Source organism: Ascaphus truei, chromosome 4 (genome assembly GCF_040206685.1).
Source record: "Ascaphus truei isolate aAscTru1 chromosome 4, aAscTru1.hap1, whole genome shotgun sequence".
Classification (NCBI taxonomy): Eukaryota; Metazoa; Chordata; class Amphibia; order Anura; family Ascaphidae; genus Ascaphus; species Ascaphus truei.
This window is the reverse complement of record NC_134486.1, coordinates 111,661,609-111,805,787: the sequence shown is the minus strand read 5'-3', so window position 1 is coordinate 111,805,787 and position 144,179 is coordinate 111,661,609. Positions and strand designations below refer to the sequence as shown.

Below are 144,179 nucleotides of genomic sequence, written 5' to 3'. Positions count from 1 at the left end.
GAGAGGTCACACAGGGTCACCTACAGGGGACAGAGAGAGGTCACACAGGGTCACCTGCAGGAGATAGAGAGAGGTCACACAGGGTCACCTGCAGGGGACAGAGAGAGGTCACACAGTGTCACATGCAGGGGACAGAGAGAGGTCACACAGTGACACATGCAGGGGACAGAGAGAGGTCACACAGGGCCACCTACAGGGGACAGAGAGATGTCACAAAGGGTCAACCGCAGGGGACAGAGATGTCACACATTGTCAACTGCAGCGGTCAGACAGAGGTCACAGGGTCACCTGCAAGGGAGAGAGACAGATGTCACAAAGGGACACCTGCAGGGGACAGACAGAGGTCACACAGCCCATTTGATTACCTCTGATCAATGTTTTGGGGCTCAGGAGTGTCAGCTCTTGAGCCTAACTGTTGTATAACCTTACTGTGAAATGATGCGATAATAATGTATGTTATGTGTTTTTACCTTTCCAGGGGTGCCAGTGAGCAGAGATTGCTGAGGTATGAGTTTCAAGGGGGGTTTTGCGGAGAAAGTGTTGTCAGAATGTGCCTAGTTAGTCAGGGCCCAGAGTTACTAGTTCCACTAAAAATGTACACGGGAATCAGGTCTGATTCCTGGGTACATGTAGGCACATTGTCCCAGCAATATCTCCCCAAGAAAATGCTTTCGCGACTCACAACTAGGGGTTCCCTGCTTCAGCACAGACCAGAAAGGTAAACGGGACATAGGGATGCGAGGTGTCCCTGAAACTGTCAAGGGGTCCCTAGGTTAATGGGTATACCAATTAAATGCCCAGGTCATCTAGAACCAGTATAGGGGTTCTGAGGTACTCCAACCATATATATATAAAGTTCCCCAAAGTATATTCTCTAATAAAGTATACTTTATATCATGTTTTGTGCTTAATATAAGGCTCTATGCAGCCAGCTGGGGCATATGTTTAAGGTGCCAGCTAGTATGCATAGAATCTGTACATGAAAGAGGAGACGGGATGTTGAGAGGTGTCGGGGTGCTAAGTGGACGGGCAGGGCGGAGTACTGGGTCCAGAGAACAGAGACGCCCTGGTGGGGGTACCCTCTGGTCTGCTATACTCAGTGGGGCCTTGTAAGAGACATGTTCAGAGGCACGCAATGGAGACCATTTCAAGTGAAACTTAAATGAGGCTTTATTGCGCCTGTCGCTTTAAACACAGCAAACATGTGAAAACCCGCAAACAAAATCTGCTCCACATTGGAGTATATTTACACTTGTAGTCCAGCCCTCTTTAACTGCATGGTTAGTCCAGCGATTCACCAGCCCAAATCATATATATATATATATATATATATATATATATATATATATATATATATATATATGTATATATATATATATATATGTATATATATATATATATATGTATATATATATATATATATATATATATATATATATATATATATATATATATATATCTATATAGATCTATATAGATAGATATATATAGATATAGATAACAGTCTTATAAGAAAAGTCTTATCTTTCTCTTGTAGTTGTAGGGGGGGAGTATTCTCTCTTTCCTGGGTTACTGCCTTTTCCTCAGGCTATTTTCGCATTCAGGTTTAGAAGTCGTATTTGTCAGCTGGCAGCCTTTTGGCAGCTCACGACATCTCTGTGTTTTCTCGCTCAGTCCCACTTGTGAGACTCAGGGATCTCCGCTCTTTCTGCTTCCTGGGTTAGCTCAGCTCACGTGTGAGCTCAGGAAGAATCTCTCTTCCTGTCTCAGAGGCAGGCTTTTCTGACACCTGTAATCAGCCAGGTGGTGTTGGTTAATTGTCTACCAGCAGTTAACCACCACACTGCTGGATTAGAGGCACATTTTTGAACAGGGATAAGTCCCCTGTTACATACCTCCCCTGTTTGTGGGAAGCTTGGGCTTGCCACGGCCAAAGCCCATCCTTCCACTTTCATTCGAGATCTTTCTGTGACTTAAATGAGAGTGGATGGAGAAAGAGAACCGTCAGTCCTGCTGGGATTGGAGCCCTTTCTATGGTTTATTTGTGTCTCCTCCCGAAGGTGCTTGAGCTCAGCACTCAGTCGCTCGAGGAGGACTTTTTCCAAGTGTAGTCTTTTTTCTGAGTGCGTGGTCATGAGAATTCCCTTGTATCAGGCGCTTCTCTGTTTGTAGATAGACTGCATGGCGACAGTTGCAGAGAGGTTAAGAATAGCCCTTTGAGTTTTCCGCTCTTGAAGCTGTCTTTCTGCATTTTCTCCACGCAACAGAGTTGCCAGTTCAGCTTCTTTGAGATTGAGTTGCAATTCCACCTCCATTTCCCGAGAACGTCCTATCTTCTCCGCTTCACCAGCTAAGGATTTTCTGGGTTTGATTCGGCACGTATACCTTTTTGTGTTGCCTGTTGGCCAGCTGAAGGTTTTGCTAGTGCTTGCTTGCGTAGTTTAGACTTTGCAACCTTGTTTTTCAGATGAGCGGTGTTCTCAGCTCTCACTGTACCCTTTTTCTATGGGTTTTTGTGGCTGTGGGATACTGATGCTTGGTCAGGGTCAATACTTGTCCTTGTATTACTGTAATCTCATCAGCAAGAGACCCCTGGTTTTTGAGGGTATCTTGCAAATCTCTTCTCAGGGAATTTATCTGCTCCCTTTGTTTTCTCTGAGCTTGTCTCAGCGCCTCCTTCATATTCTGGAGTTCTGTGATTTTTTGTCGTCAAGATTGCCGCTGCGTCTGTTTTCTCCTTGGTGTACTGACTCAAGGGAATGGAACAGCCTCTCTGCCTCTCCAGCTCTTGCTCCAGTTTCTGGGCCTTCTCCCGCTCCCTCTCATATAGAGTCACCTAATCTCTAAGCTCCAACTTAAGCGAAACTCTGGTGACATGCAGCGTGGCCTTTAGCTCCTCATACTTCTCTGTGGGGACACACTGGGTATTCAGACGTTCCTGCAGCGCTTGTACCTTTTTAGCAGCCTGCAGATTTTCTTCCTGCAGAGTTCGCTGCTTCTCCCTGGCATTCTGGAGGTGCATGCGCAGACCTTTTAGTTGGTTCTGCAGTCGGTGATCTGCTTCAACCTTTTCACCTTCCAGAAGTTTCTTTATTTTTTGAAGTGAAACTTCTTTAGTGGCACCTCTGATGGGATAAAACTGGATAGATGGGGGGCGAAATGTGAAACGGAAGTGATGTCACGTAATGGACGCCGCTCCGCTCACACGTCCCCTGTCGCTCCTAATTGCCGCCGCACCCCTCACCCTCCCACACACCCCACACCCGGTTGCTCACATATGCGGCGGCGGCGACAGCCGCCGCTCCTAACTGCCGCAGTTCCGCCGCCCGCTGCCATGCCGCGCGCCACACATGCGCAGAAGCGGCTGGCAGTGGCTGGCGCCGGCACCGCTCTTAACAGCCTGGGAATGGGGGGGTTTCAGCGCACCGCCGGGGGTGGGGAAGGGGGGAGCTTGAGCGCGCCGCCGAGGGGTGGGGATTGGGGGAGCTTGAGCGCGCTGCCGGGTTGTGGGGAAGGGGGGAGCTTGAGTGCGCCGCCGGGGGGGGGGGGGGAAGGGGGGAGCTTGAGCGCGCTGCCGGGGGGTGGGGAAGGGGGGAGCTTGAGCGCGACGCGGGGTTGTGGGGAAGGGGGGAGCTTGAGCGCGCTGCCGGGGGGTGGGGAAGGGGGGAGCTTGAGCGCGACGCGGGGTTGTGGGGAAGGGGGGCGCTTGAGCGCGCCGCCAGATTGTGGGGAAGGGGGGAGCTTGAGCGTGCCGCTGGGTTGTGGGGAAGGGGGGAGCTTGAGCGCGCCGCTGGGGGGTGGGGAAGGGGGGAGCTTGAGCGCGCCGCCGGGTTGTGGGGAAGGGGGGAACTTGAGCGCGCCACTGGGGGGTGAGGAAGGGGGGAGCTTGAGCGCGCCGCCGGGGGGTGGGGAAGGGGGGAGCTTGAGCGCGCCGCCAGGGAGTGGGGGGGGATCTGCTCAGAAGTCTCAGACTGAGCCCCCCGGGTCCGCAGCTCCGCCGGGGGTGGGGGGAGTCAGGAGAGAGGGGGCAGGACACAGACAGAGAGACATACGGTGTGTACACACAGAGAGATACACATACACTGACAGACATACACACATTGACTGACACATACACACACTGATTGACGCACACACACACACTGACTGATACACACACACACACTTACTCTGACGCACGCACACACACTCTGACGCACGCACGCACACACACTGACGCACACACACTCTGATGCACGCACACATCCACTGACGCACGCACGCACACCCCAGTGATGTACCGAACACCGCCCCTGAATGATGTGCCTATTCCTTCCCCCCCCCCCTGTGAGCTCCCCCACCCGCTCAACATTCATGATGCTGGTTTCAGCGCGCCGCCGAGGGGTGGGGAAGGGGGGAGCTTGAGCGCGCTGCCGGGTTGTGGGGAAGGGGGGAGCTTGAGTGCGCTGCCGGGGGGGGAAGGGGGGAGCTTGAGCGCGCTGCCGGGGGGTGGGGAAGGGGGGAGCTTGAGCGCGACGCGGGATTGTGGGGAAGGGGGGAGCTTGAGCGCGCCACCGGGTTGTGGGGAAGGGGGGAGCTTGAGCGCGCCACCGGGGGGTGGGGAAGGGGGGCGCTTGAGTGCGCCGCCAGATTGTGGGGAAGGGGGGAGCTTGAGCGCGCCGCCGGGGGGTGGGGAAGGGGGGAGCTTGAGCGTGCCGCTGGGTTGTGGGGAAGGGGGGAGCTTGAGCACGGCGCCGGGGGGTGGGGAAGGGGGGAGCTTGAGCACGCCGCCGGGTTGTGGGGAAGGGGGGAGCTTGAGCGCGCCGCCGGGGGGTGGGAAAGGGGGAGCTTGAGCGCACCGCCGGGGGTTGGGGAAGGGGGGAGCTTGAGCGCGCCACCGGGTTGTGGGGAAGGGGGGAGCTTGAGCGCGCCGCCGGGGGGTGGGGAAGGGGGGAGCTTGAGCGCGCCACCGGGTTGTGGGGAAGGGGGGAGAGCTTGAGCGTGCCGCCGGGGGTTGGGGAATGGGGGAGCTTGAGCGCGCCACCGGGTTGTGGGGAAGGGGGGAGCTTGAGCGCGCCGCTGGGGGGTGGGGAAGGGGGGAGCTTGAGCGCGCCGCCGGGTTGTGGGGAAGGGGGGAACTTGAGCGCGCCACTGGGGGGTGAGGAAGGGGGGAGCTTGAGCGTGCCGCCGGGGGGTGGGGAAGGGGGGAGCTTGAGCGCGCCGCCGGGGAGTGGGGGGGGATCTGCTCAGAAGTCTCAGACTGAGCCCCCCGGGTCCGCAGCTCCGCCGGGGGTGGGGGGAGTCAGGAGAGAGGGGGCAGGACACAGACAGAGAGACATACGGTGTGTACACACAGAGAGATACACATACACTGACAGACATACACACATTGACTGACACATACACACACTGATTGACGCACACACACACACTGACTGATACACACACACACACTTACTCTGACGCACGCACACACACTCTGACGCACACACGCACACACACTGACGCACACACACTCTGATGCACGCACACATCCACTGACGCACGCACGCACACCCCAGTGATGTACCGAACACCGCCCCTGAATGATGTGCCTATTCCTTCCCCCCCCCCTGTGAGCTCCCCCACCCGCTCAACATTCATGATGCTGGTACTGCTGCCAATAAACACATACACACACACACTGACGCATGCACACTTTGACGCACGCACTTTGACACACGCGCACGCACACTGACTGTCACACACACGCACGCACACTGACTGACACACATACGCACGCACCCTGACTGACACACATACTCACTGACTGACACACATACTCACTGACTGACACACATACTCACTGACTGACACACATACACACACTGACTGACACACATACACACACTGACTGACACACATACACACACTGACTGACACACATACACACATTGACTGACACACATACACACACTGACTGACACACATACACACACTGACTGACACACATACACACACTGACCGACACAGAGAGACATTCACACAACACAGAGAGAGAGAGACATACACTGACACACACACACTCACATTGACTGACACACATGCACACACTGACACACATGCACACACTGACTGACATACATACACACACTGACTGACACACATACACACACTGACCGGTACAGATACATACACTGACTGACACACACACACAAACAAACACACATACATACTCTTTGACTGACACACATACATACTCACTGACTGACACATACACTGACTGACACATGTGTGCCGAGCACGCGCGTTATAAGTCAATTTCTGTGACAAAAGTCAAAGAAGTTTCACTTACTATGCGCGTGCACAGCACACACAGCTTTTTTTCCAGCTCATGGAGCCTTTCATTCTTTCCATTGACGTGGTCTGTCAACTCAGAATTTTATTTTTTTAGTCTTAAATTTTCTCTTTTTCCAGTCTTTGTAATATTCAGGGCCTCCTTGTAGTCCGCCTTCCATTTTCGCTCCTCTGCTTGGAGACGGAATGTCTCCTCGCGTGAGACTTCCATCTCTAGGTTGAGGGTCTTAAGATCCTTCTTAGTGACTTTGAGATCTATATTAAGATTGACAATAGTTTTTTTAGAATTGTCCAGCTCCTCAGTGAGACGGTTAAGTTCTTTTTTGGAGACTTCCAGTTTTGTGCGGCAGCTGCCGATCTCGTGGTGTGAGGCATCCAGTGCTGTGCAGAGTGTATGAAACTCCTTCTGGGATACGTCCACCTCTGTCCGGACACTGTTGACCTCTTGTTGTGAGGCATTCAGTTCTAGGCGGAGTGTGAACCTCTTGCTGAAAGACTGTAATCTCCTTCAGTGCCTCCTCATACTTCTGCTTCAGCTTAGCCATTATTTTATCGGATTGGCTCTGCTTTTCCTTCATGGTGGCATTAGTAGTGTTTGCAGTGGCTAGCTCAGTCTTGAGATCGTCCAATTCTGTCCTGGCCAAAGAGTAAATTGTGAGCACATTCTTCTGTAGATCCACGTTATTTTTCTGTAGCTCTGCGTAATCATCTTTCTTCAGTTTCAATTGTTCACGGAGCATATCACAGTCATGCCTGGCAGTTTTCAGGACACTGCTCCATGTGGTGGGGTTCTTTACACCAGGAACACATTTTCTTCCCCATTTTTGCAGAGTCTGTATTTGACTTCAGCTGGGCGGCCATTTTAAATTCCCAGGGTTTGGGGGGGGGGGCGTTTCCCACACAGATGTATTCTTCATCTTGACCTATTGGGGCACTATTTATTTAAATACAATGCTTGCTGCCCATTTCCTTGCTTCAGCAGAGGCATTAGCCTCACACCATTAAAAAACAAACAAAAAAAAAAACAATAAACAAAGCCTAACTCACTTATTGAACCCTGACTATGGCTGGAAGGCAAAGACCCTTTTCAACAACCGTATTACACATTATTGTGATAGGCAAATAAGGTTTACGTGCTTCACCACAGTCTCTCTCTCCTCTTGGAATCGGGGAAAAGAGTCCATCTGAGGTTTTGTGGCTTTGTTCAGTGCAGTGTAGCCCTTTAATTCTGGTCTCTGCTGCAGGTGAATCTTTGTTTTTTGTTGCTCAGGCTGTTTGCAAAACTGCATTCAGGCAAAAAGCACCAAAAAATTTCACAGGCAATTTCCGGGGCCCTTTTAACTTCAAGGGCCACCTCTCATCCCAACTTCTGACACCATATGTAAGAGACGTGTTCAGAAGCACGCAATGGAGACCGTTTAAAGTCTTAAATGAGGCTTTATTGCGCCTGTCGCTTTAAACACGTGTGGGTTCAGGAAGAATCTCTCTTCCTGTCTCAGAGGCAGGCTTTTCTGACACCTGTAATCAGCCAGGTGGTGTTGGTTAATTATCTACCAGCAGTTAACCACCACACTGCTGGATTAGAGGCACATTTTTGCACAGGGATAAGTCCCTTGTTACAGGCCTGCCCAGCAGGAGGCAATGGGCTGGCTAAGGAAAACATGGCTATCGTAGGCGCTTTTCCTATTGACCAGAACATATATCCCACCCACAGGGCGTCCCGAGCTGGCTCAACGTGCCCCCTTGCCTCTGACATCATCAGCCAGATGAGCCATGCTCTGATTGGCTTCTGAGAATGTTCTCACGCTTCTCATAGGGCTTTAGTATTCTGTGAATGAAACTCAGAAGTATTGTAAACCCATGTGCCAATCAGATTTTCAGTTCTCTATGATTCTATGTTTCAAGTCTCCAGCAAGAAAGAGGGCGGGCGGATCTTTCCAAAGTGATGCTTCAGCAAAATATGCCGGGAATCTAGTCATCAGGGGGAAATCCTTATTTAGAATTCCCTGCACTTAGGAGAGTCTAGTTTTTTTTATCCCAGTTCCCAAGTAAGTGTGTATTTTTGCCTGTAGTTTGTTTAACATTGTGTGTTTGCTTTTTCTTGTGAATAAATGTACAATTTATTTCATTAACTTATTTTGCTCAATGCATGATTCTGGTAAAAAGATGTAAATTGCCTGGTCTCCCGTGACAGAGGTCACACAAGGTCAACTGCAGGGGACAGCGAGAGGTCATACAGGGTCACCTGCAGGGGACAGAGAGAGGTAACATAGGTTCACCTGCAGGGGACAGAGAGAGGTCACACAGGGTCACCTGCAAGGGACAGAGAGAGGTCACACAGGATCACCTGCAGGGGACAGAGAGAGATCAGATAGGGTCACCTGCAGGGGACAGGGAGAGGTCACCCAGGGTCACTTGCAGGGGACAGAGAGAGGTCAAAAAGGGTCACCTGCAGGGGACAGAGAGAGGTCACACAGGGATACACAGAGTAGCAGGGACACTATGACGCAGGTGACACAGAAATGACACTACGACAAAGAGGTGACACAGGTGACACACTGACCTGGAAGTTGGTGTCTGACATGAAGCCTTCGCCCCAGTCCACAGCCCGCACACATAATGAGGCCTCCCCTTCAGGGGTCAGGAGGGTGAAGGAGGAGGTAAAACTCCCCCAATCCTGCTCTACATACCCCAGGATCTGACCAGAGGGGCACGAGACCTGCATCTGAGACAGACACACAACATGACAATGTGACACAACATAGTGTTACACAACATAGTGTGACAACACAACATGACAAAGTGTGACACAACATAGTCTGACAACACAACATAGTGTGACACAACAGGCCAAAGTGTGACACAGCATAGTGTGACAACACAACACAGTGTGCAATCTAGAGATCTGTGTGTCCCCTATTTGTCTTAGAGGTCTGTGTGTATGTCTACTTGTCCAAGTTGTCTGTCTGTGTCTCCGACCTGCCCTAGATGTCGGTGCCCCACCCCAACAGTCCTAGAGGTCTATTTGTGGGTCCCATCAGTCTTAGGTGTGTCACCTTGGTGTCACAGGTGCAGCATGCGGAGGGCAGTAAGATGTTCAGGACATCGTTGCCCTGGAGGTCCCACATCCTCAGGTCCAGCCGGGGGCCCCAGCACTCCCTCTCCTGCTCCACCCGGAACAGAAGATCCCCATTGTGGGACAACAGGTCGTAGGTACGGCAAGTCTGGAACATGCTTTGCTCTGCGGAGGTGGGGCAAAAGAGACAGCCAATCAGATCCTGGTGCACATATTCAATGGGAGACAAACCAGCCCCTGAGGAGCTGACAGGAGCCAATCAGAATGCAGATACATCCAACCTATGGGAGAAGAAGCCACCCCAGAGCCAATCAAAATACAGGAGCCAATCAAAATGCAGATACTCCCAACCAATGAGAGAAGAACCATCCCCTGAGGAAAAAAGCCAGTCAGTACACAGATACACTCCTGCTTTGTGAGAAGGACACGCCTCCAAGAAGCTGACAGGAGCCAACCCGCATGGAAAAGCCTTCAGCCATAATCGAATTATGATCTAGAAATAAAAGGAGTATATATATATATATTGCAAAGAGTGACCTAGGCGCACATATGCAGGGGAAGAGAAAAGAAAGAAGAGGAAAAAATCATAGGGCAGTATATCAATACAAACAGATAAGAATTCGGTGAGATATGCACTTACACTAGTAAGATCATTAAAGGCCTTTAATCCACTTAGGGACTCTCGAACTCAGCTCCTGTAGTTCGTCTGTTTCTTGGCTCCTGGATCTTTGGAGAGGCTTGTCTTTGAGGCTTCTTGCAGCAATCACGATGAGTCTGTTTTTAGCAGACTGTACCTTGGTGTGGATCTCAAATAAAGGGATGGGTAGGGAATAAAAGGAGATAAAAGGAGAAACATATGTGTAAAACCTTTTAATAAAACATCTAAGGATAAAACAAAAGTATTTAACTCACATTCTATGAGTTAAAAACGGGCAGTAGAGAGTGTTTAGCGAGTCTCTCACACTCGTGGTATAGAACGCCGACTTCCAGACCTCCTCACACCGGCAAGTGCTTCCGCATCAGGTGATCAGATCTCGTACGGCTCTCGCGAGATTTCCCTCTGTGTAATTCACTGCCAATGCTCCGTTCGGCTCACACTAGAAACAGTCTCTCGGCGTCACTCTCCCTGCTCCAATCACGCTGGCCCTACGCGTTTCTCCACTCGGGCTTCGTCAGGGGCTGCTATGGTTACCTTATCCCCACCCTGGGTATTTAAACCTACCTCTATTGACCGATTGGCTGGTATTTCATTTAGCTGGCATATAATTAATTAAACATTTAGCAGGCATATCTAGACCATAGTGACACATCAAGGGACCTGATTAACAATTTAGTCCTATTCAATGGCCCTATATACACAATACCTGCCATATATAGATAGCAAATATGTGTTTAACTGGAAATCACTAACGTGTTCCGATTTGGGGGTTAATTATATACCCCATCTAAGGATGTTTTTAGAGACTAATACACTTAATGGCAGTTATTGTGCATTTGGCAATTTGAAAGTTAATTTAGTATATAATACAGAGCACGTTGATATATCAAATATCTAAAATAAACAGTTTCTATATTGTTTGTAACCACGTTTTTTGGAACAACATGAGATACGTATAATAATGCAACCCTATGTTGCCAATTGACCATATCCAGACTTACATTAATTATTTCTCATAGTCTCTAGAGAGGACTTATTAATCTACATATAATTTGTTGGAACATATATTTCCATTATCAGAGAGATAAAAATAATAGATTTTTGTTTGTTTTTGTTTAAGTAATAGAGAGGGTTGTATTCATAGATTGCATCAATATATATATACATAACGATTTTTGTCCGTCTTATATATTCACCATACTTATTCCAATGTTTAGAGCATATTAGATGATACCTATTAAAGATATTATAATTTATCATTGCTGCCCAAATTATCTTAACAAATAATTAATAAACAAACCCGTGTATTTATTATAAATAACTAATATGTGTATCATTAATATAAAGATTCCTAAAGCATAAATAAATTTATTAAAAGAGTGACTAATACAAAAGTGATATGAATTTATATAAACTATACCCTTATTTGTGATTACTATTATTAAAATATACATGAAATACATCATATATACTTTATCTTTAACCCATTAATCTAACCAATATATATTGGCCATATTAAATAAACAATATCCAATATGTATCAGGTTTATATACCATTACTCCAATCAGGGACAACATTATGATTTATGAAAATAAACATATGCACCGATCACGTGTTTACGTGACCTAAATCTTTCCAATTTTGTCATATGTATACGAATATTGGGTCTATACATCTCTTAATGCATACGTATAACAGCACCATAATTCCAATTTTAATTGATCCACACTTCGCTATGTCAAGTATATCCAATTTTATATATATATAGCAAATCATTATGTTGGGCTATCCCTATGTATTTATTAGATGAAAAAAGTCAGCTTATGATGACATTGAGAATAATACTTTAAAGGATACCACTTAGCATTGTGTACTTTAGTCTACGATATTCCGTTCTATATAGAGAAAAATGGACATTTACAATTGTATATATACAACTGTATATATATTTACGGTAAGGACAAGGATTGAGGGGGAAAATGTAGTTGATCTCCCTCTCTTTACATTAATTCATAAAATGGACCAGAGAGCATAATACACCATTTTACAGGATATCACTTTTTACACAATAGTATGCAATATTAGCATTTGATAATCCCTATTGCATAAAGTTTGAATATATGCAATTGTACATACATATAAAAGGCAAAATACACCATTATGGGGAGGGGATTGTATTAATACATCCTGTAATTTACACATTAAAGCATATCATGATCCAGACTATAAACCAGATTATAGAAGATAAATCAAGAAATACACATAACCATTGAAAACTTTATACAAAGAGGAAAAACGAATATATATCTCCTAGTTGACCTTTGATGTCACCAGTACATAGTGTGAATCAATTGTACATAATATAAATCAATTGTGTTGGAAATATGAGTTCTCACTCAACAAAGAACAGAGTGGGACATGGCGCTAACAGACTTTTATTTAATCTTTAAGGAATGACCCCAGGTCGATATCTATATTCATCCCATTTGGTATGAGTGTTTTTAGGGTGTAAATCCAGAAGGTCTCTTGCCTTGAAATTTTAATTACCTGGTTACCCCCTCTCCAATTGGGATGAATTTTATCTATTCCAAAGAATTTCAGACCACTTGGGTTTTGATCATGGTGTTCCTTAAAGTGCTTAGATACGCTATGTTGCATGAATCCCTTCTCTATGTTCTTAATATGTTCAGCAACTCTCATTTTTAATTTCCGAGTTGTTCTCCCTATGTATTGTTTATTACAAGGGCATTGCAACATATAGATTATATAATTGGAATTGCAGTCAATAAAGTCCTTTATTTCGTATTCCTCTTGTGTTATTTCAGATTTTATCTTTTTGAATGTTTTCTGTGTATTTGAATTCAATTTGCACCCCTTGCATGCTTGACACTTAAAGAATCCATTTGTTACACTCACTGGCTTAACACATTCTTTTTTCAAACAGCTTGGCGCCAGTTTCTGTTTTAAATTTGGGGCCTTTGTAAATATTATTTCTGGCTTAGATGGTAAAATTTGTTGTAAGATTGGATCTTTGTGAAGAATATTCCAATGCTTATTGAATATTCTTTTAATGTGTTTTGAAGAGTCTGTATACCTTGTTACAAAGGGTATTGAGATTTTATCCTTCTCTCCCCTCTCCTTCCTCTCCTCATGTGACCTATAGGATAACAGATCTTTCCGTTCCATCTTGGTAACCTTCCTATAGGCCTCATCGACTATTTCCCTCTTATATTTTCTCTCAGAAAATCTTTCCATTAGTTCATGAGCTTGTTCGTGAAAAATGTCTTCCTGTGTGCAATTACGTCTTACTCTCTGTAGTTGTCCTAGAGGGATGTTGTTGATCCATTTGTCAAGATGTCCACTATCTCCCATTAGGAAGTTGTGGCAATCTACCTCTTTTACAAAGGTTTTGGTCTCCAGTATACCATTGGAGACATACAATTGCAAGTCCAAAAATTCTATACTCGTTTGACTGTATTTGTGGGTGAATCTCAAATTATATGGATTGTTGTTCAGTTGGTTCAGAAAGATGTTTAATGATTCTATGCTGCCGTTCCATATGAACAGTATGTCATACAGTCAAACGAGTATAGAATTTTTGGACTTGCAATTGTATGTCTCCAATGGTATACTGGAGACCAAAACCTTTGTAAAAGAGGTAGATTGCCACAACTTCCTAATGGGAGATAGTGGACATCTTGACAAATGGATCAACAACATCCCTCTAGGACAACTACAGAGAGTAAGACGTAATTGCACACAGGAAGACATTTTTCACGAACAAGCTCATGAACTAATGGAAAGATTTTCTGAGAGAAAATATAAGAGGGAAATAGTCGATGAGGCCTATAGGAAGGTTACCAAGATGGAACGGAAAGATCTGTTATCCTATAGGTCACATGAGGAGAGGAAGGAGAGGGGAGAGAAGGATAAAATCTCAATACCCTTTGTAACAAGGTATACAGACTCTTCAAAACACATTAAAAGAATATTCAATAAGCATTGGAATATTCTTCACAAAGATCCAATCTTACAACAAATTTTACCATCTAAGCCAGAAATAATATTTACAAAGGCCCCAAATTTAAAACAGAAACTTGCGCCAAGCTGTTTGAAAAATGAATGTGTTAAGCCAGTGAGTGTAACAAATGGATTCTTTAAGTGTCAAGCATGCAAGGGGTGCAAATTGAATTCAAATACACAGAAAACATTCAAAAAGATAAAATCTGAAATAACACAAGAGGAATACGAAATAAAGGACTTTATTGACTGCAATTCCAATTATATAATCTATATGTTGCAATGCCCTTGTAATAAACAATACATAGGGAGAACAACTCGGAAATTAAAAATGAGAGTTGCTGAACATATTAAGAACATAGAGAAGGGATTCATGCAACATAGCGTATCTAAGCACTTTAAGGAACACCATGATCAAAACCCAAGTGGTCTGAAATTCTTTGGAATAGATAAAATTCATCCCAATTGGAGAGGGGGTAACCAGGTAATTAAAATTTCAAGGCAAGAGACCTTCTGGATTTACACCCTAAAAACACTCATACCAAATGGGATGAATATAGATATCGACCTGGGGTCATTCCTTAAAGATTAAATAAAAGTCTGTTAGCGCCATGTCCCACTCTGTTCTTTGTTGAGTGAGAACTCATATTTCCAACACAATTGATTTATATTATGTACAATTGATTCACACTATGTACTGGTGACATCAAAGGTCAACTAGGAGATATATATTCGTTTTTCCTCTTTGTATAAAGTTTTCAATGGTTATGTGTATTTCTTGATTTATCTTCTATAATCTGGTTTATAGTCTGGTTCATGATATGCTTTAATGTGTAAATTACAGGATGTATTAATACAATCCCCTCCCCATAATGGTGTATTTTGCCTTTTATATGTATGTACAATTGCATATATTCAAACTTTATGCAATAGGGATTATCAAATGCTAATATTGCATACTATTGTGTAAAAAGTGATATCCTGTAAAATGGTGTATTATGCTCTCTGGTCCATTTTATGAATTAATGTAAAGAGAGGGAGATCAACTACATTTTCCCCCTCAATCCTTGTCCTTACCGTAAATATATATACAGTTGTATATATACAATTGTAAATGTCCATTTTTCTCTATATAGAACGGAATATCGTAGACTAAAGTACACAATGCTAAGTGGTATCCTTTAAAGTATTATTCTCAATGTCATCATAAGCTGACTTTTTTCATCTAATAAATACATAGGGATAGCCCAACATAATGATTTGCTATATATATATAAAATTGGATATACTTGACATAGCGAAGTGTGGATCAATTAAAATTGGAATTATGGTGCTGTTATACGTATGCATTAAGAGATGTATAGACCCAATATTCGTATACATATGACAAAATTGGAAAGATTTAGGTCACGTAAACACGTGATCGGTGCATATGTTTATTTTCATAAATCATAATGTTGTCCCTGATTGGAGTAATGGTATATAAACCTGATACATATTGGATATTGTTTATTTAATATGGCCAATATATATTGGTTAGATTAATGGGTTAAAGATAAAGTATATATGATGTATTTCATGTATATTTTAATAATAGTAATCACAAATAAGGGTATAGTTTATATAAATTCATATCACTTTTGTATTAGTCACTCTTTTAATAAATTTATTTATGCTTTAGGAATCTTTATATTAATGATACACATATTAGTTATTTATAATAAATACACGGGTTTGTTTATTAATTATTTGTTAAGATAATTTGGGCAGCAATGATAAATTATAATATCTTTAATAGGTATCATCTAATATGCTCTAAACATTGGAATAAGTATGGTGAATATATAAGACGGACAAAAATCGTTATGTATATATATATTGATGCAATCTATGAATACAACCCTCTCTATTACTTAAACAAAAACAAACAAAAATCTATTATTTTTATCTCTCTGATAATGGAAATATATGTTCCAACAAATTATATGTAGATTAATAAATCCTCTCTAGAGACTATGAGAAATAATTAATGTAAGTCTGGATATGGTCAATTGGCAACATAGGGTTGCATTATTATACGTATCTCATGTTGTTCCAAAAAACGTGGTTACAAACAATATAGAAACTGTTTATTTTAGATATTTGATATATCAACGTGCTCTGTATTATATACTAAATTAACTTTCAAATTGCCAAATGCACAATAACTGCCATTAAGTGTATTAGTCTCTAAAAACATCCTTAGATGGGGTATATAATTAACCCCCAAATCGGAACACGTTAGTGATTTCCAGTTAAACACATATTTGCTATCTATATATGGCAGGTATTGTGTATATAGGGCCATTGAATAGGACTAAATTGTTAATCAGGTCCCTTGATGTGTCACTATGGTCTAGATATGCCTGCTAAATGTTTAATTAATTATATGCCAGCTAAATGAAATACCAGCCAATCGGTCAATAGAGGTAGGTTTAAATACCCAGGGTGGGGATAAGGTAACCATAGCAGCCCCTGACGAAGCCCGAGTGGAGAAACGCGTAGGGCCAGCGTGATTGGAGCAGGGAGAGTGACGCCGAGAGACTGTTCCTAGTGTGAGCTGAACGGAGCTGAACGGAGCATTGGCAGTGAATTACACAGAGGGAAATCTCGCGAGAGCCGTACGAGATCTGATCACCTGATGCGGAAGCACTTGCCGGTGTGAGGAGGTCTGGAAGTCGGCGTTCTATACCACGAGTGTGAGAGACTCGCTAAACACTCTCTACTGCCCGTTTTTAACTCATAGAATGTGAGTTAAATACTTTTGTTTTATCCTTAGATGTTTTATTAAAAGGTTTTACACATATGTTTCTCCTTTTATCTCCTTTTATTCCCTACCCATCCCTTTATTTGAGATCCACACCAAGGTACAGTCTGCTAAAAACAGACTCATCGTGATTGCTGCAAGAAGCCTCAAAGACAAGCCTCTCCAAAGATCCAGGAGCCAAGAAACAGACGAACTACAGGAGCTAAGTTCGAGAGTCCCTAAGTGGATTAAAGGCCTTTAATGATCTTACTAGTGTAAGTGCATATCTCACCGAATTCTTATCTGTTTGTATTGATATACTGCCCTATGATTTTTTCCTCTTCTTTCTTTTCTCTTCCCCTGCATATGTGCGCCTAGGTCACTCTTTGCAATACATTTCCAGCGGCGTTGTGGAGCCGCAGACCTAACTTGGCTGCAAGTCTGTAGGGTTAGTAGATTGTGAGGGTATATACCTTGTATTGATTGATTGGCTGAGAGTGTGGTTTTATCTAACCATATTCAACATATTGTCTATATCTGCGCTGTTGTTTTTTGTCTGTATATATATATATATATATATATATATATATATATATATATTGTGATACCATCACTGTCCTCTAAGTGCTAGAATAGGGAAGCTATGGGACTTTCCAGCAAATATCGAGTTAATCTCCTCTGAATAAACTACCTTCAAGTGCAGCTAATCAGCCTTGTCTGAATGAACAAGGAAGAGTTTTAAGGCAGACACAGAGAGCTGCCATCGAGAGACTGACTGCGGTTACTCAGAGAAGGGGAGGACAGAGAGGAGTTCTCCCCAGCTGTGGAAGCTGGCACAGCCCCTTAGACCCGCTGGACGGTGGTCGTGGAGTCTGCTGGGACTGCCAAGGTTGTTAATCCCAGGAAGAAGAAGGGGATGTCCTGTCCTTAAAATTGGCTTTACAGAAGAGAGATTCTCTGGGCTCTCGTGGGGCTGAGCTCCCTTAGGAAGGAAGAATGTGAGACCGTGCTGAAGCGGGGACGTCTGCTGCAAAACCTGGACTAACAGATAAGCAAAACCTTTTATTGCTGTGTACAGAGACTGTGTATATTAAACATAATCATACCTATTTTGGGGTGGGAACCAGCTTAGCTGGCCATCCAGTTAGTAAGGGCTAAAGCTACGGTGTAATTAGTTTTCCCTAAAGAGAGTAGGTGTTATTTTTATGTTTTGTTTTGACTTAAAGGGATGGTGGGCCTGTTGGTGTATGATTTAATCCTGTAAATAAACCCCATATACAGAAATACTACGTTTCCTGCCTTAATCGGAGACTAAAAGAGACGTCAACGTGGTGTGGGCATCACAATGTATATATAATTAATAAGAGAGATTGTTTTCTAGAGCAATGACATAATAGCTGTCACCATTTGCTAGATTAATTTTCACTTTCTAGAGAGCGAAAATAAAATTATATATGTCGTCCGATTAGATGTACAAATATTTTCCTTTTCTAGATTTTTCTTAGCGCATTGACATTTTAATAGCTTTTCTGGATTACTACATTATATACGTTGTCGTTTGTGTTTAAATAATAATAGTATAATTTTCCAGGTCTAGATCATTATATTGTCTAGATAAATCCAGTCTATAAATGTTACAATTTTCCCATACAGTATATCAGTCACAACCGTTGCTGGTGGTTTTTTTTTGGTAGATTCTTACGAGTTAGAAATTGTATCATTTTCTAGATATATTTGTTTATCGTTGTCATAAATATCAGTTTCTGGACTGATTGATTTCCAAATATTAAAATGATGACACTTTGTTTCATTGTAAATCTTATCATCTAGATTCTAGAGTATAATCTGTTTCAACCAATCGAGAAAATGTTAACAGACAAAGATGAGAGTTTTTTCTAATGAAATACAGGAATGGGGCTTCTATTGAAACAAAAACCTAGGAAATGAAAAGATTTACATGAAATAAAAAATGAAAATGTCTGTGTGTCTGCATGCGTGCGTGTGCATGTGTCTCTGTATGCGTGTGCATGCGTGTGTGTCTCTGTGTGTGTGTGTGTGTGTGTGTGTGTGTGTGTCTCTGTGTGTGTGTCTTCGTGTTGATCTAGAAAATAATGGTCAGTAAATATGCCAAAAACATGAAAATACAAATAAATTGTTAAATTAAACAAATCTAGAAAACATTCTAGAAAATCTTCATATGTCATTATTCTCTCCCTCTGTAAAACACTTTTATAACTTACGTGTCTGTTTAATGTGAACCTGATCCAGCTGCAATAAGAGAGAAAGAGAGATCAGGGACTCGCAGAGCATCGCTCCCTCATCCCCTCTCCCTGCCAGAGACCCGCAGAGCGTCACTCCCTCATCCCCTCCACTGCCAGAGACCCGCAGAGTGTCACTCCCTCATCCCCTCCACTGCCAGAGACCCGCAGAGTGTCACTCCCTTATCCTCTCTCCCTGCTAGAGACCTGCAGAGCATCGCTCCCTCATCACCTCTCCCTGACAGAGACCCGCAGAGCGTCACTCCCTCATCCCCTCCACTGCCAGAGACCCGCAGAGTGTCACTCCCTTATCCTCTCTCCCTGCTAGAGACCTGCAGAGCATCGCTCCCTCATCACCTCTCCCTGACAGAGACCCACAGAGCGTCACTCCCTCATCCCCTCCCCTGCCAGAGACCCGCAGAGTGTCGCTCCTTCATCCCCTCTCCCTGCCAAGACCCGCGGAGCGTCGCTCCCTTATCCCCTATCCCTGCCAGAGACCCGCAGAGCGTCGCTCCTTTATCCCTTCTACCTGCCAGAGACCCGCAGAGCGTCGTTCCTTCATTTCCTCTCCCTGCCAGAGACCCGCAGAGCGTCTCACCTGTAAAAGATGTTCTAGACCTGGTGGTACTCTTGGAATATGTGCCATGGAGATGAAATGGAAGCTTCTGATTGGTCAGCTGCAAGAGATAGAGGAGTAATGAGTAACGACAACAAGCAGCAGAAGCAGCATTGCCAGTCTCCCCCTGTCTCTCAACTGTTCACTATCTCTCTTTCACCCTTAACACTTGTCTGTTTCTCTCTCTCAGACACAAACCTCTTGCCTCTCTCTCACTCATGCCCCATGTCTCTCTCTCTCACCCCTTCCTTCTCTCTCTCTCTCTCTCTCTCTCTCTCTCTCTCTCTCTCTCTCTCTCTCTCTCTCTTTCATCCCTTGTCTCTCTCTCACCCCTTGTAACTCTCTCTCTCTCTCTCTCTCACCCCTTCCCTCTCTCTCTCTCTTTCATCCCTTGTCTCTCTCTCTCTTTCATCCCTTGTCTCTCTCTCACCCCTTGTAACTCTCTCTCTCTCTCTCTCTCTCTCTCTCTCTCTCTCTCTCTCTCTCTCACCCCTTGTCTCTCTCTCACCCCTTGTCTCTCTCTCTCACCCCTTCTCTCTTTCTCTCTCTCACCCCTTGTCTCCCTCTCTCACCCTTTGTCTCTCTCTCACCCTTTGTCCCTCTCTCACCCTTTGTCTCCCTCTCTCACCCCTTGTCTCCCTCTCTCACCCTTTGTCTCTCTCTCACCTGATGGTGAGGGGGGAACCAGGCTCACAATAAATGTCTAAGCCCGTTTGGTTACCTCTGATCCATGTATTGGGGTTCCAGAGTGTCAGCTCTTGAGCCCAGTGATTGTACATGCATAACCTGTAATGTCCGGTAATAAAGTATTTTATTTGTTTTTACTTTTCCAGGGGTGCCAGTGAGCAGAGATTGCTGTGGTATGAGCTTCAAGGGTGGTTTTGCAGAGAAAGTGTTGTCAGAATGTGCCTAGGTAGCCGAGGGCCAGAGTTGCTGGATACCACCAAAATGTACCCGGGAATCATGAGTGATTCCTGGATACATGTAGGCACATTGTCCCGGCAATAACTCCCCTCGAAAATGCTTGCGCGACTCACCACTAGGGTTCCCTGCTTCAGCACAGACCAGAAAGTTAAAAGGGGCATAAGGATGTGAGGTGTCCCTGAAACAGTCAAGGGGTCCTTAGGTTAATGGGGATATCCAGTAAATGCCCAGGTCACCCAGAACCTGTATAGGGGTTCTGAGGAGCTCCAACCATACATATAAGGTGTGTGGGGGATATGGCTGGTGAAAAATAAAGTACAGCTTTTTATTCTATTTCCCATACCTGAAAGACTTAGGATTTTAAAGTGTATATTTTAGTAACAAGGTGTGTTAAGTGTATATATGCTTTGTGCACAGTAAAGGAGCTGGGACTTTCAGAACCAAAGTTCTGACAGGCCACTGGGGCTACCAACTTGGTGCCAGTAAGTCTGAACAGGACATCGGAGAAGAAATTCACAGAGGATGTCTGAGGTGTCAAGACCATTTGTGCAGGAGGGAAGATCTCAATTACCCACGTCCTGGATGAATGGAAGTCCTCCGAATGTCTATTTGCCCAACCAGACTTGGAGGAGCCCAACCCAGCGTGTGGTTTCTGAATAGCAAGTGGCTGTGGTGGCAACCTTGCACATGCCCTTGGCAGATTCAGCACCCCCGCTTGCCCAGCTTCACAAGACCAGCATCGCTCTGATTGGCTGGTTAGGAAACTCCCACACCCGGATTGGCTGCAGGGTTTTGTGAATGAAACTCAGAAGTATTATAAACCCCTGAGACAATCAGATTTGTAGATTCTAAGCACCAGGTCCAGCAAGTAAATTCCAGTCCTCTGGATAGGGGAGGAGAGAGAGGAGAGAAATGAGAGAAAGAGGAGAGAGAGAGTATAACCAGAAGTGAAAAGACTTCCCGAGTTAAAAAGGTGAGGAGGATCTACTGGTAACAGTTGTCATGGAGGTAGGTGGCACCTCACCCCAGAGCTCACTCCTCCTCACCTTTTTAACTTGGGAGGTCTTTTCACTTTGCTGCAAGAGCTGGATCTACTATGGTTGCTTCCCCTCATACAGAGGTAAAGGGAAGGGTTCACAGTGTAGTGTAGGACCTGCATTCATTTTGGTTATACCTTAACGTGGTATGCAGGCTTATGACGCATTGGCCAAAGGGTTTAACTAAATAACCAATTAAATATTATTATTATTATTATTATTGAAGTATTTAAACTTTATACTTATTACTTTATATGTTTTGTCAATTGGATGTAGCATTGGGCACCCCTGTCTTTTGTTGTATTGATATTTATATTCAGTCAGCGTGGAACAGTTCCTTCTAAGTCTCAAATATTGGCCTGTTGATATGGCCTTTATCACGTGACTAGGATGATGGCTGTCAGCCCTCAGTGGACTGTTGGTCGCAGTACTTTTACAGAATATAGTGGTTTCTAATCTCCCCGTTGGACTCTTGAAGATGGTAATGTCCAGAAAGTCAATACTGGTTTAACTGATAGTATGTGTGAGTTTTAGATTGTGATAATTGAGATTTAACTTCTCAATAAACTCACACAACAATCCTTGATTACCTCTCCACAGCAACAGGATATCATCAGTGAGCCTCACCCATAGCTCTGTATGACTAGTATAGACATGCAGGGCCTCACTGAAGACCACCTCCTCCCAAAAGCCTAAATACAAATTGGCGTAGGTGGGAGCACAGGTGGTCCCCATCGTGGTGCCCTGGATTTGATGATAATATTTATTGTCAAATACAAAGTAGTTCTTAGTTAGGGTTAGGTCCAGTAGCTGGAGGATAAATTCATTGGGTTTCGCCAGATCAAGCCTTCTGGATTTCAAAAAATGGGCAACAGTCCTCATACCAACCTGGTGAGGGATACTCGTATAGAGCCCCTCAATGTCCAAACCTACAAGTAGAGTAGCTGGGTCCACGGTAACGTCATTAAGTTTTAACAGGGTGTCTTTCGTGTCGCGAAGATACGATGGTAAAGTGCTCACGAACGGGCGTAACAGCTGGTCCACATAAACACTGGCATTGGGTGTTAGATTTTCAGTGCCAGAGACTATTGGTCTCTCCGGAGGGGGAATTTTTACCCTTATGCATTTTTGGAAGTTGGTAGAATGTTCCTACCCTAGGATGTTTTACATAAATAAAGTCAAATTCTTTTTTTGAAATTATCTTATTTTTGAGACCGTCTTCAAGAATCGTTAGTAGTTGTTTTTGAAAGATCTTTGTTGGGTCACACAGTCCATTATAATGTAACAAGTTCTGTCAGCCAGTAACCTCATACATTCAGCAGCACATGTAGTCCTGTCTAACACCACCACATTACCCCCTTTATCTGAGGGTTTTATGATGATTTGATCATCATCTCTAAGTTCTTTTAGTGCCTTTTAGCAGCGACTGTGAGATATGATCCTGACCCATTGTAGCTAACAACCACTGTAAAGACCACACATTCAGACACCAGCCACACAAAGGGGCGAGGGAGAGTGTCAGCAGTGCCTTCTTAACGCATGGGCACGCTGGGCAGTTGCCCAGGGCCCCCACGAGCATAGGGGCCCCATGCTAATCTATGCACAGACCAGAATTTAACACTCATTTTCCGATCACCCGCCTCAACATTCAAATCTCCCGCTAATTTGGTAGGAGAAAAATTACGACTTGTAGCGGAGAGTTGGCACTGCTTTGCCCGGGGGCCTATAATGCTGTTAAGACGGCTCTGGTCAGCAGTCCTACTATTCATTATATCAAACAATTAAGTGTCTAATGACTTACTGACACTGCATCACCACTATGTTTTAATATTGGTATTTTATTCTCACACTATATATATATATGTGCACTTTGCTTCGTTGTTTCATTCATTTCATTAAAGTATTTATTATTTTGCAGCCATTGTGTGGCTTTTAGTAGCACTTGTCCTCCCACAGGGATGGGAGCAGTCGCTAATTGTGATTGATGCCTTTGGTCACCTGACAAGTTGTTATTATTAGGACTATTGTGCCCCACTATTTAGATGTTAATACACCGCATGCAGGAAGTAGGATACTTGGGGAGATGTCTGTCCTAACCCCTCTTTTGTTACACATCTAGTATATGTTATCCTTATATGCACTGGATTCAAACAGCACTTTGAAATATAAATAATTAGGTGAGCGGTCTTCCATTTGATGTGTAATCTTCTGCTGCACTGACAGCCAAACTTCTGTCACGAAGATCACGTGACTAGGCAGGCACTAGATTCAATTTGTTCCCTGCTAGAGAGGGCGAGGCTCAAAACGGTGATGCTTTTTCAGAAGAGGAAGGGGATGTGACTGTGTAAATGGTTGCTAGAGAAACAAAAATGCTAGTTACATTAGAATACATTAAAATGTCTTTCAAATAGTTTTTTTTATTTTATTTAAATGCTACAAGTATTTTCTCACAGCACAGAACTAATTTATTAAAAACACACACGTTGGATATTACTGGGACTGCAGCTTTCAGGGAATCATTAGCAGGAACAACACAGAGTATTGCACACTGCTCACTAACAATTTCTAAATTATATATAATGATCAAGTGTTAAATAACACTAAGTGAGTGCTACCTATGTACAGAAGTTAATATAATTAACAATAGAATGATCACGTGAAGAAGTCACAAGAGCATTCACAGAAGTACATTTGGGGTGCACATCACAATAAACATTTTTAAATTTTCTAACAATGCTATAGTGAAAAACCAAAGTGAAAGTGAAAAAGTGAAACTCATATATACAATTAAAACACGTTGCGCTGATGATGTAAATCCTTAGCAAGATTGTAGAGTGATATCATATATTAACTGAAGACCTGGGCCTATAAGCGTTAATCGCTGATTTATCCTCCTGCCTATTGGTATAAGAGTAAGGTCCTAGGTATACCACAATTAATTGCCAAATGAAAAACAGCTGGAGGAGCGTCATCAACCATATGATATGTACAGCACTATGTATGGCTACAACCCTAAACCATAAGCAGCGTCCACACTAAAATAATATGTAAGCCAGTGGGAATTCCCTCACTCATAAGCTATCATATGAACGCTACTTGCTTGCAAGTAGCAGAGCTCCAACATCGCTCTCAATAAGTACTGGGTGTCCCTATGACTAGTGGCAATGATGAGATGGTAGCTGTAGAATATAGAGCCATATGGTTACAATCTATGATTAAATTGCACAGATGAGTAGGGGGATTCCCTATACATAAGCTATCATATAAACGTTGCTTGCTAGCAAACAACACAGCTCCAACACCGCTGTCAAGTTTTACTAGGGATCCCTGCACTGGTGTCAGAAAATGGTAAGTACTCGTGTATCACAGTTGTGGTGTGATACTTAGCTGTATGTAATCTCATCGTCTGCTGCTGCTGCTACAGGTAAATAGAGCCGTTAGTGCTGCCGGAGCGCTCCTCCTAGCTGCTGCTTGCTCGGGATCAGCTGCCAACGTGAAGTGACGTCACCACGTCACGGTGCCCACGCCCTACGCGTTTCTCTCCAGGCGGAGCTTCGTCAGGGGCAGGTGGATGCCGGGACTCAGGACCTGCCACATTAAATAGCCCTATAACAGGTGTATAGAATGAAGTGTTAACCTCTTACTGCCACTGAAGGCAGACACCAGAGTTCATAATACGCGGCGCATGTCCCTAATACCCGACCATGGTAACACTATCACTGCTAGAAATAAAATGAAAATTAAATTAAGTAAAAGAAATCACAATCATGGTGATAAACATACTTATGTACAACTACAGCGCAAAAATTAACTTGACAGTAAAATACTGTGACTGAAGGCACACTGGTCAGCAAATTGGTCACTGACATGGAGAGGTCGGGGTGAATCATATGTATGCACCAAAGCATTAACAATTGTTGCTATGCACATGGCCATCCAGTGATTGAAGGAATATATTTATGGGGGATTGTTATTGGTTGAGGTACTGAACCAAAATTAGTATGTTCTCAATGCACTCTATTACATAGTGCAGATAAGGGGAAGGGGGGACCGAGGCAAAGGGAGGCAGAATGGATATATCGTCTTAGAACTTTATATCCATTGGGCCTTAATGAGGGTTTTACATTCACCCCTTTCATCTAAGCCTCGGTCCCCCCTTCCCCTTATCTGCACTATGTAATAGAGTGCATTGAGAACATACTAATTTTGGTTCAGTACATCAACCAATAACAATCCCCCATAAATATATTCCTTCAATCACTGGATGGCCATGTGCATAGCAACAATTGTTAATGCTTTGGTGCATACATATGATTCACCCCGACCTCTCCATGTCAGTGACCAATTTGCTGACCAGTGTGCCTTCAGTCACAGTATTTTACTGTCAAGTTAATTTTTGCGCTGTAGTTGTACATAAGTATGTTTATCACCATGATTGTGATTTCTTTTACTTAATTTAATTTTCATTTTATTTCTAGCAGTGATAGTGTTACCATGGTCGGGTATTAGGGACATGCGCCGCGTATTATGAACTCTGGTGTCTGCCTTCAGTGGCAGTAAGAGGTTAACACTTCATTCTATACACCTGTTATAGGGCTATTTAATGTGGCAGGTCCTGAGTCCCGGCATCCACCTGCCCCTGACGAAGCTCCGCCTGGAGAGAAACGCGTAGGGCGTGGGCACCGTGACGTGGTGACGTCACTTCACGTTGGCAGCTGATCCCGAGCAAGCAGCAGCTAGGAGGAGCGCTCCGGCAGCACTAATGGCTCTATTTACCTGTAGCAGCAGCAGCAGACGATGAGATTACATACAGCTAAGTATCACACCACAACTGTGATACACGAGTACTTACCATTTTCTGACACCAGTGCAGGGATCCCTAGTAAAACTTGACAGCGGTGTTGGAGCTGTGTTGTTTGCTAGCAAGCAACGTTTATATGATAGCTTATGTATAGGGAATCCCCCTACTCATCTGTGCAATTTAATCATAGATTGTAACCATATGGCTCTATATTCTACAGCTACCATCTCATCATTGCCACTAGTCATAGGGACACCCAGTACTTATTGAGAGCGATGTTGGAGCTCTGCTACTTGCAAGCAAGTAGCGTTCATATGATAGCTTATGAGTGAGGGAATTCCCACTGGCTTACATATTATTTTAGTGTGGACGCTGCTTATGGTTTAGGGTTGTAGCCATACATAGTGCTGTACATATCATATGGTTGATGACGCTCCTCCAGCTGTTTTTCATTTGGCAATTAATTGTGGTATACCTAGGACCTTACTCTTATACCAATAGGCAGGAGGATAAATCAGCGATTAACGCTTATAGGCCCAGGTCTTCAGTTAATATATGATATCACTCTACAATCTTGCTAAGGGTTTACATCATCAGCGAACCGTGTTTTAATTGTATATATGAGTTTCACTTTTTCACTTTCACTTTGGTTTTTCACTATAGCATTGTTAGAAAATTTAAAAATGTTTATTGTGATGTGCACCCCAAATGTACTTCTGTGAATGCTCTTGTGACTTTATCACGTGATCATTCTATTGTTAATCATTAGCAGGGTAGCATTAGCTCCTTAAGAGTGCCGCAGCTGAAAATGACGGTCTTTAAGTGAGTATGCAGTTAGACTGCAGCTGGACTGGGGGGCGGCATCTTCCTGCAAACTCTTCTACTTCCAGGGTGCGTAATGCACGGACCCCCAGACGATTCTTTGACGCATGTTATGTGACGTGGCTATGAAAGTGCAGCGCGTGGGGATACTGCCTCATGCTGCGGTAACTTGTGTCTATGTCACGTGAAAAGCGTTAAGGAATCTTCCCGACGTATGTGCAATAATTATCCTTTATACTTGTTACTTTACTATAATACGAGAATTGTCCTTTTTCTCATTTTCCGAGCACCTTTGAGATGCGAGCCGTCCTTTTATGGACAGCTGCAGACTCTCATTTCCTTTGATCCAAGGTTATGTTGTGTATCTATTTAGTATACATTTGCTTTTTAATCACTTTTACCTTCGCAAAGTGGGGGGTGCAGGGATTTTCTGGGGGGGGGGGGGAGAGGGTTGTGGGTGTTACAGGGGCCCCGCGCTTCCCTGAAGGCATTTAAAAGAAATGCCGGGGATCACGCGAGGCCTCTGTAACTTCTTAACTCAACTTGGTACCAGCAGCGTGTCTCCGTGGCAACTGGCGTCAAATAACGCCAAGGGGTCATGTGATGTCACATGACCCTTCTACGTCATTTGACGCTGGAGCCGTGCAAAGGGGGGGGGAGCACGAGCCGGAGGGCAGAGCAGAAAGTGCGGCGCATGAAGGTAAGTTTGCACACCCCTGACCTAGAGGATTGTTTCACACAATTTTTCCATGTTCCTCATGTGAATAATATTTTACCTCACGGATGGTGCACAGTGCGCTGTATCTTTCTGTTCTTTGGCACACTTATCTGACCACACTATTATCCCATGCTTGTTAGCCTGCACAATTAAACCCCCGTCCCTTATACATTTTATTTACTGCAGCCTCTCCCAACACTTTGCTGCACACAACTGCCTCTCCCATCCCCCTCCCCCAAATCCCTCTGCAATCCCCGAACACACCCCAGCATTGCAAATGCAACAGAACATATTTTGGCAAGGAAAAGGTGATACCTCTGAGGCTTACTCTGCACACACTCACTGGGCTCCCAACAGCTTCATGCAAAGTTACCCATCTCTGTGATCATGAACTTGCTACTTATCTCAACTCTGTCCTTTATTGTGACCTCATGGAAATGTTACTCTCTCTCCACTACAATACCCTCCCTCCTGACCCACACCCAACATCACCATACTCCCTGGATTATTCAAAAGCCTTGCACTATCTACTGAATTTTGGGAGGAGGGTGCTGGAGTTAGAGATTGTGTATTCACATATAGAATGAGCTCCAAAAATAAAGTCCTGGCCTAGCAGATCTTATCAATCAGTTCAGTCTCAATAGGAAACAATGATAAATACAGGAGAAATCCTTGTGCTGCTTCCTTCAGAGAGATGTCCCCAACCTTCTGTATCTCCACTCCAATGAAAAATAGACAGTGTATATCATCAGATATGATGTATTTTGATCAATCTGGTGCTTCAGGGGTCAATGTAGGTATATTTTTGGTTTTAAAAAAATACAATGTATTGGGTTTATACATCTAAAGTTTAGCCATATATACAGCCCCTTGCTCTGAGCCCACGTTGCTATGCAGATGGAGGAGCAAAAGAGTGCAGCCTTGCTGCTTGTCCTCAGTATATAGATGTATAGCTAAAGTTTAGCCATATATACAGCCCCTTGCTCTGAGCCCCCTGTGGTCCCAGTTACCATCAGGGGCAGTTAGATAGCAGTGAAATGCTGTCAGGGCAGTAGGAATTGCGGATGTAGGATACTACCTGTGTATCAGCTGTTTGGCTCTGTTTGGACAAAGTTGCACACAGGTGTGTTCCGCTCCTAATCACTACAGTAGGTGTTGCAGTGGAGTGTTAGGTTAGCTGTATTGTCTATAATGATGGCGTTCCAAACCATTCACCTCAATATCGCAGCCATAGTAATATTAAAGTCCACCACTACTGAAGTAAGGCAAAGCTGACACTGCTACAATTTAAAAAGCCCCATCGACGATCGTTTCGCGTCTGCCCAGGAGTCTTGATAAAGCAGCAGACGTGAAACGATCGTCGATGGGCTTTTTAAATTCCCTGAAGAAGTAGTTAATTCTACGAAACTAGTTGGATGTAACATTCTATTGCCTTATATCTGCTTACATTGGCCTTTGTCTATGTATTGGCCTGTCCTGTTTTTATTTCATCCTGTGTGCTGTTTTGGACACTTGTGAGAGACTTTGTAAGACTGTTCAAACTTCCCTATTGAATCCACCACTGCTGTGTAGACAGTGACGTCATTACACAGCGTCCCGCGACGGAGCGGCATCGTGGCACGCTGAGGGCACCCCAGCAAGCTGCGTTTTAACCTCTGTGCAGAGGATACACCTGCCGAGGTACAGGAGCAGCTTCATATCGGCCAGGAAGCAGGAGCGATTTCACCGAGCCCCAGTACCAGCTGCTGAACCTGGCTGCATGAAGGGAAATCCCCTTGGGAGTGAAAAGACTGACGTCCTGCCCCAGAATCAACTGAGCTGCAGCAGCAGAGGGAAGCAAGCACCCGATTCTACAGTTAACAGCTGCCGAGTGGTAAACAGTGTGATACACACTACATGCCTTTTACCAACTTTTTTCATGTACGCAGATATATTACCCCCTTTTTAATTCTATAATATATTGTTGAATTTGCTTCACTATTTGGCGTTGTGCGCTGTTTTCTTTTGTTTCCATCTGCTTCAGTGCCTCCTCATACTTCCGCTTTAGCGTAGCCACCATTTTATCAGAATGGCTCTGCTTTTCATCCATGGCGGAAATAGTAGCCTTTGCAGTATCTAGCTCAGTCTTGAGATCCTCCAATTCGGTCTTGGCCGCAGAGTAAATTGCGAGCACAGTCTTCTGTAGCTTGGCATTATTTTCTCTCTCTTTCCAATTCTTCACAGAGCAGATCACAGTCATGCCTGGCATTTTTCAGGGCATCTTCAGGGCTGGTCAAGGGATCGTCACTCACTGGTTCCGGCTCCACTTCCCTGGGATGGTTGGTTGAGGGTTCCTCACTGTTGGCACCGGACAGACACTTCTTTGGGGTACACGACTTCTGCCTTGGGCCTTCTGGATATTCCCGCGGGACAAATTCTCCATTTTCTCTAGGCTGCAGGGCAACTCGGTCCCCCTTTTCCTCCACAGGATCTGCGGACGTGTCTGTTCCTTCCACGGTAAGTGAAGAGCCGCTTTTCTTTTTCTTTTTCCGCTTCTTTGTTTTGGATGACTCCGTCCCATCCGGAATACTGGGGTCTCCTTCTTTATTTGATACTTTAGCAGCTTCATTATATATGCCAGGCTTTTCTTGCAGTTGCTTTAGCTGACAGAAATATTGGGTGATCTGCTGCTCCCGCTCTGTCTCCTGCTGATCATATTCGTCATCAAAGGGAGTGGTCTTTTCTGTTCGTGCCAAGTTCAGGCACCCCCACCATTCTTGGGGTGTTTTGTGGGTGTGACTCGGTTCGGGTTCCCCGTAAGAGAGGTCTTCCTCTTTATTGGACTGGAAGGGCCACTCTTCCGTGGGGTAGGGTTCATTACAGGAACGCTGCATGTTGTCCTCCATTTTTAGGCTATCAGGTGTAATTTTCTTCCTGAACTCAGGAGGCGCTATTGCAGCTGTTGCCACTGTATTTGCTAGAACCCCCAATGGTGGTAGTCCTACAGGTAGGCATATTTTGCTTGTAGAGGTCATAGCTCTCACAGGCATCTCTGTAGAATTTCTCTTTCTTGGATAAGTTTTACAGTATCAGCAGTACTGTGCATGCATTTTCTCTCATCAGGTATACAAGTTGTGCAGTTGCTAGGTAAAAAAGTCTATTTGCTTTACACCATTTTCTTGCTAGGTGCAATCTCCCCGCTTCAGCAACAGAATTTGGTTTTCTGCCTGAGTTCAGTAATTTTCAGTCTCATCTTTGGGTATTATGGCATTCACACTTCACACTTTGGGTGTCTGTTTTTGCTCCCAAGATATATATAGGCAGACTTTTTTACTTGCAGAAAAAGAACATTCTTTGCAGTGGACTATTTCTTTCATTCCCGGCAGGGTGACTCAACATTTAGCAATTGGTTTTGAAAAACCTTTTACACAGTTCAGAAATCACTTTTTCCCCTATAGGGCAATTTTACACTCAGCATTTGTTTGCTAAAAATTCCCCTGCTTCAGCACAGTCTTGTATCAATTTTCACACTTTTCTGCATATACCCCATTCACAGCTGGTAGTTCTATGCAGTGTGGCAACCTTTATTTTCAAAATCACTACCACTCGTGGGTCACCATCTGTATTCACTGCTTCAGCGAAACTTTTGAAAACAACAAACACCTATCCCTTTTAAGGGCTGACTCACTTCTTGAACCCCGACTATGGCTGAAAGGCAAAACCCCTATTTCAATGACCATATTACACTTTGTGATAGGCAAAATAAGGTTTAGCTACTTCAGCAGTCTCTCTCCTCTAGGGATTGGGGCAAAGAGTCCATCTGTGGTTTTGTAAGTTTCAGTACAGTGTGGTTTCAGTGGTGTGTATCCCTTTAACTCTGATCTCTGCTGCATGAGGTTTTTTTTTTTTTTCTAAGTTGCTCAGATTGTTTGTACTGTAGGCAAAAAGCATAACCAAAAAAATTTCACATAAAAATCTCCGGTCCTTTTTAATTTCAAAGACACCTCTTGTCCCACTTCGGACACCATATGTAGACGGACGTTCACAGAGGTACACAATTGGAGGCTTTTATAAGGTGAAATTATAATAGGGCTTTATTGTGCCTTTTCCTTTTCATCAGTAAATCATCCAAACACAGGGGGGGGGGGAAACAAAGCTTAATTCACTTGGGAGTATTTCTAGTGAAATCCCATGCAATTCACAACTCCTAGTTAAGCAGGTCTCCCAGCCCCAAACACATAGCATGACATAAGCAGATATAAGAAGTCTCTTTAAAATGAAAGTCTTATCTGTTAGCTGATGTAGAGTAAGCTTCTCTGCTCTCCTGGAACCGCACCCGTGCGTGCACAGCAAATTAGCATCCAGGTTTAGAAGTCTTATTTGTTGTCTTGCAATCAGCTCTGCTGTTTCTTCTTGACAGAGCTCAAGACAGGTCAGCTCCAGAGATCTGTGTTCTCCAAAGTTCAGCCCACAAGTGAGCTAAGGAGTCACTTCCTGTCTCAAAGGCAGGCTTTTTCTACCACCTCTAATCAGGCAGGTGGTGTTAGTTAATTTGCTACCAGCAGTTAACCACCACACTGCTGGATTAGAGGCACATTTGTGAACAGGGATAAGTCCCCTGTTACAGTACACCATTTATTTTAACATTTAAATTGAATAATAAAGATTATTTTTAATCAATACACTAATCATCATTGATAATTGAGTGCTACTTCAACTGAGTTCTTTCTCTTTCGGTTTATGGCCATACTAATGGCCAGAAGTCACAAGTGATGGCTGGGGATGGCCAGAAGGAGGGAGATATAGGCCCTTAGGATTTACCAGAGCAATACCTCCCTGATTTTTGCCAGAGGCAAAGGGAAGACCCAGTCCTGGCCAGACAGTATGATAAAGTGGTAAAAATGGATGAACGGATATTGAATGCACGGGGTGATAGTATTCCCCCATTTTGAATTGTCAAAGGATATCCTGTATAGGGTGAATAGGCAGACACAAACAGGGGAGGTCACCAGACAAATATTGGTAAATAAGGCGTTTGTTAAATCTGTATTTACCCTAGCCCATACTGTCCCTTGGGGTGGTCACCTTGGTAGGGATAAAACCATGGGCCGTATTTTGTCCCAATTCTACTGGCATGGGATGCATACTGCTGCGGCCAAGTTTATTCGAGCATTTGCCCGTTCTTGGCCGCAGCAGTAGCCTGGCGCGCGCCCGAGGGTGACGGGCGCGCGCCGAAGCAGCGGAAGAGCGCCCTCCGATCGGTGCGCTCTCCCTTCCGCTGCCGGGTCCGCCGGGTCCCCCGGAACCCCCTGCCGCCGTCCCGCGATCGCGGGACACCAGGGCTCCCTCGGGGAGCCCTGGACGCGCGTGCAGGGGGCGCAGGCTCCCGAAGACGCGTGACCGCGCGTCTATGACGCGCGGCACGCCGAGGGGCGGCCACTAGCAAGCCGGGAAATCTCCCGGCTTGCGGTACCGGCCACACTTTAATAAAGTGTCGGTAGTGTAGTGATATTGCTAAGTTATGTGCGGCATGTCCTGAATGCCAGTTAACTAGTTCGAAGGGACAAAAACCAGCCCCCTTGGTTCCTCTACCCTTGGTGTCAGTTCCCTTTGAGAGGAATGGAGTAGGCTCGGTAGTACTTTTAGAACCTTCTGCGAAAGGACACAGGTTTATTCTCGTAATAGTTGACTATGCAACAAGATATCCTGAGGCGTTCCCCCTGAGGACAGCAACGGTGAAGCAAGTAGCCAACAAATTGTTGGAGCTGTTCTCACGGGTTGGACTTCCCCAGGTTATGTTGACAGACCAAGGTACAAATTTTATGGCTAAACTGATGCAGGATGTCTTAAAATTTCTAGAGGTCAAGTCTGTTCGGACATCGGTCTACCATCCACAGACTGACGGATTGGTGGAAAGATTTAATCGAACGCTAAAAGGTATGCTGAGAAAATTTGTAGATTCAGAGAAGAGAGTCTGGGATGAACTTCTCCCTTTTCTGCTGTTTGCCATGCATGAAGTTTCCCAGGCCTCCACGGGATTCTCTCCATTTGAATTACTGTATGGCCAACCCCGGGGTATCCTAGACCTCCTAAAGGAGTCCTGGGAGGAACAGCGGTCCCCTTCTAAGAATACCCTGCAATATGTATTAGACCTTAGGAAGCACCTAGATGTGGTCGGCCATTTTGCCAGGGAGAATCTTGGATCAGCCCAGGACAGTCAGGAGAGACATTACAATAAAAATGCTCGCATGAGAGTGTTTAACGCGGGGACCAGGTGATGTTATGGTTACCCAGTTGTGACAGCAAACTCCTAGCCAAATGGCAGGGGCCATTTGAAGTACTCCACCGCACAGGTGATGTGGGTTACGAGATCGCTCAACCAGGGTCCAGGAACGGTAAACAAATTTACCATGTGAACTTGCTGAAACACAGGAAGGTGCAGTGGTCTCTATTCATCCACCCAGTGGAGGAGGAAACGGACCTGGGTCCTCAGCCCCCACGGGGGAACGTCTTTGGGGACGAGAAAATCCCAATGGGTAGACAAGTGTCCTCTGAACAAAAAGGGGACTTGTTAGAGATAATGACACTAATTTAGTTTCACATGTGATAGAGACAGCACCTGGGGTAAAAGTACGTTCTCGTCCTTACAGGTTGCCAGAAAGCCATAAGGCCCTGGTAGAGAAGGAGGTACAAGAAATGTTATACTTGGGCATGATTGAGGAATCATGCAGTGAGTGGTGTAGTCCACTAGTTATGGTCCCTAAACCAGATGGGAAGGTAAGATTTTGTGTGGACCTCCGAAAGTTCAATGCAGTATCCAAGTTTGCACCATATCCGATGCCAAGGGTGGACGAGTTAATTGACGCCCTTGGTAACGCGGAACATATGTTCACGCTGGACTTAACAAAAGGATACTGGCAAATACCTTTAGAGGAAAAGTCCAAGTGCAAAAAAGCCTTTGCCCCTCCCATGGGTTTATACCAGTTTGTGACAATGCCATTTGGACTGCATGGAGCCCCAGCCACATTTCAGAGACTCATGGATAAAGTGCTGAGACCTCATAGGGCTTATGCCACAGCCTACCTAGATGACATTGTCATTTATAGTAAACACTGACGGGCCCATCTAAATAGGCTGAAAGCGGTCCTCAAGTCTCTAATAGAGGCAGGGCTCACAGCCAACCCTAAGAAAGGTGCCTTAGGTAAGGCGGAAATCAAGTACTTAGGGTATGCAGTGGGAGGTGGAAAAGTAAGGCCACTAGCCAATAAGGTACTGTAGCAGCCCTGAAAGAAGTTCCGACCTCCCGAACAAAAACGCAGGTATGCTCCCTGTTGGATTTAGCAGGATACTATCGGAGGTTCATCCCCAACTACTCGGAATTTGCAGCCCCACTAACAGACCTCATAAAAAACTGTGCCCCTACGCAAGTGGTATGGTCAAGGGAGTGCCAGAGAGCCTTTGAGGAGGTAAAAATGTGTCAATCAGAGGGTCCCATCCTTAGAAGCCCAGACTTCGATAAGCCTTTTATTGTACTAACCGAAGCCACAGAGATAGGGCTAGGGGCAGTGCTGTCACAACAGTTTGAGGGAGTGGAACATCCAATCCTTTTTCTGAGTTGGAAATTGTTCCAGAGGGAAAAAAACTACTCAGTAATTGAGAAGGAGTGCCTCGCAGTAAAGTGGGCAATCGAGGCCTTGAGGCATTACCTGGCAGGAGTCCATTTTATGTTGGTGACAGACCATGCTCCATTAAAGTGGTTGAATAGTAGGAAAGACTCTAATGCTAGGCTGACCAGGTGGTATATGGCTCTCCAACCCTTCTCGTTTGAGATTCAGCACAGACCTGGAAAGGAAAATGCTAATGCTGATTTCTTCTCTAGAGAAGGGGTGGATGGTCGGGCTTCAGCCGTGCGTGGCCCCAGCCACACACTAACAGGGGAGGAATGTGACAGGGTGAATAAACGTCACCTGCCCTATGCCTGGCAGACCTATGTTTAGGTCTGCAGTGCAGCAGTGACCGGGTTAACATTCGGCTGGGAAGCACTGGTCAATTAGTCTGGTCCCATCTGCCTCATCAAGGAGCTTTAAAAACCCCAGACTGCCTCTACCCCTCCTCCTTTCTCCTTCTCTTTTTTTCCAGCCTCTAGCTCACATGACCACCCAGTGGTCTTGGGGCCCCACCTCCCTTGGCGACGTTTTTCTCTAGCCCCTATATACCTTGAAAAATTCTTATGTATTAGGCTGTAAGTGTATTTTTATGCATGTAAACTGCAAATGCCTAATAAAAACGTTTGAAGAAAAAAAAAACAGGCTGCACACACATGCAGTCTGTCTGATCCAGTGAGAGATACTGAAAGGCTGAGGGAGAATTACGGCTATAAGGTCTGTCTTTCCTATACTGTTTTTGCTATACTGTTGTTCTGAACTTTGAACAGCCCTTGTTTGGAAAGGGCAAGCCCTGCTCAGGACTTATTTTCTGTTTTGTTCTACATGCTGAAAAGAAGCTGTTTTATTTTTGTGTGCCATATTTTTAAGGCTCAAATAAATAAGCTTTCTCAAGAAAACCCACGTGTGGTTACATGTACCCTGCAACAGGGGGGCTATCGCGGAAGGACCACTAAAAGTGACACATGTTGTTTAAAAGGTCATAACGATAACCAGAGGCTAGCCTGTCATCCTCAAAGAAAACAAAGCATTTGTGAATAATTACTGGTGCAGCTCAGAGAGAGGTGACTCACAGGCCAGGCGTTCATGGGAGGACAGTATTAAAAATGAGAATATCATGTGACGTCGTCTGATATACATGCTAAGAGTTACATGTGTGTGCTCGTGGCACGGAGTCACATATCATGAGGCCAGACCCATGAGGTTTAATAGGTAATAAGGGGCAGATATCCATTTGTCAGTCAAATTTAGGGACAAGATAGTCATACTTAATCTTGTTACGTCCGTTATGACCGCCTGAATCTATTGAGGTGACTCACTTGTGTCTAAGTATTAGAGAGGGAAGTTATGAGTGCATTTATGTACTGAGGCAAAACTTAAATGCCTTTGGAAGAAGCTTTTTTTCCTCTGTCATAAAAAGGTCAATCTCACAGCTGATTTACGACAGGGGCGCCGGGCTTATGTTGTTTCAATGGGGAAAAAATAGAATATAAGATTTAGTAAGGTATTATGAAAATCAGATTTCCACAGAGGTGTTTTATGGACCAAACACGTGATATCTCATAATTACTTCACCAGTGACCTCTCTGGGAGAAAATCCTGATATATGGCAATGTACTGTATAGGGATTTCTGTTATATCCTGTTATTTTAAGAAACTGTCCCGCATTTACTGTAACTGTATGTTTCTTGTAATCCTTTTCCTGTAACCTAAGCACTTTATTTTTATTATATATATTAAAACATTTAATAAGTAATGCTTTGAGCTCTGAATGAACTGGTGCTCGCTCTGGGAAGAGTATTTACATTTTCGGACACATTTTGCTACCACAGATTTTTGTGTGATAAAGTGCATAGTTTTTGAAGTGAAACTTCTTTAGCGACACCTACCACATCAGCAGAATTCCCTGGCAGAGAATGCAGTTGATTGATGCGGAAGTCAGGGTGACGGAAGTGATGTCACTGCTGGCAGATGAGGCTGTCAGTGTTGCCAGTAGGAGTCACCAGAGAGGAGAAAGGCAGCGAGAGGAGGAACACACACAGTCCACTGATCCTCTCTCCCCCTCCTGCATCCACTGATCCCCTCTCACCCTCCTGCATCCACTGATCCCCTCTCACCCTCCTGCATCCACTGATCCGCTCTCACCCTCCTGCATCCACTGATCCACTCTCCCTCCTGCATCCTCTGATTCCCTCTCACCCTCCTGCATCCACTGATCCCCTCTCTGTCCTGCAACCACTGATCCCCTCTCACCCTCCTGCATCCACTGATCCCCTCTCTCAGTCCTGCATCCACTGATCCCCTCTCACCCTCCTGCATCCACTGATCCCCTCTCACCCTCCTGCATCCACTGATCCGCTCTCACCCTCCTGCATCCACTGATCCACTCTCCCTCCTGCATCCTCTGATTCCCTCTCACCCTCCTGCATCCACTGATCCCCTGTCTGTCCTGCAACCACTGATCCCCTCTCACCCTCCTGCATCCACTGATCCCCTCTCTCAGTCCTGCATCCACTGATCCCCTCTCACCCTCCTGCATCCACTGATCCCCTCTCTCAGTCCTGCATCCACTGATCCCCTCTCACCCTCCTGCATCCACTGATCCCCTCTCCCCCTCCTGCATCCACTGATTCCCTCTCCCCCTCCTGCATCCACTGATCCTCTCTCACCCTCCAGCATCCACTGATCCCATCTCACCCTCCTGCATCCACTGATCCCCTCTCCCCCTCCTGCAACCACTGATCCCGTCTCTCCCTCCTGCATCCACTGATTCCCTCTCTCCCTCCAGCATCCACTGATCCCTCTCTCAGTCCTGCATCCACTGATCCCCTTACCCTCCTGCATCCACTGATCCCGTCTCTCCCTCCTGCATCCACTGATTCCCTCTCTCCCTCCTGCATCCACTGATTCCCTCTCACCCTCCTGCATCCACTGATTCCCTCTCACCCTCCTGCATCCACTGATCCCCTCTCTCAGTCCTGCTTTCACTGATCCCCTCTCTCCCTCCAGCATCCACTGATCCCCTCTTTCCCTCCTGCATCCACTGATCCCGTCTCTCTCTCCTGCATCCACTGATCCCCTCTCTCCCTCCTGCATCCATTGATTCCCTCTCACCCTCCTGCATCTACATATCACCTCTTACTCTCCTGCATCCACTGATTCCCTCTCACCCTCCTGTATCTACTGATCCCCTCTCACCCTCCAGCATCCACTGATCCCCTCTCTCCCTCCTGCATCCACTGATCCCCTCTCAACCTCCTGATCCACTGATCCTCTCTCACCCTCCTGCATCCACTGATCCCATCTCTCCCTCCTGCATCCACTGATCCTTCTCCCCCTCCTGCATCCACTGATCCCCTCACCCTCTTATCCAATGATTCCCTCTCCCCCTCCTGCATCCACTGATACCCTCTCACCCTCCTGCATCCACTGATCCCCTCTCCTGCATCCACTGATCCTCTCTCTCTCCTGCATCCACTGATCCCCTCTCACCCTCCTGCATCCACTGATCCCCTCTCTCTCCTGCATCCACTGATCCCCTCTCACCTGCATCCACTGATCCCCTCTCACCCTCCTGCTTTCACTGATCCCCTTTCTCCCTCCTGCATCCACTGATCCCCTCTCTCCCCCCTGCATCCACTGATCCCCTCTCACCCTCCTGCTTTCACTGATCCCTTTTCTCCCTCCAGCATCCACTGATCCCCTGTCTCCCTCCAGCATCCACTGATCCCCTCTCTCAGTCCTGCATCCACTGATCCCCTCTTACCCTCCTGCATCCACTGATCCCCTCTCCTGCATCCACTGATCCCCTCCCTCTCTCCTGCATCCACTGATATCCTCTCACCCTCCAGCATCCACTGATCCCCTCTCACCCTCCTGCTTCCACTGATCCTCTCTCTCCCTCCAGCATCCACTGATCCCCTCTCACCCTCCTGCATCCACTGATCCCCTCTTACCCTCCTGCATCCACTGATCCCCTCTCCTGCATCCACTGATCCCCTCCCTCTCTCCTGCATCCACTGATATCCTCTCACCCTCCAGCATCCACTGATCCCCTCTCACCCTCCTGCTTCCACTGATCCTCTCTCTCCCTCCAGCATCCACTGATCCCCTCTCACCCTCCTGCTTCCACTGATCCCCTCTCTCCCTCCAGCATCCACTGATCCCCTCTCTCCCTCCTGCATCCACTAATTCCCTCTCTCCCTCCTGCATCCACTGATCCTTCTCCCCCTCCTGCATCCACTGATCCCCTCACCCTCTTATCCACTGATCATTCTCCCCCTCCTGCATCCACTGATTCCCTCACCCTCTTATCCACTGATACCCTCTCACCCTCCTGCATCCACTGATCCCCTCTCCTGCATCCACTGATCCTCTCTCTCTCCTGCATCCACTGATCCCCTCTCACTCTCCTGCATCCACTGATCCCCTCTCTCTCCTGCATCCACTGATCCCCTCTCACCCTCCTGCATCCACTGATCCCCTCTCTCCTGCATCCACTGATCCTCTCTCTCTCCTGCATCCACTGATCCCCTCTCACCCTCCTGCATCCACTGATCCCCTCTCTCTCCTGCATCCACTGATCCCCTCTCACCCTCCTGCATCCACTGATCCCCTCTTTCCTGCATCCACTGATCCCCTCTCACCCTCCTGCATCCACTGATTCACTCTCTCCCTCCTTCATCCACTGATTCACTCTCTCCCTCCTGCATCAACTGATCCCCTCTCTCCCTCCAGCATCCACTGATTCACTCTCTCCCTCCTACATCCACTGATCCCCTCTCACCCTCCTGCATCCACTGATCCCCTCTCACCCTCCTGCATCCACTGATCCCCTCTCTCCCTCCTGCATCCACTGATCCCCTCTCTTCCCCCTGCTTTCACTGATCCCCTTTCTCCCTCCTGCATCTACTGATCCCCTCTCCCTCCTGCATCCACTGATCCCCTCTCACCCTCCTGCTTTCACTGATCCCCTTTCTCCCTCCAGCATCCACTGATCCCCTCTCTCAGTCCTGCATCCACTGATCCCCTCTCCTGCATCCACTGATCCCCTCCCTCTCTCCTGCATCCACTGATCCCCTCTCACCCTCCAGCATCCACTGATCCCCTCTCACCCTCCTGCTTCCACTGATCCCCTCTCCCCCTGCTGCATCGGCTGATCCCCTCTCTCCCTCCTGCATCCACTGATTCCCTCTCTCCCTCCTGCATCCACTGATCCTTCTCCCCCTCCTGCATCCACTGATCCCCTCTCACCCTCTTATCCACTGATTCCCTCTCACCCTCCTGCATCCATTGATTCCCTCTCACCCTCCTGCATCCACTGAACCCCTCTCCTGCATCCACTGATCCCCTCGTACCCTCCTGCATCCACTGATTCCCTCTCACCCTCCTGCATCCATTGATTCCCTCTCACCCTCCTGCATCCACTGAACCCCTCTCCTGCATCCACTGATCCCCTCTCACCCTCCTGCATCCACTGATCTCCTCTCCTGCATCCACTAATCCCCTCACCCTCCTACATCCACTGATCCCCTTTCTCCCTCCAGCATCCACTGATTCCCTCTCACCCTACTGCATCCACTGATCCCCTCTTACCCTCCTGCATCCACTGATCCCCTCTCCTGCATCCACTGATCCCCTCTCTCAGTCCTGCATCCACTGTTCCCCTCTCACCCTCCTGCATCCACTGATTCCCTCTCACCCTCCTGCATCCACTGATCCCCTCTCAACCTCCTGATCAACTGATCCTCTCTCAGTCCTGCATCCACTGATCCCCTCTCCTGCATCCACGGATCCCCTCACCCTCCTGCATCCACTGATCTCCTCCCAAAAGTCCAGCATCCACTGATCCCCTCTCACCCTCCTGCATCCACTGATCCCATCTCACTCTCCTGCATCCACTGATCCCCTCCACCCTCCTGCATCAACTGATTCCCTCTCTCCCTCCTGCATCCACTGATTTCCTCTCTCCCTCCTGCATCCACTGATTTCCTCTCACCCTCCTGCATCCACTGATTCCCCCTCACCCTCCTGCATCCACTGATCCCGTCTCTTCCTCCTGCATCCACTGATTCACTCTCTCCCTCCTACATCCACTGATTCCCTCTCTCCCTCCTGCATCCACTGATCCCCTCTCACCCTCCTGCATCCACTGATCCCCTCTCACCCTCCTGCATCCACTGATCCCCTCTCACCCTCCTGCATCCACTGATCCCCTCTCACCCTCCTGCATCCACTGATCCCCTCACCCTCCTGCATCCACTGATCCCCTCTCTCTCTCCTGCAACCACTGATCCTTCTCCCCTCCTGCATCCACTGATCCCCTCTAACCATCTTATCCACTGATCCCCTCTTACCCTCCTGCATCCACTGATCCCCTCTCCTGCATCCACCAATCCCCTCTCACCCTCCTACATCCACTGATCCTCTCCCCCTCTCCTGCATCCACTGATCCCCTCTCACCCTCCTCCATCCACTGATCCCCTCTCACCCTCCTGCATCCACTGATTCCCTCTCCCCCTGCTACATCCACTGATCCCCTCTTACCCTCCTGCATCCACTGATTCCCTCTCACCCTCCTGCATCCACTGATTCCCTCTCACCCTTCTGCATCCACTGATCCCCTCTCTCAGTCCTGCATCCACCGATCCCCTCTCCTGCATCCACTGATCCCCTCTCCTGCATCCACTGATCCCCTCTCCTGCATCCACTGATCCCCTATCATCCTCCTGCATCCACTGATCCCCTCTCACACTCCTGAATCCACAGATCCCCTCTCAACCTCCTGATCCACTGATCCTCTTCAGTCCTGCATCCACTGATCCCCTCTCCTGCATCCACTGATCCCCTCACCCTCCTGCATCCACTGATCTCCTCTCAAAAGTCCTGCATCCACTTATTCCCTCTCGCCCTCCTGCATCCACTGATCCCCTCTCGCCCTCCTGAATCCACAGATCCCCTCTCAACCTCCTGATCCACTGATCCCTTCTCTCAGTCCTGCATCCACTGATCCCCTCTCCTGCATCCACTGATCCCCTCTCCTGCATCCACTGATCCCCTATCACCCTCCTGCATCCACTGATTCCCTCTCACCCTCCTGCATCCACTGATCCCCTCTCACCCTCCTGAATCCACAGATCCCCTCTCAAACTCCTGATCCACTGATCCCCTCTCAACCTCTTGATCCACTGATCCTCTCTCAGTCCTGCATCCATTGATCCCCTCTCCTGCATCCACTGATCCCCTCACCCTCCTGCACCCACTGATCTCCTCTCACTCTCCTGCATCCACTGATTCCCTCCACTGATTCCCTCTCACCCTCCTGCATGCACTGATCCAATCTCACCCTCCTGCATCCACTGATTCCCTCTCACCCTCCTGCATCCACTGATCCCATCTCACTCTCCTGCATCCACTGATCCCCTCTAGACCTCCTGATCCACTGATCCTCTCACCCTCCTGCATCCACTGATTCCCTCTCACCCTCCTGCATGCACTGATCCCATCTCACCCTCCTGCATCCACTGATTCCCTCTCACCCTCCTGCATCCACTGATCCCATCTCACCCTCCTGCATCCACTGATTCCCTCTCACCCTCCTGCATCCACTGATCCCATCTCACTCTCCTGCACCCACTGATCTCCTCTCACCCTCCTGCATCCACTGATTCCCTCTCACCCTCCTGCATCCACTGAGCCCATCTCACTCTCCTGCATCCACTGATCCCCTCTCAACCTCCTGATCCACTGATCCTCTCTGTCCTGCATCCATTGATCCCCTCTCCTGCATCCACTGATCCCCTCACCCTCCTGCACCCACTGATTCCCTCTCTCCCTCCTGCATCCACTGATTTCCTCTCTCCCTCCTGCATCCACTGATCCCCTCGTACCCTCCTGCATCCACTGATCCCCTCTCTCAGTTCTCCATCCACCGATCCCCTCTCACCCTCCTGCATCCACTGATCTCCTCTCTCAGTCCAGAACCCACTTATTCCCTCTCCCCCTTCGGCATCCACTGATCCCCTCTCACCCTCCTGCATCCACTGATTCCCTCTCCCCCTCCTGCATCCACTGATCCCCTCCCCCTCTCCTGCATCCACTGATCCCCTCTCTCAGTCCTGCGTCCACTGATTCCCTCTCACTCTCCTGCATCCACTGATCCCCTCTCACACTCCTGCATCCACTGATCTCCTCTCACCCTCCTGCATCCACTGATCTCCTCTCTCCCTCCTGCATACACTGATTTCCTCTCTCCCTCCTGCATCCACTGATCCCCTCTCTCCCTCCAGCATCCACTGATCCCCTCTTACTCTCCTGCATCCACTGATCCCCTCTCACCCTCCTGCATCCACTGATTTCCTCTCTCCCTCCTGCATCCACTGATTCCCTCTCACCCTCCTGCATCCACTGATACACTCTCTCAGTCCTGCATCCACTGATCCCCTCTCTCAGTCCTGAATCCACTGATCCCCTCTCACCCTCCTGCATCCACTGATTCCCTCTCACCCTGCTGCATCCACTGATCCCCTCTTACCCTCCTGCATCCACTGATTCCCTCTCACCCTCCTGCATCCACTGATTCCCTCTCACCCTCCTGCATCCACTGATACACTCTCTCAGTCCTGCATCCACTGATCCCCTCTCTCAGTCCTGAATCCACTGATCCCCTCTCACCCTCCTGCATCCACTGATTCCCTCTCACCCTGCTGCATCCACTGATCCCCTCTTACCCTGCTGCATCCACTGATTCCCTCTCACCCTCCTGCATCCACTGATACACTCTCTCAGTCCTGCATCCACTGATCCCCTCTCTCAGTCCTGAATCCACTGATCCCCTCTCACCCTCCTGCATCCACTGATTCCCTCTCACCCTCCTGCATCCACTGATTCCCTCTCACCCTGCTGCATCCACTGATCCCCTCTTACCCTCCTGCATCCACTGATTCCCTCTCACCCTCCTGCATCCATTGATTCCCTCTCACCCTTCTGCATCCACTGATCCCCTCTCTCAGTCCTGCATCCACTGATCCCCTCTCCTGCATCCACTGATCCCCTCTCCTGCATCCACTGATCCCCTATCACCCTCCTGCATCCACTGATTCCCTCTCACCCTCCTGTATGCACTGATCCCCTCTCAACCTCCTGATCCACTGATCCTCTCTCAGTCCTGCATCCACTGATCCCCTCTCCTGCATCCACTGATCCCCTCACCCTCCTGCATCCACTGATCTCCTCTCAAAAGTCCTGCATCCACTTATTCCCTCTCGCCCTCCTGCATCCACTGATCCCCTCACCCTCCTGAATCCACAGATCCCCTCTCAACCTCCTGATCCACTGATCCTCTCTCAGTCCTGCATCCACTGATCCCCTCTCCTGCATTCACTGATCCCCTCTCCGGCATCCACTGATCCACTCACCCTCCTGCATCCACTGATCTCCTCTCTCAGTCCGGCATCCACTTATTCCCTCTCACCCTCCTGCATTCTCTGATTCCCTCTCACCCTCCTGCATCCACTGATCCCATCTCACTCTCCTGCATCCACTGATCCCCTCTCAACCTCCTAATCCACTGATCCTCTCTCAGTCCTGCATCCATTGATCCCCTCTCCTGCATCCACTGATCCCCTCACCCTCCTGCACCCACTGATCTCCTCTCACTCTCCTGCATCCACTGATTCCCTCTCAACCTCCTGCATGCACTGATCCCATCTCACTCTCCTGCATCCACTGATCCCCTCTCAACCTCCTGATCCACTGATCCTCTCTCAGTCCTGCATCCATTGATCCCCTCTCCTGCATCCACTGATCCCCTCACCCTCCTGCACCCACTGATCTCCTCTCACCCTCCTGCATCCACTGATTCCCTCTCACCCTCCTGCATGCACTGATCCCATCTCACTCTCCTGCATACACTGATCCCCTCTCACCCTCCTGCATCCACTGATTCCCTCTCTCCCTCCTGCATCCACTGATTTCCTCTCTCCCTCCTGCATCCACTGATCCCCTCTTACCCTCCTGCATCCACTTGTCCCCTCTCTCAGTTCTCCATCCACCGATCCCCTCTCCTGCATCTACTGATCCCCTCTCACCCTCCTGCATCCACTGATCTCCTCTCTCAGTCCAGAACCCACTTATTCCCTCTCACCCTCTGGCATCCACTGATCCCCTCTCACCCTCCTGCATCCACTGATTCCCTCTCACCCTCCTGCATCCACTGATCCCCTCCCCCTCTCCTGCATCCACTGATCCCCTCTCTCAGTCCTGCGTCCACTGATTCCCTCTCACCCTCCTGCATCCACTGATCCCCTCTCCTGCATCCACTGATCCCCTCTCACACTCCTGCATCCACTGATCTCCTCTCACCCTCCTGCATCCACTGATCCCCTCTCTCCCACCTGCATCCACTGATTTCCTCTCTCCCTCCTGCATCCACTGATTCCCTCTCACCCTCCTGCATCCACTGATCCCCTCTCTCAGTCCTGCATCCACTGATACACTCTATCAGTCCTGCATCCACTGATCCCCTCTCTCAGTCCTGAATCCACTGATCCCATCCCCCTCTCCTGCATCCATTGATCCCCTCTCACCCTCCTGTATCCACTGATCCCCTCTCACCCTCCTGTATCCACTGATCCCCTCTCACCCGCCTGCATCCACTGATCCCCTCTCACCCTCCAGCATCCACTGATCTACTCTCAGTCTCCTGCATCCACTGATCCCCTCACCCTCCTGCATCCACCAATCCCCTCTCACCCTCCTGCATCCACTGATTCCCTCATCCTCCTGCATCCACTGATTCCCTCTCACCCTCCTGCATCCACTGATCCCCTCTTCCCCTAACCTGCATGCACTGATCCCCTCTCTCCCTTCTACATGCACTGATCCCCTCTCTCAGTCCAGCATCCACTTATCCCCTCTCTCCCTCCAGCATCCACTGATCTACTCTCAGTCTCCTGCATCCACTGATCCCCTCACCCTCCTGCATCCACCAATCCCCTCTCTCCCTCCTGCATCCATTCATCCCTTCTCACCCTCCTGCATCCGCTGATTTCCTCTCACCCTCCTGCATCCACTGATCCCCTCTCTCAGTCCTGCATCCCTTGATCCCCTCTCCCCCTCTCCTGCATCCACTGATCCCCTGTCTCCCTCCTGCATCCACTGATTCCCTCTCTCCCTCCTGCATCCACTGATCCCCTCTCACCCTCCTGCATCCACTGATCCCCTCTCTCTCCTACATCCATTGAACCCCTCTCTCCCTCCTGCACACACCGATCCCCTCTCCCCCTCTCCTGCACACACTGATCCCTTTTCCCCCTCTACTGCACCTACTGATCCTCCTTCCCCCTCTACTACACCCACTGATCCTCCCTCCACCTCTACTTCACCCACTGATCCTCTCTCCCCCTCTACAGCACACGCTGATCCTCCCCCCTCTACTGCACCCACTGATCCCCTCTCCCCCTCTACTGCACGTACTGGTCCCCTCCCCCCTCCCCTGCACCCACTGACACCCCCCTCTCCTGCCCCCACTGATCTCCTCTCCTCTCTACTGACACACATACACACTGACTCACACATACACACACACACTGACTGACACACACACACACACACACACACACACACACACACACACACACACACACACACACACACACACACTGACTGACATACACACACACTGACTGACACACACACACTGACACACAGACACACACAAGGAATTCAGCTACTATAAATATAGAAGTGCAAATAGCTAAAACACACGTTCTAAGTCAAACTTCTTTGCGTTTTGGCACTGAAATTGTGTTTTGATTATTAATTAAAGACATCACCATTACAAATACAATTTCTGTGACAAAACAGTGACAAAAGACAAAGAAGTTTCACTTAAAATGCGCGTGATCAACACCCACAATTTTTTCTATAATAAACAGGGACCTGAGACCTAGCAGATATATATCAGTTACATATTTTGCATAATTTCTTAGGTGGTGGCAGCGTATAGAGGCGGCACATTTTATTTGAGTGCGGCTAGCTCCGCAAGCCTGGGGATGCCCCGGCATGCTAGCCGCACTCCCTCGGCGTCCCGCGCGTCATCGACGCGCGGTCACGAGTCATCGGGTGCCTGCACCCCCTGCACGCGCATCCAGGGCTCCCCGAGGGAGCCCTGGTGTCCCGCGATGTGGGGGACGGCGGCAGGGGGTTCCGGGGGACCCGGCGGACCCGGCAGCGGGAGGGAGAAAGCCCCGATCGGAGGGCGCTCCTCCGTGTCTTCGGCGTGCGCCCGGCACCCTCTGGCGCGCGCCAGGTTACTGCTGCGGCCGAGAACGGGCAAATGCTCGAATAAACTCGGCCGCAGCAGTAGATATGATTGCAATTGAGTAAGGGGTTAATATTAACTCATTGAAAGTTCCTTGTGGAGGAGAAACTGCATATCTAAGCGACATGCTCACTTGTGTACTGTGCGTGGCAGATGGTATATGGGGGACTGATTGAGGGGAGATTTTGTTCATTTGTGGAACCTTTCCAGAGGTGAAAAGTGTGAGCGCTTGCGAGTGGAGTATTAACCCTTGTCCTGTATGTAGGTCACGTGTGTGTGTGTGTGTGTGTGTATAATAGTACAATATTGGGATTAAATGATCAATTAATTTACGAATATTAGAACTCGCATTCAGTTCAATGTAATGAATACACCATTATTTGATACAATTAACCTTATTTATTAGAGGTGAGCAGGATCACACACGCGCGCGCGCGCGCACACACACACATGTATTGTAAGATTGTGCTTGGTCACGAACCCGCAGAGCTTGCATTTCTCTGTTCATAGTATAAGTGATTCTGCAAAGGAAGAGAGAGATCAGACTTCAAGAGCTTTGAGTTAACACGGTGTATATTCTGTGCATGTATATGTAGCCCTCTTTCCTATGGACATAGAAAGACTACTAATGCTATATGTACCTTTTGGCTCAGCGAGATCTGAGCCTCCTCTAACTGGGAGCCCAGGGCCACAATATTTACTTGGCAGCGCCTCCACTTGCCCAGGATCCCCTAATTAGTAAGATTCCCCTGGACAAGAATAACAATAGTATTCATATAGTATAACAGTTTACTATGAATGAATGCAGAACATAACATACAGACTTATTATATATATATATATATATATATATATCTCTCTTATCACCGTACTAGCAGATTAGGCAATACAATAGCATAACACTTGCGGCCTTGCCGCCTCCACCTGTGGCGTAAGGTCTTTCCCACCACCGCGTGTGCCCCACACCGTGTCCAATGTACTGGACCAGTCCCTTGGTCACTCACCCCTCAGTGTCCCCAAAGAACCCTCCCCCAAGGCGGGATCAGCGCCTGTAGGTACCGGTGTTGGTGCACTTATTTATAATACCTTCCGGCCACTCCAGCAGCCGGTAAATGTGCTTCGCAAAGGATCCGCCGATCCAGCGTAGTCTCCCACGAGTCTGTACTTGAGTCTTTACTTGACTTCAGCAGCTTGCTCCCAAACCACCAATCTCACAGCAGCGCAAGAAGATACTGTGTCCCTGCCTGCTATTCTCAGTAAAGGGATTCGGTCTCTGTCTGTGGCTGTTCCCTGCAGTACAACAAGTTAGTGGTGACTCAGGGTCTGCACTGGGGCCTAAAGGGGAATCTCTGGCCTATGCAGTGGGTCACTGACCCCCTGCAACACACACCTCCTCTCCCCTTGCTTCCCAGGGGCGCACTGCTAGCGTTGTCTCTCCCCCACGCTTCCCTTTCCTGCCTGCCAGGAAATCCTCCTCTCCTATTCGCTCCCTGGCATCACATTACCCTGCTGAGGCTCATGGGAATTGTAGTCCCAGCTCAGAGCCTCTGTTCTATTGGCCAGCCTTCGCGCGCTATTCACTGCGCATGCGCGAACTTCCTCAGTGCCTCCCGTCGCGCATGGTACTGCGCATGTGCTAGACACAACATGGCGGCGCCCTATGCTATCGGGCCACCGCGGATCCTCAGGAACGCTCCCTGCTCAGCCCCCTCCTTCCTAAAGTGCCAGCGGGTCTGCCGCTCGTCCCTGACAGCGCCCGCGATCACCCCCCCCCCGCAGCGGAGGTACAGAGAGTGGCCAGGGGAACACCACTACATTCTCCCCCGGTAGAATCCAACGTTCCCGCTTGGGAACGTAAACCAATGTCACACATATTTACACAATAAAAATGCATGTATGGAATATAACTTATCACTGTATACTATACATGAGATTATACATTTCGTTGAACATTCCAATCACAGATCTTACTCTACTGCGAGCCCACTGCTGAGCCTCATAATGGGGTGCCCCGAATTGAACATAAGTCATTCTCATGGGAGGTTGACTAATTCGCTGGCTTCTGCGCATCGGTTCCTCAGTTACTCCCTCTGGAGAGTAACTAATTTCGGTTTGCAACTCAGTCTCTTCCCTTGAGGGGCTCAATGTTTCAACACAGTCTCTTTGAGGCACAAAGCAGGGGCTCTGTGGGTCTAAGGGCTGGCTCTTGGGAGTCAGCTCATCTGGCGTTGGACCAAGGGGCCCTTTACCCGTAGCTCCTTTGGGAGATGCCCCAGCGGTCGGAAGGCCCCTTTCAGAGGTTCCCTCCATAGAGTCCTCAGAGGTGGTATTATCTACAGTCTCTGGACCATCCTCTGTAACATTTGGCTCCCCATCTAGCGAAGCAGTGGGTACTTCCAACTCTTTGTCCCCTTCTTGAGGTATGGGAAGGAGATGATTTCTATTCCATACCTTTACCCCATCGCACACCGTCTCAACCACTTCAGGAGAGTTAAATACATTTAAAGAATTTTGTGTTATTAAGGATATGGAAGACCTTTTGTTAGAACAATCAGGTTCTCCACAGGATCCCCATGCTCCTATGTTATCTCAATGGGACTCAAGTCTCAAAAAGAATTCTGTCTTTTACCGGACACACACAAAAGGCTATTTTCTCACCATGTTTGAGAACCTAGTCATTAGGGACCTTCGACTCTTATCACAAGGGTTTTCCTTTTCTAGGTTTGATAGTGATAATCTTGGCAGAGAAGAAAGAGTAGCGTTGAAGAGTCTTCAGAATAATTCATCACTAATTATAAAAAGTGCTGACAAGGGGGGCGCAGTGGTAGTTCAGAATCGTGAGGATTATCTCAAAGAGGCACTTCGACAATTAGAAATCCTAAATCATTTTCTGTGCTACCTACTGACCCAACTTTGGAATTTATGAAGGCCCTTAATGAACTTGTGGAATTAGGGGTATACACAGAGGTTTTGTCAAAGAAAGAAGTTGACTTTATTATTAACCTTCACCCTATTATACCCATCTTCCACCATCTCCCAAAGATCCATAAGACATTGGTCGACCCTCCTGGTAGGCCAATTGTCTCCAGTATTGGATCTTTGGGAGATGGTCTTTCCAGGTACATCAATAGTTACCTACAACCCTTGTAAGAACTTTACCATCATATATCTTAGATTCTGGTGATCTTATGGGTAAACTTATTGATGTGCCTTGGTGTAGTGATTATTTATGGGTCACATTAGATGTGGTTTCCTTATATTCTGTCATTCATTATGATCACGGTTTGGCAGCTGTCCGCCATCATGCGGAGGATCCAGGAACTTCAATATTTCAGTCTACGTTTATTCTAGTAGCTATTTCTTTTCGTCTTACACATAATTTCTTCACTTTTCAGCACAAGTTTTATTTACAATTGATTGGCACAGCTATGGGCACGAGTTTTGCACCTTCTTACGCTAATCTTTTTATGGGGTGGTGGGAATCACAACACATTTTCTCTAGTAATAACACCTTTCGTAAAAATATTATTTTTTTCAGAAGATTTATTGACGATCTCATAATTATTTGGAACGGTGATCTCACTACACTTAATTCTTTCGTTCACTATTTAAATCCCAATACTTACAATTTAAAATTCACGATTAATTCACATGCACACCATATTAATTTTCTGGACCTCCAATTATTCATTGATGTAAATGGTACAATCCAAACAGATGTGTTACGGAAAAAGAACTCCAGGAACACATTTCTAAGGGCGGACAGCTGCCACCCCAAGGCAGTCATTAGGGGGATACCGAAGGGACAGTTCCTCAGGCTGAGACGGAATTGCTCTACTTTAGAGTGTTTCCTTTCTCAATCTGAGGAACTGGCGCAGCGATTTATGGATAGAGGCTATCCAGTGAGGGGCCTAAATGAGGCTTTTCAGATAGCACCCCATTCTGATAGATCTTCACTTCTTCAGGGCAATACAGCATTATCACACACCGAATTTAGGAAAATGGAAAAGAGAGCCAAGAATAAGCCGCCAAGCAACTCGCCCATGTTTATATCCCAATTTAATAGACACAGTAATAGTGTTAAATCTATTATAAAAAAACATTGGGGGATTTTAGAGATGGATCCAAATCTCAGTAAACATATTGAACATGGTCCTCAGTTTGTTTTTAGGCGGGCTAAAAATATTGGCTCATACATTTCTCCCAGTGATTTCACTTCATTTGAAACCAAACAAGAGTCCTTTGTTACTAAGGGCTCCTTTCAATGTTGAATCTGCATTACTTGCAGATATATGAAACCATCAACTTTTTTTCTCCCCAGTCTACATCAATTAAATAATAATAATAGTGATAAAAAATATCAAATCAAAAGTTTCATTAATTGTAATAGTCAATACGTAGTATATATCTAATAACATGTGGATGCAAAAAAAGATATATAGGGAGAACAACTAGGGCACTTAAGATTAGAATTCAAGAGCACCTTAGACTAATCAGAAAAAAAGATTTAAATCACCCAGTGTCTAAACACTTTGTAGAATGTGGTCAAGGTGGGACTAGGAATTTTTCTTTCATGGGGATTGAATTGGTGCACCAACATAAGAGAGGAGATGATCATATCAATCTACTGGACCGGAGGGAGGCGTATTGGATCTTTATGCTCCAAACGCGCTTCTAGGTACAAACGTGGTAATGGAGTCTAAGTCATTTTTTAAAATAAAACAGTTATGACTTATATATAGGAGTTTTCTCTTTTTCGCCCTTCTTTTGTTGGTGTTCTAATCTCCCCTACATCATTGTTTTCATTTGTATGCAGTCATTTATACTTATTAAAGTATGCTTTTCTTAGTACATTTATATATCTTTAATATTGTTCTCTTTGTAAGGAGATCAAAATAGTATTTTTATAAGTTGTTTCTGTCACTCTTGTTCATATGAGTTTTGAACAATGGTTTAACCTATACATTATATGTCATTTTTCTCCGATGGAATTTTTCTCATATCATTTTTTATAACTATACCATAAAGTGAACAGTTATATGAATATTATTACAATTGCCTTTGGCCAGTAATAGTTGTATTATGCAGTATTATTTAAATTATATAGTTATTCCTCTTATCAGTAAATTATCATAATTTGCACAATTATTTATAAAAATGTTTAACCAGGAAGTAATACATTGAGAGATACCTCTCGTTTTCAAGTATGTCCTGGGCACAGAGTTATAAAAAAATACATGGTTACGATAAAAGAACAGGGTTATACAGGGAATTCACAGACATTTGATGGACAGATAAAGTTGGAAAATTGGGTACAGGGGATAAAGGGCTTATGTGTTTCAGATAGAAATAGAGCAGCTTTAACATCACTTTAACATCAACTAACATCAGCGAACGGCAGCAAACGGCTCACGCCCTTTGGCTGCCCTTCGGCTGCACCAAAGGCTGTGCACCTTTGGAGCAACACAGATGTACGCTGGGTGGGTGAGGTTTAATCTGGTGCGTCTGTTGTTGTTTTTAACTACACATTTTTCCTATTTTTGATATATTATCTATTATATTGTATCATTTCTATTATGTCTTGGTATATTCTCTTGTTTTTAAACTGTTCCCTTTATGGGTTAAATGTTTTTGCAGACATTTCTTTTTTGCTATATTATTTTTTGTATTCCTTGATAATACCTGTTCCATTGTGGGACAGTTATTTATCACTATTGTATAGATTGCAGGCTTATTTAGCCACTCCCTTTATGTTTTTTTTATGACAGGGTGTGTTTATATTGTTTACAATAGACTACCTGCATTTGTTTTGAGTTTATTACTGTTTTGTCACCCTTAACGATCCGTAGCCGTTTTGGCAGGGCACTGTAGTAATCCACGCTATACCCCCCTATGATGCGCATACGCGCGGAGGTAGCGTGATGAAGTCATGATGCAATTTTGGCGCAAACGGAGGCAGATCAAATGGGTATATAAAGATGTGTGTTTACAGTAGTTTCTTTACTCCTTGATAAAGAACCTTTGTTCGAAACGCGTAGGAGGTGTTTCCCTGTGCTATTACTCCAATAAAGATTGTTATTTGGATCCCCTCCTGATTCCAGTCATCGATGGTGCTCTCTTCTTTCATTTTTCCACATACCTTTACCCGGCCTTCTGAGTCTTTGATACGGTATACCGGGAGGCCAGGCATCTGTGACTCCACTTCATATACACCATCTCTCCATCGGTCGGCCAGTTTATGCTTTCCGGGAACGCCCAGGTTTCGAAGCAGAACAGCATCCCCTGGACGAATTTCCTTATGCCTTACTTTGTGATCATAACGCCTCTTATTATTCGCATTTAGTTGAGCCGAAGCTTTCTCTGCCAATTTATATGCTTGTTGCAAACTATCTTGTAACCTTTGCACATACTGGAAATGCGTCCTGTTGGGTACTCCATCAGTAGATATTCGCAGGCGTACATCTACTTGTAGCCTTGCTTCTCGTCCAAACATCAGAAAATAAGGTGTGTATCCAGTAGACTCATGTCGAGTACAATTATAAGCATGCACCAAAGTCTCTACATGTTTACTCCATTTAGTCTTCTGTGAGCTTTCAGGGTACCAAGCATGTCGAGCAGTGTTCTATTAAACCGTTCCGACATAGCGTTACCCTCAAGGTGATAAGGTGTCGTACGAGACTTGGTAATATTCAGCAACTTAAGCAATTCTCGTATAAGGTTACTTTCAAAGTCTCGGCCTTGATCCGAATGCAATCGATTTGGTAGACCATAATGAAGGAAATACTTCTCCCATAATACTTTAGCTACAGTCACAGCCCATTGGTCTTTAGTCGGAAAGGCTTGGGCATATCTGGTGTAGTGGTCTGTGATCACCAGTACATTTCCAATACCTCGGGTGTCAGGTTCTATGCAAAGAAAGTCCATACACACCAGATCCATAGGTCCAGAGCTTTTCAAATGGGCCATGGGCGCAGCCCGAGTGAGTAGTGTTTTCCGTTGTATAGAGCGGGTACATCGCCTACAGTGTATCTCTTCAGACTCTCTCATTTTCAGCCAAAAGAATCAATCATGAAGTATAGAGGTTGTGTGGTATATTGGTGCATCACCTAAAAAAAGCTCAAATAACATGAATATCCATTAGATAAATCCAGAATCCAGGAACAATGATATGTAGGAAAGAATAAATATCCCAGGGTGAAAAAACAGGGACCTGGTGGTGCCCACACGGCTACCCCAAACTATGTCTCCAATATGCATAAATTCACCCCTGGGGCATTATAATAAACTGTCCAGCAAAAGAAGGTAATAAATAATGGGCTGCAGCCCTTTACCTGTCTTGATGTAATTCCAAATGAATGGATTCTTTAGCGTGCAATCCTCAGGTAGGAAATCCAAGGAGGTAGAAGAGAAGAGGAGCACAGCTCATAGCGTCCAGCAACGCAGAAAAAGTCCTGAGGGATGAAACGCGTTGGTGCGTGGTCCTGTACTATTGCCAAGCTGACTATTAAAGGCTAATATATATTTTTATCCCATATTTGGAGTTGCCCTTATTTTTCTGCGTTCCTGGACTCTATGAGCTGTGCTCTTCTTCTCTTCTACCTCCTTCGATCATGAAGTAGCCCGAATATTTTGTCAATGCCGAGATGGCCGTGATCATCATGTAATGCTTGGAGGACTGTGGATTGCAGAATCTTAGGTAAGAATAACTGCTGTCTATCTGGATGATTATGATACGGTACTACCCTATACAATAGACAGTTGTCCAGTTCAAATTTGTCCATTTCCTTCATCAGCAGGGCTACCATTTCTTTAGGGGCTCGTTTAAGCATTGAAGGGTTATCTTGTTGCAGAGCTTGACGAACTATCCCTACCACTGGATCATGAATTTGATATTGTACCAAGTCTTTCCAAGTAATAATCTTATCCGGAGTGATATTCATTCCTTCCGGATGGCGATACGCTCTTGGAATGGCCTTTGATTGACACCCTAAGGAATCCACTATCCTCAATTCAGAAAAGGCTACTCAGTCATCTACCACTGCTGCTACAGAGCACGAGGCCCGTATGCCGGGTCCCGGAATTTCCTCCCAGACCTCCTCATCTGGAGTAGGATTTAGCCCTGGCCGATGCGATAGGGCATCCGCACCAATGTTCATAGGCCCCGGCTTGTACCTAAGGTTGAATTGATCATTTGAAAGTGCAGCTAGCCACCGTGGCCAGTAGCATCCAGCTTAGCAGAGGTATTGATGTATGTCATAGGGTTGTTATCTGTCCTGACCTCAAAGTGAACTCTGTACAAGTAGTCATGCAGCTTATCCACTATAGCCCATTTGAGAGCTAGAAACTCCAACTTGTGTACAGGGTAGTTTTGATCACTAGGCGTCAGGCTTCGACTGGCATACGCCACTGGTCGAAATCCTGTATCGTTTTTCTGGTGCAGCACCGCTCCTAACCCGTTGAAACTAGCATCCACATGCAAGACATACGGTCGATCCGGATCTGCGTACGCCAACACTGGAGCCTGTGTTAAGTTCATCTTTAGTCCCTGAAATGCCTGCTCGCATGCAGGAGTCCTCTTGTCCCCGAAGGGTGCTTGAGCGGAAGTGGCTTTACGACCCGTGTCCTCGGGGTAGATTTTGAGAAGGTGATTAAGGATCTTCGATTTGCATGAGTAGCCCTCCACAAATCTTCGGTAATACCAGCAAAACCCCAGGAACGAGTGTAATTCCATGACGTTATTGGGCCGCGGCCAATTCACCACTGCTTCTATCTTTCCTGGGTCGGTAGCTATCCCCTCGGCCGAGACAATGTGACCCACATAAGTCACTGAGGTGCGGCAGAACCAACATTTATCCATAGACAGCTTGAGCCCTTCGGTACTGAGTCGATCCAGCACTTTCAACAGCCTTTCTTCATGTTCCTCCAACGTCTTTCCGAACACTATAATATCATCCAGATACACTAAGCATTCCCTGGGATTCATATCCCCAATTGTCTTTTCCATTAGACGCTGAAAGGTGGCTGGTGCACCACATATTCCTTGAGGCATACGCGTGAACTGATGAAACCCTAACAGGCAAACGAAAGCTTTCTTCTCTTGATCTTCAGAGTTCATGGGCACTTAATAGTACCCTGACCTTAGATCCAACACACTGAACCACTTATTCCCGGACAGAGCATTCAAGAGGTCTTCGATCCGCGGAAGGGTATACTGATCTGGTACAGTGCGATTATTCAAAGTTCTATAGTCCACACATACACTACCGACACACTTTATTGAAGTGTGGTCGGTACCGCAAGCCGGGAAATCTCCCGGCTTGCTAGTGGCCGCCCCTCGGCGTGCCGCGCGTCATAGACGCGCAGTCACGCTTCATCGGGAGCGTGCGCCCCCTGCACGTGTGTCCAGGGGCTCCCCGAGGGAGCCCTGGTGTCCCGCGATCGCGGGACAGCGGCAGGGGGTTCCGGGAGACCCGGCGGACCCGGCAGCGGTAGGGAGAGCGCCCCGATCGGAGGGCGCTCTTCCGCTGCTTCGGCGCGCGCCCGTCACACTCGGGCGCGCGCCAGGCTACTGCTGCGGCACAGAACGGGCAAATGCTCGAATAAACTGTGCCGCAGCAGTAGACGTACCGTTTCATTCTTCTTTCGCACCACCACGATGGGCGAGGCGTAAGGACTATGCGATCCCCGGACAATGCCGGCCTCCTCCATTTCTTGTAGCAGTTTTCTCACATCTTCCACATCCCTCGGGGCGATGCGACGGGATCGTTCTCGGAAGGGAGTCGTATCGCTAAGCCGTATGGTATGCTGAGCACTGCGGCTACACCCCACATCCATATCACTGTTAGAGAATACCTCTTGTCTGGTTTCTAACTTAGTCTGCAACCTTTTCTTCCATTCCGCCATCATGGGGGAATCTCCGAAATCAAACGCCAGTTGAGGAACAGCAGTAGAAACGGTAGCTGCCTGTGATCTAACTTCCATCTTTTCTTCCGGAGTGACAGGGTATATTCGGCCCAACTGCTGCCCGTAGTCTATGGGCATGGGATAGGGAGAAAGGTTCTTTACATAGACCCTTACTCTGTTCGGTATTTTAGATGGCCATTCTTGCACTGAGGCCAGCAGCTTGTATCCGCGCTGTTGGTCGTCGTTTGCAGTACTCTCCAGTGAGAATAGTCGATCCGCCTTGCGCCTCTCTGGGTAGCAACAGGTGGTCATCATAATCTTTCCTCCCCCTGGGGGAATCTCCGTTAATCCGCAATCGATGTTGTACAGGACCCCATGCTCTTCTTCGGCAGCTATCCTACAGCATTCATCTTGCAACACTGGGCACGCTGCAAGCGCCATCAATGGTAGTTCGCCCGCCTCCTGTAAGTACATATGGATCATGGCCAGTACTATGTCGGTATTGGTTCCCATGTTTATAGGGGCACTGGGGTGTTCTTCATGTTCAGGGCACACTAACGCTTCCACCTCCATGGGATGATGCTTGCCAGTATTCAACTGTGGGATATCCAAACGTACCTGTACCACTCCATCAATAGGATAATCTTCATGACTCAATCCGCTTAATCTCATAGTGTCCGCGGACAGTAGGGGTAACCGGTGAAGGTGCTGAACCAGTATCCAGTAAAGCAGACGCATAGATGCCTTCCATTACGACCTTTACAATGGACGCCGATCCGACGCGGCTGCAATCGGAGGCGGTGCCGGCACTTCATTAGTCTCTGGGGTAGTCCTCCGGAAGCAGGGGCGATTTCAGCGGTCAATGTGGTGCACAGCATGGATTTCGCAGTCCTGCACGCCATCTTCCTTTTTACGGGACAGAAGGAAGCGATGTGGCCCATCTTGCCAAAATGAAAACACTGGACATTACTCCTAGCGGACTGGTTCCTAAGAGCAGGGACAGTTCTTTCTAAGGTGGAGTCTTCAACGTCAACTTCACACTCCTCAGGATCCTCCTTTTCTCGACTCACTTCACGGTGGATTTCACTCTAGCCTCTCCCTTCTTAACTTCCTTGGAGGTGATTCCTGCTTTCTTAGCTGTGCTCAGCTCCCGGCCTAACAGCACAGTTTCATGAGCCTGTACTCGGTCCATAAGTTCGTCAAATGACAAGGCCTGGCCCGGCACGAGACAGCCGCTGACTCTTACTGGTACCGGGTGTAATGATAGAAGTCCCCTCAGGAATTGCGTGGTTCGGAGTCCATCGGCATCAGCCTTCTGCACAACTTTCCTCTTTACCAGCATCCAGAGATCCAAATGAAGGCGCCTAAGAAAGTCAGACACTATTTCTCCCTCTTTCTGGGCAAGTGCGTGGAATTTGGCCATCAAGGAGAATGAGTCCACCGGTGTTCCGTAGGCTTTGGTGAGTGCATGTAATACCCCATGTGTGTCCGCATCCGGATGGTCATCTCTATGGGATGTGGGCGGCCGCAGGCATTCAATAATTCACTGCCTTCTCACTGCGTCAGTGCAGGCCCATCCGGGCAGTACTTGCTCAGCATGATCCATCCATTCCTCAAAACCCACCTCTCCTAAGGGCGTCGGTTTGTCTCCGGAGAACACCTTCAGTTTCCTGTACTGATGCGAATGGGAAGATTGATGTATGGCCTCTACCAGCACAGGTATACTTAAGTCATTAGGTGTAATATTTCCCACATAAGGGCTACCTGAATCGAGCCTGGACATACTGCTTCTACTCAGGGAGGGCCGGATAGTGGATGGTGTAAAGGACACTCCTAGACCAGTGGCAGCGGGCCACGTGGGGGTTAGACTGCTCTCTAGAGTACGGAACGAAGTATACGTTACTACAGATGACGGTCCGGAAATTTCTCTCTGAGGTGTGGACATAGCCAGGGGGGCGGATAAGCCCACATGGACCAGTGAACAATGAATTCCCGGGTCTTCAGGTAGGGTCAGTATAGGGGGTACGGCTTCTGGGCATATTTCCCATTCAGTGGCCGATAGGACTTTACGCCACGTGTAGTCAGCATCATACTTATGGTCCATAACTCGGGCCGTGGCCAGGGATGGGAGTTTTCTCACTTGATCCCTTACTGTGCCCAAGGATGTAGCGGCAGGGACATGCCCAACGGCAATGGCACAATTTAGAGGTATCTTGTATTGTTGGGCCCACTTGCGCACCTCGGTCTGGTAGGGCACAAACATGGCAAAATTGGATAGCACAATTTAGATACTGATTAGGGCACCCCAGGTCTAAGATCTCAGCAGCGCCTCCAAATGTAGCCCTCTTCCTATGGACATAGAAAGACTACTAATGGTGTATGTACCTGTTGGCTCAGCGAGATCTGAGCCTCCGCTAACTGGCAGCCTGGGGCCACAATATTTACTTTGCAGTGCCTCCACATGCCCAGGATCTCCTAATTTAATTAGTAAGATTCCCCTGGACAAGAATAACAATAGTATTCATATAGTATAACAGTTTACTATGAATGAATGCAGAACACAACATACACATTTATTATATATATATATATATATATATATATATATATATATATATATATATATATATCTTATCACCGTACTAGCAGATTAGGCAATACAATAACATAACACTTGCGGTCTTGCCGCCCCCACCTGTGGCGTAAGGTCTTTCCCACCACTGCGTGTGCCCCACACCGTGTCCAATGTACTGGACCAGTCCCTTGGTCACTCACCCCCCAGTGTCCCCAAAGAACCCTCCCCCAAGGCGGGATCAGCGCCTGTAGGTACCGGTGTTGGTGCACTTATTTATAATACCTTCCGGCCACTCCAGCAGCCGGTAAATGTGCTTCGCAAAGGATCCGCCGATCCAGCGTAGTCTCCCACGAGTCTGTACTCGAGTCTTTACTTGACTTCAGCAGCTGGCTCCCAAACCACCTTTCTCACAGCAGCGCAAGCAGATACTGTGTCCCTGTCTGCTATTCTCAGTAAAAGGATTCTGTCTCTGTCTATGGCTGTTCCCTGCAGTACCACAAGCTAGTGGTGACTCAGGACCTGCACTGGGGCCTAAAGGGGAATCTCTGGCCTATGCAGTGGGTCACTGACCCCCTGCAACACACACCTCCTCTCCCCTTGCTTCCCAGGGGCGCACTGCTAGCGTGGTCTCTCCCCAAGACTTCCCTTTCCTGCCTGCCAGCAAATCCTCCTCTCCTATTCGCTCCCTGGCATCACGTCTCTGCAGAGGCTCATGGGAATTGTAGTCCAAGCTCAGAGCCTCTGTTCTATTGGCCAGCCTTCGCGCGCTATTCACTGCGCATGCGCGAACTTCCTCAGTGCCTACCGTTGCGCATGGTACTGCGCATGTGCTAGACACAACATGGCGGCGCCCTATGCTATCGGGCCGCCGCGGATAATGCTCAGCCCCCACCTTCCTAAAGTGCCGGCGGGTCTGCCGCTCGTCCCTGACAGCGCCCGCGATCACCCCCCCGCAGCGGAGGTACAGAGAGGGGCCGGGGGAACACCACTATATATATATATATATATATATATACACAAACACACACACACAGAGTATATACTCACTATATACAGCGTGCAGGCGATAAGAAGCGCTTTAACTTTAACATCAAGATCGATTGGGAATTGAACGCTGTAATGGTCATTGCTGCTAAATAAACCTCGCCAAATACGTGTGATCTGACCGAGGGCCTGCGAACTGTTCAACATGGTCACCTGCAGGGGACAGAGAGGTCACACAGGGTCACCTGCAGGGAACAAAGAGGTCACACATGGTCACCTGCAGGGGACAGGGAGAGGTCACACAGGGTCACCTACAGGGGAAAGAGAGAGGTCACACAGGGTCACCTGCAGTGGACAGAGAGAGGTCACACAGGGTCACCTGCAGGGGTCAGAGAGAGGTCACTCAGGGACACTTGCAGGGGACAGAGAGAGTTCACACAGGGTCACCTACAGGGGACAGAGCGAGATCAAAAAGGGTCACCTGCAGGGGACAGAGAGAGGTCACACAGGGATACACAGAGTAGCAGGGACATTATGACGCAGGTGACACAGAAATGACACTACGACACAGAGGTGACACACTGACCTGGAAGTTGGTGTCTGACATGAAGCCGCCGCCCCAGCCCGGACCCCGCACACATAAGGAGGCCTCCCCTTCAGGGGTCAGGAGGGTGAAGGAGGAGGTAAAACTCCCCCAATCCTGCTCTACATACCCCAGGAGGAGGCCAGGGGGGCACGAGACCTGCATCTGAGACAGATACACAACATGACAATGTGACACAGCATAGTGTGACACAACATAGTGTGACAACACAAAATAGTGTGACACAACATGACAACGTTTGACACAACATAGTGTGACAACACAACATAGTGTGACACAACATGATAAAGTGTGACACAGCTTATTGACTCAACACAACAGTGTGACACAACACAATCAGTGTCACAATATAGAGATCTGTGTGTCCTCCATTTGTCTTAGAGGTCTGTGTGTATATCCCTCCTGCCCTAGAGGTCTGTGTGTATGTCTACTTGTCCTAGTTGTCTGTCTGTGTCCCCGTCCTGCCCTAGATGTTGGTGACCAGCCCCAACAGTCCTAGAGGTCTATGTCTGTGTGTCCCACCAGTCTTAGGTGTGTCACCTTGGTGTCACAGCTGCAGCATGCGGAGGGCAGTAAGACGTTCAGGACATCGTAGCCCTGGAGGTTCCGCACCCTCAGGTCCAGCCGGGGGCCCCAGCACTCCCTCTCCTGCTCCACCCGGAACAGAAGATGCCCGCTGTGTGACAGCAGGTCGTAGGTATGGTAAGCCTGGAACATGCTTTGCCCTGAGTAGGCGAGGCAAAGGAGACAGCAAATCAGATCCCGGTAAACAAAGTCAATGGGGGAAGAACCAGCCCCCGAGGAGCTAAAAGGAGCCTGTTGCAGGGTACATGCAACCACACGCAGTTTCTCTTGATAAGGCTTATTTCTTAAGCCTTTAAAAATACAGCACACAAAACAAAATAGCTTCTCTTCAGCATACAAAAACAAAAATAGCTTCTCTTCAGCATACAAAAACAAAACAGACAGTTCATCAAACATGTACATAGAAACCAGACCTTTGAGTAGTAATCTTCCTTCAGCATTTCAGTACTCCCTCTTGATCAGACAGACTGCATGTGTGTGCAGCCTGTGGTTTATAAAGCTTCCTAATGAGGCAGCTGGGATCTGACTAATTAAGCAGCCCTCAACTAAAATTTAACCTCGTCACTGCTGCACTGCAACCCTAAACATAGGTTTGCCAGGTATATGGCTGGTGACGTTTATTCAGCCTGTCACATTCCTCCCCTATTAGTGTGTGGCTGGGGCCACGCACGGCTGAAGCCCGACCATCCACCCCTTCTCTAGAAAAGAAATCAGCATTTGCATTTTTTTTTCCAGGCCTGTGCTGAATCTCAAATGAGAAGGGTTGGAGGGCCATATACCACCTGGTCAATCTAGCATTGGAGTCCATCATAGTATTTAACCACTTTAATGGAGCATAGTCTGTTACCAACGTAAAATGGACTCCCGGCAGGTAATGCCTCAAGGCCTCAATTGCCCACTTTACTGCGAGACACTCCTTCTCAATTACTGAGTAGTTTTTCTCCCTTGGGAACAATTTCCTACTCAGAAAAAGGATCGGATGTTCCACTCCCTCAAACTGTTGTGACAACACTGCCCCTAGCCCTATCTCTGATGCATCGGTTTGCACTACAAAAGGCCTGTTAAAGTCTGGGCTTCTAAGGACGGGACCCTCTGATAGACACCTTTTTATGCCCTCAACGGCTCTCTGACACTCCCTTGACCATACCACTTGTGTAGGGGCACACTTTTTTGTGAGGTCCGTTAATGGGGCTGCAACTTCCGAGTAGTTGGGGATGAACCGCCAATAGTACCCTGCTAAACCCAGCAGAGAGCGTACCTGCATTTTTGTTTGGTGGGTCGGAACTTCTTTCAGGGCAGCTACCTTGTCGGCTAGTGGCCTTACTTTTCCACCTCCCACTGCATACCCTAAGTATTTTGTTTCCGCCTTACCTAAGGCACATTTCTTAGGGTTGGCTGTGAGCCCTGCCTCTCTTAGAGATTTGAGGACCGCTTTCAGCCTATTTAGATGGGCCCGCCAGTGTTTACTATAAATGACAATGTCATCTAGGTAGTCTGCGGCATAAGACCTATGAGGTCTCAGCACTTTATCCATGAGTCTCTGAAATGTGGCTGGGGCTCCATGCAGTCCAAATGGCATTGTCACAAACTGGTATAAACCCATGGGAGTGGCAAAGGCTGTTTTGCACTTGGACTTTTCCTCTAAAGGTATTTGCCAGTATCCTTTTGTTAAGTCCAGTATGGATATATATTCCGCGTTACCAATGGCGTCAATTAACTCGTCCACCCTTGGCATCGGATATGCGTCAAACTTGGATACCGCATTGACCTTTCGGAGGTCCACACAAAATCTTACCTTCCCATCGGGTTTAGGGACAAGAACTAGTGGACTACACCACTCACTGCATGACTCCTCAATCACGCCTAAGTGTAACATTTCTTGTACCTCCTTCTCTACCAGGGCCTTACGACTTTCAGGCAACCTATAGGGACGGGAACGTACTTTTACCCCAGGTGCTGTCTCTATCACATGTGAAACTAAATTAGTTTGCCCTGGCAAATCAGAAAAAACATCATGGAATTGTGTAATTATTTCTAACAAGTCCACTTTTTGTTCAGAGGACAATTGTCAACCCATTGGGATTTTCTCGTCACCACAGCTGTTCCCCCATGGGGGCTGAGGACCCAGGTCCATTTCCTCCTCCACCGGGTGGATGAATAGAGACCGCTGCACCTTCCAGGGTTTTAGCAAGTTTACATGGTAAATTTGTTTACCCTTCCTGAACCCTGGTCTTGTAATCCACATCACCCGTGCAGCGGAGTACTTCGAATGGGCCCTGCCATTTGGCTAGGAGTTTACTCTCACAACTGGGTAATAATAACATCACCTGGTCTCCCGGGTGAAACACTCTCATACGAGCATTTTGATTGTAATGTCTCTCCTGACTGTCCTGGGCTGAGCTAAGATTCTCCCTAGCAAAATGGCCGACCACATCTAGGCGCTTCCTAAGGTCCAATACATATTGCAGGGTATTCTTAGAAGGGGACCGTGGAAGTCTGTGAACCGGGTACTTCTCGGCGTCGGAGACAGTGAGTACCCGGAAGTGACGAACCCGGAAGTCTCGGGAGACGTCACCAATGACGTCACTACGTCCCTAGTTGCCTATGCTCACTGTTGATACTTTGCGTGGTAACTGAACATCAGTACCACTGTTCTCTCTAGTCCCATTATCATACATATTTGGGTTTTAGAGTGTGTACAATTGTGTATCTTATGAGCCTGTCATTTACTCATATCCATGAGAGCATTGAACACTGGACATTTATTTATATACTGTCATTTAATCAGAATGCTGTTGATACATTGTGTGGGGACTGGACACCAGTACCACTTACTTCTCAAGTATCATATATTTAGCCTTCAGAATGTGTATCTTCATCAGATAGCCTGTCATCTATTTATAGTTGTGAGGGCAATTGATACTGGGCACAAGTCGTTGTCTACAAACACCTGGGCAGAGATCTATGCTGCCCATCTGTTAGACTCGCAGCACTGGTTTTTAATAGCTTTACCATATGTATTGTGCTTATAAACTTTAGAGCCAGCTATGATATGAACAGCATTTAGCCACTCTATATTGCAGAGAGGGCTCCGGGCAAAAGACGTTGTCAGAAACATCTAGGCAGTGACTCCTTACCAGCCAATTTGTTGGACTCGCAGCACTGGATTACAATAGCTGGTTCATAATATTGCATGTGGTTTTGACCATCAGTTGGCACATACCTACCTATCTCTATTTGAGGATACTTTGATAGCCTGTAGCTACATTGGATTATTATATCCTATTGATCCACCCCACCTCCACCGTGTTTTAATTCGCCGTTTATATAGGATTCATTTATAGAGACATTATATTTTATTTGAGGATTTCTCCCAATAAAGTTGTTTTTACCCCAATCCACTATACATATACTTCAGCACATTCGTGTCTTTATCAGGTTTTTAACACTTTACTCTCACATCAGTATCATTAGCCATTGTGTGCTCCCAATATAGGGGTTCTTTCTCTCCTTGTTCCATATTGCCCTTTCCCCTGGTTGTAGCACCTTAGTCACGGGCAGTAGCGAGGGTATTTTTCCCTCTCCCTCCCCCCTCCCCCTTTCCCATATCCCCTCCTTACCCTGGTTGTTATATTAGTATGGCCACCCTGAGTCCCAGATTTTTGCAACCAGTCCTGTTTGTCACAGCGTCTTTGCCTCCGAGTCTTTGGAACCCGGTGTCTACTGGGGAACAGGTCTGCGGAAAAGGGGAACAGTTTACCAGGTTTCTCCTGCATAAGAGAATGAGGCTCCTCCTGAGAGACTGGGGCCATTAGGTTTGAAAAGAAAGGCCAGTCACGGCCGAGCAAAATGGGGGCAGGGAGCCAAGGAGCGACTCCTACTTCGATCCTGGCCTCCTGACCTTTCATGTGTAGCAGGATTTTGGCCGTCGGATACCATTTATATCGCCGTGTATACACTCTATACTCCATGGGGAGTAAAAGGAAAGCACATCAGGCGGTAACAGTTCCCGGAAGACCAGCGTTTTTTCCAGAGCCTGAATCTATAAGGGCCTGGACGGTTTTACCACCAATCTGGACTGGAAGTAGCCAGGGCTTGCCACTTCCTCTGGGGAAGGCCGAGGCGACGGTCCTGCTGAAAGAGCAATCCATCTGTGGACAGTCCACATGACGGTGGCCTTGTTCTCCGCAGGCCGAACATGGAGAGGGTTCCCTTGCCGGAGGGTGCCGTGGATACCGCTCGGCGGGACTGGGTACTGGAGACCAGGCCTCCGATGGGTCCTGTGTGTGACGTCCTCTGAAGTTCCTCTCATTTAGCGACGAGTCGACATCAGGAAGTAGATGAGGGTCTCGGCGGGGACCAGCATTTGAACTCCTCCCTTGCTGGAACGACTGCTCCTTCCGTGGGATTTGGCGGTTGCATATGGATTGGCCGTAGGTTCCCCATTGGTCCGACCTCCCTCTTTGGGCGTCCGCAAGTGCCGGTGGAGTCGAATCCGTCGGGTCCAGGACACTCGCCTGCTCCTCAGCCCCAAGAAAGTTCTCAACTAGTCGGACCGCAAAAGCTAGGGTTTCAGCAGTATGGCGTTTGTAAGACGACATGTGCAGAGGTATGCAATGGAGACTTTTTTAAGGTGAAATTAAATAAGGCTTTTATTGTGCCTGTTTCTTTAACACAAGAAAATCATCCAAACGTATGCAAATAAGGGGTCAAACAAAGCTTCTGTTCTACTTGGGAGTATTTCTAGTGAAACCTACTGTATGCAGTCCACAACTCCCTTTAGATTAGCATGTCTCCCAGCCCCAAACATATATCTTGATATGTGCAGATATACAAAAAATCTTAGAAAGGAAAGTCTTATTTGTCTCTAGTAGGGGAAGGCTTCTTTGTTCTCCAGGTTTAGAAGTACTTTTCCCTGTGTCTTGCTGGCAGCGTGCAGTCTCTTCTGGCAGGCCCAAGACGTCTATCTCCTTGTTCAGCTCACAGGTGTGCTAAGGAGTCTCACTTCCTGTCTCAGAGGCAGGCTTTTTCTAACACCTCTAATCAGCGAGAACACAAGTCCAATAACCGCTGAGCGAGGACCCGGGGTCTCATCTTAGCGGTGTACTTCAGGTTCCGGGACTGCTGCCGGTAGGTCTCTGGGGTCAGACCTACTGCACCGACACACTTTATTCGAGCAAATACCCGGTATGTACCTGGCAGATACCTGGAATGTGCCGCTCCTAACCTCTGACAAGCCCCGTTGCATTTGCCTTCCCAGCCTGGGTTCATGCCTGGCTGATGGGCGGCTGATCTGTTAAATGATAATGATTAGGATTTAATAGGCTGCAATGCTTCGCGTGTCTACCAGATGGCATAAATTCATGAATTGTAATGCAGTTTATATATATATACTGTGCAGTATTGCAGCCAGCGGGAATAAAATGCTTAAATCCCTGCTTGGAAAATAACTCAATGCACTCGGGCAGAAAACAGTCACAAACCTCAATACACCCGGGTATACCCGAATTCGTGGGACTAGCCAAGCTCGAATAAAGTGTGTCGCCAGTGTAAGCGATCCAGTATGGTGGCTTTTACTTGTCGGTAGTCCATTGCCTGATCTGCTGGAAGGCCCTGATATGAGGCCTGGGCTTCTCCTATGAGGAGCGGGGCCAAAGCAGTTGCCCAGCGATCTGCAGACCAGCCCTGAGCTTCGGCAACCCTTTCAAACGTTAGTAGAAAAGCCTCTGGATCCTCGTTCGGAGCCATTTTCCTCAGGCGAACCGGGGGTTTGTTCACAAGTTCTGGACTGGCAGACCCCTGGAATTGGGTCAGCAGCCTGGCCATCCGCTCCTCCTGTGCTGCCTGCTGCTGGGTTGGAGCTGGGTTTGCTGCTGCAATAGTCTTTCATCTCTCTCTGCTTGTAGTTGAGCCTGCTCCTGCATTAACAGTCCCTGCTGTTTGGTCTGCTCCTGCATTAAACAGTCCCTGCTGTCTGGTCTGCTCGCACAGAAACTCTTTCAGAAATTCTTCCATTTTTTTTATCATTATTTTTTTTGTGTGTGTGTGTCTTTGTAAGGAATCGGGGGCCACGTCCCTTGCGGCGTGACCCCTCCTTACCCACTACCAGTACTGCAGCAGTTGCTGCCCCTGCCCCCCGTCGCTACCCATGCCGTCGCCCAGTGCATACCTTGAACTCTGCCGCCGCCATCTTGGATTCTGGCACTGGTGTTACAGACTCTCAGCTGTGCTCTGCTATTTCCTGGTCTCTCAGCCACTCCCGAGCAGCTCCTCGACACGCCTCCGCCATGCCCCTCGTCCGGATTGGTCACTTCCGCTTTAAATATCCTGCTTTGCCTTCACTTCCTTGCTCTGCATAGCTCTTTGCTTCCTGTGTAGCCTGGAAACTGTGTCGTGCTCCTGTTTCTCTTTACTCCTACAGATTTGACCCGGCTTGTCTAACATACCTCCCTGGCTCCCGACTTCGCTTACCTATCACGATTCTTACCTCTCAGACCCTTGGACACGGAAACGGATTTAACTACGGAACTCTCTATACTCCTGAACTCGGCAAGTACAACGACTATTCTGAATCTTAACCCAGGCCTGGCCACGCTACAACCACATCCCGGACCCGCTCCCTCTGCTCTCGGTGTGTATATTCAACATCCCACCTCAGTACAGGGGACTGGCCTGGTCTGCGGGCTGCACAGCATGACAGTATGCAGAGCCCAACTGAAACAGACCTGACTGAGGTGGGCCAAGTAATCAGGGGACTTGCACTTTGCATTGATACTTTGGGAACTCAGATCACAAGCCTGATACAACAGCTTTCCCAGCTTTCACTACAGCCTATTCCGGCCCCAGCCGCGCAGGGTGGCGACCGGCCATCAGAACTCAGGATTCCTACACCTAAAGCATATGCGGGTGACCCTCTAGCCTGTCGTGGGTTTTTGAACCAATGTGAAATACAGTTTGAGATTTCTCCCAGCCTGTTCCCCACCGGACGCACCAAGGTAGCCTATGTTGACTCTCTTTTAACAGGGGACGCCTTGGCATGGGCCTCTCCCATCTGGGAGTTGCGTGCGGAAACCACCCAGGATTACCAGCTCTTCCGCCAAGAATTCCAGCAGGTATTCGATATTTCCGCCCGCAGTGATACTGCCGCTGCTTCTCTTGTTCAATTGTCTCAAGGTCGTAGGTCCGTAGCCAAATACGCATTGGAATTCCGGACTGTCGCGGCGGAGACGCATTGGAACCAAGAAGCCCTTATTGCTGTGTTTGGCAAGGTTTGTCCGACTCTGTAAAGGATGAACTTGCAGTCCAGCCCAGGCCCCAGGGATTGGAGGAATTGATCGCACAATGCATACGAGTGGATCAGCGCCTTCAACAGCGCCGTCATGAACGCCAGTGCCCCAGAATTTTCTCGTCTGAACCTATTCTTCCGAGGTCCTTCCCAGCTATTCGCCCTGTTCTAGATGCTGTGGAACCCATGCAGATTGCCAGTCAAGAGTTCCGTAATACCGACAGGACTGCCGATAGAACCCCTGACCGGACTGCCGAAAGGGCTCGTCGCCGGAATGAGGGCATTTGCTACTACTGTGGATCTCCTGAGCATACGGTACGTTTTTGTCTTTTAAGGCCCAAAGAACAAACACGACCAATGGGGCAAGAGGGACTCATTTTGGGGTCAATATCTTCTCACCCTACCTCTGAAGAGGAACTCCCTAAGAGAATTATGCTTCCAGTCTCGCTTGAAGGTCCGAATTTTCTCGTAACCACAGCCGCTTTTCTTGATTCAGGATCCGGTGGTAACTTTGTGGATCAAGATTTTGCTACTCATAACAAGATTCCGCTCATTGCTAAGAAATCGCTGATTGGCCTCGAGGCTATTGATGGTCGTCCTTTGCAACCTGCCTTCATCACGTTAGAGACTCTTCCTCTCACCCTTTCTACCGGTACTCATACCGAAATCATATCCTTTGACGTGATGCACTCTCCTACCGTTCCAGTTATCCTAGGATTACCCTGGCTACAGCAGCACAACCCACACATTGATTGGAGGGATGGCAAGACAATTCAGTGGGAGCCAGAGTCAGACGCCTCACCATTGATGGTCATTTCTCCTACCACAGTCCTCGCGGGAGTGGAAACGCCCCTGGCTAATGATTCCGCTCTTCCTGAAGCATATGCGGATTTCATCGACGTGTTTAGCAAGACACAATAGGAGGTTCTACCTCCTCACAGACCTTATGATTGCCCCATTGATCTGGTTCCCGGCGCTGTTCTTCCGAAATGTAAGTCCTACCCCTTGTCTCTCCCTGAAACTGAAGCCATGGCAGCATACATCAAAGAAAACCTTGAAAAAGGATTCATTCGTAATTCTTCATCCCCCGCTAGTGCCGGTTTCTTTTTTGTCAAAAAGAAAGACGGATCCCTGAGACCATGCATTGATTACCGAGGGCTCAATCTCATCACAGTCAAGAATCAATACCCACTTCCGCTGATCTCCGAACTTTTTGATAGGCTTCAAGGGGCAAACATTTTTTCCAAGTTAGACCTCCGAGGAGCTTACAATCTTGTTCGCATCGGAGAAGGCGATGAATGGAAGACTGCCTTCAATACCAGAAGCGGCCACCTCGAGTATCTTGTAATGCCCTTTGGCTAATGCAATTGTATTGTATGTCTTTATTTATATAGCGCCATTAATGTACATAGCGCTTCACAGTAGTAATACATGGGGTAATCAAATAAATAACAGATAATATAAATAACAGATCATGGGAATAAGTGCTTTAGACATAATAGTAACATTTCGGAAGAGGAGTCCCTGCCCCGAGGAGCTTACAGTCTAATTGGTAGGTAGAACGTACAGAGACAGTAGGAGGGAGTTCTGGTAAGTGCGTCTGCAGGGGGCCAAGCTTTATGTATCGTGTTCAGAATATCCACAGTGCTATTCATATGCTTCTTTAAGCAAGTGTGTCTTAAGGTGGGTCTTAAAGGTGGATAGAGAGGGTGCTAGTCGGGTACTGAGGGGAAGGGCATTCCAGAGGTGTGGGGCAGAAAGTGAGAAAGGTTTAAGGCGGGAGAGGGCTTTAGATACAAAGGGGGTAGAAAGAAGACATCCTTGAGAAGAACGCAAGAGTCTGGATGGTGCATAACGAGAAATTAGGGATGAGATGTAAGGAGGGGCAGAAGAGTGTAAAGCTTTAAAAGTGAGGAGAAGAATGGAATGTGAGATGCGGGATTTGATCGGAAGCCAGGAGAGGGTTTTCATGAGGGGAGATGCTGAGACAGATCTAGGAAAGAGTAGAGTGATTCTGGCAGCAGCGTTTAGGATAGATTGTAGGGGAGACAGGTGAGAGACAGGAAGGCCGGACAGCAGGAGGTTACAGTAATCAAGACGGGAGAGAATGAGGGCCTGAGTCAGAGTTTTAGCAGTCGAGCAACAGAGGAAAGGGCGTATCTTTGTTATATTGCGGAGGAAAAAGCGACAAGTTTTAGAAATGTTTTGAATGTGAGGGGCGAATGTGAGAGAGGAGTCGAGTGTGATCCCTAGGCAGCGTGCTTGGGCTACTGGGTGAATGATTGTAGTTCCAACAGTAATGTGGAAGGAGGTAGTAGGGCCAGGTTTGGGAGGAAGTATGAGGAGCTCTGTTTTAGCCATGTTGAGTTTAAGGCGGCGGAGGGCCATCCAGGATGATATAGCAGAGAGACATTCAGAAACTTTGGTTTGTACAGCAGGTGTAAGGACAGGTGTTGAAAAGTATATTTGTGTGTCGTCGGCATAGAGGTGATATTTAAACCCAAAAGATGTTATTAGGTCACCTAGAGAGAGTGTGTACAGAGAAAAGAGAAGAGGTCCCAGGACAGAGCCCTGGGGTACCCCCACAGAGAGATCAATAGAGGAGGAGGAGGTGTTAGCAGAAGAGACACTGAAAGTACGATGGGAGAGGTAGGATGAGATCCAGGATAGAGCTTTGTTCCGAATACCTAGAGTATGGAGAATGTGGAGGAGAAGAGGGTGGTCCACTGTGTCAAATGCTGCAGAGAGGTCGAGTAATATGAGCAGAGTGTAATGACCTCTGTCTTTGGCAGCATGGAGGTCGTCAGTTATTTTAGTGAGGGCTGTTTCGGTGGAGTGAGCAGAGCGGAAGCCAGATTGTAGAGGGTCTAGGAGAGAATAGGTGTTGAGAAAATGGAGCAAGCGAGAGAATACAAGACGTTCAAGAAGTTTAGAGGCAAAAGGCAGGAGGGAGACAGGTCGATAGTTAGAAAGACAGGTAGGGTCAAGCTTGTTGTTCTTGAGTAATGGTATGACTGTTGCATGTTTGAAGGAGGATGGAAAGGTTCCAGAGCAGAGGGAGGAGTTAAAAATGTGTGTGAGCGTAGGGATTATAGTAGGAGCTAGAGGTTTTAGGAGATGGGAGGGAATGGGGTCAAGAGGGCAAGTGGTAGAGGGAGAGGAGGCGATCAACAGCGACACATCCTCCTCTGAGACAGTGGAAAAAGAGTCAAGGAAGGCAGGAGGAGAGTTAGGAAGAGGTGTAGGATGGGAGGAAGAAACAGAGGGGATGTTCTGCCGTATGGATTCCACCTTTTCCTTAAAATAGTCAGCAAAGTCCTGAGCGGAGATGGAGGAAGGAGAGGCAGCTGAGGGTGGTTTGAGTAGAGTATCAAAGACAGAGAACAGTCGGCGTGGGTTAGACTTGTGCATGTTGATTAGTGCAGAAAAGTAGGCTTGTTTAGCTTGCGAGAGGGCAGAGTTGAAACAGGATAGCATAAATTTGTAGTGAAGGAAGTCTGCGAGAGTGTGAGACTTCCTCCAGAGGCGTTCAGAGGAACGAGTGGAGGAACGCAGCATGCGCGTGTGGGAATTTAGCCAGGGTCTAGGGTTAGAAGGGCGAGTGCGGCAGAGAGAAAGCGGGGCATGTAGATCAAGAGACGAGGACAAGGCAGAGTTGTAGTTCCTGACCAGGTTGTCAGGGTCTGTAGCAGAGCTGAGAGAGGAGAGGGTGGAGCTTAAAGTGGACTCAAAGTCAGGTAAGTGAATAGAGCCCAGGTTTCTGCAGAACCGGGGGGTAGATGGAGGTGGAGAAGGGGAGAAGCGAGATAGAGAGAATGAGATGAGGTGATGGTCAGAGAGAGGAAAAGGGGAAATGGAGAAATCAGAGAGAGAAAAGTTTTTAGTGAAAACCAGGTCTAAGTAGTGGCCATCCTTGTGGGTGCTGGCTGCAGTCCACTGTTGAAGGCCAAAAGAAGAGGTTAGAGAAAGAAAGCGGGAAGCCCAAGGGAGAGAGGGGTCATCAATGTGGCAATTGAAGTCCCCAAGGAGAAGAACAGGGGAGTCTGAGGAGAGAAAGAAAGAGAGCCAGGATTCAAAGTGAGAGAGAAAGGCAGAAGAGGAATGAGTAGAGGTAGGTGGGCGATAGATGACCGCCACATGGACCGGGAGAGGAGAGAAGATCTGGACAGTGTGAGCCTCAAAGGAGGGAAAAGCAAGAGAGGGGGGAATAGGAAGGGTTCGGTAACGGCAGAGAGAGGAGAGCAGGAGCCCCACGCCTCCACCCCTGCCATCAGGGCGCGGAGTGTGGGAGAAGGAAAGGCCACCGTAGGAGAGGGCAGCTTCCAGAGCAGAGTCAGACTGAGTGAGCCAGGTCTCAGTTATAGCAAAGAGAAGCAGGGAGTGAGAGAGAAAGAAGTCATGCACAGAGAGGAACTTGTTAGAAAGGGAGCGAGCATTCCAAAGGGCACAGGAGAAAGGGAGAGAGGAGGGAGGGTGGCAGGGGATGGGTATGAGGTTGGAGGGGTTAACACCAGAAGGAGTAGAGATTGCATTTGGCAGGCGAGGACGAGAGCAAGTAGAAATAAGGCAGGGACCAGGATTGGGAGAGATATCCCCAGAAGCAAGGAGGAGAAGCATGGATAGGAAGAGGATGTGTGTGGATGATTTGTAGGGGTGTGTTTTAGTGTAGGGGATATAGCTGTGTGGTGTCAGAGGACGCAGGTAAGAAAGGAGTTCATGTGAACAAAGAAGTGGTGAAGGAAGGAGAGATGGAGATATATGAATAGAGTTAGAGACATACTGAGGCTGGTAAAAAGAAGTGCATAATTTGAGAAGAAGTGAAGTCACAGCAAATATAAATGGTAAAGGCAGCATCACAGCAGTAATGATGCAGTCTGGTATTGATGATATCCTCCTTTCCAGCGTAGTTCACATGCAGGAATCAGGGCCAGATGGGGTGTCCACTTCTTCCTCACTTCTTTTGAACTTCCTTTTAAACTTCAGTTGTTCAGTCGTCTTGCCACTTATAATGGGCCACTTGGATATGGGCTGCAGGCAGACTAGCTGTTCTGACTGGGTTTATATAGGCCTAAAAAGTCACCTGACAGTGGTTCTGTCTGCTTAATTAGCACATCTGAGGCACATTCAAACAGATTGTTTCCTACACAGGGTGTTCCCTGCCTAGGTGTCAATGCTTAATTTAATTAACAGTTGAAGCAGACAGGATTCAGATATGGGATATTACCTAAGATTGTTTCAGTTGCATATACTGAAATACACACAGCAAAGAGTTGAAGCAGACAGGATTCAGATATGGGATATTACCTAAGATTGTTTCAGTTGCATATACTGAAATACACACAGCAATGCTCCTGCTGTTTTTCAGGATTTTATGAATGATGTCTTCCGTGATGTTCTCAACTCTTTCGTAATCATCTATCTGGACGATATCCTAATTTTTTCTAAAAATCTTCAAGATCATGTCCAGCATACCAGGCTCGTTCTCGCTCGCCTTCGTGTCAATAATCTCTACGCTAAGCTTGAGAAATGTCTTTTTCATCAAACCTCTACTGCCTTCTTAGGCTATATAATTTCAGATAAAGGATTTTCAATGGACCCTGAAAAACTTAAGGCTGTTTTGGATTGGCCTCTGCCCAACTCTCTCAAAGCCATCCAGCGTTTTTTGGGCTTCTCCAATTACTATAGAAAATTCATCCGAAATTTTTCTACCACTGTGGCTCCCATTACGGCCCTTACCAAGAAGGGAGCTGACCCATCTGTATGGCGTCCGCAGACCGTCTCGTCCTTCGAAACCCTGAAACAATCTTTCGTCTCGGCACCCATTCTGCGACATCCCGATGTTAGTCTTCCTTTTACTTTAGAAGTTGATGCGTCTGATTGTGGTGCAGGCACCATCCTGTCCCAGAGATTCTTCCCTCAAGATAAGCTTCATCCATGAGGTTTTTTTCAAAGAAGTTTTCGGCCGCTGAAAAGAACTATGATGTTGGCAAGAGAGAGCTCTTGGCTATCAAGATGGCCTTACAGGAATGGTGACATCTCCTGGAAGGTTCCCGCGAACCTATTTCTATATTGACTGATCATAAAAATCTTCTTTATATCGAAAATGCACGTCGTCTGGGGTCTCGTCAACCCCGTTGAGCACTATTTTTCTCAAGATTTCATTATACTCTGTCTTATATTCCCGGTTCTAAGAACACAAAAGCTGATGCCTTGTCCCGACAATTTTCTCCTGAGGAAAGATCCGAAGAAACCCCTGAAACTATCGTTTATAATTTCCGCCAACTCATTTGAAATTCTCAAAAAGATCGTTGAAGCTCAAACACAAATTCCGAGTGGTCCAGAGGTACCGGAAGGAATTCTTTATGCCGCTCCCAGGTTTCATCAAAAGATACTAGAATGGGGCCACTCTGTCCGTTCAGCCGGCCATCCCGGCTTCAAAAGAACTTTGGCTCTTATCAAGCGTACTTTTTGGTGGCCTAATACGGCAAAGATGGTTCATGAATTTACTAGTGCTTGTCCAGTATGTGTACAAAACAAGACACTTCATCAAAGACCCTCAGGCTTGCTCATGCCCTTGCCAATACCTGAACGTCCATGGTCACACATTTCAATGGATTTCATTGTGGATCTACCCCCTTCCAGAGGGATGAATACAATTTTGGTCATCGTTGACCGTTTTTCAAAACAATCCCACTTTGTTTCACTCAAAGGACTTCCCTTCTCGCCCACCCTAGCTGATATCTTCACCAAGGAGGTGTTTCGCATCCATGGGATACCTACATCCATAGTCTCGGACCGAGGCACGCAATTTATATCGAAATTTTAGCGGGCTTTCTCCAAGAGGCTTGGTATGGCGCTATCCTTCTCGTCAGGCTATCACCCCCAGACTAATGGGCAAACTGAAAGACTAAATCAAACCCTGGAACAATACCTACGGTGTTTTATTTCCGATTCCCAGGATAATTGGGTTGACCTGCTACCTTGGGCGGAATTTGCAACCAATTCACTTCGTCATGAATCCACGCACGAAACCCCGTTCTTCGTGAATTATGGTTTCCACCCAAGTTGACTGCCAATCTCAAACATTCCGATAGGAGTGCCGGCGGCTGATGAATGGGTAACTATTCTTCAGGAGTCATGGATCAAGATTCAGTCCGCGCTTCTTAGCGCCGCTCAGAAATTCAAGTCTCAGGCAGACCATCGTCGTCAACAGGCCCCTAATTACAAGCCAGGGGACTGAGTTTGGCTTTCGTCCAAGAACATCAAGTTGAAGTCTCCGACCCCGAAATTGGCACCCCGATTCTTAGGGCCTTTTTTGATCCAGGAACAAATCAATCCTGTGGCATTTCGTCTGCAACTTCCGTCTTCCATGAGGATTCCAAACGTATTCAATGTTTCCTTGCTCAAGCCATTCGTCCAGAGCAAACGGTTCCCTGCTAAGACCTATAAACCCAAACCAGGCACGGTCCAAGGACACCCTGAATTCGAAATCCAGACAATCATGGATTCTCATGTATCCAGAGGAAAGATACAATTCCTTGTTCACTGGAAGGGTTATGGCCCAGAGGAACGCTCTTGGGTACCAAAGGAGGACATCCATGCTCCAGTTCTCTTGGACCGCTTCCACAAGAAATTTCCACAGAAGCCTTGGATGGATCGTCCGGAGGTCGATCCTGAAGGAGGGGTACTGAAAGGAATCGGGGGCCACGTCCCTTGTGGCGTGACCCCTCCTTACCCACTACCAGTACTGCAGCGGCTGCTGCCCCTGCCCCCCGTCGCTACCCATGCCGTCACCCAGTGCATACCTTGAACTCTGCCGTCGCCATCTTGGATTCTGGCACTGGTGTTACAGACTCTCAGCTGTGCTCTGCTATTTCCTGGTCTCTCAGCCACTCACGAGCAGCTCCTCGACACGCCTCCGCCATGCCCTTCGTCCGGATTGGTCACTGTCGCTTTAAATATCCTGCTTTGCCTTCACTTCCTTGCTCTGCATAGCTCCTTGCTTCCTGTGTAGCCTGGAAACTGTGTCGTGCTCCTGTTTCTCTTTACTCCTACAGATTTGAACCGGCTTGTCTGACTTACCTCCCTGGCTCCCGACTTCAGCTTACCCATCATGATTCTTACCTCTCAGAGCCTTGGACACGGAAACGGATTTAACTACAGAACTCTCTATATTCCTGAACTCGGCAAGTACAACGACTATTCTGAATCTTAACCCAGGCCTGGCCACGCAACAACCACATCCCGGACCCACTCCCTCTGCTGTCGGTGTGTATATTCAACATCCCACCTCAGTACAGGGGACTGGCCTGGTCTGCGGGCTGCACAGCGTGACAGTCTTCAACTGCAGGGGCCTCTTAACATCCCGGCACTTCTGACACCATATGTTGCAGGGTACATGCAACCACACGCGGGTTCTCTTGATAAGGCTTATTTATTGAACCTTTAAAAATACAGCACACAAAAACAAAATAGCTTCTCTTCAGCAAACAAAAACAAAAATAGCTTCTCTTCAGCATACAAACACAAAAGAGACAGTTCATCAAACATGTACTTAGAAGACAGATCTTTGAGCAGTAATCTTCCTTCAGCATTTCAGTACTCCCTCTTGATCAGACAGACTGCATGTGTGTGCAGCATATGGTTTATAAAGCTTCCTAATGAGGCAGCTGGGATCTGAATAGTTAAGCAGCCCTCAACTAAAACTTAACCTCGTTACTGCTGCACTGCAACCCTAAACATAGGTTTGCCAGGTATATGGCTGGGGACGTTTATTCACCCTGTCACAGAGCCAATCAGAATGCAGATACACCCAACCAATGGGAGAAGAACCCGCCCCGAGGGGAACATGTGACATACAATCTATATTTATTTATAAGAATATATTATTAAAAAGAGACACTATTATTGAATTATGATCTAGAAAAAAAAGGAGCATATATATATATATATATATATTAATAAGAACAATTATTTTCTAGAGCAATGACATAATAGCTATCACCTTTTGCTAGTTTCATTTTCACTTTCTAGAGAGAGAAAATAAAATGATATATGTCGTCCGATTAGATGTACAAATATTTTCCTTTTCTAGATTTTTCTTAGCGCATTTGACATTTGAATCGTTTCTCTGGATTACTTCATTATATACGTTGACGTTTGTGTTTAAATAATAATAGTATTATTTTCCAGGTCTGGATCATTTTTTTGTCTAGATAAATCCAGTTTATAAATGTTACAATTTTCCACATTTATCAGTCACAACAGTTGCTGGTGTTTTTTTTTTTTTTGGTAGATTCTTACGAGTTAGAAATTGTATCATTTTCTAGATATATTTGTTTATCGTTATCATAAATATCAGTTTCTGGACTGATTGATTTCCAAATATTAAAATGGTGTCGTTTTGTTTCATTGTAAATCTTATCATCTAGATTCTAGAGTATAATCTGCAGCCCACGTCCAAGTGGCCCATTATAAGTGGCAGGACTACTGAACAACTGAAGTTTAAAAGGAAGTTCAAAAGAAGTGAAAAAGTGGACAACACCTATTGGCTCTGATTTCTGCATTTGAACTACGCTGGAAAGGAGGATATCATTTATACCAGACTGCATCATTACTGCTGTGATGCTGCCTTGACCATTTATATTTGCTGTGACTTCACTTCTTCTCAAATTATGCACTTCTTTTTACCAGCTTCAGTATGTCTCCAACTCTATTCATATATCTCCATCTCTCCTTCCTTCACCACTTCTCTGTTCACATGAACTTCTTTCTTACCTGTGTCCTCTGACACAGCTATATCCCCTGCACTAAAAAAACACCCCTACAAATCATCCTCACACACCCTCTTTCTTTCCATGCTTCTCCTCGCTTCTGGGGATATCTCTCCCAATCCTGGTCCCTGCCTTATTCCTACATGCGCTCGTCCTCGCCTGCTAATTGCAACCTCTACTCCTTCGGGTATCAACCCCTCCAACCTCATACCCATACCCTGCCACCCTCCCTGCTTTCTCCCTTTCTCCTGTGCCCTTTGGAATGCTCGCTCCCTTTCTAACAAGTGCCTCTCTGTACATGACTTTTTTCTCTCACTCTCTGCTCCTATTTGCTATAACTGAGACCTGGCTCACTCAGTCTGACTCTGCTCTGGAAGCTGCCCTCTCCTACGGTGGCCTTTCCTTCTCCCACACTCCGCGCCCTGATGGCAGGGGTGGAGGCGTGGGGCTCCTCTCTCTGCCGTTACCGAACCCTTCCTATTCCCCCCTCTCTTGCTTTTCCCTCCTTTGAGGCTCACACTGTCCAGATCTTCTCTCCACTCCCGGTCCATGTGGCGGTCATCTATCGCCCACCTACCTCTACTCATCCCCCTTCTGCCTTTCTCTCTCACTTTGAATCCTGGCTCTCTTTCTTTCTCTCCTCAGACTCTCCTGTTCTTCTCCTTGGGGACTTCAATTGCCACATTGATGACCCCTCTCTCCCTTGGGCTTCCCGCTTTCTTTCTCTAACCTCTTCTTTTGGCCTTCAACAGTGGACTGCAGCCAGCACCCACAAGGATGGCCACTACTTAGACCTGGTTTTCACTAAAAACTTTTCTCTCTCTGATTTCTCCATTTCCCCTTTTCCTCTCTCTGACCATCACCTCATCTCATTCTCTCTATCTCGCTTCTCCCCTTCTCCACCTCCATCTACCCCCCGGTTCTGCAGAAACCTGCGCTCTATTCACTTACCTGACTTTGAGTCCACTTTACGCTCCTCCCTCTCATCTCTCAGCTCTGATACAGACCCTGTTAACCTGGTCAGGAACTACAACTCTGCCTTGTCCTCCTCTCTTGATCTACATGCCCCGCTTTCTCTCTGCCGCCCTTTTAACCCTAGACCATGGCTAAATTCCCACACGCACATGCTGCGTTCCTCCACTCGTTTCTCTGAACACCTCTGGAGGAAATCTCATACTCTCGCAGGCTTCCTTTACTACAAATTTATGCTATCCTGTTTCAACTCTGCCCTCTCGCAAGCTAAACAAGCCTACTTTTCTTCACTAATCAACATGCACAAGTCTAACCCACGCCGACTGTTCTCTGTCTTTGATACTCTACTCAAACCACCCTCAGCTGCCTCTCCTTCCTCAATCTCCGCTCAGGACTTGGTTGACTATTTAAGGAAAAGGTGGAATCCATACGTCAGAACATCCCCTCTGTTTCTTCCTCCCATCCTACACCACTTCCTAACTGTCCTCCTGCCTTCCTTGACTCTTTTTCCACTGTCACAGAGGAGGATGTGTCGCTGTTGATCGCCTCTTCTCCCTCTACCACTTGCTCTCTTCACCCCATTCCCTCCCATCTCCTAAAACCTCTTGGTCCTACTATAATCTCTACGCTCACACACATTTTTAACTCCTCCCTCTACTCTGGAACCTTTCCATCCTCCTTCAAACATGCAACAGTTATACCATTACTCAAAAACAGCAAGCTTGACACTACCTGTCTTTCTAACTATCGACCTGTCTCCCTCCTGCCTTTTGCCTCTAAACTCCTTGAACGTCTTGTATTCTCTCGCTTCCTCCATTTTCTCAACACCTATTCTCTCCTAGACCCTCAACAATCTGGCTTCCGCACTGCTCACTCCATGGAAACAGCCCTCACTAAAATAACTGACAACCTCCATGCTGCCAAAGTCAGAGGTCATTACACTGCTCATATTACTCGACCTCTCTGCAGCATTTGACACCGTGGACCACCCTCTTCTCCTTCACATTCTCCATACTCTTGGTATTCGGAACAAAGCTTTATCCTGGATCTCATCCTACCTCTCCCATCGTACTTTCAATATCTCTTCTGCTAACACCTCCTCCTCCTCTATTGATCTCTCTGTGGGGGTGCCCCAGGGCTCTGTCCTGGGACCTCTTCTCTTTTCTCTGTACACACTCTCTCTAGGTGACCTAATAACATATTTTGGGTTTAAATATCACCTCTATGCTGACGACACACAAATGTACTTTTCAACACCCGACCTTACACCTGCTGTATAAACCAAAGTTTCTGAATGTCTCTCTGCTATATCATCCTGGATGGCCCTCCGCCACCTTAAACTCAACATGGCTAAAACAGAGCTCCTCATACTTCCTCCCAAACCTGACCCTACTACTTCCTTCCACATCACTGTTGGAACTACGATCATTCACCCAGTAGCCCAAGCACGCTGCCTAGGGGTCACCTCGACTCCTCTCTCACATTCGCCCCTCACATTCAAAACATATCTAAAACCTGACGCTTTTTCCTCCGCAATATAAGATACGCCCTTTCCTCTGTTGCTCGACTGCTAAAACTCTGACAGGCCCTCATTCTCTCCCGACTTGATTACTGTAACCTCCTGCTGTCTGGCCTTCCTGCCTCTCACCTGTCTCCCCTACAATCTATCCTAAACGCTGCTGCCAGAATCTTTCCTAGACCTGTCTCAGCATCTCCCCTCATGAAATCCTCTCCTGGCTTCTGATCAAATCCCGCATCTCACACTCCATTCTTCTCCTCACTTTTAAAGCTTTACACCCTTCTGCCCCTCCTTACATCTCAGCCCTAATTTCTCATTATGCACCATCCAGACTCTTGCGTTCTTCTCAAGGATGTCTTCTTTCTACCCCCTTTGTATCTAAAGCCCTCTCCCACCTTAAATCTTTTTCACTGATTGCCCCACACCTCTGGAATGCCCTTCCCCTCAGTACCCGACTAGCACCCTCTCTATCCACCTTTAAGACCCGCCTTAAGACACACTTGCTTAAAGAAGCATATGAATAACACTGTGGATATTCTGAACACATGATACATAAAGCTTGGCCCCCTGCAGACGCACTTACCAGAACTCCCTCCTACTGTCTCTGTACGTTCTCCCTACCTACCAATTAGACTGTAAGCTCCTCGGAGCAGGGACTCCTCTTCCTTAATGTTACTTTTATGTCTGAAGCACTTATTCCCATGATCTGTTATTTATATTTTCCTGAAACCAGGGTCACGAATAATGTATGAATAGTTCCAGTAAGCTTAACTCATGTCTCCCCTCTTCCAAAGCACAAACAAGTCCTTTTCTCTTTCTTAGTTTTATTGAGGGAAAATCACAGGGAGAAAGGTACTTGTAAATGTAGTGTAGGTAGAGAGTGCTTCTCTGTCTGAAGTGCAGTGTATCAAGGATGAGACAGTGTAAAACAGAAAGGCCTTGCTGGGGTAAATAGCAGGCAGGAATATGGAATCTGGTTCCAGGACATATATTATCTGTTATTTATTTGATTACCACGTGTATTACTACTGTGAAGCGCTATGTACATTAATGGCGCTATATAAATAAAGACATACAATACAATACAATTCTACCAATCTAGAAAATGTTAACAGACAAAGAGGAGGGTTTTTCCTAATGAAATACAGGAATCAGGCTTCTATTGAAACAAAAATCTAGGAAATTATATAGATGTATATAGAAATAATGCTACAAAATGATAATAAGCAAATCTAGAGAAAGCAAGAACATGTTAAACATTTCTCGACTGGTACTGAACATCTAGAGAAAGATATTTGTATTTAAACATCCAAAATTCTAGCATTTATATTTAGGCAAATCAAGAAAGTAATATTTATCATTTAAAAAAAAAGCATTCTAGAAAATAATAATAATAAAAGGGAACAAGAAAAGGGTGTGTGCGCATGTGTGTCTCTTTGTGTGCGCATGTGTGTCTCTTTGTGTGCGCATGTGTGTCTTTGTGTGTGCGTGTGTCTTTGTGTGCGCGTGTGTCTCTTTATGTGCATGTGTGTCTCTGTGTGTGTGCATGTGTGTCTCTGTGTGTGCGCGTGTGTGTCTCTGTGTGTGCGCGTGTGTCTCTGTGTGTGCGCGTGTGTGTCTCTGTGTACGCGTGTGTGTCTCTATGTGTATGTGTGTGTGTCTCTGTGTGTATGTATGTGTGTGTCTCTGTATGTGTGTGTGTGTCTGTGTGTGTGTGTGCGTGTGTGTCTCTGTGTGTACTGTATATGCGTGTGTCTCTGTGTGTACTGTATATGCGTGTGTCTCTGTGTGCGTGTGTCTCTGTGTGTGCGCGTGTGTCTCTGTGTGTGCGCGTGTGTGTCTCTGTGTGTGCACGTGTGTGTCTCTGTGTGTGCACGTGTGTGTCTCTGTGTGTGCACGTGTGTGTCTGTGTGTGCGCATGTGTGTCTCTGTGTGTGCACGTGTGTATAGGCGTGTGTCTCTGTGTGTACTGTATATGCGTGTGTCTCTGTGTGTGCGTGTGTGCCTCTGTGTGTGCGCGTGTGTGTCTCTGTGTGTGCGCGTGTTTGTCTCTGTGTGTGCGTGTGTCTCTGTGTGTGCGTGTGTGTATGTGTGTGTCTCTGTGTGTGTGTATATGCGTGTGTGTCTCTGTGTGTTCTGTATATGCGTGTGTCTCTGTGTGTGCGTGTTTGTGTGCCTCTGTGTGTGCGCGTGTGTGTCTCTGTGTGTGCGCGTGTGTGTCTCTGTGTGTGCGCGTGTGTGTCTCTGTGTGTGCTCGTGTGTGTCTCTGTGTGTGCGCGTGTGTGCCTCTGTGTGTGCGCGTGTGTGTCTCTGTGTGTGCGCGTGTTTGTCTCTGTGTGTGCGTGTGTGTCTCTGTGTGTGCGTGTGTGTCTCTGTGTGTGCGCGTGTGTGGCGTGAGTGTCTCTGTGTGTGCCTCTGTGTGTGCGCGTGTGTGTATGTGTGTGTCTCTGTGTGTGTGTATATGCGTGTGTGTCTCTGTGTGTACTGTATATGCGTGTGTCTCTGTGTGTGCTTGTGTGTGTGTGTGTGCGCGCGTGTCTCTGTGTGTGCGCATGTGTCTGTGTGCGCGCGTGTGTGTCTCTGTGTGTGCGTGTGTCTCTGTGTGTGCACATTTGTGTGTGCGTGTGTGTGTCTCTGTGTGTATGTGTGTGTGCGTATGTGTGTCTCCTTGTGTATATGCGTGTGTCTCTGTGTGCACTGTATATGCGTGTGTCTCTGTGTGTGCTTGTGTGTGTGTGTCTCTGTGTGTGCGCGTGTGTCTCTTTGTGTGCGCGTGTGTGTCTCTGTGTGTGCGCATGTGTGTCTCTGTATGTGCGCGTGTGTCTCTGCGTCTTTGTGTGTGTCTCTGTGTGTATGTGTGTGTGTATGTGTGTGTGTATGTGTATGTGTGTGTCTCTGTGTGTGCGTGTGTGTCTCTGTGTCTGTGTATGTGTATATGCGTGTCTCTGTGTGAGCTTGTGTGTGTGTGTCTCTGTGTGTGCGCGTGTGTGTCTCTGTGTGTGCACGTGTGTGTCTCTGTGTGCGCGTGTGTATGTATCTGTGTGTGCGCGTGTGTCTCTGTGTGTGCGCATGTATGTCTCTGTGTGTATGTGTGTGTGTCTGTGTGTGTGTGTGTATGTGTGTGTGTGCGTGTCTCTGTATGTATGTGTGTGTGTGCGTGTGTCTCTGTGTGTATATACGTGTGTCTCTGTGTGTACTGTATATGCATGTGTCTCTGTGTGTGCGCGTGTGTGTCTCTGTGTGTGCGCGTGTGTGTCTCTGTGTGTATGTGTGTGTGTATGTGTGTGTGCGTGTGTGTGTCGCTGTGTGTATGTGTGTGTGCGTGTGTCTCTGTGTGTATATGCGTGTGTGTCTCTGTGTGTACTGTATATGCGTGTGTCTCTGTGTGTGCACATGTGTGTCTCTATGTGTGCGCGTGTGTGTCGCTGTGTGTATGTGTCTCTGTGTATGTGTGTGTGTGCGTGTGTCTCTGTGTGTATATGCATGTGCCTCTGTGTGTACTGTATATGCGTGTCTCTGAGTGTGCGCGTGTGTGTCTCTGTGTGTGCGCGTGTATGTCACTGTGTGTATGTGTGTGTCTGTGTGTGTGTGCGTGTGTGTGTCTCTGTGTGTATGTGTGTGTGCGTGTGTCTCTGTGTGTATATGCGTGTGTGTCTCTGTGTGTGCATGTGTGTGTCTTTGTGTGTCTCTGTGTGTATGTGTGTGTGTGTCTCTGTGTATGTGTGTGTGTCTGTGTGTGTGTCTCTGTGTGTGTGTGTGTGTGTGCCTTTGTGTGTGCGTGCGCGTGTGTGTCTGTGTGTATATGCGTGTGTGTCTCTGGGTGTACTGTATATGCGTGTGTCTCTGTGTGTGCTTGTGTGTGTGTTTGTCTGTGTCTCTGCGTGTTTGTCTGTGTCTCTGCGTGCGTGTGTGTCTCTGTGTGTATATGGATGTGTGTCTCTGTGTGTACTGTATATGCGTGTGTCTCTGTGTGTGCACTTGTGTGTCTCTGTGTGTATGTGCGTGTGTCTCTGTGTATGTGTGTGTGTCTGTGTGTGTGTCTCTGTGTGTATGTGCGTATGCGTGCGCGTGTGTGTCTATGAGTGTGTGTCTCTGGGTGTACTGTATATGCGTGTGTGTCTCTGTGTGAGCTTGTGTTTGTGTGTCTCTGTGTGTGCTTGTGTGTGTCCGTGTCTCTGCGTGTGTGTGTGTCTCTGTGTGTATATGTGTGTGTGTCTCTGTGTGTGTGCGTGTGTGTGCGCGTCTCTGTGCGCGTGTGTCTCTGTGTGTATATGTGTGTGTGTCTTTGTGTGTGATTGTGTGTGTCTGTGTGTGTCTGCGTCTCTGCGAGTGTGTGCGCGGGTGTCTGTGTGTGTGTGTCTGCGTCTCTGCGTGTGTGTGCGTGTGTGTTCGTGTTGATCTTGAAAATAATGGTCAGTAAATATGCCAAAAACATGAAAATACGAATAAATGGTTCAATTGAACAAATCTAGAAAACATTCTAGAAAATCTTCATATGTCATTATTCTCTCCCTCTGTAAAACACTTTTATAACTTACGTATATGTTTAATGTGAACCTGATCCAGCTGCAATAAGAGAGAGAGAGAGATCAGAAACTCGCAGAGCATCGCTCCCTCATCCCCTCTCCCTGCCAGAGATCCGCAGAGCGTCGCTCCCTTATCCCCTCTCCCTGCCAGAGACCCGCAGAGCGTCGCTCCCTCATCCCCTCTCCCTGCCAGAGACCCGCAGAGCCTCTCTCCCGTATCACTCTCCCTGCCAGAGACCCGCAGAGCGTCGCTCCCTTACCACCTCTCCCTGCCAGAGACCCGCAGAGCGTCGCTCCCTTATCCCCTCTCCCTGCCAGAGACTGGCAGAGCATCGCTCCCTTATCCTCTCTCCCTGCCAGAGACCAGCAGAGCGTCGCTCCCTTATCCTTTCTCCCTGCCAGAGATCCGCAGAGCATCGCTCCCTTATCCCCTCTCCCTGCCAGAGACCCGCAGAGCATCACTCCCTTATCCCCTCTCCCTGCCAGAGACCCACAGAGCGTCGCTCCCTTATCCCCTCTCCCTGCCAGAGACTCGCAGAGCGTCGCTCCCTCATCCCCTCTCCCTGCCAGAGACCCGCAGAGCCTCTCTCCCGTATCACTCTCCCTGCCAGAGACCCACAGAGCGTCGCTCCCTTATCCTCTCTCCCTGCCAGAGACCAGCAGAGCGTCGCTCCCTTATCCCTTCTCCCTGCCAGAGACCCGCAGAGCGTCACTCCATCACCCGCACTCCCTGCCAGACCCGCAGAGCGTTGCTCCCTTATCCCATCTCCCTGACAGAGACTTGCAGAGCTTCGCTCCCTTATCCCCTCTCCCTGCCAGACATGCAGAGCATTGCTACCTTATCCCCTCTCCCTGCCAGAGACCCGCAGAGCATCACTCCCTCATCCCCTCTCCCTGCCAGAGCCCCGCAGAGGATCGCTCCCTCATCCCCTCTCCCTGCCAGAGACCCGCAGAGCGTCGCTCCCTTATCCCTTCTCCCTGCCAGAGACCCGCAGAGCGTCGCTCCCTTATCCCCTCTCCCTGCCAGAGACCCGCAGAATGTCGCTCCCTTATCCCTTCTCCCTGCCAGAGACCCGCAGAGCGTCGCTCCCTCATCCCCTCTCCCTGCCAGAGACCCACAGAGCGTCGCTCCCTTATCTAATCTCCCTGCCAGAGACCCGCAGAGCGTCGCTCCCTTATCCCCTCTCCCTGCCAGAGACCCGCAGAATGTCGCTCCCTTATCCCTTCTCCCTGCCAGAGACCCGCAGAGCGTCGCTCCCTTATCCTCTCTCCCTTCCAGAGACCCGCAAAGCGTCGCTCCTTCATTTCCTCTCCCTGCCAGAGAACCGCAGAGCATCGCTCCATTATCCCCTCTCCCTGCCAGAGACCCGCAGAATGTCGCTCCCTTATCCTCTCTCCCTGCCAGAGACCTGCAGAGCATCGCTCCTGTATCCCCTATCCCTGCCAGAGACCCGCAGAGCGTCGCACCATCATCCGCACTCCCTGCCAGACCCGCAGAGCGTCGCTGCCTTATCCCCTCTCCCTGACAGAGACTTGCAGAGCTTCGCTCCCTTATCCCCTCTCCCTGCCAGACATGCAGAGCATTGCTACCTTATCCCCTCTCCCTGCCAGAAACCCGCAGAGCGTCACTCCCTTATCCCCTCTCCCTGCCAGAGACCTGCAGAGCGTCACTCCCTTATCCCCTCTCCCTGCCAGAGACCCGCAGAGCATTGCACCCTTATCCCCTCTCCCTCCCAGAGACCCACAGAGCATCGCTCCCTATCCCCTCTCCCTGCCCGAGTTCTGCAGAACGTTGCTCCGTTATCCCCTCTCCCTGCCAGAGACCCGCAGAGCATCGCTCCCTTATCCCCTCTCCCTGCCAGAGACCCGCAGAGCATTGCTCCCTTATCCCCTCTCCCTGCCAGAGGTCCGCAGAGCATCGCTCCCTTATCCTCTCTCCCTGCCAGAGACCCGCAGATCATCGCTCCTGTATCCCCTCTCCCTGCCAGAGGTCCGCAGAGCATCGCTCCCTTATCCTCTCTCCCTGCCAGAGGCCCGCAGATCATCACTCCCTTATCCCCTCTCCCTGCCAGAGATCCGCAGAGCATCGCTCCCTTATCCCTTCTCCCTGCAAGAGACCCGCAGAGCATCTCTTCCTCATCCCCTCTCCCTGCCAGTACTGCAGAGCGTCGCTCACTCATTTGCTCTCCCTGTCAGACACCCGCAGAGCGTCGCTCCCGTATCCCCTCTCCCTGCCAGAGGCCCGCAGAGCATCGCTCCCTTATCCCCTCTCCCAGTCATAGACCCACAGAGTGCCACTCTCTTATCCTCTCTCTCTGCCAGACCCGCAGAGCGTCGCTCCCTAATCCCCTCTCCCAGTCATAGACCCACGGAGCGTCGCTCCCTTATCCCCTCTCCCTGCCAGAGCCTCGCAGAGCGTTGCTCCATATCCTCTCTCCCTGCCAGAGACCCGCAGAGCATCGCTCCCGTATCCCCTCTCCCTGCCAGAGACTCCCTTATCCCCTGGCCCTGCCAGAGACCCACAGAGCATCACTCATCCCCTCTCCCTGCCAGAGCCCCGCAGAGCATCGCTCCCTCATCCCCTCTCCCTGCCAGAGACCCGCAGAGCGTCTCACCTGTAAAAGATGTTCTAGACCTGGTGGTACTCCCGGAATATGTGCCATGGAGATGAAATGGAAGCTTCTGATTGGTCAACTGCAAGAGATAGAGGAGTAATGAGTATAGACAGCAAGCAGCAGCAGAGCCAGTCTCCCCCTGTCTCACAAACCTTCTCTCATCCTTTCACCCTCATCTGTTTCTCTCTCGCACACACACACACACACACACACACACACACACACACACACACACACACACACACACACACACACACACATACACACACACACACACACACACACACACACACACGTCTGTCTCTCTGTCTCTGTCTCACCCCTTGTCTCCCTCTCTGACCTGTGTGTCTCTCTCTCTCACCCCTTGTCTCCCTCTGACCTGTGTCTGTCTCTCTCTCTCTGTCTCTTTCTCACACACACACCCCATGTCTCCCTCTCTGACCTGTGTATCTCTTTCTCTCTCTCACCTGTCTCTCTCTCAATCTCTCTCTCTCACCCCTTGTCTCCCTCTCTGACCTGTGTATCTCTCTCTCTCTCTCGCACACCTTGCCTCCCTCTCTGACCTGTGTGTGTCTCTCTCTCTCTCTCTCTCCCTCTCCCTCTCCCTCTCTGACCTGTCTCTCTCTCTCTCTCTCACACACCCCTTGTCTCCCTCTCTGACCTGTGTCTCTGACCTGTCTCTCTCTCTCTCTCTCTCTCACCCCTTGCCTCCCTCTGACCTGTGTCTGTCTCTCTCTCTCTGTCTCTTTCTCGCACACACCCCTTGTCTCCCCCTCTGACCTGTGTCTGTCTCTCTCTCTCTCACCCCTTGTCTCCCTCTCTGACCTGTGTATCTCTCTCTCTCTCACCTGTGTCTCTCTCTCAATCTCTCTCTCTCACCCCTTGCCTCCCTCTGACCTGTGTCTGTCTCTCTCTCTCTGTCTCTTTCTCACACACACCCCTTGTCTCCCTCTCTGACCTGTGTCTGTCTCTCTCTCACCCCTTGTCTCCCTCTCTGACCTGTGTATCTCTCTCTCTCTCTCTCACACCTGTGTCTCTCTCTTAATCTCTCTCTCTCACCCTTTGTCTCCCTCTCTGACCTGTGTCTGTCTTTCTCTCTCTCGGTCTCTTTCTCACACACACCCCTTGTCTCCCTCTCTGACCTGTGTATCTCTCTCTCTCTCTGTCTCTCTCCCCCTCTCTCACCCCTTGTCTCTCTCTCTCTGACCTGTGTCTGTCTCTCACTATTTTTTATAAGCAGTTATTGCTCAATATTTCAGGAAGTTATAAAAAAAGGGAGAAGTTGTGTGTGCCTGTGTATACAGCTCTGTGTGTGTGTGCGCGCGCCTGTGTATACAGCTCTGTGTGTGTGTGTGTGTGTGTGTGTGTGTGTGTGTGTGTGTGTGTGTGTATGTGTGTGTGTGTGCGCGCCTGTGTATACAGCTCTGTGTGTGCCTGTCTGTGCATACAGCTGTGTGTGTGTGTCTGTGTATACAGCTCTGTGTGTGTGTGTGGGGGGGGGGGGCTGTCTGTGTTTACAGGTGTGTGTGTGTGTGTGTGTGTGTGTGTGTGTGTGTGTGTGTGTGTGTGTGTGTGTGTGTGTGTGTGTGTGTGTGTGTGTGTGTGTGTGTGTGTGTGTGTGTGTGTGTGTGTGTGTCTGTGTGTGTCTGTGTATACAGCTGTGTGTATGTGTGTCTGTCTGTGTGTGTGTGTGTGTTTATACAGCTCTGTGTGTGTGTATACAGCTCTGTGTGTGCCTGTGTGTGTAAGTAAATCGTCTTACCCGAATTAGTAACTCTCAACTTAGATCCTACATCAGCCATGTACACATACACTGCATAGCTACATATCCAGTGTACAGTATGTGTACAGTACTGTACATGGCTGATGTAGAATATATGTAGGATCTAAGTTGAGAGTTACTAATTCGGGTAAGACAATTTACTTACCGATTAACAGAGCTAGCACTATGAGCTTTGATTTTAATAAATATAATCCTTATGGTTCATTTTGTAAATAAAGTATTCGCTATATTAGTGGAGGTGGCTAACACCACCTCATTCCAGTTAATGTGATTTGTTTCACCTAGGTGGAGTGCATAATCCTAGTGGGATCTTTTCCTTTCTTTTACATACGCGTCATCCCCAGGTGCACCCCCATGGGTTAGCTGATGCAGTAGCCAATTTTTCTATATATCTGCCTGTCTGTGTATACAGCTGTGTGTGTGTGTGTGTGTGTGTCTGTCTGTCTGTTTGTCTGTGTATACAGCTCTGGGTGTGGGTGGGTGTTTGTGTGTGCCTTTCTGTGTGTTCAGCTCTGGGTGTGTGTGTGGTCCTGTCTGGCCGGTCTGTGTATACAGCTCTGTGTGTGTGGTGTGTGGTATGTGTGTGGGCCTGTCTGTGTATACAGGTGTGTGTGTGTGTGTGTGTGTGTGTGTGTGTGTGTGTGTGTGTGTGTGTGTGTGTGTGTGTGTGTGTGTGTGTGTGTGTGTGTGTGTGTGTGTGTGTGTGTGTGTGTGTGTGTGTGCCTCTCTGTGTGCCTCTCTGTGTATACAGCTCTGTGTGTGTGTGTGTGAGCCTGTCTGTGTATACATCTGTGTGTGCGCGTGTATAAAGGGGAATGACGCTACGTTTTACAGGGCTTAGGGAAGTATCTCTGGTCATCTGCTTTGACCTCTGGGAATGGGCCTGAGGAAGGGGCTATTCCCCCAAAACGTTGCCCCCCTATTTTCCCAGGTTTCCTTTATCTCCCTCCCCCCTGTGTGGTTTTCCTTACCCCCCCCCCCTATCCCTGTGTTGTTTCCCTCCCCCATTCGCTGTGATGTATTTGGTGCTCTCATTATATTCTGTTTGTGGTTGTAGCATTACCCCAAGCTCACACTCTTTGCTTCATATATTACATTTGTTCATTAAATTATCTTTTGGCAGAAACTCCATTTTTTTGATCCTCATTTCTATTTGTCATTGAGTGCTGACCCCTCCCCCCTCTCTCTCTCTCTCTCTTCCATTTATATTTGGGAGGAAATAGTGTCCTCCCTGTCCCCGTGTGCACCCCATACCCTGCACCCCGCACCCCGTACCCTGCACCCCGCACACTTCCTTTTCATCTCGAATTTGTGTGCTGTCTATCTCTATTGTTTTTACATTCCGATACCCGTGCCCCACTACGCAGAATAAGAGTGCGGGGGGGGCCCCCCTTCCGTGGGTTACAACTGACTGTATTGTGCTCTACCAGCTCAGGGATGCCTTCTGGAAAAGCTACAAAGTAACTGGCACTACCAAGGATCTCAATCCCTACAGATGCCTGCGGAACATGTGCACAAGGCAAACAAGGCATGAAAAGCACAATATTACTCTGACAATCTCCTCCAGAACACATCAAACCCAGCTAACTTCTGGAAGGTTACCAACAACATCCAGACGGAAGACCGAGAAACGCGCCTTCACCACAGAGTCCGGAGATCTCAGACGCACCGGAAGCGACGCGAGCCCCCGGCGTGGATGCGGAAGCGTTCCGGAGTAGCAGAGACCAACACGGTACACAGGGAGATCGCAACCCACTGTGTATCTGTCATCCGCTGCTGATCACGCTGTTTTATTTCTTCCTAAGTGTAAGCCTCCATTTGTATTTTGTCATAAGAATATATTTTACCGCTCAAAACTATATGGTCTGTTTTCTCTTTCTTGGAGATCGGTTGCTGGTAGTTGCTGCATCAACCATAGGGAACATCCACCCCTTAAAGTTGGATGACTGCTCCTTTTTGCTGCTTTTATGTGAGTAGCCATTCGTGAGCCTTACACTATTATTATATTCGCTTTATGACATTTCTATACTATGTGATGTCTTTTTATTTTTACATGGCTGCAAGCTGTGCTCCTCTGGTTCATTTGGCTCTACACAGAGCCCAGTTTTTCATCCTTGGGCTGAGTATACTCATTATGTTGAGTACTGCTGTTCCTATTTGTGTTACATCAGTCATTTGATTGGTGTCTCTTAAGTGCATTGTCACATAGAGGCTTCATATCTTAGGACATCGGGGATATTATTCATCTGCATTTTATCTGTGTTTTCTCCCCCCTATCTTAGGTATGTTTGTAGCCTAAGGATCTTCTTTTTTTGGGGTTACTTATAATCTAACACAAGTGTGCTGGCTGCTATGGTTTGAGACACAAGTATTTCCCTTGTTATGGGTTTGTTTGTGTCCACTTGGGTGTTCCCTGATAATTGGCTTTATCATTAGCCTTAGTATTGCAGCTATTGTGTTACAGGCATTAAATCTGCAGTTCAGTCTTTTTTTATTTTATTTTTATTTATTTGTTTACTTCAATAGCTTCATGTGGGCAATCTCTAGTAACCTAAAGAACTGTATAGCTGCAGGTCAATTCGTTCTACATGTATTGATAGGCGAAATTTGGTGACATAATTAGAGCTGGCATATGTTTTTATTTGCTTCTGTCAGTCAGTGGAAGCTCATGAATATTCATGAGCACTCCTGCACTGACATGTGCTAGAGAGAGGGCAGGGCTGACAAAGGGGTGTGCCAGGGCTTGTGACAGGACATGAAGGGGCAGTGCCTTAGCAAATGGCTGTTAAAATAGAATACAAGAAAATTGGTCTTTCAAAGTTGTTTTTTTAAAAACAGAAAATACTAAAAGTATTTTTTCTTACTACAGAACTGATTTATTAAAAAAAACACACATGCAGGATATTGACTGAACTGCAGCTTTAAGCTTATCTCCTGTTTATGACCAGCTGGTTATAATCACACTGGGTACTTTGTCCCCACTGTGGTTCAAAATATAGAGGTTTATTTTTTCCTGTTTCTTTTTGTTTATTTTGACAGTCCTATTCCTTTGTCTTTGTTATTTAGAGTTTTGCATGCAGGTTTTTCAGTCAGTTTTCCATGTGTTATTTTAGGATGTATTATATATTTTTTTAATTGATTTTTGATGATTTCATTGATTAAAAGTGTTATATTATTTTTGATATGTCGGAGTGCTTTTTGTGAGGGTTCTTTTTTCTTTTTGTGGTTTCTTAGATTATTTATCTCTCCAGCACCGCCAGTAGAGGTCTGTTATTATTAATAGGGACTTTCTGATTTTGTTGACATCAGTTATTTTCAACAGTTGTTCTGATTGCGGTATTCTAGTTTGTGTTTTGTTGGATATATATTTCATGATCTTGGAGCTCGGGCTCTTACAGATAGACACACAGATTATTTTATCACAATACATATTGTGATGCCCAGACCACGTTGCAGTCTCTTTTATCCCAATTTAAGGCAGTAAAAACTGTATTTTTCTCTATAGGGTTTATTTACAAGGATTAAATCATACACCAACAGGCCCGCCGTTCCTTTAAGTCCAGACAAAACATAAAAAGAACACCTATTCCCTTTAGGGAAAGCTAACTACACCGTAGCTTTCGCCCTCACTATTTGGATGGCCAGCTAAGCTGGTTCCTACCCCCAAAACATGCCCTGGCATAGGCAACAATGTATACAGTCTCTGAACACAATAATAAAGCATTTTGCTTATCTGTTAGTCCTTTGGAGCAGACGTCCCGCTTCAGCATGGTCTCTCATCCTCCTTCCTAGGGGAACTCGGCCCCATGTGAGCTCAGAGAAACTCTCCTCGGTGTCACTCTCTTCTCTGTCCCCCTTCTCTGGGAACAGCAGTGTCAGTCTCTCAGCATTGCAGCTTTCAGTCTGTTTTTTAAACCACTTCCTTGTTCACTCAGACCAGGCTGATAAGCTCCATTAGTTAGCAGCTACTGCTGGCTTCTCTTAGGGGAATTAACTCTGTGGACTGGAAAGCACACTTACTGCACTGTTCCAGCACCTAGAGGACATTGATGGTATCACAAAATATAAACATATACACAGACACACCATACACACAGACAGATACACATACATACTGTATATATTCATTTGAAAAAATGAGTTAAAGTGTAGTTAAGGTTTGTAAGCAAACCCTTAACAGTCTGGAAATTTAAAAGTTAAGGTGACACGCAACCTTAACTCCCCCCATGCTTTTCTGATTTCATCATACCTGATGTCACATATGATATCACTAATGACATGACATATGATGTCACAAATGACATCATAAATTACATCAGCAATGACAACGGATTTGTATGTTTTTGCGCCTGATTTAAAAAATAAATATATATATATAGATATATACAGTATATAGTTTACCCAAAAGTATTAGAATAAAAATACAAACATTTTTCTCATTCAGAAACAAAAAAATGAAATTATCCATTTATATATCTCAGTATTGTTTGGTTTCTTAGAATTCCCGAGCAATGCCGGATACTTTCAGCTAGTTATTGATAATAGAGGAATCGGAAGGAGGAGACTAATAAGTGTTCTTCTATAAAATTCTCTAGAACAGCACATAAATTACAGTATGCTTTATTGTAACAATTACAAGTCTTAGTTTCCGCCTACATGTACATCTCTATCTCTTTCTCTCTCTCTCTCTTTCTATCTCTCTTTCGCTTTCTCTCTCTCTCTCTCTCTCTCTCTCTCTCTTTCTCGCTTTCTTTCTTTCTCTCTCGCTTTCTCTCTCTCGCTTTCTTTCTCTCTCTCTCGCTTTCTTTTAACCCTTACATTTCTCAATTCCACCATATTTTATCCCCTTCTACCATTCTTTTAGCAGCTCAGCCATATTAGTTAAGATATTTGTGCACTCAAAAAAGAAAAATACTTGTGGGTGCTGAAACCGAATGGATAATCCTATAATGGTAAGCAAAAGAAAGACTAGCGCTCCAAAAGGGAGTAGTGAAGGAATTCTGCATTTATTCATCCAACGTTTCGGTCCAGTGTATTAGTAGTATGCTTTGGGGAATATATGCTAAACCACTTGAATACTTCCTTTTGGAGTAGTACTCTTCTTTTTGCCAACTCAGCCATATGCAATAATTAAAAATTTTAAGGATGCTTCAACAGTTCAAATTCACATATTCACTTTTCTGGCTACCTAAATCTGCGCTTATAGTGCCGGCGACGGCGACGTGACATTGCTTCAAAATAAATGTATTTCCGCCGTCATGTGCGCTTATAGTAAGCGCGACGCGCCGGGAGCGATGCTGGCGGCGCGAATTTTTGAAACCTGTCAAATTTGATTTTTCAGAGGCTGTCGCCACATGTGACAGCCTCTGAACCAATCAAAGACCTGGTCGCCTGCGACGTCGCCGGAAAGCGAAATACAACTTTCACTAGTGGCGACGGGTGACGTCATCCGTCGCGTCGCCGTCGCGCGCACTATAAGCACGGCCTAAGGCTCCTTCTATTGTTGATTAATATTACATTGTTTCACTTTCCAGATCCTTGCCTTTACACCCGTCCAATTAACCACTTCACTTTCTAATCACTGGCTTTTTCAAAGGCTTTCACATGGGCAGCTCTGCAATACCTTTCCAGTCCTACACATGTTGTAACCTTGTGTCCACCAATCATAAAGCAGACATTGTTCATTGCTAGATCCGGAGCAATGGCTGAGAAGAACTGCAGCTTAAACATAACTTTCCTTCTGGGCTTAGCTTAGTTTTATTTATATAATTTACAGTACGCTCATTCTCTTCTATCATGTTTCATCCACAGGACAACTGCCACTAAAGCATTCAATACACCCAATCCTACATATTATAATATACATTATAGGATCTGCAGATCAATGACTATTTGTACATTTAGATTTTTTTCACATGGACATATTTGGTGCTGTAGTTATTGTGTATGCATCGATTGGTCTATATCTCTAACCTCTACAATAATATCTGATCTTGCTGGAGGAAAGGAAATGTGAGGAAGTATTTTTCATAGAAGGCTCTCAGAAGATGTATTGAGGGTCAACAAAGTGAATGATTTGAAATCTGCTTGGGATAGACACATTAGGGAGTCCTGAATGTGGAAGGCCAAAAGGGCATTTGTGGTCTGTGGCTTTACTGCACGTACAGTAGATAAATGGTGAGGCTGGGTATTTAACATCAGTATCTATGTTTCACTTCTATTTTTAAACCTTTTGTTATGAGAATGTCCATGACAACAGTTTCACAGACATGCTAGCCCTAAGGTTATGTACTGTAAGGCCTCGGGCATGGTCAGCGCTTATGCGCTGACCCGTGCTGAGGCGCGCTGCTGCTCGGCACTGAGCCCCTGCAGCCGCAATGAGAGCGGCTTTAGCAGGGGCTCGCGCACGCGTCCGCACGCTTGGGGAAGTGTGTGTGACGGAGGTTTGAAATATGGCGCTCGCCGGAGCGCAGGGCCGGTCACGTGAGCGGTTCGCCCAATGCAGGCGAACCTGCTCCATGACGTCACTGGCCCGCCCCCGACACGCCCACGGACGGCGCACTGTGTAAGGCCAGGGAAAGCACCGGTTTCCCTGAGCCTCAGCGCGCCTCAGCCCGGATCAAAGCACTATGTCCCAGGCCTTAGTGTAGTGATTTGATGGACCTAACCCACTTTTAAACCATCAGCACTGGAAGATGAAGTCTCCCTCCTCTGTTCTAATCAAAGCTGAGGCTCCATGAGAGAAACATTTGTATTCAGCCTTGGAAGGGGAAAGATATAGCACCAAACAAAATAAAGCTTAAAGACAATGTATATCTTACATACATTGATGCTTTGTTCAAAATACATCCGAATGCATTGTTAGCTCAAAATCAGTCTTGAAACTCATTTTCATTCATCTCAGGCTGTGACTATAATAATTTGGAAATTCTGCAGGTCTATTGGAAGTTACACTCATGTGCAGGTGGTTTGTTATGTTCATTTAAAAATGTGCTGTGTCTCTGTTTTCTTTATGGATTAAATAATTGTGCTTTCTGCATTGGGCACATTCCAACATTAGCAATGTAACTGGTTTCAACCACTTTCTTCCTGACTGGTAAAGCTTGTTGAAGAACTTGTGGATATACTGGGTATGGTTTGACAGGTACGTACTCTGTAATTTATACACAGTCGTCAGTTCTGAAATACCTTGCATTAGATCTATCACTATGAGTCTGCAATGTTGGTAGACAGAAAATTTGTTTGAGCAGTTACACATACTGTACATAAGAAGTGCATAAACACAAAATAACTAAAATCTCTACATAGAACACATGTTCAAAGTTTGTAGCTTGTGTGCCTTCTCTGGTGCATTTACATAGTTACATAGTAGACAAGGTTGAAAAAAGATATGTCCATCAAGTCCAACCTATGCTGAATTTAGACGACAGATACTTATCCTTTATTTGTACTTACAGTATATTGATCCAGAGGAAGGCAAACAAAAAATTTCAATGAAATATCATCCGGCGATGTCTCATAATGGGCCAAATAAATTCCTTCCTGACTCCAAATATTGGCAATCAGATGACTCCCTGGATCAACATCCTTCCCATGTTTACTTATTTGGTATATCCCTGTATACCTTTCCTTTCTAAAAAGATGTCCAACCTTTTTATGAACAAATCTATTGTATCTGCCATCACAGTCTCCATGAGTAATGAATGCCAAATTGTAACTGCCCTTTCTGTAAAGAATATTTTCCTTTGTTGCTGGTGAAATCTCCTTTCCTCCAACCTTAAAGGAATGACCCTGTGTCGTTTGTACTGCCCTTCGGGTAAATAGATATTTTTGTCTCCAAAGCTCCTTTTATTGACCCTGAATATATTTGTATATAGTTATCATATCCCCTCTTAGACGCCTCTTTTCTAAAGTAAACAAATCTAATTTAGCTAGCCTCTCCTTATAAATCAGATTTTCCATCCCCTATATTAATTTGGTGGCTCTTTTCTGCCCTTTTTCTAGCTCCATAATGTATTTTTATGGAGTGGTGCTCCAATGTACTACACAGTACATCAGGCCTGCACAACTCGTAAAATGAGAAGGGCCAAACTGCTCCAAGGAAAAAAAAAATTGGGCCGCACGGGTAAAATCATCATCACCATCATCATCATCTCTCCTCCAGCACCTCATCATCATCCTCATATCTCCCCCAGCACCCCTCATCATCATCCTCATATCTCCCCCAGAACCCCTCACTATCAACCTTTGCGATACTCCCCATCTATCTCTCATACCCCCATCTCTCCCCCTCACCCACACACATAATACTCCCCCTGCACAGCACACACATCACACCCCCCTGCACCTCACATCCCTCTCCGCCCTTGCACCTCACATCACTCTCCCCTCTTGCACCTCACATCACTCTCCCCCCTTGCACCTCACATCACTCTCCCCCCTTGCACCTCACATCACCCCCCTTGCACCTCAAATCACCCACCCTTGTACCTCAAATCACCCCCATACACCTCAAATCACCCCCCTTGCACCTCAAATCACCCCCTTGCACCTCAAATCACCCCCATGCACCTCAAATCACCCCCCCCTTTTCACTCCCCCCCTCCCCTCCCTGCAGCAGCCAGTTTTTCACTCCCACCCCCCCTGCAGCAGCCCGTTTTTGACTCCCCCCCCTGCAGCAGCCCGTTTTTCACCCCCCCTGCAGCAGCCCGTTTTTCACATGCAGCAGCCTGTTTTCACTCCCACCTCCCCCCCCCCTGCAGCAACCCGTTTTTCACTCCCACCCCCCCTGCAGCACCCCCCCCGCAGCAGCCCGTTTTTCACTTCCACCCCCCCCTGCAGCAACACACACACACACCCCTACACACCTTAGCTCAGCACATCGTCCCCGGTACTAAGCCCCGCCCCCGACATGCTCTGACTTCCAATCCCCTGCTTCTACTCTAAAGCCCCGCCCCCGGCATCCTGGTATTCAAAAAAAAATACTCACGGCTGCTGCATCCTCCTCATGCTGCTGCCCCCGCGCACCGCCGCCGACTCGCGCACCGCAAAACCCGGGGGGGGAAATCGCCGCCATTTTTGAAAACTTTTTTTTAAACTTTTCTTTTATTTATTTATTTAATTAACGGGCGCCCGGCCGGAGTCATCGCGGGCCGCACAGAAAGGCCAGGCGGGCCGCATGCGGCCCACGGGCCATATGTTGTGCAGGCCTGTACTACATATTCAAGGTGTGGTCTTACTAATGCTTTGTAAAGGGGCATAATTATGCTTTCTTCCCTTCTATCCATTGCCCGTTTAATGCAAGATAAGATCTTGTTTGCCTTTGTAGCTGCTGTATGACATTGGGCACTATGGCTACGCCTGCTGTCTAAAAGCACTCCTAAATCCTTCTGCATCAAGGATTGACCTAATTTTGCCCCATTTCATTTGTAAGTCACCTGTTTATTCTTGTTTTCCAAATGCATAACCTTACATTTATCTGTATTAAACCAGCCATTTACCTGCCCACGTTTCAAGTCTCTCCAAGTCCTTCTGGAGAGAAATTACATCCTGCTCTGATTCTACTACCTTACACAATTTAGTGTCATCAGCAAAGATGGAGACTTTGCTCTCGATGCCAACCTCACGGTCATTAATAAACAAGTTTAAAAAGCAGGGATATCAGTACCGATCCTTGAGATACTCCACTTAAAACTTTAGCCCAACCTAAAAAGGTTCCATTTAGGACAACTCTCTGTTGTCTATCCTTCAACCACTTTTCAAACAGGTGCAGATATTTTTACTGAGTCCAATTTCCTTTATTTTGCACGCTAACCTCTTGTGTGGTCCTTATGAACTCCTGGATGTATGCCATCGGGGCCAGGCACTTTATTTACTTAAAATTTTATCAAGCCGTCTATGCACTTCTTCCTTACATGTGTTAATCAAGATGATTATTTTCTTCATCCAAATTACTTTTTTTTGGTCTGGTGAATCTTTCTATACGCTCGTACAAGTCTTTATACTGAGTTTCTTTTCTTTTTTTGGGGGGGGGGGAGGGGGTGTAACATTGGGATATATTGGCCAAAAAGGATAGTTACAGTGCCACAGTCTTTGTGGGGAAAAAATATAAACATATTGACAACTATAGATGTGTGATGGAGCAACGCTTTGACATTAATAATTCTTATAAAGATGGATCCTAGAAGGCCTTAAAATTAGCTAATCCAGTATTTATCCAGGTTTGCAAATGAGGGCTGTGTGTTTGTGTTTGAAACTCAAAATGTTTTGTAATTATTACTGATAAGACACTACTTAGTGACTGTTTGCTTTCTGCAAAGAGTGTAGTAGTATTGGTGGACTGTGGACTGTGGACTGTGGACTGTGGAACCCTCATGACAGAGAATATGAACTGGTGTGTTACTGGTGTGTTGTATTCCTACACAAAAGGGGATAATGTTCAGTATGGCACTAGACCAGGGGTGTGCAAACTTCTTCCCCTGCGCCCCCCCCTGAGGGCTCTCCCCCCCTTCTCACGCCCACCCCCCTCCTTACATTGTCTCCAGATTTCTGACATCACAACGCCATGGCAACGTGACCATGCTGTGTAATTTGATGCCACGTTGCCATGGGGACACGTCGCCAGAAGACACTGGAGCCAAGGGAAGTTACAGAGGCCTTCACCGCCCCCCCTGGCATTTAATTGAAATGCCTTTGGGAAGAGCACGGGGCCTCTATAACTGCTCTACACCCCTCCTCCCCCCCCAGAATATCTCAAGCTCCCCAGTTTGCGCACCCCTGCACTAGACCTTAGCAGACAGAGGTCAAGAAGGCTATAAGAAAAAGACAGAATGGAAGTTTATCTCCAGAGAAGCAAACCTTATCTCTCAACTGTCCTTCCTTACATGATGTAGCTACTACTAGCTGTGAATACTGGGCAATGGAAAGAAGAAGAATCCCCTTTATACTGTACATGTTATCCCAAAGGAATGCAGAAGATAAAGAATGTATGGGAATTTGATCAAAGAAGATAAACACAGGACTGGAGAAATACACATGTAAAGAATGATGTGAAAATGAAATAGAGATGTTTTTTCCACCAAGTATATAATAGTGCCTTAGGAGAGAATCTTTGACTAGATGGTGTGTTTGCTCTCATCACAGTGAGGCAACACTGTACTATTTATCCTAATTGCATGCCTAGCTATTAAACAAAATCTATTTTGGGAAACGTCTTTGTGTCAAAGTCTGTTTCCTTTATTGGTGGACGTGATCCGGAAAAGAAGCCAGATTGCAGAAACACCTGAGTGACCAGAGACGTGAGGAACAGAGAGATTTCGAGAGGGGCTGGTCCCCTAACTCAAGAGACTGGGATAGCAGACAGAGCTGAGTATTCCACAGCAGATGGAGCCAGGGGCCAGCAGTAACTCTTGAAGGTCTGACATCCCCAGTGAGTATAGTGTACGTTACAGGAGTTCTGGGCTGTGAGCATCAATAGTGCATGCAATGTCCTGTATATAATGTATACCCTGCTCATTTATGTAACTGTATTTGTAACCATGTATTATTTGTCTTAGCTCTGTGCCCAGGACATACTTGAAAACGAGAGGCAACTCTCAATGTATTACTTCCTGGTAAAATATTTTATATATAAATATAGAATAATAGTGGACGTGGGATCTGTGTCATAATTCCCACGGAGTATTTGTATTCAAGGGAATTGAACACTCGTGAGGATCAAATACAATATGGAAGAGTTTGCAGTGATGAGATGATGAATGCGTTTCCTCCTTTCAAGCTGCAGGAGTACACTCCGTGGGATCTACCACACAGGCTAAGGTGTCGGAGTTCAGCTGGTGGTGCGTGGGACTTTTTTCTGTGTCAGCGGTACCGGTGGGGAGTACTGCAGTGGACATATCCTTTGTGTTTCTATTTTATTCATTAAATTGTTTTGTACGTTAGTACTTCCTGGTTTGGTTCCTTATCTGGATGCATATCCCTGTGTAAAAGCCATTGGGGCGGTGTGCTGTCTCGGGAGACCATTATTACAGGAGGATCTCATTGGAGTAATACGTTTGGCAGATGAGCCCAGCTGACACCTGAAGGAGGGGTTCTCGGGCCAGTTCATCTGAGTTTGTGATCACTGCCCATATTGATCTTTTATTCTGTAAGTGTAGACCTTTATTTAGCAGGGTCTTCTATACCAAAACAGATTACACTATGTTTTGTTTTTTGTCTTTTCCCTCCTTTGCGCTTTAGGTCCTTTTCTGGCGTGTGTGACTTTTTTCTCTCTGGGTGAGAGATTTGGGCCAGCTGCAGGGAGAGTTTAGTCATTACTATTGATACGGTAACCTGTTTTTTGTTACTGTTTTGTTATTAGTTTTGCGCATCACTGGTTTTTCTATGAGATGATGAATATTGCAGGCAGAAAAGACATGAATGGAAAAGTTTAAGAACCAAAAAAAAAAAAAAAAGATTAGAAATAACATCTAAAAATAAAAGCACCAGCCAGGTTAAATTCCTTATCTCATCACGGAAGAAAAATCACCTTAAGCCAAGTGGAGAAGATGTCATGCACCATCATAAAATGAGGGGAACGTGGGGTTTCCTTCGCAAATCCTTGGAACATACTGTGTTGTGCTTGTGACATTTGTATATCTCTACCTAGAATGCATTGAGTTTATTCAGTTTTCCCAAATGTTTATTGTTTGTGTCCATTGCTAGATGTTGCATAGATCGTTTGAATGACTCCTACTACCCTCACGCTTCTCTGTTTAAAAAAATAAAAAGTATATTTATACATAAATGGAAAAGATGAAAAGAGTTGCAAATCATAGCAAGGTGTCTTACTTTTGGGACAATGTGGTGTAGGCCCCTCTGACAGCTAAGGAGTTAAGGAGCCAACACAATGGGAAGAAGAACCCTTCTGGAATCCTGCGTCTTGAGAAGATATCTGTGAAGATCTGATCAAACATGCACTAGTTGCAAAGGAGTTCTAGAAATATGGTGCAATGAGGAGAAAATAGATCAGATGTACTGTACAGTATGAGGTTTGGGCACAATTCTAGTTATTGGCCTTGGAGAAGTATACCTACGTGGTTGGTTGTAACATGAACCATCATGAGATTTATTTTATAGATGTAGCTCTTGTGTCCACTTCTCATAATATGTGGATGTATAAGGTTTAAATGGGACATTCAAAAATGTTATTATGGGTATGAGCAGGAGATTGAAGATGAAATACGGTTAGGGGAAGAAGAGTGTCATGCACTGACAGAGAGGAGGAAATCTTGTAAGTTATGCAAAACGACATGAGCCAGTAAAATGATTTAAGGAGAGGAATAATGTCTTCAAAACATTGAACGCGCATCAGATTATCTGTGTATCTCACTCACTACTACTTAATTTAGTGCTTAACACTTATAGCAAACTACACACAGCGGCTGTTCCGCAGAATAAGAATGAAGGTTGGTATTCAGACTTTCACACACATTCCTCTCTCTATTTTCTTACTAGACTCATTCATTTTAGAATCAAATTATCTTAAAGCGCACCTGACACCTAATTTCAGATCTGTAGTATAATAATAAGCCAGTGCCGGTTTTATATTCCCATTTGCCGCAACTGTGTTTGTTAGCTGGCACAATAGATTAATGTGTAGGGAGACTGGCCTGGATCTTTATCACTCCGTTTACTTGGAATCAGTTTGCAGGTGTGGCGAGGGGATGGCCATTGAACTGGGCCACGGAGAAGAAGCCAAGATAGGGGGCCCACCAAGTATTTCCCCAGTGGGCCAGTCTGAGCTTTGGAACAAAAGAGAGAGAGAGAACTGACTAGGAGCACACATTGCAGAGATGAGAGCAAAAGAGGGACACAGAGAGACAGAGAGATAGAGAGAGAAGGGCCGAAATTGGGATTTGATAGTCATGTCCCCACATCACTGCTAAAAGGGTTATATTTATAAGGAAGATTGAGTTGTATGGTGGTAGGTGTTAACACTGGATAAGTATTGTACATGTAACCCCTTGTGTCATGAAAGCCACACACCCACACTGCTCCTTGTTAGGTTCCTCTCCAGTGTGCCATGGACATGTGACTTATGATGTACATAGGATCAGCCAATAACTAAGGCCCGTAATATAGAGGCGCGCACGGCAGTTATAGTTGGCTGTGGTTAGCCAGCCATTGCATGCTAGGGCTGCACGCGCGCACGGCAGTGAGCGTGGAGCCGGGCAATAGGGGAGAAGACTCAGAAAAGTAAGTATTCGCGCAGCTACAGCCGCTGTAATGTATGTGTGTGTGTATGTTTATGTGTGCAAAATATTAATAAATAATTTATTCTCACAGCATGTCTTTTTTTATTTTTAATACACACACACACACACACAAACACACACATACACACACATATACATACACACACAGCTTCCCCAGGGACACACACACAGTGACACACACACACAATACCTTCCAAGCCTGTCGCTCACAGCAGCACGGATCATACACACAAAACGTGTGCGTCACGTGCACGAGCGTTCGCACAGGCACGCGCGCGCCCAATATATTACTGGCCTATGGCTGTGGAAGAGGCAGGCTGAGGAGCCTTTAAGAGGGGTTGGGTGGTCACGTGGAGTTAGATCTCCATGAGCCAGGATGACATCAGTCCTGTACCCAGAGACCACCTGTTTCAGACCCTGCCTACAGAAGGGAGACTTAAGAACTGTTTCAATGCTCTTGTTTAAACTGAGGAAATAAAAAAACAATAGCCACAATCTTTCATTCAGCACAATGTGCGGCGGTATCAAATCACACACTCACAATTTAGTTACAAATCTAACACCATTGTTGTAGATAATACATTTATTGTTTTAACATAAATGGTCCCAGCACATGCCAATACAAACTTAGGAACTTCATTAAATAATACAGGAGAGAAATTTAATCTGCATGAAGCCAAAAAAATCATGTTTAAAAAAACATTACAAACTATAATACAAATACAGGGCTTTACATTAATGTTTGATTATATATATATATATATATATATATATATATATATATATATATATATATATATACACACACACACAGTATGTATGTGTGTGTGTGTGTGTGTGTGTGTGTGTACCTGTCACATCTACCATCTAACTTAAGGTCCACAGTGTGATATTGACCCATCCCTGGTTTTCTATTACCATTAGCTGATCTGTTTGTACCTTTGGTAACAGAGAGTACTTTCTGATTGACCTGATCACACCATTGATCTGGAGTTACTTGGCAAATGCATTGTCACACTGTCATTGCAAAATTAAAATCACGTGAAGCATCTGTCCCACGAGAAGTACTCTTCCCCTTCTCTAAAAGAAGTATCATTTCACATCTTTTCAGTTACAACGCACTTTAAATTGTCAGTGCGCTACGTTTCTGCCGCACGTGACTCTACAATACAATCTTAGAGGGATTTGAGACCATTGCAAGAATTCTATTGTGTTACCACTCTCCCAGGAGTTAACAGGAGGCTTGTTGGAAGGAGTGATGCCAGTAAATAATTAAAAAAGTGCCACGGAGACCTGGGTGACTATTCTCAGATGGCAACATTGTGTTATCAGTATAAATTAATGTTCCCAAATATCTCTCCATATAACAGCTGCCAATGCGATTCTTTACAGATGCAGCACTATGTACCACATTATTCAGTAAAACCTGGTGGCTGTTACGATAAGCGATGGCCAATCACCTGAGTGCTCGACAACTTGTGGTTAACCCTGTTTTTGACAACAAGTCTTTAAACATGTAAAATAAATTAATTTACAAAGTATACAAAATATATCAGAGAAATGAGTACCGAAATCCTGCAGAAGAAACCACCAACCTTAACTTCCACCTTTCAGCATCCAGTATGTTTTAAATATATGTTACACATATTTCAGCATATCGTTAAACAAGAGTGAAGTTTAAGTGTGGTGGTTGTCCAAATGATGATTGATATTGAAGTGATCTGGTATATGACAAACGTTGAGAACCCCTGGTGTATTTACATAACTGACAACGCTACTTGCAGTTCCTTACATAATGGTGTTACTTTAGAACTATACCTGATTGGTTCAGTTATAGTTACGCCAAGTATGTTCCGTCACCTTTGACTTTTACATGAAGTAAGGGCTTTGTATAGGACTATAGGACAATACATAAGATGTAGGAGTAACCACAAACATAACTCCTCTGATACTTGACCAATAAATGAGTGAATATTTGACACGGCAGCTCCTTCATTAAAGTTCTGTAACCTATTACCCAGCCAGAATACATAATTCGTATGATCACTACAGATCCCAGACAGATAAAGGAATATAGGTATTTTCATATAGAACCTCTCTTCTAAAATGCTAGCTGCGTCATAACGATACCTTTACGCCCACAGCATGCAAGATGGGGCCCTATGAAATCTGGTTTATTAACTTAGCAATTCTCCTTCTTATGAGGAACTGTTCCCATGTAACCTTGACTATTGTGGCATGTCTCCTTATAGGGATATAACTAAAGCATCTTTATATTAAGGTGCCTCTGTTAAAAGGGAATCTATGATGTACCTGAATGTGGTGGTGAGAAATCAAAGTCAACAGATGGCAAGGAGAAATTATTTTCGGAAAAGAAATAAGGAAACTTAGAGCGTGGACTTGAGTCCATTCTGTTAGGGGAATTGTGATCTATTTCCATATTAGTTCTGGCAGCATTCATGCCAGGCACTTTGTATTGAGTATTTATATCTTCACCAAGTTCTTCCGTTTGACCAGAGAAGGGTTTCTTCCACTTTGGAGCAGTCACATGTGCAGATGGCAAATCGACATCCAGTGTCTGGTCATCATGCTTCAAGCTTTGAAACTTTGGAGCATTGATGTCAACACCCGGTATTTCTGTTTGACCAGAGAACGGCTCCTTCCACTTTGGAGCGTTCACATGTGCTGAGGGCAAATCTGCATTAATTTCCAGATTATCAAATTCATCAATTTCACATTTTGGAGGTGAGATATTCACATCACCTTTCATTTTCGGAGCCTTTACATTCAGGTTACCGATGGGTAGCACTGGTACTTTTATCTTTGGAGCATAGATGTTGGGAGATGGCAGTTCCATATTAAATGCAGGGCCTTTTATCTGGGATGGGGTATGCTCCATGCCAGGTATTTTTATTTGACTGTCAGGTATGTTAATACCAGTCTCTGACATGTTCACAGAAGTTTTTGCAAAAGTGGGTAATATCACATTACCTTCTGGGCCTTCCATGGTTATCTTTGGTGCCTTAACGTGAACACCAGGTCCTTGAAATTCCCCTTCTAGTTCTGGAACTCTAACTTTTAGGTCAGCATCAGGGCTTTTGAATCGTGGACCTTTTACACCAGCACTGGGTACATTTGCATTGATCTCTGGGCTTTTCAATTGAACATTAGCTTCTGGTGTTTTTATTTTAGCATCATAGTCCCCTGAAATAGGTTTGGATTTTCCAAAAGTAGGCACCTTAAACCTAGGCATGCTCATCTTTTTATCTGGATTTTTGATATTGATATTCGGAGCATTGATATTCGGAGCATTGATATTAGGTGTTGAGAAATTTCCATGTAGCTCTGGAGAAGAAATATCCCCCAGGGTTGGAGATTCTAAACCTAAGTCCACATCTGGAAGACCAGATTTAGGGTGGAAAATACGTAAGGATGGAAATTTAAATTTTGAATCTCCACGGGGGGGCTTTACCTTTAAGTCCGGACTTTTAAAAGTCCCTTGAGATAATGTGACATCTATATTAGGTTTTTTAATTTTTCCATCCAGATGTACCTCAGGTGCGTCAACATTTGAACCTGACAGTTGAAATGAGGGCTTTTTAAATTTGGGAGCATTTATGTTTGTCTCAGGGCCTTTGACATTGATTTGGGGTGCATTTATATCCAGTTTTGGAGCCTGTAAAGACCCATCCACCTGTACATCAGGTGGTTGGATATTTTGGCCTATTTGGAAGGAAGGAAATTGAAATGAGGGCATTTTCAAATTTGGAGCCTTTGTTGCAGGGCCTTGAACATTTATTTGTGGGGCATTTATATCTAACTTTGGAGCCCCTAAAGATCCATCTAATTCTACATCAGGGACTTGAACATTGGGACCTGACATTTGGAAAGAGGGCATTTTAAGCTTTGGTGTATTTATGTTTTGTTCTGAACCCTTAATGTTGAAAGATGGCATTTGTATTTTTGGTCCTTTCATATCTGCATTTGGAAGTTCTATATTTGCTTCTGGGCCACTAAAATCCCCTTTAATTTTTGGAACAGACATGTCCACATTTTGAGCATTAATGTCCAGCTTGGGTCCTTTGAAGTCTCCGTGCACATTTGGCAAGGAACCAGTAGCTTCAACTTTTGGGCTTGACATTCCAAAGGAAGGCATTTTTAATTTTGGTGTATTAAACTTTTTATCAGGTGTTTTAATATTTACGTCTGGGGCTTTTATATCCAGACCTGGAGCTGAAAGATCAATGCCTCCTTTTAAATCTGGAGACTTCAAACTTAAATCAGCATCAGGTAATCCTTTTTTCATATTGAACAAGTTAAATGAAGGCATTTTAAATTTTGATCCTTTAATTTCTGGCTTTGGAACATTAAGGTTTATATCAGGGCCTTTGAGATTGGGCATTTTTAGATCAGCCTTAGGAAGATTAATATTAACATCTGTGCCTTTCATCTGTGGAAGATCAACATCTATTTCTGGTCCTTTCAGTTTTGGCATTTTTAAATCTGCCTTTGGAAGATCAACATTTATTTCTGGTCCCTTCAGTTTTGGCATTTTTAAATCTGCCTTTGGAAGATCAACATTTATTTCTGGTCCCTTCAGTTTTGGCATTTTTAAATCAGCCTTTGGAAGATCAACATCTATTTCTGGTCCTTTCAGTTTTGGCATTTTTAAATCTGCCTTTGGAAGATCAACATCTATTTCTGGTCCTTTCAGTTTTGGCATTTTTAAATCTGCCTTTGGAAGATCAACATTTATGTCTGGTCCTTTCAGTTTTGGCATTTTTAAATCTGCCTTTGGAAGATCAATATTTACTTCTGGACCTTTTAATTTTGGAATGTGTAGGTCAGCTTTAGGAAGATCAACATTCAGCGCTGGACCTTTCAGCTTGGGAATCTGAAAATCAGCTTTAGGAAGATCAACATTCAGTGCTGGGCCCTTAATTTTGGGAACATTTACATCCAATTTAGGAAGATCAACTAACCCGAAATCTGCTTTAGGTAGATCAACATTTACTTCTGGGCCTTTTAGTTTTGGCATTTGTAAATCTGCTTTAGGAAGATCAATGTTCAGTGCTGGACCTTTCAGCTTGGGGATCTGAAAATCAGCCTTAGGAAGATCAATATTCACATCTGGACTCTTAATTTTAGGAACTTTCACATCTAATTTAGGAAGATCCGCATTGATCTCTGGACCTTTCAGCGTTGGAATGTTTAAACCTGCTTTAGGGAGATCAACATTCACTTGGGGAACTTTAAATCTGGGGCTTTTTATACCTCCTTTAGGAAGATCCACATTCAAATCTGGACCTTTCAGTTTTGGCATTTGCAAATCTGCTTTAGGAAGATCAATATTAAAATCTGGACCTTTTAAATGTGGAATTTGTAAATCTGCATTAGGTAGATCAACATTCACATTTGGACCTTTTAGTTTTGGAATTTGTATATCTGTCTTTGGAAGATCAACATTCACTTCTGGACCTTTCAACTTTGGGAGGTTTAAGTCTGCTTTTGGAAGATTAACATTCAATTCCGGTACATTAAACTTGGGGCCTTTTACTCCAGCTTTAGGGAGGTCAACATTCAGTTCTGGCCCATTCACTTTTGGAATTTGAAAATCTGCTTTTGGAAGATCAACATTCAATTCTGGACCTTTAAATTTGGGGAGTTTTATACCAGCCTCAGGAAGATTCACATTCACATCTGGACTTTTAAATTTGGGCATCTTCACATCTGCATTGGGAACATTAATGTTCACGTCTGCACCTTGTAATTCTGGACCTTTCAGATATGCTTTAGGTAGATCAGCATGCAGTTCTGGACTTTTGAGTGTTCCCTTTGCCTTTGGAATGGCGAGATCAACATCTGGAAGAGACTTTTTGGACTGGAAAAAGTTTAGTGAAGGCATCTTAAACTTCGGTCCTTTTATGTTAGGTGTAGCTATGTTTCCTTCAGGACTTTTTAACTTGCTTGAAATGTCCACATCTGGAGCCTTTATTTTGCCATCCAGATCTACATTGATGTTAGGAACATTAGCTTTCAGATTTGAAGTATTCACATCTATGTCAACATCTGGAATACCATTCTGTTTATGTATAATATTTAGCGAAGGTGTTTTGAGGTCTACATCTAAATCAGGGGACTTTACTTTGGGTCCCGAAAGCCCAAATGAAGGCATCTTAATTTGTGGCCCACTCCCTTTACTTGGTGAACCTTTAATATTCATCTTTGGTGCACTAACATCTACATTCATTAACTCCCCTTGCACTTTTGGAGCTGCGATATTCACATCAGCTCTGGGACCCTTGATGCTGGGTATATCGGCATCAATGCTTGGCTGCTGTACTTTGAAACCGAAACCCTGGTTTTCTGCATCAGGGCCTTTGATACGGCCTTGGAAGTCTGGAGAGGAGATACCAGGTAACTCAGTTGCTGAGTTATATCCACCCACATGCATTTTGGGAACCTGTATTGTGTTAGATTTCAGCTGTTCATTATTTGTGCTAGGCTTGGACAAATCTTGCATGGAGACGGATCCTTTAAGGTATCTGCGAATCTTATTGTTGAAGATATCCTCATATGTTGATGCTTTGACACCCTATAAAAAAACAAGAGGGATTATTAGAATGGTTAAAGCTTACAATTTTTTAGTGGCGCTAACTATTTCAGACAGACTCACCAAATGGTCTGGTTGCACTGTATTAAGGCTGATTTGAGGCAACGTTGATTCATTTTTCCTATGGAGTTGCAGGCCAGCTTTGTAAGGCTCTGTTGCTTTCAAAATACTAAGAACCTCATCCTTCTGCAGATTATCAAAGAAGATAGTAGCCCCTAGAAGTTCGTCCCCTACAAAGAGTAACATTCTATGGTTATTTTGCAGTTTAATAAACGTTGATGGTCACATAACATATTATCCATCCATTAATTGCTTTTATTCAGTCATTACACCCCTATACATAGTGAAACCTAAGTCTGTATGACAAAGGAGACTTTTGGTTGCATCCTTTGATCAAATAATGACAAGCCTACTAACTAATGTCAAGGTAAGTCTCAGTAGCAGGTCCCTACGCTAAATGCATGAAAATGTTCTGTGAAATACACCTTGAAGGGGTTAATACACTAAGCATAAACGTATGTAACTTAGTGCAGTTAAAAACTGGTATATACCAGTGAAGATACTTACATGTATGCAAGTAAAGCGAAAAGTGAATTTACAGGGACCTTACTGGGAGATTAAATACCTTGATAATGAGAGACTAACCTCCCACAAGCTGCTCAATAAGCAGTTACAGATGGATTGGCTAAATACATTAATCACACCCCAATAGTGGTGCCCACTGGAAGTGTGCTGATAGGGATTTAACTTGGCCCAACAGAAAAAGTAAAACAAATATATATATATATATATATATATATATATATATATTCACCCCACGCCCCCCGCACTCAGTCTCATGCCCCCCTTGGGGGTCGCGCCTCCCAGTTTGCGCACCGCTGCTCTATAGAGTCAAATTCAAGATACTTGTCCTACAAAGCTATACACCTTCAAAGGTATTCACAACACCACTACTCCCTATATCTCTGACCTAATTTCCAAGTACTCTGCCACATGCAATCTATGCGCGGCTCAGGATCTACGTCTCTCCACCTACCTCAATACTTTCTCTCTATCCATCCTCCAGACTACCATACATATATTTAAAGGTTCCCTAAACATCCCTTTTTTAAGGTGGCCTATACAACTCTTTCCTGATTTATTTATTTTACTTTCATCTGAGAACCACATACCCAGAATCCCCAAGTTTACAGCTAAACCCCATGCTGAGCAACTCCCTCCCTTCACCAAACACACTTAATGTCTTGTGTTTCCATTCCGCATCTTGTTAGATTGTAAACGCCTTATGACCTTCTTATTGTCTGTTTGTCCTAACTTATATGCACTCTTTGTGTTTATTTAACATTTTTGTCCTCGTCCCCACATTGTACTGTGCTGTGGAATATGATGGCACCATACAATTAAATAATAATAATAATAATACTATACCTTGTTTCAGTCCCAAGTTATTGCCAACTGGGCCATCCTTAACGCTAGAAACGACAACGCTCCCATTGTCATCATCCAATGTCAGTACATCGCAAATGCTTCCAGGGCGTCCTGTGAGAAGCACCCTATTATGGTTGTCCAACAAGTTACTCTGCAGTGGGAGAAAGATTGAAATGAGTATTTTGCAGAACAGATATCTACGTTTCTATGCATCATGCAAGCATTTAATGTATACCCTGTTCATTTATGTAACTGTCTTTGTAACCACGTATTATTTGTCATATTAACTATGCCCAGGACATACTTGAAAACGAGAGGTAACTCTCAATGTATTACTTCCTGGTAAAACATTTTATAAATAAATAAATAAAATAAATAAATAAATACATTTGATTTTTAGATCAATGAAAGCAGCAAACCCCCTACCTGCCACGCACTGCTGCTAAACCTCAATATTTTTTAGATATCTACTTTTTAGTCTTTAGATATTTTGTTTCCATTCTTGAAATTGAAACAAGAAGGCTGTGGCCAGTTGTACCCAACTTGCTGTGTCAGTGTTTATGGAAAGGGGAGTTTGGTTGATAAGGAGGAGGGGGAGGGAGTACAACAATGGTTTGCAGGTCAAGCATACATGCAAAGCATAAGGGGGTTATTTATCAACATAGGTACAAAAAACAGCACCAGATTTCCCACAAAAATAATCACATTGCATGCAAGATTGTCTTTCGCAACAGTTTTACAGTAGGAATACTTCAATAAGTTACCTTTACATTTGTAATGTGTGAACATACAGTATATAAATAATAACTATTTATGAAGCTCCCAATGAATGTATCTTTTAATTCTATGTTTTAGCATGCAACTGCCTCAAATTTACGGTATCATGTTAATCATGTTTTTTACATGTAATGCTTATCTGTGTGCCAATGATCTGGGAGTTTCTTTGTCGTTTAAGAACAGAAAACAATGATGGCCAGTATCATAGAATGTGATACCTCCCACCAGGGCTGCCAACAGGGGAGGAGAGTCGGGACAACTGCCCTGGGCCAGGCGCAGTGGAAACTCTGGTCCTGGGCTTCGGGAAAGCTGTCTGCGACCCTGCTTCCCCCAGTAATGAGTGACATTGTAACCTATCCAACTTCTACTGACATTGCCCAAACCTCTCACTGTACAGTGGCACTAACAGAGAGATGTTCAAAATGCCTCACTCAGTGTCAACTTGTTGTTCTTAATTTGATTCATAGCCCACAATCCCAGAGCATTCATTTTCACATTACTGTTTTATATGCTTCCGCAATATTCATTTATTAATTTACTCACCATTTTGCCTGCAGATTCAGAGTTTCATGCTGTGCCTGTGCAATCCCTCACATTCCTGTCAAAATAGAAAGAAAGTTTTTTTTGTGTATTTCTCACGAGATCAAAAGTGAAATCACAAAGATATCTTTAAATCACACTGAGCCTTTTCTAATTAAACATGCACCCACAATCCTAAAGGTGAACAAGCCACATGCTGCAGAAACATAAGTACATTCCTTTACTATATCCTTTCACTTGCTCGCCCATCTTTAAGGGAAATGGTCAGTAGAGCCCAATTTGACATGGCAGACTCGGAAACCTTTCACCTGCTTTGGCCCAGTTAATGTCATGTTAATACCGGTATATCTTCAAAGGACAATACATAACTTTCAGCCATTACTCCCTTAAAGAGCATTGTGTTCACTGTAATGAATGTTAGTGACAGTGACTTGCAACAAGTCAGTATCACAACAATGTAGATTTATTAAAGCCTGTTAAGGTTAACATGGGGTCATGTAACGTTATGTTATTTAAGTTATACCCCAAACATGCTGAAGTACTCATTTACTCTGCACTATCGCTACTGGACTTGCGCGGCCATTTCTAGATAATTCATTAAGTTGTACTGAAACTTGTCGTGACTCCTACCCAGACACTGAAATAGGGCTTTTGCAGTGTCTGGATGAGTGTATCGAAACAGTTAGACATACTTTAAATAGCACCGCGTTATTTTCCTCTCCTCTCTCTCTCCACTTCAGCAAAAGCCCTATGTCAGGTTCTCAATAGGGATAACTGGCATAGCGTCACGTTATTGGAAGATAATGCCACATTATGCTGCAATAGCGTGATATCAAGCCTACTGTATGCTAACAAGGTGTGGTTTGGACGTTGTTTTTGCATACAATTAGCTTGGAGGATGCCATGTTAACTCAGGAAACATACAGTATGAGTCCTGACTTTACAGGGCTTTGTGAGCCTGGTGCTTTGAGAGCAGTTGTTGACATCACTTGGAAGCAATCTGACCTTATGACCACACAGTAAAGTTTACTTTGAAACAGTGAGACCTGAAGGAAACACATCATGTAATTGCTTTCCCATGGCTTGTCTCTTTCTAAGTGTATTTATTTTGACATGCGCCTCCTTTTAATCACTGTGTAAATGGGTGTCATGTGCAATCACTCCAAACTACCCCTCCCAAAATGTAATAGTACACCGAGGTGAGTGATAGGGCGGTGCTTGGGCCTCCTCACATTTTGTTAGACTTTGAATCATCGTTTCATACCACACCAGTGCAGCATCAGTAGCGATACACACACTATAAAGGTGCAGCCACACATAACTTCTATGAGTTCACATACTGTACTGTAGGTGCTATGTGAAAAGTTACGTGGTTTATATGTTGACTAAACGAATGATTCCTCACAAGTATTTTTAACTCATTGTTGAAGGTTAAATTCTTTCCAAACTAAAGCTGTCTCACATTTTAATCTGGTCTGTAACTGTTACATAAGCCTATAATATATATTTCTTTAACTGTGCATGCCATGTATTGTATATAAGGTATACCCTGTTCACTTATCTCACTATATTTGTAACCATGTATTATTTGTCTTAACTCTGTGCCCAGGACATACTTGAAAACGAGAGGTAACTCAATGTATTACTTCCTGGTAAAATATTTTATAAATAAAAATAAATAAGGTTTGACGAGTCTGCATTTTCCCCTGAGAAATAGTGTAATTGTCACCTTTAATACAATGATAACATTACGTAGGCAATGCATCTTTAAGACCAATTAGTGTACAGAGCAGTCTGTTTAAATATACTGCTGCCTTTTGTGCTGTGCTCTTTGTTATTACAATCACTCAAAGAAAATCCTGATCTCAGTCAGTTCTCACTCTTTATAAAGCTGAGACTTTGTCCAAATAAGTCAGTGTATCCCTATCCCAAATAAAACGCACCGCAACTTTGCTGTACAGTGTATCCGCCAACTATCGTTGCATCGTAACCTGATCAAAAGCCGAACAAAATTATGCAAATACGAGCTGAAGTTTTAGGAGGTAGGAAATACATGGGTTAGTATTTCTTGGAACACTTCCACCCAACAACTTGTTCTGTAGCAATATTTAGTTCTTAGGTGCCACAGCAAAACCTTTTTTTTAAGTGGGTGCGGAAATGGAAATATCAATAACCGTGGCAGCTGTTTATCTCATTACAACCTTTGCCAAGTTAATTTCTTTCACAGGTAACAGTTGTTTTTTTCTGCTTTTGATACAACCAGCTAAGGAGATTGCAATTGTCTGATAATGTCTCAAAGGTGTAGTCTATAATCATTTCTTAAAAACTACCCAATCATTTGGGGTTGATCTGGTTTGTTAAAGAGGCCGTCCACACTACGTGATGTTTCCAAAATAGCAATAGTAAGGATTCCCCCAACGAAAGGCCCTTTACGCAACAGTAAGGCTTGTCCCTATTCATGGCCCTTGTTCAACAGTAAGGATTCCCCGTACAAATAGCCCTTATTCAACAGTAAGGATTCCTCCTACGAATGGCCCTTATTCAACAGTAAGGATTGTCCCTATTAATGGCCCTTATTCAACAGTAAGGATTCCCCTTATGAATGTCTCTTATTCAACAGCCGCTTTCCAGTGCTGAAGTGGAGTTTAGCTCTATTCAAATGATTGGGACTCAAATATTTTCCGGCATGGGAAGCTTTGGTTCTGAAGGTATTAATGGGTATGTATTGTAGATCAAGACAAAGCTCAGGTTTGTGACATTAGAGTCAGATTGCTAGGGAGTTTTACACTACTTCTGAACATTGGCGGATATTCTTAAACGTGTAATCGTGCTGATCTGTTGCTGCTGCTGCTGCACAGAGGCTCCCATCGACCTTAAAGGGAGTTTCTGCTCTGCACTATCGCACTGTAATAAATAACACTCATTGGGGCCTATTCTATAAATTTCAATAACCGACTCGAGTTTTTTTGGCACCCCCCGTACGATTTGGCAAGTTTGCTATTCAGAAAGCTTCAATGAGTTGCCAAACTCGTACGGGGAGTGCTTTTTCCCAAGAGTTCTCGCTCCTGGCCAAACAAATCGAGTGGGAGCTGACAAATAGCAAAATAGCACACTTTTGATAAAATCACGCTATTGTAGTAGCCACGAGCATCTCATCGGGGCGCTGAAATAGCGAGTTTATCAAAGATCTCTCCTCGTCACCCCAAAGGTGGCGGGATGGGATTTGAGAGTGGGACTTAGAAAAAAAATGCATTTTTCATGCATCGGATTGAAGCCAGGAATCTCCGGAGTTGATATGCATTAATACCAGCTCCAGAGACCCCCGGCTCCCGCACACTAGTATTAAAATGTAAATAAAAACACTGCGATCGCCTGTGAGAGCTGTGCAGGGAGAGGCGGCTCTCTCTGTGAAGCTCTCTATGCAGCTGCGGCCAGATCGTACGGGGAGAGCTTTGAGAGTGAGGCGCTGCTGTCCTGAGCGGGATTGCCATTTTCCTACCTCACGATTTGAGATGGTTTCAGACTCTTTCTGAATGCCATGATAACACAAATGACAAACCGTTCGGCGGGAACATGCCACATCGTTCGAGATTGCAGCAAAGTTATCGAAGCTGCTAGAATAGGCCCCACAGAGTCTGAGAGAGATTTTAATAGCATCACTTCATTGGCTAAATTATGCTATTGATCTGACTGTGACATGGAGAAGGGACGGAAGTACAGATTATAATAAGGAATTCTTAGGAGAAAATAATTATTTCTATGCGCTAAAAGTGCTGACTGTTGCTGTGTCGCTGTCAAAAATATTTTGGAGGTAGTATCCAACGCTATATTTCACTGTAGGCCAATTCTTGACATTTAAAGCATTGTAACAAAAGGTACATAAAGGTTGGACACTTGGCACTTCACGGTTGTTCACCCGGTTTTTGATCATGTGTGTATATACTGTATATATGAATCTAGGGAAAGATACACCTCCGCTCTAGGACATTTCTGTTTTTTGGTTACAAGCTTATCATATCACTACTATAACCCTTATGTAGCAAGCGACAAAAATGTGAACCGCCCACATTCCTTCAGGTTCTCACAGTGGATAATGTATGGTTAAAAACAAAACGAATGGACCTTCTCATAGCATATGCTTTATATTCCCACCTATGCCAGCAAGACCCTCGAGAATGCTCTTCTTCCAATTTATCTAACCCCTTTGCTGCCAGAGTGGGCTGCCATGTGGTGGAGGTCTTTCTAACAGAGATGGGGTTGAAACCAATCCCCAGTATTGCAGTGGTTCCTAACTTCAGTCCTCAAGGGCCACCAAACAGGTCAGGTTTTAAGGAGGTCCCTGCTTCAGCGCAGGTGGTGCAGTTAAAATGACTGAGCCACCTGTGCTGATGCAGGGATATCCTAAAAACCTAACCAGGTGGTGACAGTTGGAGTTGGGAACCACTGTTCTGTAGCATGAAACAAAGTGTAAAACATTAGCTAGTTAGAAGCTAAGAGGTGCAAACGCACAGCTTACCTCTTCAAAATAAGCATCCGCTCTCAGAGTTGCCCCGTGTATACACACAGCAAGTGACTTAGGCACGCGCTGACATTATACAAGTTATATGGCATTATGAAAGCGGAGGACCACTCTCTTAAATAATGGGTGCTAGTGTCTACACTCAGTGTTTCCCAACTCCAGTTCTCAGGGAACCCCAACAGGTCAGGTCATAAGGATATCCCTGCTCCAGCACAGGTGGGTCAATCAGAGGCTCAGTCATTTTGACTGAGCCACCTGTGCTGGAGCAGGGATATCCTTAAGATCTGACCTGTTGGGGTTCCCTGAGGACTGGAGTTGGGAAACACTGGACTACACAATATAATAACAAAAAGTAAAAATTACATTGGGGCACTGTTGGTTGTCGGAATAAGAAACTTAAGAAAATGCCTACTGCCCAAGCCCCAGAAGTGATTCCCAAACATAAACACATGTAATTGTGTTGGGATACGACAATCTGCTATATAAAATCTCATTTTAATCACACACACAGAGTAAGAAATGTCCAGACGTGTTTTACAAATCTTTAATCTCAATGTAATTCTAATTATTTTTACTTCTGTATTCTAAACATGTATATGTCTATGTATTGAATTTATTAACTTACATTTGTTTTCCGAGTATTTCGAACTAGAGAATCTGGTTAATATTGGAGGAGTCTGATATTCCCATGATATATTAACATGAGTCTTTATTGGGCCAAGGAGACCAAAATGGCCACAGGCAGGAAGCCTTGGAAGAGAATCTATTGATACTAGCAACATCATTGGATGTGACTGGCTGAACGCAGACACATCTGAGGGTGATATTGATTGGCTTGCCAGCAAGGAAGTACCAGTGATACATTTCAAATGATCTCCATAACACTGGATCTCCAGAGAAAGTAATCGGTGCAGAATAAACAAAGTAGAAAAGTAACACAAAATGCAGGATTCTTTTTTGTCTTGGTTGAGTGACTTGCTACACAATACTGTAGGAGTAGATACAGTACGAAATGTAGGCCAATAATATATTCCTGTCTAGCACCACCTGTGCATCAAGCTTATATTATGGGTCACAGGATGAGAAATTAGATGACCTACGATGGGTCTCCTAGTTACAGGCTGCTCCCATGACACAGCTTCAATCTAGTTCATCCTAACGTCATACAGCAAATGACATAGTGTTTTTATTTTATTACCTGTTCTTGTCATGAATGTGAGGATCACAGAGTTTAAGTTATAGTTTACAGTCAATGACTCACAGAGCAGAAGATAACTAAGCGATGGATGTTTTCAGCCCATAACTGTGACTCAGCAACTAGTAACTATTTGTTTCCAAAGTTTCGAGCCTCTGCCTCATATGTAGTTGGCTAATGTCATTTGTTTATAACTAGTTTTAATTGAACCTTAATTAACTTAACTATTGATAAACTCACGAGGTGCCTCAACAATTGGATCATATGCATATGGGTTCCACATGGGAAATAAAACTCAAAACACACTGTTATAACAACTTGCATTACATAACTACACTGCAATTCATGGCTTTGCAACACCACTAACTTTAAAGTTAAATTGCAAGTTCTTCAACTATAGATGCACTGCTAAACAAGGCAAAAATATTATCAGATTATTTGCCAATAACTACGTGAAAATGTGTCATTTTTTTCCCTTCCCATTTATGCATTATATGTGTTACATAAAACATGACTGGATTAAAACAAATATCATAAATCAGTTTTATAACCTTGTATAGTTTTCTACTGACTTTTATATGGTGTCACAAAAACGTAGTTTGGGCCTTATTGTTCAGTAAAAGTGTTGTGTCTATTATCAGACAGCTATGTTCTAAGGCTATAATTAGAGAAGCGTGTCCATTATTTATCCTTTTAAACTGTCGGAAAGTTTTCCCTCCGTTGGACAAGTCTTGGTTTACCAGCGCAATGTGAATGAAGCAACTTGAACCGTTTACACGGACTTGTAAACTTGTTAATACCGTACCTGTCAGTTATGAACAGGGCGAATTCTTATGTGAACAAGTACAAATAACTTGCCCCATATTTTCAATAACTGGAAGGATCTCTGGATCTGCATAAAACACACCTGATTTTGGTAATCTACATGCAATATTAGGTGGCTGCCGGTGCAGGGACCAAGAGGTCACAGTGTGGTCTAAATCAGTGGTGGTCAACTCCAGTCCTCAAGACCCCCCCCCCCCCCAACAGGTCAGTTTTAAGGATATCTCAGCTTCAGCACAGGTGGCTCAGACTGAGCCACTGATTGAGCCACCTGTGCTGATGCAGGGATATCCTTAAAACCTGACCTGTTGGGGGCGGGGGGGATTGAGGACTGGAGTTGACCCCCCTGGTCTAAACAATGATAGGAAAACTTTGTTGAGAAAAATATCACTTGTGTCAAACTTGACTTTTGTCATGTGTGTCACTTTGTGGCGTATGTATACGGCTTCCTAGATGTTGGGAAACCAAATCATTTTATCACCAAGGTCACTAATGAACTGAATTTCACTTAAAAAAAAGTAAATCCTGAATGGATAAGAACTTTCCAAGTTTCAAAAGGGGTCAAAGGTTTTTCTTGGGAAATGTAGAGATGGCTACATAATGATTCACTAACTAACAGATCATGGCTGGGTGGCTGTCCGCAGGACAGGTGATGGATATGGGAGGGGATACGGATGATTTAACGATGGAAAGCTTGGCTCGTATGACCCAGTAGTGGCCAGGTCTGAATGAGAGCTCACCCATCAGATAAAGATTAGAGAAAAAAAGTGGAGGGTTGGTAATAATAACTAACTTGACAGACTGGGATCATCGATCTGGAGGAGAATATATATGCAGTGGAAGGAGAGGAGCCCTCAGCCACACCCACAATCCAATAGGGTGTAAACCCTGTTATTAACCACCCGTGTTTTGGTTTTGCGGAAACTTATTTGTTTTGCTTCTGTTTTGAACTATGAAAGAATTAGGGAAAATAAAAAGATTTTAAAAATTAGGAAAATGCTAAATTAATAATAATTTTTTCTCAACGTTTGAACATTTTTTTTTAACTTTTGTGCATTAATTCCAAAGAATCATTTGCACACCCAAAAGTTTGACCGGTTTATAAAAAAAAAAGGTTTTTGTTTTGGTTTTTTTTTTTTGCTCATATTTTGCTTGATTAAAAAAAATGGTAGGATATTCTTCTTTAATTCATCCTGCCCAATATCCTACATCCGTTTCTTAAAGGTGCAACCCCCCTCTTAGCAGCAACATGAATTTATGCCAATAGTCGTTTCAATAAGTTACATTTTGGTTACGGATTGAAAACCAAGCAAAATCGGGATTAGAAAAATATTGTTATCATTGTTCAGGGCTTAACTGGAGCTCTGTATTGATTCCATTGGAAACAAGAAGCACAGTAAATCAAAGCCAATAACTACCAAGCCCAAGAAAGTTATGCCCCAGAATTCACTGCAGCAGCGTACCATACCGTAGTCATCATGTGCTGCTCCTTAGTTGTGTGTCTACTGCTCATTGTCTCCCTGCACCCTACCGGCTTCATTAAATGCCACATTTCTGAGCAAGTACTGGCTACGCCCCTGCTCGTTCCCCTTCTCCTGTTTGGGTCACTGAGAGGGGACAGGAACTGATGATGTCATCCTGGGGCCAGAGCCAAATAGGCAAAAGGTAGAGAAAACCAAGCAAATAAAAGGCAGAATTTAAACTCTCATATGAAAAGAATAGTATATTATTTATTCATTTAAAGAAGAGTGGAATTTTCATTTGAAGGAGGATTACATTTGTTTAAGGAAGCTAAGTCACTCGGTACGCTGTTCCCAATTAAAATATGTATATGTTATAAGCCAATTGTCACTGCCCTTCTAAGCTACATACTATAAGTAGAAACTGCGGTATCTCACATCTTGATGGAATAATAAGCTCTTTAGATTTTCAATCTTCGTTGCCACCTTAGTATGAGAGATGTACATTGTTGCGGTGGCTTATTTCACGAAGCTTTTTGCACATTTTCACAACGGTGAAAAGTGTGCAAGAATTACTTCGGAATTTTGCTGTCACGAAAGCCGCTTGCGGAATTTTTCCCCCCGTTTTCGACGTAAGCAAACGTTTGCTGCCGTATCCAAATTCCACAAGAGCGCTACAAAAACACCAGGTGAAAATAAGCCAATTTTTGTAAAAGACAGCGCAAAAAGCAAATTTGAAAAAGGAAATGTGAATACCCCAAAAAGCATCCAATTTCTTCATGGTCATTTTCACACTCATAACTTGATTAACACATACAGTAAGGGCTTAAAAGGAGATACACACACAAAAATACTGAGGTACTTCCCATACCAAGAAAACAGCACAAGAGCTATCTCTGGGGTGAATGATTTATAACAGGTTCATTTTCAAGAAAGAGGCCTTTCTCTGCTTAAAAATTCATTTAAAGTACAGTGTGGTAGTGGCTTCCTATTTATAGGTTCAAGTGTAATGCTTGGTTCTGTGAGAATAACACAGCTTTATAGTGGAGCCAAAGTTAGTGGGATGCTTGCAGATCTAGATCGACGCACCTCCTTTTTACACCCCTGTGACTGGAGATACCCTAAGAGAAGCATAGATTGCAAAAAGAGATGCCAGCGTCATTAAGGATGAACAAAGGAATGAGGAGTAGAGATTTTAGGCTCATTCACAGTATGGTCAGAAAGACACTAATCAAAGAGGGAAAATAGATGGTTTTAGACAGAGCTGATGAACCCAGACAGTCAGCCTAATGTATTCGAGAGGGGAATAGAGTGATGGAGTGGAGCAGTCTGCAGAACCACAATCAGCCCGTACATTAAATAAAAACTGAAGACAGCTGAGAGACCACTACCCCTGTGTTTCAGGGGCTATGGATTGGGCAGATCTCCTCTTCCTTCATGAAATTAGAGTTCCCATGATCTACTATAAGAGAGACCACATATGTTTGTGCTGTGCTTGATCCTTGTGCACCTGAAACAAAAGTGTGAACACAGGTGCACGCTGGGGAGAAAATTGGTCCTTAGGGTTGAGACTTGATGCTTCCTAACCTGCCGGAATCCTATGTTATCACTAAGGTCACTTTTATAATGCTCCAGCTATGTACAGAGTGCTTTACAATACAAGTACACAAAAGATAATCATGTTAGGACACATGAATACTGATCACGCTCTGTGCAAAACAGCGTCAGCCTCACTTTTTATTCTTGCCCTTCTCATTTGCCTTTTTTTTTTTTTTTTTACATTTTTAATTTGTGTTACTTTTTTAACATAAAAAAAGAATATTTATGCAATCAAACAAAAAACCCCAAATAAAACAGTACAACAGCAAAGCTAATAACATTATATCTGCTTTTTTGTTGAACTAAAATAATTATTACAGCATGGGTGCTATATCCAGATGTTTACATTTGTATTATAACCCTATTAGTAAAAGTGTATCACTATATTTATATAAAAATGAACAGATTGAAGAATGTCATTTAAGGTCATTTGATGTATCAATTTTTTTCAATCCAATAATTTACTGTAAATGTATTTCATTTTCTCTTCCTTCTCACTACTCACTTCATGCTCACACTTGTTTCTAAAAAGATTGAAAGCTTAAGAAGGCGCAATACCCCCAAACCAGGATATTTCGCTGTTGCAACCAGTTGGAGTTAAAACATTGCCACTAACTCCAGGAGCGCTGGCAGCCCTAGACACGGTGAGGCATTGGAAACACTGTGTCAGCCTTTGGTCAAGAAAGAAGAATATCAGCCCGCCAATGGTCTTATTGCAAAATAATATACAACATGTATTCAAGAGGATCAATGTTTCAGGCCAAAAGACAAAGGTCGGTGGTTGGACCGAAATGTTAATTCTCTATTATACATGTTGTATATTCTTATGCATTGGAGTGCTGTTGTTTCCAGATGTTCACACGTTTTCCCGGCGGGTGGACTTGATTCGGTGGCAGTAGATCAACAGTATTGTGAATGCTCTTTTCTATGGACACAGTCTTTGGCCAAATACATGCGAATTTGTAGAGAAAGCTACATCATAGCTGCACGGCCTGTTTACGCTCTATTTACACTGGTGGCATCAGAGAGAAGCGACTGAGATTGTGATTAACCAGATGTCAAACCTAGCTTTCAAATGGTAGACGTCCAAGTCCAACAATTCAAATATGTTCATGTCATTTCAGGTCTCTACATTTATTTGAGAGATTAAAATAACTCTTCTGGCTGAACCAGTCTCTGAGAGTCCGTCCCTCGCAATCATCCAGGATTAAAAGAACCTAATCTGAAGTGCTACAGAAACCAAACAATGACAAGTTAGAAATAACACACGAGTTCAGTTCTTTCCTTTTAATGATGCTCTTTCTCTGCACTTTGCTTGGTGGGATTGATATGATAATGTCATACCCCAGACAAGTCGTGATGGGACCATTAAACCTGCAGTGCTTTACTCTTTCTGTCAAGTGGATGTGTCTTAGACCTCCCAACTCGTCTGTCTGCATTCCTGTCTTCTCCATTCCTAACCCCTTACCCCCCTGTCAATCTCTGAAATCGTTGCCCAGTGCCACACATACCTTCTCACTTCCCATCCCTTATCTGTGCATTGATCACATACTTTACTGCTGAATAAGATCACATTCTCCAAGTACATCTGATCAAGATTTCTTTTCTGGCTGACTCCAAACCAAAACAAGTGGCATACCTTCATCCTGAGAATAGCTCACATACAATACTTGTTACACCTATTTCACCAGGGATTTGGACATTTAGTTAACCCTTGTGTGTCTCGCTATTCTTCTTTCACATGCACAGTACTGCCTATTTCATTGCAAGGCTAGGACAATACTGTAGGTAATCATATGAGTCCTGGCTTTTTAAACAGTGGAACATATATATTTGTAATACGTAGGAGATAAAGATTTTCTAATCACCAACATCCTATCTCTCAACTAGAATAAAAGTCACACAGGAAGCTATGTGTGTAGGTATGTTTAAATATCTTATTGCAGGGGTTCTCAACTCCAGACCTCAAGACCCCCCAACAGGTCAGGTTTTAAGGATATCCCTGCTTCAGCACATGTGGCTAAATCATTGGCTCGGTTAAAGCCTGAGCCACTAATTGAGCTGCCTGTGCTGAAGCAGGGAATGATTGAGCCACCTGGGCTGAAGCAGGGATATCCTGAAAATCTGACCTGTTGAGGGGGGGGGGGAGGGGCTGGAGGACTGTAGTTGAAAACCCCTCTCCTATTGTATTGTTCAGCAGGGACCAGCATATTATCTAGATCAGCGCTGCACAATTTTTCCTGCTCGCACCCCCCCCCCCCCCTCCTGCTTCCCTCCTTGCACACGCCCCCCCCCTTACCTCCTCTCCGGCTCCCAGCATCAAATGATGTCGCGGGGTCACGTGATGTCACGTTGCTATGGCGACGCGTCATCGAAGAGAAGGTAAGTGAAGTTGCAGAGGCCTCACGCGATCCCCCAGCATTAATTTAAATGGCTTGGGGGAAGAGCGCGGAACCCCTGAATAATCTTGCGCCCCGCTGATCTAGATAATGATACCTTTAACTAGACCCTCACGATAGCTGTTCAGTGAGATGATCAGTATATGAACTTTCCAGTGTCTACTTTTGCTGTTTACATCTGTGACGAGCTCCGATTGTTGTTCCCTTGCAAGCTATTAACCCACCGATTTTTATCCAGGATCAATAAGCCTACACAGCTTCTCTGCACTACAGTACATAGCGTTTAGAAGAGAAACAACGAAGGGCTGAAGACAGTAACCACTTCAACAGAGATCCTGCGATGTGTGGAGACTTTCAGTTTATTTGTAACTAGCATCTTTGCAAGGTGATGGGCCGGCAGTGCAAAGTGAGCAAATCAAAGCAATGCTCACTGGCTGCTCCGCTAGTGAGGGTTTATCCCCCGACAGAAAGTTCTGTGCCACACGTCTGCGCAGAATCTGTGATTTATGTCATGCTTCATGCTGATGCTTTTGATGTGTGTTTGACAAATCAAGAAAACTGCCTTGGAAGATGCTGCTTAGTCATTAAAAGTATTTCAAGTGAGTTTATTTGACTAATGTTTGCTGTATAGTTTCCCTAAACCTTTTTCAGCGCCGGAGTGACTAGAAATGCAGCAGAAGGGTTATTTATTAAAGTCTTCTGGCTGTAAAACTGGGGCAAAACCAGGGCAAAATAATATTTCTCATGAATAAATCCCTTTTCAATAGGATTCTTTTTCTTTGATAAATGTGATGTTAATTTTTGCCCACATTTTGCATCCTGGAGACACCCCAATATGTTCAATACCCCCATTGAATCTGTGGAGGTAAAGCTTATATCATATTTACAATGCTTCACTTAAGTTCATGGATTATGGAATGCAATTGACTCCACCTTAATTATGCTCCAACCTCTCATATGCAGGGGGCACGCCAGCTTGTCATACTGTATTTGTGCCGCTTTATTAAGCAAATGGCGTAAGCCTGACCAGAAGCTATACACAAACAGCAATGCAGACAGCTCAGGTTGCATTTTTGTCCATAATAAAACTAGATTTGTATAGAGTTAACTTGTATTGGACATAACAGTCTGTCATATAGGTGGGGAGCTATGGCAGCCTCTCTCACTTCAAAACTCCCTCCTTCAGATTTAGTATACATAACAATGATAAAAAATAACTGCTCTAATGTCTCACTCTTGTGCTTCTAATAGCTATTAAAATGTCACACATTATATTAAAGGCAAAAAGTCGACAATCCAAGGGTTTCTTAAATTATCAGATAATGACAACTCTGGAGACCATATACTTCCTTAGTGATGCTTTTATGATAGTGAAACAAATGATGGTATATATATATATATATATATATATATATATATATATATATACACACACACATATATATATAGATATATATTCCTAATGTATCATGACCATTTTCTTGAATAAACATTAACAAATGATAATAGGCATAGCATTCGAGAAGTAGATACTAATCATACCAAAGTGCACATACAATGTACAAATACTTTATGCATGTAAATAGTATACAAAATATCCACACTGTAAAATGAAGCCTGTGTAGTATTATGTCTTTGGTGATTGCCGTCTTACCTTTGGATGCCCAGACTGCAGTATTCAGGTCTCCTGACACTTTGGAAGTGAGCCTTTGACACCTGCCACAAAATGCTACTATCCTTTAAAGAAGGCAAACAAGTCTTGCAAGTGGAAATATGCTGGGCGGTCACATTTTATGACTCGGAGGGATGGGCAAGTTAGGCATGAAGACAGGGCCACATTAAATGACATCACGGGGACATGCATTAATAAAGAAAGAGGTGCACGTTGAAACTGCATAATGTACAGGGGAGGATTTCTGAATGAAAGGGACAACTCCCTGGTTCAAAAAAATTAACCGACTGATCCATCCCTGGTTTTGGAAAGTAGTTTGGGAAATGGTGGGAAGGTTGCAAGTCACAATAAGGAGTTTCCAACATGTGGCATGGCTGTATTCCTTGCCTTTTGGAGGAGATGTTTCAAAATGACACAGTTTTCTCCACACATTATCTTGCGCAGGCGTTCAATGTATGGCACTTGTTATTTCCAATTCTTACATCTAATACCGAACTCTTGGCCACAGATGTTAATGACTTCTCAGACTTTGCGGACTTACAGCAGCAGATGTGTAACACCCCCTCTCCCCCAACTTAATCGCCTCTTTTTGTTACCAGGGTGGGATCCAGGGTTTCCCTGGAGCTGAATTACATCAAATTCAGCTTCCCGGGACTTCCTGTCCCCAAAATACTTACCAGGTATAAGTAGCGCCAGGGCTTCCCAATATTGAAATCTCCTGTGTCACATGGACCAATAGGAAGACGAAATACAGTAGATGATGCTGTGGCTTCCTATTGGCGTTACGCAGTAAACTTAAACCGTCATGTTCTTTACCCTGGAGACTGCGACAGGTACGAGCTGCTTTTTCCAGTATCTCAGGAGCCAGCGGGTCCTCGGAGCTGACATTACTGCGGTTTAGATGCAGGGACCCTCAGGTTCCCATCCTGTTAAAAAATAATAATAGGGGGTTTAAAAAAATGGACATAAAATGATCAGGGGAAATTGCGGCTTTTACAGATACAATGTAAAAAGAGAGCTGCACAATCTACAGAAACAAACTCTAATACATCATATTGTAACATTGAGCTAGTGGTCAAAGTGGGATAGTCCTGCATCAATATACTGTACAGTATGAAATTGGATTAATGTATGCCCCAGACCCTCTAAGAAACATCTTACCAACATAGCTCATGGGGTTTATGTATCAAGGCAAGTAGATTGGTGCAAAACTGGAGCATTTTCATCCGGCACCTATGTGTCAAAGTATTTTCTACATTACTGAAAAGACTTTCACAACCAGCAGCAGATCACCATGCAGGACTTCCACACCAACCACTTGCAGCAGATCACCGTGCAGGACTTCCACACCAACCACTTGCAGCAGATCACCGTGCAGGACTTCCACACCAACCACTTGCAGCAGATCACCGTGCAGGACTTCCACACCAACCACTTGCAGCAGATCACCGTGCAGGACTTCCACACCAACCACTTGCAGCAGATCACCATGCAGGACTTCCACACCAACCACTTGCAGCAGATCACCGTGCAGGACTTCCACACCAACCACTTGCAGCAGATCACCGTGCAGGACTTCCACACCAACCACTTGCAGCAGATCACCGTGCAGGACTTCCACACCAACCACTTGCAGCAGATCACCGTGCAGGACTTCCACACCAACCACTTGCAGCAGATCACCGTGCAGGATTTCCACACCAACCACTTGCAGCAGATCACCATGCAGGACTTCCACACCAACCACTTGCAGCAGATCACCGTGCAGGACTTCCACACCAACCACTTGCAGCAGATCACCGTGCAGGACTTCCACACCAACCACTTGCAGCAGATCACCGTGCAGGACTTCCACACCAACCACTTGCAGCAGATCACCGTGCAGGACTTCCACACCAACCACTTGCAGCAGACCACCATGCAGGACTTCCACATCAATTTGCATGCAAATGACAAATTACAGGAGCAGATCCAGTTGGGAATTTATTATGGAACTGGCAGAGCAACTTTTTTTTATAGTAATGCATTCCAAGTTAATGATGCTAAAGAGTTAAAATCAGAAGCAGCTTGTCGCTAACGTCTAGGCAGAATATGCTCCAGTCATGCACTTTAAGACCATGGTATAAATACTAAAACGAATCATACCAAAGCATGCAAGATACTGCATCTAGTTGGTGGTACCTTGTGTGAACACTGTTGCATCTTTTACACTATGCACACAAGTAATGCAGTTTGTAAGGAAAGAGAGAACTAATGGCGTAAGTGTTGTTAATGTAGTAAGCGAAGTGAATAATGTCAAGTGCATAGTTACTAAAATAAAAATATAATCATTATGAAGAGCATGTTACCCCCCCACTGCAGATGAGATGTTTAGTACTGTATTTTTTAGTGACTGTAGTGTCTGTAATTTGGGGTCACAGGTTCCCAAAGTTTGGATTGTTGAAATTATTACATGCCAGTGCCTCAGGGCAGATCAATTTGTTAAGATAAACCTATGAATAGACCGGAATTACAATAGCTTCTTTGAAGAACTATTACATTGGTCCATTAAAGGAATGTCAAATGTATTTCTACATAGATGAGTGTATATCTACGCTCATCCTGCAGACATGCCAATGTGATTTATTTTATTACACTGAAAAATGTGTCAGTCTTTGAATTTTTCACATTTTTTTTTTAAACTCTGCACACCTTTGTAATACCATGAACATCAAAACAAGACTTTGAAGAACACATACGATGCCCGAGGCTGAGAGAAGTACAGTAAGACTCCCACACCCCTAAACTGCCACAATGGAAGCAACAGTTGGGGGCGCAACATGTCCTTTTTCACGCCGTTTAGTCTGCATGGCAAATTACATGACTCATTTGGTCTCTGCGTTGATCACGTGTCATGTACGCATGGAATATTTCCAGTTTCTGGCAGATTTTGTATGCAGATACTAGAGAGAGGTAAAGAACCCACTACATAGCACTCGCACTCCCAGTCCAGATGATGAATGTGTGAATTAAAACGTCATCTTTATTGGTCACAAACTATAAAATAAAGATGGTTAAAATAGACAGGTATTGGGCGCTCGCTAAAGATCCTATGTCGGGTATGGTGAGTACCCTGGATCAATAGTTTTAAAAGGTTAATTGAGATTGATTGAATCAATTAACACCACTAGGATATCTTGTATGAAGATCCCTAAGTTGAGAGAGCCTAGGGGCAAATACAGAGGTGGTAATATAAAATTGACTGACAGTTAACAGTAAAGTATCCTATTGTTTAAGAGTTAAATACTGGGGTACATATGTGTAAATAGCACATAACCCTTGCTCAGCTATTGATCCAGGGTACTCACCATACCCGACTTAGGATCTTTAGTGAGCGTCCAATACGTGCCTATTTTAACCATCCTTATTTTATAGTTTGTGACCAATAAAGATGACGTTTTAATTCACACATTCATCTTCTGGACTGGGAGTGCGAGTGCTATGTAGTGGTCTCTTTACCCCTCTCTAGTATCTCTATAGTTTACCCATTAGCACCCTCTCCCCCACCTCACTACCACATTCAATTAGCTGAAGCGGGGTGCTCTATCTGTATCCTAGATTGTGTATGCGTACAGTACTTACCAACTTACTCAAGGTCAAAAGTGGGGGTGTAGATCCATGAACATGTTATCTTCAGATGTTGCTGTATTGCGCCGAGGTTGCTAAAGGACCAGCAAGTGGGAATTCAAAACTAGGATCGGATCATTATCACAAATGTTTGTTATCAGGCATGTGTGTAAACAAAGTAGCAATGTATGTTCACGTCTTTCAACCGCCCCGTTCCTTCAGAAATGGCATTAAAGTGACACTTTGTATGGCTGTGCCATTCCAACCACCAATATAATGTGGGAACGTGCTAGTGTTTTCAAGTGTTGCTGCCCAATGCACCGGTTTGGGGGCAGATTTGTATTTTTTTCACCATTGGTAAGGGGGTAGCAGGGTCAAGCAACACACATAATAAAAAGAGAGGTGAGGGGGTAAGATATTTTGAAGTTCTTGCCTGTGAAGAAGAAAACACAAGTGTCTATCTCAATGTTGCTGTACAATAATGCGGGGGGGCTCAACTCCAGTCCTCAAGCCCCGCCAGCAGGTATGTTTTTCGGGATACTCCAGCTTCAGCACAGATGGCTCAATCAGTCCCTGCTTCAGCACAGTTTACTCAAATAGTCCCTTCTTCAGCACAGGTGGCTCAGTCACTGCTTCAGCGCAGGTGACTCAACCAGTCACTGCTTCAGCACAGGTGGCTCAATCAGAGGCTCAGTGATTGAGCCACCTGTGCTGAAGCTGGGATATCCTGAAGTTCTGACTTGTTGGGGTGGGGGGTTGGGGGCTTGAGGACTGGAGTTGACCACCCCTGCAGTAATGCACACCTAATTCCTCTTTGGGATGGGTGGAATGGGACTCCTGGATTAATAGAAACAAATTCAGAAAAAAGACAGAGAGAGCGGGGTGAGGGACAGTGGTGCATGTTTACATACAAGGAGAATGGGGAGGAAAACGGAGTGGACTTTGTCTATACATGGTCATGTTCAACACAATGACATTGCATAAAAGGGAGTAGATCAGTGAAACCAAACCCCTCCCATATTTCATCTTCCCTTGTTTACGTATTCACTTTAAAATAACTTCTAGGCGTCAGTCACCCAGATTGAATTCCAATGGAACCTTTGGCCATACAAGAGAGCTTCCCAGCAAAGTGATGTTCACCTTGCACATTTGATAATACCTTCAGCAACAAGAGCCATTATTATATATATATGGTCTTGCTTAAAATCATTGGAAATAGGCACAGGTTGAGGCTTATACATGTTCTGCCGATTCAAAGCCACGTTCCCTATTAATATGCATTGCTGTACTGTATGTCTCCTGCTGCATCCACCTAACCTTTGGATTTTCGGAATAATTGTGTTTCTGGGTTTTTATGTGACTTTGCGGCTTAGACAGGGAGATTCTTATTTTCTAATTATTATTATTATTATTCCTTTGTTTTGCCTCGGGATTTTACTAGTAAATAAAAGATAATAGCCAAGAAAGCCCTAAACAGACTCTACCACAAACCCTACACTGGAAAACAAATCAACGGGATTTATTTCTAAGAATTCTGTTAAGGCAACAATAGGAGTTGCAGTCATAGGGTCAGGACCGCCAGCAGAATATTTTGGGCCCAGGACAAATATGAAAATGGCGCCCTCGCAAACGTTATGACACAATCCCAATTAGTCTACTTTGCCTTGTCGTGTTTCTTTGTTTCCCCCCTCACCATCATATTTGTCTCTCCTTTTCCCCCTGTGTCTTTCTCTGTTACACCCTTTATGTCATTCTATCTTTTTCCTTCTGTCTCTCTCTTCTCTCCTGCTGTCATGTCTTTCTCTTCTTTCCTCCACACATCTTTGTCTCTTCCTCCCAGCATCTTTTTCACTCTCCTTTCCCCCCAGCATGTTTTTTTCTCCTCTCCATCTCCCCCAGGAGGGTAGCTGATGAAGCGAAACTATAGCGAAACGCGTTGAGTGTGGGACCGAGGCTGCTGCTGCCCTGTACTGCTATGTACGGACACAGCTACAACATTTTTCAGTCTCAGAGCTGTGTATACCAGAAGTGACGTCACGTTTCGAGTTGACTCTGGTCACGAGGGAAGCTGTGCATGTCGGGCAGTGGTGAGATCTTTGGCACTCCGAAATTTAGTATAAACTTGTAAACCAATGCGTTTTTTTAATCTGGGGCATTATAAGTGCGCATTTGTTTGTGCCTATCTCAGTACTTATTCAATCTCTGTTTATACTATCTGCACCATTGTATGTTTGTCTCTCCTCTGAGGTGTATCCGTGCCTGAGCTGGACATACAGAACATCTGATGGGAATCCCCTGGGAATCTCCTGGCATCCAGCCATACTTTGTGTTTGCTTTTAGTATCATTTCTAATTTGTATACTTTCTTATATCACTTGCACATTTCTTTCACCTGAATTGAATACATTTGTATCTTTTGGCACTCACCTTATTTTTCACTGTATCATGTGTTAAAGGTTTTGGAAACTATCCTTTTATTGGGTTACAGAGCTGCATTTTGTTTGGTTAAATATATATTTATCACTTGAAATTGTTTAAATTCACTATAGACCTTTATGGTCTGTATTCACAATTAGGAGCACCTTCATATTTTTTGTAAGTAACTGTACACTGGCACAGAAAAGCAAGATCGTGGCCTGAAAGAGACCCGTATGGTTCCAAAAGTAGGGCCTGTTTTTGATGCTCACAATGTTTCTGCTTCTAAGCAGATTGGATTTCGATGAGCCTGCTGATAACCCCAGACAACTACAAATAAAATACTCGAGGTCTTAGACTCTAGTCTGGAGTTTGAGGTTTGGAACATCTTGGATTCCAAGTATAGGGGGGAGGAACTATTTTATTTGGTGGATTGGGCAGGTTACTGACCAGAGGGAAAGTCATGAGCATTGGTCACTCAGGTTCAAACCCCACACTTGATCTCCAGTTTTCCATCAAACACTGGCCAATCCTTCAAGCAGACCCAGTTATAGGGACACTGTGCAAAATCAAACCAATACTGGCATACAAAAGAGGCAAAAATCTGGGCGATACATTGGTGAAAACCGATGATCAGGAGAAATACACCGTCGAGCATTTTCTCAGTTTTAAAAAGCAGAATGCTATAAATGTAACGGACGCTCGATGTGCAATTCTCTCATTGTGGGGGATACCTTTTGTCGCCCAGAAACTACGGATCAATCAGAGAATTACATGTGATACTACGGATGTCATTTATTTAACACGGTGTAACGCCTGTATGTCCGCAAACCTGGCCAGTCCCCAGTACTGAGGTGGGTAAGGGTATAACATGCACCCACAGCAGTGAGGGCGTGCCCGGAGTGTGGTAAGTTGCGTTGCCGGGCCTGGTGAGGAAAGGGTTAACGTTTATACTTGCAAAGTCCGGGGTGCCAGAAGTAGACGGGTAGATGTCCAATAGCCAAGGGTCAGGGGCAGGAGAAAGCAGCATAGTGATATCCAAAGCAGAGTCCAGGGGTAGAGAGGTACACGTAGTAAAGCCAAGACGAGATCAAACCAGGGAAATCCAAACAGAGGCAGGGTCAGGAACAAGGAGCTGGAACAGAGAGCTAAGCACAAGTTACTGCACAGAGGAGCCACAGAGAAGCTATGCTGAGCGACGACGGAGAGGGCAGACAGTGGTTATAAAGGGCTGAGAGCCAATGGTAGCAAGGGGTGGAGCGGAGGCTTGACTGAGTGGCTGCAGTGATAGGTCCAGATAAGCAGGAAAGGAGACAGGGGGGAGATACCTGGTAATAGCCTGCAGCCGATGAGGTGAGGAGCCAGTAGCATGGGAGGGCAGGTAAGAGGATCGGGTGCGCGCGCCTTCTGTAAGGCTGCCGTGCGCGCGCCCCGATCGCGTGCGCGCAGATGCGGCTTGCGCCGCGGAGGAACGGCCTGCCGAGGCAGTAAGGTGTTGGGGAAGCGGGGCAGCGGGCCGCCGTGGGACCGGAGGTGACGGGGACCCGCTGAGAGGCGCGTGTCCCCAGATCCGTTACACATGGCCATTGAAGACCAGGTTCATTGAGCATCATAGCAATATCAAAAGGGGTGAGGACAACACCACCTTGTTGAAACACTGCAAAGTTCATAGGCATAACGTCTCCTCTGTGCGGTTTATGGGAATTGAACACCTGTCTCCTATGGGCAGACGTGGTGACATTGACAGATTACTACTACAACGTGAGGTATTTGGGATTTTTTTCTTTGAAGAGCCTTAAGCCTCATGGACTAAACGATCATTTTGACCTTACTTGTTTTTTTATAACTATTTCTCCGTTTAACATAATTTATTGGTTCAGGACCCCCTAGCCTTTTTCTTTCTACAGTTATTTCTACTGTTATATGTATTTTTTCCTTTTTACTCCTTCGTTTATTTCAGTTTTCGTTATGATTCAATGTGTCTACAATTTTTCATTTTTATTTTCATTTTTTTATGTCTTCTGCCTTTTTTATATAAATTATTTTTGAATTTGTCTGTGCCCTGTGACATTTTTTGTGATATTGATCCCTAAATGTATTATTATCTATTATTGTACAATTTTTCATATTTCTCCCTTTTGTCATGCTTTTTTCTATTCATCTTTCAGTCATTTTTTTCTTTTTAATATGTTGTTTCTTTGTGTTCCTTCCCTGATGTGGCACTTATGATCAGTTTCTGTGTACTGCATACCTTGTCCATGCATATTGGATTGGGAGTTTAGTAGCGACCTTCCGGTGGGGGCGATCCGATAATGCTCCAGAGCTAACACACTGTGAACTACTGCTAAGAACATGCTTACTCCTCTTCCAGAATGAAAATAATATTGGGCCATTACTCTAAATATATATATAGGAAGTTCCTTAACTGAAAATAATAAACACAGACAGGAGAATCTTAATATACATAACTAGACACTTAAACATATTTACAGGACTCATAGTGAGGCCTTCTAAAAGAACTCTGAGGAACCTGCTTCTAGAACATTGGGTGGAGCTATATATACCATTCAATCTCCCTATGATGACAACACTAGTCACAAGAGGTACAAGGGAGTGGCCATACCTTCTGCAAAGTCATCTTACCTCACATGATGGGGAGGGGCAATATCAGAGTGATCCCATCTGGTTAAAGATTTGTTTGAAGGAACAACTGTCAAATGATGTCATGTATTTCATAAAAAGAAGCAAATCCCTCATAATTACCATTTTGCAAAGGAAGCAGCTGGCGCTCTGGTCTATATATAATATGGCTCTTAAAGGCTTATTTAAGCGTATTGATCTAAAAGGTGCAGTAAGACTTCGAAAGAAACACAAACCCAAATGTATAAAACTGTACAATCTCTTCCCTCTCTTCAGCTTTCTCATTGCAGTCGTTTACTTACCCTTGAGGGACATTTACAAAGATGAGGGAGATTTACTAAGTTCTGATGCAGAGCATTACACCCTGATTCAGAGTAAATTGCCATTTAAGTTAATGGCATCGGCGGTTAGTTAATCCTGGACACTGGGCCTTACTTTATATGCTATTAATCCACTTCTCCGTTTTGGAGTTAAGGGAAACAAAGACAGAAGAACAGAATTACAACCAGGTGAGGAACAGTCAAGAGAAGTCAAAATGTTGACTTGTAAGTGGTATTTCTGGTAATCTAGTGTTGCTACTGGAGGACTTTGTACATGATAAAGATAGGGTAATAGGGTTGTGAGGCAGGGTAGGCAAGACAGTCAGGGTAAAAAATTTTTTATAGGTTTTTGGGAGGAGAGTAGATTCATAGGTAGGGTCGCAAACAGATTTCCTGGGGCCCAGGACTAGAGCTTTGCCCGGGCTCCCCCCCCCCATGCCGGCATTGGAACAAGCCCCCCCCCCCCATGTCCCTGCCACCCCCCCCCCGTGTTGGCTCATGCACTCCCCCACCCAGGTTGGCAGCCTTGCTAGCCCTCTCCTTTAACACCAGTACTTTTCTCCCCCCTCTGTCTCTCTCTCTCCCCTCCCTCTCTTACACCCCCTCTCTTCTCTCTCACCCACCTCCACTGAATTACCCCCTCTCACTCAATCCCCCCTTTTCTTATTCTCATCCCCTCACTCATTTCCCCCCAATACACACACAATACACCCTCCCAATACAAAACTACGACCCAAACACAGAAAGCACTATACCCCCAAATAGACACCACTATACCCCCCAGATACAAACAAACTACACATACCACCATATGCAAACACCCCCCACCAGATACAAACACCACTACTACCCCCTCAAATACAATCACCACCACCATCACCCCAAATACAATTCCCCCCTCCACAAATACTTACCACCCTCACCACACAAATACACTTACCAACACCATCCCCCACAAATACACTTACCACCACCACCACACATACATTTACCACCACCCTCCAAATAGACTTGCCACCCGCAACCACCACAAATACACTTACATCTGTGCCGCCTGGCCCCGGCTCTCTTCCACTGCTGTATCATCCTAGTAGAAGAGAAAGATGACGATGCACAGCCAGAAATATCACCAATCACCTTTGGTGATTTTTCCGGCTGTGCATCGCCATCTTTCTCTTCTACTCGTATACTGGACATTGGCAGGAGCACGCCGACCGCTGCTTCACTCTGCAAGACATCCTGTAAGTACCTCTCAAGTCTCTTTTACATTGTGACTTACCAGCTATCCATGGATTGAATAGAGACTGTTTTTCCGGACATATTACTGTGACGAAGTGGTCTTGATCACACAAGGTCTTCTATTCACAGACTCAGACATGAGCTTCTACCAGTCACAGTACACATTTCCATTTAAAGACATTATATGGACTTTTAAATATCAAGAATCAGAGGCTTACCTGCTGGGATATATGCTTTACTCTCTACACGTGAACCTACATTCAATTGTTAAAAAATTATGCGCGTCGGAAGCTGAGCTTGAGCTGAGCACCTATGTTGGAGGGAGAGAGAATGAGGCCTGGCATGGGAAGAGGAGGTAGCAGCTAAGGAGAGCCAAAAGCTGGGAGCTGGTGCCCATCGGCGTCAACCCGGGCAGCTGGGCCTAGTCTCTGGTTGCCACTGCCTGGCCTTGGCTCACCTTAGCTGCTGCCTCATCCCACACTGGGCCTCTCTCTCTCCAATTGATGCGCACCAGAAGCTAGGTGCACCCGGAAGTCAGGCTCAGCTTCCGGCACGCACCGTCTTGGAGAGAGATACCCGGCATGGGATTAGGCAGTAGCTGAAGAGAGCCAAGGCCAGGCTGTGGCAACCAGAGGCCCAGCCACCCGGTACAATGACACAGAAGTTGGGCTTCTGGCCAGGCCCAACTTCCAGTACCAGCCGGCCAAGCCCCCTGCAGCCACCGGGCCTCGGACACTTGTCCCTGCTCTCCCCCCTGTCGGCGGCCCTGCATGTAGGATACCAAGGAATAAGCATGTATGGGACATTGGAGAGCCAGCTGTCTGCAGGCCTTTGTAACAATGTAGGAACTGTGAGACAAGATTGTGCCATCCTATAATGAAACTGGGTGAAGAATACCATTCATACATTCAGATTGGAAAGAGTTAGTGAGAAGAAAGGCAGCCACAAACCCGGATAATGATTAAACCACTTCTCTGTCATTGCTTCACAATTTGTTGCTGGCCACAGTGACAGCAAAAGGAGTTCAACTATGCAGGAGTGGGAATGACATACAGCCTAGCAATGTAGGCAGCTGACTTAGCCAATAATACATAGAGGTTTACAATTGTGGTTTTACCCTGTAATATTTTATACTTAGCAGTCTTACTAAGTCCAACATTTATTCTTACGAATTTGCTCAATTGTTTTACGCAGTTACTACTCACATTTTTATTAAAGATCTAGTGATGGAAAATATTATTTGTCAGCGCGTTTGAAAAATGGTACGCATTTGAGATTTGTCTGCACACTCACACAGCCCTGATCACTGTGACTCTGACATTGCTGCGGCCTTCTTTTCACAAATGTTTAATCCTCTAACTATCACTTAGCAGAAACAGAATTTCACAAAATACAATGGAATCTGTTTAGGCCTCTGTTTAAAAAGTAATTAAAGAATGTGTTACGTGGCTTAATGTTCATACTTTATTGCACCTCTAATATGTTGTCAAGTTGGGGCTGCTTCTTTAATAATGCAACAACATACTATAGATCTGTAGTCTCACTTCTCAATGATTTAAACACAACCAGGGTTGTCCAGCCAGTCCAAGACAGACCCGGACTCATGGCTAGAGCATCACGTGGTTCTACGCTTGTGCTTCCTGAGTAATCTTGTACTAGGATCATGCTGCAGGGTGGCAGAAGGTGCTTCTTTGGCCAACATACCAACATTTGGATGCTTTATTATTGAATTTAAGAGTATTTTAAACAAATATTTCATATTTCTGGTCCTGGTATGTTTACTACGAAAAATGGCCACCAGCATGTTCATTACTGGAGAGCCAAATAAATAAGAAGGACGTTGTGTACCCTAATGATGTTGCTCTTGTTTTTTTTTTATTCCCATCCTGAAAATGATGGGACCAAATACACTAAAACAATTTAAAAAAAAATATCTTGGGCTGCCACATGTTACAAAGAACGGATGAAGTTTTGTGTCCACGGTGTACTACTTTGTGTTTTTCCTTTCCTTTGCACTATAAAAATTCAGAGAAGGTTGTAAGGAGGCGGTCACTGCTGCCGCCAGGGAAATGATGTTGCTCACGCTTAGAAATAAATAATAGGTTTATTCGTGCATGTATAGCAAAAAACAGCCACAGAGAAAAAAACTCTGACGCGTTTCGTCACGTGTGTGACTTTGTCCTTACCGTGGGCTGGAGCACGCTGTTTCCTCTTCCGGATCCAGTGACCCCTGACGTCATCATTGATCGGAGACGCCGGCGAGTCAAGATAGTGAGTGAGTTCTCCCTTCGATCTACTCTCCCCGGCCTCTGCGGTGAGGACTGCCTCTGCGGTGAGGACTGCCATATCGTGGGTGACACCGGGTAAGAGGTTGTGGCGGAGGGCTGCAGTGACTTAGCGGGGGTCCCTGATTCAGGGATTCTGCGGTTTTACTGTTGTTATTCCTCCCTACCACGATATACCCTCCCTGTTGTTGAGCACCATATACACGGGCAGTGGGGTGTTGATACTCCTTATTCTCAAAGTTCTTTAGACATTAGAGTGGGACACTGGTACCAAGAGGTGTTTATTGATTTTTATGTACCTTGTTGTCAACTCTCTTCGTATCTGGATAGTTTTGCTGAGGACAATTCTAGTAGCACCAGTTTGTCTTATGAGTGATCATAAGTTTTTTGCACTATAAAAATTGACAGATCTGAAGTGGTTTAAACCAAATACTGTTAATGTATTGTTTGTTTTCCTTTCCATATAGGAGCAGCACTAATATATCATTATACTCAAATGCAATACTTGTGAAGGAGTAGCTAAGTGTTTTGAACATGGCCTTTGCAGCTGGCAAGCCCCTTTCAAATCCCGGTGTCAGATCCTTATGACCTTATCTCCCTACGCCTCAGCCACAAATATTAGGCTGTAAGCTCTTCAGAGTAAGCACGGCTTGAAAAAAACGCCATTTTAAGTGAAACTTCTTTGTGTTTTGTCGCAAAAATTGTATTTGTGATAATGTTTTTAATTAAAAATCAAAACACAATTTAAGTGTCATAACGCAAAGAAGTTTGACTTAGAACGCGTGTGCGCAGCAAACACCCCGTTTTACCTATTTGTACATATATGTATTGTAACTGTGAATTCCTCGTGTGTGTCTCCCTGTCTGTGTGTGTGTCTCTCTGTCTGTGTGTATGTGTCCTTCTCTGTGTGTGTGTCTGTGTGTCTCTGTGTGTGCGCGTATGTGCTGCGTCTGTGGTGCATGCGCGCGTGTGTGCTGCGCAAGGTGCACCCAGCCGTCGGCAACGGCTCCTGTGCATGCGTGCCGAACGTGTGAGGCCTTCGCATGCGCGCCATCTGCATAATGGCCTCTTCTGCCAGCAGTGACATCACTTCAAGGACTGCACTTCCGTCTCCAACATGGCGATAAACTCCAAGGAAAAAAATTCATTTGGTAGGTGCCAGCATAGAAGTTTCACTTCAAAAAGTGGGGTCAAGGGGAACAGCTCCCTTAACACAACTGTGAGAAGAACCCTTGAAGTTTCATCTTGGCCACAAGACAAAAAAAATACTAACCTCCAGGCTGCCTATAGGTTGAAGGTGTCAAAACTGAACCATATCTAATGGCGAATGGTTAGATTTTTTTCTTCTTTGCCAGGGACACAATGGGGCAGAATCAAGCACTAGTACGGGTTAGCGTACCCGATCTTTTGTTAATGCACATTCAAGTCAACTGGATTGGGTGCACTAAACCAGGGGTGCACAAAGTTGTTGTCCTGTGCCCCCCCTGCCTGGTCTCGTTTTGCTCGCCCCCCCTCCTGCATGGCTCCGGCGTCAAATGACGTCGCAGGGTCACGTGACGACGCGTCGCTGGATGGTAAGGTAAGTGATGTCTGGGAGTTTTACAGAGGCATCACGCGATCGCCGGCATTTAATTTAAATGCCTTCGGGGAAGCGCGGGGCCTCTGTAATGGCCGCGCGCCCCCCTACAAAATCTCACGCCCCCCACTTTGTGCACCCCTGCACTAAACCTTACCAGTGCTTGGTGAATCTTCCCCTATGTTCCAAATGGTAAGAAACCCTAGTTAGCATGACAGATTGTTCTCACAAATAAAACAGTAATGTATAAATGCACTTGCTTATGTAGCCCCCCTGTGGGGACGACTAGTTAATATAAGGGGTTAAATACATTAATGGGTTAACCGGGTGGGCTAATTCTGGTATTGCCCCCTCCCCACCATGTGACATGGATGTCTGGGGACCAGTGATGTCCCCATAGAGAGATAGAGTATATATAGCTCCACCGAATGTTCTAGAAGCAGGTTTCTTGGCGTTCTGGTAAGGGCCTCATTGTAAGTCCTGTATATAGGTTTAAGTGTATAGTTATGTGTCTTAAGGATGTCCTGTCACTATTTATTATTTAAGTAATAATCCCCAAAGAACAGGGCATTACTGGCCAATAATGCACTGGCTGGAAGAGTTGAAGGCCCGAGGCGAAGCCGAGGGACTTTAATACAGCCAGGGCATTATTGGCCAGTAATGCCCTGTTCTGAGGGGATTATTACTATTATAGGCTAAATGTAGGCTTATTTCATAAATAATAGACACTTTTGTATAGTTAAATAGATTTTTTTATTAAAATAAAATGGTAATTACATGAAACCACCTCAATATATGCTTACACTGCAGATATCTATATCTAGACACTGCCGCCCCCTCTGTGTACACACACACACACACACACACACACACACACACACACACACACACACACACACACACACACACACACACATAGCAACTCAACACACAAACTGCTGCTACACACACACACACACACACACACACACACACAACAGCACACCACACACAACACAGCAGCTCTACACACACAGCAGCTCTACACACACAAGCACACCACACACTGGAGCTCTAGACACACAACACAGCACCTCCTCTACAATCACAACACAGCACCTCTACACACACACACACACACACACACACACACACACACACACACACACACACACACACACACCACCTCTACACACACAACACAGCACCTCTACACACACACACACACACACACACACACACACACACACACACACACACACACACACACACACACACACACACACACACACACACACACACACACACACACACACACACACACACACACACCACCTCTACACACACAACACAGCACCTCTACACACACAACACAGCACCTCTACACACACAACACACCATCTCTACACACACAACACAGCACCTCTAAATACACAGCAGCTCTACACACAAACTGCTGCTACACATACAACAGCACAACACACACACTTCAGCCACAATCAAAAATGCAGCCACTTACAAAACTTTGCACTCCCCCCCCACCTCTACACACAACACAGCACAACACAGCACCTCTACACATATCACCCCCCCCACACACACACACACACAACACAGCACCTCTACACACACAACACACACACACACAACACTGCACCTCTACACACACATGCTACACCCATAAACACTGCAGCTGACACTGACACACACGCACACACACA

At 45.5% G+C, this 144,179-nt stretch overlaps 2 protein-coding genes across 3 annotated transcripts; both read right to left on the bottom strand.

Annotated features, from left to right (window-relative positions):
- Positions 1-48,369: 48,369 nt before the first annotated feature.
- On the bottom strand, positions 48,370-90,568 carry LOC142493033 (phospholipid scramblase 3-like). Of its 2 annotated transcripts, none has more exons than XM_075596444.1 (7): positions 90,480-90,568; positions 89,338-89,416; positions 86,735-86,762; positions 62,603-62,787; positions 62,045-62,206; positions 61,522-61,671; positions 48,370-48,517 (listed from the first exon to the last, which is right to left on the bottom strand). In XM_075596444.1, the coding sequence occupies exons 2-7, from the start codon at positions 89,383-89,385 to the stop codon at positions 48,470-48,472; spliced, it is 621 nt and encodes a 206-aa protein (XP_075452559.1). In that variant the 5' UTR covers positions 89,386-89,416; positions 90,480-90,568; the 3' UTR covers positions 48,370-48,469. The 2 variants fall into 2 exon arrangements, with proteins under 2 accessions (XP_075452559.1, XP_075452560.1); XM_075596445.1 differs by having other exon boundaries at positions 90,523-90,551.
- Positions 90,569-106,134: 15,566 nt separating this feature from the next.
- On the bottom strand, positions 106,135-128,533 carry LOC142493032 (uncharacterized). The gene is made up of 5 exons (XM_075596442.1): positions 128,382-128,533; positions 114,737-114,791; positions 113,417-113,567; positions 112,052-112,218; positions 106,135-111,970 (listed from the first exon to the last, which is right to left on the bottom strand). Exons 2-5 carry the CDS (start codon positions 114,737-114,739, stop codon positions 107,678-107,680), a joined length of 4,614 nt encoding a protein of 1,537 aa, XP_075452557.1. The 5' UTR covers positions 114,740-114,791; positions 128,382-128,533; the 3' UTR covers positions 106,135-107,677.
- Between the last annotated feature and the right edge of the window lie 15,646 nt (positions 128,534-144,179).

What these genes read in the sequence shown, in the direction of transcription:
- LOC142493033 (XM_075596444.1), bottom strand. Translation starts at nt 89,385, where the DNA reads ATGGCACATATTCCGGGAGTACCACCAGGTCTAGAACATCTTTTACAG. An exon ending in GGTTCACATTAAACATATAC is followed by an intron (nt 62,788 to 86,734) that starts GTAAGTTATAAA and finishes TCGCCTACTCAG; the next exon opens with GGCAAAGCATGTTCCAGGCT. An exon ending in TCGCCTGCACGCTGTATATA is followed by an intron (nt 48,518 to 61,521) that starts GTGAGTATATAC and finishes CTTCCTTTGCAG; the next exon opens with AATCACTTATACTATGAACA.
- LOC142493032 (XM_075596442.1), bottom strand. An exon ending in TAACTTGGGACTGAAACAAG is followed by an intron (nt 112,219 to 113,416) that starts GTATAGTATTAT and finishes TACTCTTTGTAG; the next exon opens with GGGACGAACTTCTAGGGGCT. An exon ending in CAGTGCAACCAGACCATTTG is followed by an intron (nt 111,971 to 112,051) that starts GTGAGTCTGTCT and finishes GTTTTTTTATAG; the next exon opens with GGTGTCAAAGCATCAACATA.